Raw genomic sequence first — 144,179 nt, 5'->3', positions numbered from 1 at the left:
TAAAATAAAAAAGAAAAATAAAGTGGATTAATTACTTATTAGTTAAAAGTTGTTTCTAACTAGGAACTTACATAAGTTTATTTGACTTCTGTTATAACAGTGCATTAAAATCTTGCAACTTATCCAGAATAGATTTGAGATGAGATGAGATGTAGATATCTTTATGACAACCAGGGGTGTTCATAAAGATATCTACATCATTGAAATATTTATTGTATATTTCGATCAGGCGATACATGGGCGAGCGTTTACCAGTATTAGTACGAGTTTTTGGTAAAGAAAAAAGTGATGCAGTGCGGCATGCTCTTATGTGTGGCCTGATCGGTACTTGGTAGCAAATTTTATTTATAATATTAATACAGTCGTACTTGTTATGGCATAAGTCATACAATAACATCGCTTGTAATTGTAATTCTATATTTATATTTATATAACAAAAAAATCGACTTAAAAAAATATGCACTAAAAAGTAATAAAAATAATTGCGTATTCAACATTTTTTTAGAGTCCTCCTAAATAAAGTGAAATGAAAAATATTGGACGACTTAAAAGTTGATTTGGGGCAGAATTTCGATGAAATTAGACACATGCAGGTTTCCTCACGATGTTTTGCTTCACCGCCGAGCACGAGATGAATTATAAACACAAATTAAGCACATATACATAGTGGCGCTTGCCTGGGCTTGAACCCGAAATCATCGGTTAAAAGGTACGCGTTCTAACCATTGGGCCATATCAGCTCAGTAAATAGGAAAAATTAAACATCGAATATAATTAAGGTACATTTTGTTTATCTTGTTTTAAAACGAACTACAAGATATCATGCGCATCATTTGATATATTGTTTATATCTTTATTATCAACTAGCTATACCCGCCCGCTTCGCTGGGCATTAGTCGCAGAAAAAAATATTTAATTTTTCATTTTGTAATTAATTACTGATCATCAACAATGTACAAATAATAAAGCAACAAATCAAGAAACATTCGAGATCTAATCAAATTCTTATAAAAAAAATATATTTAATATTCGTCATCTATTTCATCTTCTTCAATGATGTTCTCGATAGGATAGGTTGCAGATTGGTCATAACACCCATAAACTTATACGATGTTATATAGGTACGATAAAAATTTTAATTAAATTACTATAGTCTGTAAAAGTTTGCATCAAACCAACACGTCTTCTTTTATCCGGTTCTATCGAATATCGATGTTATTACATTTACAACCTTGTCAATACTTGCGAACGTACATCAAAGCATCCTAAGTATATTCGTGTAATGTCTTGGACTTCCACTGTACGAAGATCTTTGTCCAATATCAGAAGATACTATATCATTCGATATTGTATCTCGTAAATAAATGTACTATTTGGCTCAGAGTTTTGATAGGTTGTATCGAATGTAGTTTAATCGTTCGTTCTCGACCATAGCGTACATGTCAACAATGAATTGTTAAAACAGTTGACGACACTTCAGAATATGGTTAGATTGATTATCTCTAATCATTATACGATATGCAAAAAAATCCATACAACTAACTCTTCCATGTCACAGAGCCTGTCGTGAGAATATTATGATACAGTCCGAGATGATATCCATCTATAATTGAATAATCGTAATAATTGTCATACGATTGATGTGTTTCAGCGACACCTTGATTGTTTTTGTGTCGCTTAATGATAACAACACCTCGTTTTGTAAATTCTGTACCGACAACTACAGCTGTGACTTCAGGAGCTACGGCAGCATTAAAACGCCTTTCATGCTCTGCATTCAATGACGTTCTATCTGCATTAATAATTGAATCATTTGTTGTTTCACCTTCCAGAGCAGTTTTAAAATCTTTAACTAAACATTTATTTTCATAAAGCATACCTAATCCTAAATTTAGCGATGATTTCTCGATTAGTTGTGGTATTGAATATGCATCGAAGATCAATCTTTTTCTACGTTGTCCATGGAATAAATGTCCAGAAACTGGACATTTTGTTAAGACAGTTAATGATACACTTTAAACGTAGATGCGAAATTATTGAATTGTACAATATTTGTTGCTCCAAATGATGTCATTTCAAAGGAAGAATTGTAATTTCTAATATTCTTAAGGAAATATTCAGACTCCTCAGTAGTTCCCGTAACGTAGATAAGAAGAGGTTCTGTTGGTTCAACCAGTTGTGGTAAATACATTTTGCCAGTGGAGTAGCGCTATAACAGCAGTTTATTTTAAACATCATAGCGTGATAATATGGGCATACTATATTCATTGAACCAATGATCACATCGGGATTTATTGAGATTGGTTCTAGTTCTTTACTTAGTTTATTTTAATCGTTGATCATCTAGTTGTTGGGCTCGCTCGTCAGGTTTTTCAGTATCTCTTGATGAAGATGCTTGTTCGAAGATCTGGAACTTGATCATTACGTTGACTAACGGTTTTGGCAACTCTCGAAGTAGAAATTCGGATTCTATTTGTTTCTTAATGTATTTCTTGTCGGTATGTTGTTTCCGTAGCTCTTTTGGATGACGCTGCTCATATATTGTTGATGTTCCGATTTTTTATGTCTTCAATGGCATCGTGGTTTCTATTTATATAAATTATTTGATTCAATGATGATTTCATTTTTTATTTCATATTATATACTTATCGGTTAAACGGCATAGAAATGCATCGTGATACTCGTAAGAGTCATCTGTTGGTTATTTTTAATAATACGGATGAAATAATCACTTTCTCCGTGAAAAAAGTACTCATTTTCGTGACAATCACTTGAACGGTGTTGATATATTTATATCGCAGCGCTACCTAGTGGCGAGTTACATCAATTGGGATAGCATAATCTCTTTATTCATTTAATCTTAATGATCGATCAAATAGTTTCTGAGTTTATCGATGATAGACATACATACACATCCACACATCATTTGCGCAAGCACATGTTTTTCCTTTATACCAATTTTTATAAAAATGTACGGTGCATCTGTTCTCGAGTTATAAACAGAACATACAGACGGACAAAAATGTCTAAAATGGTAAAAATTATGTCAGTCAATCATAAAAACAATACTTATGACGAATTACGACAAAAATAAGTGCCAGACAGACTCTAGATATTTATATAGTAGTATAGATTTAGTATTCACGTGCGATAGCTTTATTAGTAGCGTATTTCATGTATAACTTTGGTGTTTCTATACCGATTTCTATGCTTCTTTTTTATTTAATAGTTAATACTGTTAACTTTTTTCATTTGGGATGATTGAGAGTGTTATAAACGCAGGAATAGACAAATATAATCAGAAAGCTTCGAACTACTAAGCTATTGGGAGTGACACTTACTGACACGTGTTATTGTGAGTCAACCATAAAAGATAGACAAAGGCTGTCATGGGATATTTTTTACATAATTTTAAGGAGAACATTTCCGTAATACACAATTTCTATGTAGCTTTAACCATTAAGGTTGTACACGCGACGAAATCTTAAAATATGGAATATCTTCTCCCATTTTCTGACATTTCCCTTCACTGCTCTGCTCCTATTGACTGAAGCGTGATGTAAAGTATACTATAACCAGCTCAGGAGTATGAAAAATAATTGTACCAAGTTTCGTTAAAATCCGTCAAGTAGTTTTTGTTTCCATAGCGGTTATATGGACAGACAGACAGACAGACAAAAATTTTACTGATTGCATTTTTGCCATCAGTATCGATCCCTTTTCAACCTCTGATAGTTATTTTGGAAAAATATTTCATGTACAGAATTGACATTCCTACAGATTTATTATAAGTATAGATTAATCTTCTACTAAAATAATTATGTTGTCATTGAACATGTATTAGTAATTAAAAACCCCTACTATATAATTAGATAGTTCCTTCTTCTCTGTACATACATTTATGTTTACTTTTGTTTTTTAATCGAAAGCGGTGTCAGAGAGGAAACAATACAGCATAAGATGCCCTTCACCGTCTCAGCATACAACTAACTAACTCTCAAAGTGACATTAAAAATGATTTCAAATCAGAGATCTTCACACTTCAAAATTTCTTCGAGACATTAAATCCGATATAAAAGCCCAGATTATATTTAAAAACTGTGGTTTTTTTAAATTAATGTATAATCAAAATTAATTACATATCAATGTTTAATTATCATCAATGTTTTTTCATCAAATGCTTTATCGTTAAGATAACTACAAGAAGATTAAAGATAACTACAGACAATAATTATGATTGTAAGAACATCATGACATCAGTGACAGCAATACCTCATGATATCATGAGATCATTTTTTACAAACTACTAACTTTATTTAAGATTATTACCGGGAGAGCCAACCAACAACAGTCGATGACTAATTGTTATGTAAAACATTAATTGTCTTAAAGTTTCCCAAGATTTTAGAAGATGTCCGAAGATTTATTAGCATTATATTTAATATCAGATGTTCTTCCTTTAAACCACTCTTAAAACCTTTTAAAATGGTTTTCAAATATAAATTATGCGAAGAGTGCTGTTGCTTTACTTGTATTATATAAGATTCGTTTAAAATTTAATTATCATTTGTAACTGCAGTATAAAATTGTAAATCGACTTTTAAGTAGTCTAATGTTTCTCATTTCATTTTACTTAGGAGAACTCTAAAAAATATTTTGATCATTGTTATTTCATCGGTATGTGTAGATGTGTAGATTCAGGACTCGCGTTGGCGAGAGGACTCCTTAAGTAAGATGTACCCTTTAGCCTAAAGTGATCAAGATAGGGGTATTTCTGTGACTATCATGGTTAGCGGTCAAGCCACTCATCATGGTGGACATTAAAATCGCCATGAAATGTAATACCTACGAATTGGATCATCTGCAGTACAGAATTTGCAATAAGTTTAATGTATTCAACCAATCGGTCAGTTACGTAGTTACCTCTATTTGACTCATAGAGGCAGGCAAGGGATCCTATATAACCCGACATGGCCTCTAAGAGCCCAGGAACCTTTTTAAAGGTTTCCACAGCACGGAAGAATTTGAAAAAGAAAGGAAGCTAAATAAAAATAAAATTTAATTCAATAATAAGATTATCGTTCGCAGACAATGATAATGACGAAGATTATAGACGATATAAAAAGTCGCCGAATAAAAATTCAACAATTAAGCATTAAACAATGTACGTAATAACACTGTTAGCTCTCGTTGCAGCCGCCATCGGTAAGTATTGTTACCCTAATCATTGTTTTCTTTTCAAATTGATTTTCAATAGTAGAACATAAGATCTATAAATGTATAAAATTATTACTCCAAATGTTAAGCATATAAAAGCTTATGTACAGTTAAAAGCATAAGATCTTACCCTATATACTAGTAGGAAATGAATATTATTAATAGTAATTTTAATAGATTAAAACGTTCGTATTATTAATATTTTCTTTCGTTTTTCCCGTATAGTCCAGTCATTATAGACATTCAAAATCGAAAATTTAACTATAATTCCAAAAGTTTTCAAACTTCGGTCAAGTGAATGGTACATTGGGACGACAATAAATCTCATTTTGCAACCTTGTCCGCAGTCCGGAACATTGTTAAAATTGCAATTAAATTAATTTTGGCCATACAGGTCGTGAAAAAAATTCCAAAAGTTCTGCAAACTTAGGGAAGTTTTCGATATACTATTTCATATCACGTATTAAATTTGCAACCAATCTAAGGGTACGGAACAGTTTTTGTTATTGAAAATTAATGTTTTTTTTAATTAAACTGAATAATAACGTTCCAAAAGTTCTGCAAACTTGACACATATGTCGGAAAAATATACCGAACGGTTGTATAAATTTGCAACCTTTTTCGTTGACCGGAACATGTTTATTTATAATTATTTTTAATTCGTGGTCATTTTTTCGAGTAAGGTGGTCTCGGAATAATTACAAAAGTTTTGAAACTTGGTTGCAAACTTCGGAAACATCTATTCTGATGCATTAACAAATTTGCAACCTCATACGTGATCTGGAACTTTAAGCAATTTGCAAAAATGTAATTTTTTCATTTTTTTACCTTCAAGAAAATTTTAAAAGTTTTGCAAATCGAGGGGACTGTTTAATTTTGGGATTAATGTTAGTATTGAAATTTGCAACCTCTCACGCAATCCGGAATCTTGTGTGATGTCGGAAATTTAACTTTACGGCATTTTTCATTTTCGAAAAAATTGCAAAAGTTTTGCTTATCGAGCCAATGATTGTTTCTTTGAGGTGCATGTCAGTATTAAAATTTGCAACCCAACATGAGATCCGCAACTTTGTGTTCTTTGCAAAAATCGATTTTTCGCATTTTGTTATCCTTGGTCTTATTTTGGGATCGATACCACTATTGAAATTTGCAACTTCGCACAAGACCCGGGACCTTGTGTTATTTGCATAAATCGACTTTTTTAATTTTATTACCGTTGAAAAAATAAATCTAGACATAATAAGTATTTAAAAAGTATAGAAAAAAGTATGAGGATATCAAATATTCGTAAGAAAGGTAAGTAAACATTAATGGACGACAATGCGTAGGTTCAATTCGTTTTATTAATCAAAAAATACGTACCGGCGTACACGTTTATTTTTGGCATAATCACCTGTCATGTAAAAATAGTACTATACTAACATCTGTTAGAAACAAATTTTGTTACAAACAATTTCAATGATTAGCATGTGAATGGTATAGTATTGATTTATTTGAGAGACGAATTTACATTAATAGAAAGATGAACTAGGGGGTACCTTTAAAAGATAATGAAAAATTGAATAGTAGAAAAATTTGTTGATGAAGCATGCTGAAAAATATTAAATGCTTCATATAGCACAATAGTTAGGCCCTGAATATATAACAGCGATGTGTACGGAAATAATATTTTGCGTGAATGTGATAAAAAAATATTTCCGAATTCCCGATATGGTTGCAAATTCAAATACTGACATTAATCCCAAAATTAAACAGTCCCCTCGATTTGCAGAACTTTTGAAATTTTCTTGAAGGTGAAAAAATAAAAAAAATACATTTTTGCAAATTGCATTAAGTTCCGGATCGCGTATGAGGTTGCAAATTTGTAAATGCATCAGAATAGATGTTTTTGAAGTTTGCAACCAAGTTTCAAAACTTTTGTAATTATTCCGAGACCAGCTTACTCGAAAAAATGACCACGAACTAAAAAGAATTATAAATAAACCTGTTCCGGTCAACATAAAAGGTTGCAAATTTAGACAATCGTTCGGTATATTTTTCCGATACATCTGTCAAATTTGCAGAACTTTTGGAACGTTTTCCTTCAGTTTAATAAAGAAAAACATTAATTTTTAATAACAAAAAATGTTCCGTACACTTAAATTGGTTGCAAATTTGACACGTGATGTAAAATAATACATTTAACACCACTCCAACTTTGCAGAACTTTTGGAATTTTGGTGTCAAGAACAGAGCAAATTATCATTTATTGCATTTTTAACAATGTTCCGGGACGCAGAACAGGTTGCAAAATTTTATAGTTTGTTTTAATACCATTCCCGACCTTATATAAAAATTTGAAAACTTTTGGAATTATAATGAATTAATTGTCTTAAATGACTGGGCTAGTAAGGATGTTTAAGGTTATTTAAAAAAAGGTAAGGTAAAATTAAAAACATTATTGGCTGCTTAAAATTCTTCAAAAATCGTCTATATTAATATTATTAAAATAATAATTGCAATAGAATATATTTCATAAAAGTGCTTTATGATATCAGTACAATCAGAAAATCTAACTAGTGGAATACTATTTTAGTAAATTATTGATATCACATTACTAACACCATCTACTCATGTTTTGTTTTACAGCGGCACCAAACGCACTAGCTCCAAGTATCGTCGATGAATCAGCAACAGGCACACTCGAACCGCGCATTGTTGGAGGATCTGATGCTAACATAGAAGATTACCCTTTTATGGCTGTTATTTTAGTATCTAACGAAGACTACATTCAAATTCGTTTTCAACCCTTCTGCGGTGGATCTTTAATAACTACCAGAGCTGTCCTTACCGCAGCCCACTGTTTCCTGTAAGTCGTATGACATATAGCTGTTTTAATTAACTAGTAAACGCAATTATGAACAATTATGCTGGGAATATACATACATTTCATTAATTTATTATGAAAAGTACCTTATGAGCAAAAGATTAGTCTTGTTTGATTAAGATAGTCCTTCTTGAATCCCATTATTTCCTACTCTACGTTATAACGTAATAAGGTGTAATAATAAAACTAGTTATAACGGATTTGAATCGCATATATTAATCGCGAAAATTTAAGACGACATAACATTCAGACTTATTTCTCCAATTAAAAATCCTTGCTAACTATAAACTCTCGTTGGAAAACTTTTAAACGCGACTGACAAAATTGGCGTATATTGTAGCTGTGGTAACGATCGTCATAAAAAATAACGGTTTGGTTGTCCTAAATATATTGATATGATTGAAATCCAAAAATATTTAATCGAGTGGGTAGTCAAATGTTAAAAGATTTTGTTACAACAAATCTTTTATTTTACAGCAACAACGTTCTTTCTACAAATCATTTCCGAGTGCGACTTGGCTCATCACTCAGTCGGTTGGGCGGTCAACGATACAGAGTCGAAAATTGGGTTAAGCATCCTGGTTACGCGTGGCCTGATCTATACCACGACATTGCTATACTGAAACTCGCCACCCCCGCTGTATTCCAACCGCGTTGCTCTTGCCCCAATCGCTGGACCCAACTACATCGTCCCAGATAACTCTACCGTCACCGCTACCGGATGGGGGATACTTGAGGTATACACGTAACCTATTTATTTTTATACACAAGTAGTTTTTAAAACATAAAATTCCTATTATTTTTTTATGTGTACAGACCACTAAGTTGTGTTCATTGTAACATACCCTTAAAATTGGCGGAAATAATTCAAATAAATGGTAGTACGATCGTAAAAGTCACTATCACTCATATACACTGGCCAAGTTAGATCACCGCATACTTATACCTTATACGATTATACTATTATAGAATTGTTAAGTAATTTCTTACAGCGTATTCGTCATCAGTTTGAGCAATATAAACGTACTATGTTTTTATATAATTTTAAAGCTATTTAATGATGATATACTCGTAATATTAAATCGATGGCAGATTTATTCGGTCTGAACATTTATTGGATCCTAAAATATATTAATACATCACACAATATTTCTTTCGCAGTACGGTGGTGAACCATCAGACATCCTTCAACAAGTCGATATAAAAAAAGTGAACCATGATATCTGCAGAGAAAATTACGCCGAACTGCAGTCTTTGCTTGGCGAACTTGAAGTTCCCAATGTAACATCAAAAATGGTATGCGCTGGCATTTTGGGCGTTGGTGGCAAAGACGCCTGCCAAGGTGACTCAGGAGGACCTCTTCTCCACCAAGGCGTCATAAATGGAGTTACCTCTTGGGGACATCAATGTGCCCATCCGAAGTATCCCGGTGTCTATGTTAACGTACCTTCTTATACTAGTTGGATTGTTGATAATGCGTAAATGTGATAATGAGTATGATATAATGATGAATAAGTAAAATAGCAACAGTACTATTCGGAATTTGATTTTTAAAAAACCCTTTTAAAATTTTTGTGTGTACGTCTGAAAGTAAATGTAACAATTAAACTATAAAAAAAAAACATCCAACAACTTTAATAAAGTTAATGCCTGGCTATTATTTTAATAAATAACACAAATAAAATCACTAATGAAACGAAACAATAGCACGCACAGTATTTCTGTAAAAAGGTATAATGATAACAATATAAAAGCCAAAAATATATTCTTCATAAAATTCAAAATTCAAAAAAATATCTGACAAAAGCAATATTACAGTAGAGAAATAATTATATATATATATATATATATATATATATATATATATATATATAAATAAGTTGCTGTTCGTTAGTCTCGCTAAAACTCCAGAACGGCTGGACCGATTTGGCTAATTTTGGTCTTGAATTATTGGTGGAAGTCCAGGGAAGGTTTAGAAGGTGAGAAAGTATGATAAAAATGCTAGGAATATAATAAAAAAAAAATCTTTGTTTTTCCTTAGAAACAGATTTATTAGAGAATTACCATTGATTTTCTATGATTATCGATGTTAGACAATAAAACATTGATGTTTTAAAATTGATTTTGCATTATTTAAAACATCGCTAAGTTTATTTTTGTAATCAATTTCTACAAAAATAAGTGGCATTTTTCGATGTCACTTTATAAATCAAGAACGGGCTCAAATATCTAAACTAAATTTTCAGGGTTTGTTCGGACTATTTAGTAGATGGTTTATGTGAAGTTTGCTCAAAATCGGTCGAGTGGTTCTCCATTTATCACATTTTTTGTAACAAATGAATTCAATAAATGGCGGGTCATTTTGTTAATGAAGATTTTTCAGACGAGGAATGGTGCTGTTACATTAAAAGTAAGTATTAATTAAAAAAAAGGGGTACACTCATCCACCAGTTTCAATAGTTATCAATGTTCGGTATTGATGTCATTATCAACGCCATAATCATGCTTTTGTAAATGGATCATCCATACTTTGTCAAACATTTGATGTTGTCCCCGTTATGCAAAAATCAAATTGAAAGAATAGTTATATCTTTATAAGTACATGTTTAGGAGGGACAAAAATAACCTTAATTTTAACTAACTTCAATTGTTTACTGTGTATCAGATCAATTTTATGCACATAGATTGTTTGATAAATCTTAAGTTTTGTCCCATATTACATTTATGAACGCCAACATAGGAGTTTCCCTGTTTCACGCATGGACATGGATACTTCGCGTGTTCGCGCGCCGGAAAACCTTCATTTTTGTTTATTTACACACCACAAAACAAAACAAAAAATAAAGTTTATCAGTCAGCTTTAAATTGATTAACACAGTGTATTGTTACTGTGTGTGTGTCAATATCAAATTGAAAACTTTTAAATAGCCAGTATTTTAGACAAACTTTGTTTTGTAAGTATCTAATTGTTGTGATGTGACATTTTTTGAGCAATATATTTCGTAAGGAGAGTCATTCGGGCCCAGTGCACAAACTTTACTGTTTTCAGCCTCACTACGCAGAACTAAAGCAAAATTTGAGCAAAAAAAAATTTCAAAAAGAATACTTATTCGACTATTCAATTTAAACCCGAATAAGTATTCTTTTTCATAAAACATCCCGATCAAAAAAATATCCTGTAACAAAAAAATTAACATTTTGATAATAAATCGGAATGCGGACAGTTGACCCAAATTGTGGGTAAGTGTGCGGACACCCGTTGGGTAAGTAAACGCAATAGGTTAAAAGCGCATTCTATAACTAATCAACTTATAACAGAGAAAACTGAAATTAAACATATTATACAAAAAAAAAAAAAGTTATAAAGACATTGTCACAAATATTTAGTTTTAGCTTGCTCTGGAAAGGGTTATGCTTGGCGTTTCTCTGACGGATCGCATCAGAAATGAGGTGTTGGGGAGAACGTGTTCTAGAGTGGAGACCGCGTCTCGGCAAACGTAGTGTAGGACGTCCTCTGGCACGGTGGAGTGACGATATACGCAAGGCGGCAGGCAGGAGCTGAATGTCCAGCAGTGGACAAAAACGGTCTGATGATGATGATGATGATGTTATAAGTGTGCGCATGTACTCACTTTCCCAAACGCTCAACATAACCTATAATCACACTTTACAATCGAAAGAAGAATGTGTATTTGATAAACGAAAGAGTAATTTATCGTAATTAAAGTTGAAAGTAAATCAACGAAAATACTTTTTTAGCAATTACTAACAAACAACACATAGTGCGGCGCGCAGGCATGTCGCAACTAATTTACCCAATTAGGCCCCACTGATTAGTCGAAATAAACCCCTCGCCTCCCGTACCTTATTCCGGAGATACAGGCAGTGCGCTCGCTTACCCACTGCGCTCGGTTACCCCCTACGGCTATATACACCATAATAAAACTTGACCACCTATATTTTATCTGTGTTATATTTAGTGAAATTATATTGATTGGTATTGTAAATGAGTTTCAAATTAAAACATGGCATAGCCAGTTTACACTAAATGGTTTTACAAACTTTATGTTGTAAGGACTTAATCATAGCGACATGACAATTTATCACCCAACCTCATGATTCCTGTGTCATTGAAAATATAGAAAAAAATATTGACAGTGTCGTTTTTAATGTAAGTATTAGTTGTTTATTGTTACTGTTCAGATCACCAGTTTCACACATCACATTTGGACCAATTTAAGCATTTCGATTATGGGTCAGCTAGTATATATATATACATGATCAACACGATAGTTCCTTCTTCTCCGTTAAGCTCTTCCACAGTAGTATGGTATAGTAGTGGTTCGGGATAACTCACTTCACTACTGAGGAGAACCGGCGAAATAAACTCAGCGGAATTTTTGTTTCTAAAATCATCTCTTAATCTTTGTAATCTTTTGAATATATTTTATCTTTTATGTTAAATTGTTTAATGATGACCAAAAAAGTTGTCATGACACCAAATGCCTGAAAAAGACCCCTTTTTTACAAGAGCACTGGATCCCATTTAAGTGTATGAATCCTTAAATTACATCGACGATTAAAACAAATCACGGAGGTCACCTTACCCTGGTTATAACTAAAAGATTAATTACCTTTAACCCTAGATTACCAATCTTCGACGAAACGACGACACGGACTTAAAAAATTGAATAAATTTTGAATGCGTCGTCGTACGCATTCCAGATTCCGGCTCACACGATCACCCCATAGCTCGTGCGGTGCACAGATGTCTTGTTGACAATGTCTTTTTGTATTGAAGTAAAGTTTTAGGAGCTCCTCCTTACCTTATACAATAACACACTTGGAATAGTCCGACCCAGTGACTCCATTATAAACTAAAGTTCGTTATTCAAATAATCAAATCAATTTACCGCAATTGTAATCGATCTCGTGAAGTCGAACACACCGAGAGGACAAAACTTTGGCATTTGGAATTCATAGAAATCAAACAGCGCGGGCAGTTTCATCCGAGTCGGCGTGCACATTAGTTTGCTTACGGTATTCAAAATTGTCTGAAACTAATAAAGTCCTCATATACTAAAAATGTTTGAATACATTATTAATGTTATATAAAAGTTTAAATTTATATTATATACTTTGATTGCCAGCAAATGGGTCATCTATACACACTGGACGTCGTCAAAAATTTTAACAATATCAAATCTTGGGAAGTAATTTGTTATGTCCCCTGTGCATGTAATTATACTAGCTCAGTCACCCTATAAACCGGAACATAACACCATGTACACGAATGCTGCTTTAGGGTAAAATATATGATGAGAGGTGGGGGGCTTTGGTAACCTACCCAAACGAGCTGGTACAAAACTCTATAACCCAGTAAATATTGACATCATCATAAGCTAAATGTATATTATATGTATATGTAATATGTAATATATTATGTAATATATAATATATGTATATAAATGTATATTGTATGTGTATGTATGTATATGGATAATATTATTGTGTACCTCTTCTTGCGTGCGATGACAAGATTCCACCCAAAGAATAACAACAGCTATTTGATATATAAGCCATATCATTGTTATATACTCACTTTGTAAAAACATATAAATGGATTGGACTGTAATAATAACGATTATTATCAATTAACAAATATTAGAAAATCGAACGTGTTTTAAATATTCTTAAGATTCCGTATTTGAATTTAAAAATGGAGATCCATATAAATAAACCGATTATGAACACACTGGCCGAATAACATCCAGATCAGCTGAGGACTTCAGCCCACGAAGAGCAATAACATTAAAGATCACATAACAAAAACATATTCTCTTCAGTAAAGCTATGTATATATAAATGTAGCTACATTGATAATAATATACGTTTTTCTTCAAAAAAGTAAAAAATCTATTAGTATACTTGAGTTTACTTAACGGGACGCGACTTTTAACTTCACCTATTCATAAATTCAAATCATTTGTAAAAGTAAAGTAACAGCCCGTTAATTTCCCACTGCTGTGTTAAGGCCTCCTCTCCCATTATGGACAGGGTTTGGTACATATTCCACCACGCTGTTTCAATGCGGGTTAATGGAATTCATATGTGGCATAATTTCGATGAAATTAGATACATGCAGGTTTCCTCACGATGTTTTCCTACTCCGCCGAGCACGAGATGAATTATAAACACAAATTAAGCAAATATATATATAGTGGTGCTTGGCTGGGTTTGTACCCGAAATCATCGTTTAGGCTGCACGCGTTCTAACTACTGGGCCAACTCAGCTCATTTGTAAAGTACATCGGTAATAAGGTATAATATAATATTACTCAATACAATATTATATAGATGATAAATAAGCTTCGTGCTAAATACTCGACTTCCAGGCAGGATGCATTATGTTTAGTTGAATTTAACGAACTTAACTCTTTATTTTTAAATGTTGAAGTAACTACTAAGTTTCCGCTTTCTTCTCGGTGGAATCTGCATTCCAAATCGTTGGTAGCTTCACTCAAAATAGTTTGTTAAATGACGATTCATAACTTCTGATTTGATTTGATTCAGATTTTTACAGCTTACCTGGTAAAGCTGATGCCATAATAAATAATGAATTCATGATATCAAAAACGGTGTAAGTATACATGAGCAGCACGATCATCCCTTCTTCTTTGTTAAACTCTACTATAGTAGTACATATCGAGAGGTATACGTTAAAGAGACGGTGAGTCAAAGCTTGTGCTGATGTGGTAGTCATTGGTTCAGCTATATCTGGCAAGAAATTATAGCAGATTGTTAATAAGTCATAACACTGCTTCGGTTCATAAATCTATGAACCGAATTTGATGAAATGAGATGTGAAGCAATCTTGAACTCCCAGGAAGGAAGGTTACTTTTTAACCTAACACATAATAAGCAACCTCTAAATTACGAGCGAAGCCGCTGGTGAAAACTAGTTACAAATTGTGCCAGAGCGTGAAAAAACTGGCTTTAATTAAACACCTACTGATGGCGTTCTATTAATTAGTAACGAATATGTAGATGTTAATAGAGGTAATTAATCTGAATGTACTTACTGAATATATTAAGCTGCAAATTCAAATCAGTCAAATGTTCATTCATCAGTCCAAGCGAGTCGTTCAGTAAGCTGATGATTAAAATAAATTGCATTTGTATCACGAGTCGAATCGTACACTTTAAGTAGTAGCATACAATAAATCCTAGAACTATCGCTGCAACAATTAAAGAAAAATCTACATAATAAACATTATTTGAAAGCTAATATCGTAATTCTTGTGAACGTTCTACCTTAAGTAACTTCGTTTTGTAATGACGAGGAAACACCAGAAAGACGGAAATATCTTCTGCAAAAATCATTGAAAAAAAATTTCTTGCAGAGGAAATGTAGATTTATAAAAATGACACATCATGAGGACATTGATAAGATTCAGTTTCGTATCAGTTGAATAGTAGTCATCGCTGATTGCATCACAATCTTTACAAAATATGATTTCTCAAATACTTAAATATTAATTCATAAATACTAGTTACCGATGAATCAAAGAACATATGATAAGACATTTTAGACACAGATAAGACTTATCAATTATATGATGGATCTCCATTTATTGATGTACCGATAGAACTATATATTTATGTTTAGTATAACCAGACATTCAAATAAGACTTAATAAGCCATCAAAATAATGACTTCGTATTCAGTTTCAAGATAATAAATACTTTTGAAACATTTTACTACGTTCTCTTGTATGCAGCTTTGTAAAGAGCTCCATAACATTTTTACACTTAATATTAAATACTTACGATACAGATTTTCGTTTAAATAGCGATGGGCAGCGATTCCAATATCAATAACAGCAAATACTGCTAATACCGCAAAGTAAGTCCACATAATTATTTTATTTTTCCTTATATTAAAATTTGGATAGTTGTTTGACAAATCCTTGTTTACCTGCAAAATTAATAGCCTTGAAGTTAGACAATCTTTAGAATAAATTATATGTATAAGCCTTATTTGTCTGTTATATTGCCGATAAATGGAGAAAAGATCACTCGAGGATTACACCAGTCGTTTCCATATTGATATGACTTGTATGTTATTGTACTTTTTCTAATAAGTTTTTGTTTGTATGGCTCATGATCGGTGGTGAACATAAACATTGTGAGGAATGTCATGTCATGCTCGACTCAGATAAATCTGCCTCATAAGGGCAATTGGAGCTACGTGGTGGAGTATGTTAAAAAAACTGGCTTTTCTTCAATGTAGCATTATGTTAGCTATAGAATTTTCATAGGTTACTTCTTGCTATATTCAATAAGTGTATTTACACACTTGGAAGACTTTTTGCTTCGTTGTCTACCGCGTTGTTCTAGTGACTAGATATAAAAGCTACAGATCCTGACCCTTGGATTTAAGCTGTAATTGGATTGGATTGGATTTAAGATAAAACATATCGGCTTTTTCTGTTGAAAACGTCTAAATAGCAACCCAAAGGCTGGAATTTAGAAGAGTGCACACTTCCAAGTCCAGCGCCTAAACTCTTTTCGGTCGTGTTGGATTTGCCGTCCCACCAGTTTGTCAAAGTGAGAGAACAGAGACAGCATTTGTGTCTGTGTTCACACTTGGGCACTTTAATAGGGAGACTAGACTAGGCAGGATATCCTGCGTAGTCTAGTCTCCCTTGAGAATGTTTACCTTGGACATCATAAAAAATATATGATTAAAAATCACCATTTCTATGTTGTTTATCCATTTCATTAGCCTCTTCATTCTATTCAACAAATCGAAGGCTGCAGTTATCACTATCAAATTTGACATAAAAAATTCGAATATGAAGAATAAATCGGACAAGCCCAGTAGTATGCGGATCTTCCGTGATGGTTCAGCTATATAATATTCATGTCTGTATCCTAATACTGACACTAGTACTGAAAATAATGGCAAGTATCAGAAATAAAAAGTTAATTCTTAACCAATGATTTCGAGTTCCTTTATGTATTTAATTTGAATTTTAAATTCATATCGTACTGAAGGTGATGAAGGCTAACACCATGAGTAAACCTGTTTTTGCAAACACCAATCCGCATTGGAGCAGTATAGTCGTATAAACTCTAAAAACACATTCTCCTCAAAGAGAGAAGTTGCCTTAGCCAAAAAGTGAAACATATATAGACTGAAAATATTAGAGAACTCTTAAAATAAAATCTTAATGATACAATAATGTACTTCGCAGAGTAATATTGAGAACTTACTTAATACAACGTAAAATATATAAGAGTAAATTCTAAAATAGGGCCATAAGCAAATTCGGTAGGCATTTCGATATGGCGTGAAGCGTAAAGCAGCTACACCAACTAATCTTGATATTTGCAGAACAGCTGTTAGCGACCCGCTTACTTTACAACACAGGGATTCCGTGTCATGGAGCTCTAAAACTATTCAGAAACCATTGAATCCATGCTGTTACACTTTAATTATATTTCTATTTTTATGTGAAAGCGGCAGGTAAAGTGATCCATTTGATAGTAAATGGTCACCACCTTTCATCGCTGCCCGTCTAAGATGTTACATCCTCCATGTGCTACGTTACGTTGGCTCACACGTCAAATCGGAACACAAAAATATAAAGCATTGTTGTTTTGCGAGTTATAATGCGCGAGCCCGAGAGGCGCAAATAAAACGATCTATTTTTGTACCTATTTCTTAAGAACAAGAATTAAAGGAATTACTTTTATCCTATCAACAAGCCTTGTCTACTGCTCGAACCGTGAGCCAGAAGTGAGAATACCCTCGTAATCAGTACCGATGGTTGGCGACGATTCATCGGTGGTCTTGCAACTCGTACGATTCCCACGTTACAAGTTAAGAAAAATTATTGAGTTCACGGCAATCGCTTTGGTGGTCTTTGTGTTGTATTCAGCAGAATGTTCGAGTAAGGTGTTACGAGAATTCTCAAATGTGAAATTTCGATGGGAAATATATTGTGGAAAGTATAGATCGCTGACTTATCACTACTCTAGTCTAGTGCATTTATAACAGGCGAATGAGTCCGTGAACGTACCTTTTTCTTGTTCTATTTGATTTCTTCTATTCCATATTGAAGTCATCTTTTGATTCCAGACCTGATATTTTTATTAAGCTGACATAGGCAATGGCTCGTGGCAATACACAAATACTTTATTTTTTAAATAAAATGTCCATCAATTTTGTAGATACAATCTAAATAAATAGTTTTCTAGTAAAGCACATTTATAATACATCAAGCATAATGTAGGTTTATCTAGCGATATTTAACCTCTTTGCTTTTATTATTTTACCTTCATTAATAATTTCATGCAGGTCTACGATAGACGCGTACGAAAACTAACCACAATAATATATTATTATATCAACAAAGTTGTAGTTTGAATATAGTTGAGTAAACAGTGATTTTACTGAAACCTTGGGCTTCGGATCCCTATTGAAAGAGTTTGTTCTGCCATTCAATAAGGGTTTATGGATGCACGTATGGGAGATTTTGATCTCTAGCATGTGGTTTTCTTTCCCCGTGTATCAGGAGATGAAGTGTTGTAAACACAAATTGAGCACATAAAAATTTAGTGATGCTTATCTGATATGAATATGCTATCATCGGTTCAGATTGACGCCTAATCATTTGAACATCTCGGGTTATGGAGCCTAATTCATTTTAATATCTAATAATTCGCTCTTATCTATATTGATCTTAATGTATACCGGTGTTTATGATTCCCATACAGTAATACTGTATTTAAAAACATCGGAATTAATGGTGAATTAAGCATATCCCCGATCCATCCATTGATTAGATTATAGATAAATTGTCGGAAATATTCTATATGACGTGCGTATATTAAATGTATACACACATTTTCAAATACACTGTGTTCAACACAACTGCCGCTTGTTGTGTGGCTCGTGGCACGCTTACACAACACACCAACTAATCTTGATATTTGCAGAACAGCTGTTAGCGACCCGCTTACTTTACAACACAGGGATTCCGTGTCATGGAGCTCTAAAACTATTCAGAAACCATTGAATCCATGCTGTTACACTTTAATTATATTTCTATTTTTATGTGAAAGCGGCAGGTAAAGTGATCCATTTGATAGTAAATGGTCACCACCTTTCATCGCTGCCCGTCTAAGATGTTACATCCTCCATGTGCTACGTTACGTTGGCTCACACGTCAAATCGGAACACAAAAATATAAAGCATTGTTGTTTTGCGAGTTATAATGCGCGAGCCCGAGAGGCGCAAATAAAACGATCTATTTTTGTACCTATTTCTTAAGAACAAGAATTAAAGGAATTACTTTTATCCTATCAACAAGCCTTGTCTACTGCTCGAACCGTGAGCCAGAAGTGAGAATACCCTCGTAATCAGTACCGATGGTTGGCGACGATTCATCGGTGGTCTTGCAACTCGTACGATTCCCACGTTACAAGTTAAGAAAAATTATTGAGTTCACGGCAATCGCTTTGGTGGTCTTTGTGTTGTATTCAGCAGAATGTTCGAGTAAGGTGTTACGAGAATTCTCAAATGTGAAATTTCGATGGGAAATATATTGTGGAAAGTATAGATCGCTGACTTATCACTACTCTAGTCTAGTGCATTTATAACAGGCGAATGAGTCCGTGAACGTACCTTTTTCTTGTTCTATTTGATTTCTTCTATTCCATATTGAAGTCATCTTTTGATTCCAGACCTGATATTTTTATTAAGCTGACATAGGCAATGGCTCGTGGCAATACACAAATACTTTATTTTTTAAATAAAATGTCCATCAATTTTGTAGATACAATCTAAATAAATAGTTTTCTAGTAAAGCACATTTATAATACATCAAGCATAATGTAGGTTTATCTAGCGATATTTAACCTCTTTGCTTTTATTATTTTACCTTCATTAATAATTTCATGCAGGTCTACGATAGACGCGTACGAAAACTAACCACAATAATATATTATTATATCAACAAAGTTGTAGTTTGAATATAGTTGAGTATAACTTAATTGATGTTTGTATAGATTGTGTTAGATAATAGTAGTTTTGTATTTAATGTACATAATGGAATAGCAGAACAATATTGCCCGTTAATCTAGACGCGATCTACTTAATTGTAAAGAGCTGTTTTTTATATTTCCATTAAAACTACCAAAATGGTCCAGTAGGTAAACCTTAATCAGAAGCGAAGGCTCCTGAGGTCTTTCTAAGATTTGTTTCATTCTTCACGATGAAGTAAATATCCTCAATATAATATCATCATCACCGCAACCAAACATTTGCGTGTCAGGTGAATATTTGCCACGCTATATCCACTAATCCAAATATAATAACCATAATAATTTTGCAATTGAGATTCAGACCTTTCCGTCAGTAGAAGAGGAGATCTTGTGCTGTAATGGGACTTTTTTTTCTGTTAATTTGTATTAACAAAAAAAAACCACAGTCAATTTAGTTTGTTTATTTTTTTTGCATACATTAATTTTGAATGTATAAATTTGATTGGTTTGTCTCACTTCCAGAAATCTTTCGTAAATGTTAATCAATTTCTAACTTTTTGGAAGTCCCTTCGACCCCTCCAAATATATCTGATATTGTCTTCTGTTTTCCCGGCCTTAGAGATTCCGTTACCTTCTTGTGACTCTCTTCCTCAAAATATGGCTTGTAATTTCTTAATTTCGCCAAAACCATATCTGTAATTAGTAAATTAGGAATATTTGGAATTATAGTATTACTCGTTAAATACTAGTTAATAGGCTTCACTGGCAGAAGGGTAGAATTTTTTAGGGTATTTACACCCTATAAGGAAATTAAATATAATATGATGAGTGAGCCAATGTAACCAAAGGCACATGAGATATGACATCATAATTTTCAAGGTTGGCGGCGTCGTAAGGGATGGTTAAAGTTTATTTCAGCGCCATTGTCTATAAGGTGAACGCTTACCACCATGTAGCCCATTTGCTCGTTCGCGTATCTAAATATAAAAATGCAAATGCTGATTTAATTTTAATTAGTTCAAGCAACCTTTATGTTTATCATTACTTTCGGCGTTGCCGCCAGAATCGTTTGGCAGTGCCTCGACAGGAAGGTAATCTTTTAGGTTCTTAGAATCAGCTGTATGGACGTGTAACGTCCATCAGCTCTTTCTTTATAAATGGTTTCATCTTCACCAGCAACTTGTCGATAAAAGGCGGTGCGTTCAAAAAATGCATTCCTTTAAGCCTCAGAAGTATTGCTTCCTAATCATGGAAAAGAGAAATAAATTTATGAACATTTTTTATTCATATTATATACCAAGGAGTTAGTATAGCACAGGAATTCGAAGGAGTGAATCTTGGCCAAAAATTGTCTAGCAAAGGGTGTAATCTAGATGGAAAACCTGAGTATCTTTTAAGTATTATCATAATATACAGCACATTTTTTATATTCAGTGTTTAAAAGCATACTTTTTTATATATTGATACAGAAACTTTCTCCGAATATACTCTTTATAATTTTCTTACCTGAAGGTAGTACAGAAAATGTTGTAAACTGAACAAATCGATTTTCGCGAAGTGAGCCAGGCTCACGCCTTTAAAGTCAACCGTAAGAAGCATTCCTGGCCAATTGAATGACCATGAGCACCGCTCTGAAAATGTCATGTTTTACATTTTCAACACATTCTAGTACCACATAATAGTAGAAAAAACTCATTCAATTGAAATTTTAATTTTAAGGTTCTATATTTTTAAATAAGTATATGTTCTGTTGCTTAATTTGCGCAATGTTTTATTGCGCAAATTAAGCAACAGTTTACAGGCGACATAAGAACCCATTATAATTAAAATTAGCAGGCGATGTTTGCTCAACGTAAAATGTAGTTGTCATAAATCAAACGGTAATAACTCAATAAACATAATTAGATATTGTTTGAAGTAGATATGAGCATTACCATTTTAGGTTTTATTGTTACTTAAGGTACAGATATGAGATATAACACATGTATCTACGACTTTAACCCTCTTTTATATTTATGTAGGGTTAGTTGTGTAGTATGGATAGCCTTTGGCTCCCATTGATATTGTGTTCTGATAAATTTGTAAAAAATAGTTTTTGCATTTTGAACTTGCTGATTATAATAAGGACTATATATAAAGTAAACAGTGATTTTACTGAAACCTTGGGCTTCGGATCCCTATTGAAAGAGTTTGTTCTGCCATTCAATAAGGGTTTATGGATGCACGTATGGGAGATTTTGATCTCTAGCATGTGGTTTTCTTTCCCCGTGTATCAGGAGATGAAGTGTTGTAAACACAAATTGAGCACATAAAAATTTAGTGATGCTTATCTGATATGAATATGCTATCATCGGTTCAGATTGACGCCTAATCATTTGAACATCTCGGGTTATGGAGCCTAATTCATTTTAATATCTAATAATTCGCTCTTATCTATATTGATCTTAATGTATACCGGTGTTTATGATTCCCATACAGTAATACTGTATTTAAAAACATCGGAATTAATGGTGAATTAAGCATATCCCCGATCCATCCATTGATTAGATTATAGATAAATTGTCGGAAATATTCTATATGACGTGCGTATATTAAATGTATACACACATTTTCAAATACACTGTGTTCAACACAACTGCCGCTTGTTGTGTGGCTCGTGGCACGATTCAAGAGCGCGAACGAAACCTCCACTATAGCAGTTGCAAAAACCAGACGCTGTAGGTTTGCAACTATTATATAACAATGAACGCGTCTCTTGAATAAATAGAAGAGTTTAAAGCTTGTTGTTAGAATTCCGTAGCTCGAAAGGAAACAAGGAACACATATAAGAACAATTCATTTTTTGTCTGGTCGTCAGTCCGCCTGTTCGCCTAGCTGTCTATCTTGACGGACGAAAAGAATGTTGGAAAAAAAATCGGAAACCGTAAATTTTTTGTTACGTCAGTGTAACTGATAGTATTGTGAGGTAATCTAGAAAGCTCAGTGCGGAAAATGGACTTGCAATTCTTCGTTTTTTACGATGTTATGTTCTTGTTTTTGTAGTTACACTTATTCACTCACCCATCGAACTGCTGTAGGTAGAAAATGTGATGAGTGCGTTTCATCAAGTACAATATCTAAGACCGTATAACTTGTATTACATTAGCTAAAACATGGATCGTACTGAGCGATGCCAGATCAGCGGTCCACTAGCAAGAGTGCTTTGCATCTCCAGCCTTCTCTGTGTCGTACCGCTTCAGTTGACGCCGCTTCGCAACGAGCCTCAACGCGTTTCAATTAGCGGCGCACGGCAAGTCAAATCAGCGCGCCTCAGCTACATCGCCTCAATATCGCGCAAACGTCAGATTGGTAGCTATGTCGTGATTTTTGCAATAGGTAAGTGTTAATTGAATGGAATAAACAAATATTGAATGTCCTTAGCAAATTTCAAACACAGGTTCAAGTCTACTATTTAAGGTAGATCTTACACGTTCACCTCATAGTTCAGACGCAATATGATTACCATTAGATCATAACATATTTCTCTTTTTTAAAATAATTGATTCAAAATACTTAATCTGATCTAGAAACATCAACGGTTTTATGAGCTACGATGAAGAGGATGTCGCCACTGGAATGACATCTTTATTTCAATGTCAACGCTGTCGATTCGAGTTGATGGTGTAGACCGTGTAAGGTTTGCAAAGATCTGTCGTCTATTGTGGTGTATCGTCGTATCGGTATACCGATACATTTTCGTCTTCTGCGCTTGTCACCTCGATAATGTATGCGAGTAAAATCATTCTTACCTGTTCTTCCTCCTTAAGTTTTTTAGGAATTAAAAATGGAAGTTTTCAAAACTTAACTATACCCGTTCCTACGAGGCTGACAACGCTTTAGCCACCGTTGTGTTACAGATGTCCACAGACGATATACGTGTGTATGTATAATTGCAATAAAAATATACTTTTTGTTTCAGTTTTAATGCAAATAATTACACTTCTAAATGAATTCATATTTCAAATAGATTCGTCACCTCGTATACGCACAGGACTGTCAACAGTATTTGCCATCGTAATCATGATATTATTATTGTCATCAATACTCGTAGCAGGGTTCGATGGCGTTAATAATATGAACCGATATATGTCATATGTAAATAAACTTGAAGAGGTAAGCGAGGCGTAGAGCTTTCTTCAATTGTTAGCGTTTAATAGAACATTTTTAAGGAAAAACGTTGTGTTTATAAATTAAATATTCCTTTGCAACAAGACAAAATCTGTTGAAGTCAAAATATAAGTCTTAAGGCTTTTCACCATTGACATAATTATTTATCAATCATTTTCGGGTAGGCGTAGATTATCGGGTAAGGAGACGGTAGTACAATAAAAATGTCTATTACAATATTCACTTCACCTTATAATTCACAATTGATTTACAATAGTGCTTTTGGATGTCACGCAATAGTCTTTTACATAGTTTAATTTCTACGATCATATGATAATTATAGCTAAAATAAAACTAGAACGCAACGTCCACCGAGCACGTGAACGCGTGCGCACTTTACGACGATACAAAACTGACTGTCTCTTTGCACCCGATGGCCGCCCGTTCAGTTCTCGGTGTTCGTTATGGATGTTGCTATTTGGCAGATCACGTGACGAGAGGCCGATGCGCCGACGAGTCCTTATTCAAGTTGACAGGTCAAAATATTAAATAAATATAGAAGCTTTATAATTACTTATTAATCGTAGAAAACTGATTCAGGTACTAATATCTCAGACCTGAGAAGAACCTGCGAGAGAAAGGCGGGCCTTTAGTATTTGTTTTTTGAATTGTACAGTGCGCAATTGTTTATTATAAAAATTGATTCAATGAAAATAACATACTAAACATTATTTCCTTCCAGATTAATCAAGAATTGGAGAGCAGCCACTTAGATATTAACATAAGGTACTCCGGTATTATAACGTGGGGATACTTGGTAATATTTGTGTTCTTTTTTGGCTGTCATGTATTTTTTAGAATGGATTTTGATTTGGGAGATAATTATTATGCAATTCATAAGTGTAAGTAAACATTGTTTATGTTACAAGTATAATAATAATGACATTTCGAGACGACGTAGAAACCCACGTCTAGTTGATATTGAAAATAGCTACTCCACGTTTAAAATGAACATTAAACAAAATTTCTCCCAAAATAAATCTTTTTAAAACCATCTCTTTTTTGAGAAGTTTATGAGATTGATCATAATGACAAATATAATCGCCAGTTAAATTCACTTGTTTTAAATATTTCTATCGCTAGCAAACGTAATTAATATCATTAATAAATAAAAAAAAATAACAAAAAGAAAAACCGACTTCAAACAATACACTATTTTAAAACAAATATACATTAAGAAGTAATAAAAATGATTGCGTATTCAATATATTTTTAGAGTCCTTCTAAGTTGTACTTCTTGTAAATGAAATGAAAAATATAAGACTACTTAAAATTCGATTAACGATTATTATAATTTAGTTACAATTATTGTATATCTAAATAATAGATAGCTCAGCCGAGCTTGGTTTTTATTGAATACCGATCGTTGTTTTAGTAACATCAGTAGCTATTGCGCTCGGATTTTTCTTCAAGCACCTCTTCAACGTGCTGCTGTGTTTGCATTTTGTATTCATCGTGTGCTCGGTGAATGATACACTTCGAACGCTTAATAAGCGACTACGCAGTCTGATCTTCAAACTACAGCTTTACGGTCGTATTTTTAGTATTTTTTTTACTAATATTCAAATCAAATCAATTTTATTCAAGTAAACTTCACAATGAAGCGTTTTTTAATCGTCAATAATTAAATACTAACACCGTTTCGGAAAGTAGCTCCTAGCCGGAAGAAACGGCAAGAAACTCGCATAGTTGCTCTTTTCAAATAAACAAATTTCCAATGCTGGTATTTACAGTAATTGGTGTCCTATGATGGAACCCGAGCCTAACTCCAGGCGTTTCTTCCTAAAAAGTACTCTTTAAGGAATAATGAATAGTGTAGATTAAAAGTCTCCTGCATTTTACTCAGAAATTATTTCTTGAGTTTAGGTAAATCGAATCTTTGAAATGTGCCGACGAAATCGAGACCCAAACCTCTAGTAACATCGGATAATAGATTTAATTAAAAAGATATATATAATTAGGTGTAACATTGTACAGCTAGAGTTAGAAAACCTTCGTCAGTTTTCAAATTAATTCCTTTGTCAATTCGTAAACTTCTAGTACCTTTTGAAACTAAAACACTAAACAGACAGCTGCATATAAAATTAAACAGTAGGTACAGTAGGTACTCATTGCTAGACGTGACTTACAATGGCATTGCGACGCAATATGTCGTTCTCAATCGGTAAAGCAGATTATCGCTCAAACTGAGTACACGAAAATAGATCTTAAGGTGACGAACCTTTTTTACCCTGACTGTCCATACTAAACACATACATGCATAGGTACTATTGTAAATATTAATAATGAGATTGTAAATATAATTACTTTTGAACAGATGCTATGAAAACAAAGAATATAGCAAACGCCCACACAACGATCCGTCGTCTGTATCGCGCGCACGTGTCCATATGCGAGTTGGTGAGGAGTATCGACGAGGGCGAGGGGGCCTTGGTGGCGATCTTACTGCTCTCCAAGATAATGGAATGCACGGACACTTTTTATCATTTCACGTCAATGTCTTATTCGTTCTTAGGTAGGCGACTATGTAAATAAAATTTTCATGTATAATATGTAAATGTTATCTGAGCTTATATCAAGTTAAACTAGTTTCAAGTGTATTAATACATTTTATTTGTTGCAGGTGACTGGACGTACGGAAAATTTGAAAATTTAGGAGTGACTTTAATTTGGGCCTTTATTAAGGGAGTTTTGATAGTTCTAATGGTGGAACACTGTCATAAGACACAAGAAGAAGTATTTATCTCACTATATATATGAATATTTATTTAAATTAAGTACCAAATACAGATAAACAAAATAGCCTAACGATTTTAATAACACATAAATGAAACCTTGTGTCACAAACAGTCCATAGAATGTAATTAACTTCGCGCCCGCGGCTTTGCTCGCGTTTTGATAGGCATATGTTAGGCAAAAAATGTAGCCTATGGAGCCAGCCCAGCCTTCCTTGGAGTCGAAATTTGCTTCATACAATTTTTTTTCAAATTCGGTTCAGTGGTTTGGTAGTGAAAGAGCGAAAGACAGACAGGGTACTATCATATTTATAAAATTAATTTAGATTGTTTCTAAACTTATTGTAAATAACATTATTTTGCGCAGTTCGCATCGAGGCGATGGAGTTATCACATGCGGCTCTGCTATCCCAGTCTCGCTTAGCGGAAAGACACATTGATGTCGTTTGTGATGTTTATGCATTTTTTCTAACGCAGTTTCAAACAACACAAAACCACGTAAGTCACTTGATGTGCGCATCAGCAGACAGGGAATTTAAACATGAACTGTCGCGCTTCTACGACCAAGTTGTTGACGACACGCCTGCATTCTCACCACTGGGGATATGTGTTTTAACGAGGCAGCTCTTAGTTGGGGTAAATGATTCATTCAATAAAAATATATTTCTCTTATTGTTGTAATATAGTCCGGTAGTCAGATAAAAGATAAAGAATGTATGTATTTATGAATGTTGAAGAAGAGATTATTTATATAAAATACTTCATTTATAAACAAGCATTAATTAAAATAAATAATCCTTTCAGATAATCGGTGGCATTGCAACCTTTTTAGCAATTGTTCTACAATTCCACGTTATAGACAGAGTTGAATTACTTTAATCTTCAAAAGGCGGAGAAATGTCATTTCTTTATGAAATAATGAATATTGCTTTTAGTGAATAAAAACATAGGTTTTAATATTTGTTTTTGTTATGTTATATTCTTAATATATTTCCTTTTTGGTTCAGTAATTAGTTTGCGAGTCTTCATATCAAAGTGCCTCTAAATTAAATAAAATAATTTTATTTAATACACATTACACTTCTTGTTTGTCAAATTAATCATTACCATAGGTTCCGAAGAGGAAATGCCCTGACCTGAAAATAAACGCCGAAAGTTTTTTTTCTATAAGATATAGCCTAGCAGTGATCATTTCATTCCTAAGGTGCGCTACTAACCATAAACTTAAGAATTGTGTAATATATAATATAAAAATTTCTTTAAACATTTTTTTTTAATATGGCAACAGAAATATTATTGAAAGCTTTCTGGGATCCCGTTGTAAAAACGTGTACATTGGCCCACAAAGAGTTACTGACTCTTATGTAGTCGAGTAACAGGAGTAACAACTTTGTGTTTGTTCTTTATACCAACGCTACGAGTATCATGTCATTTTTACGTAAAATTAGTAATATTTTCCGGAATAAGTCAATTGTTAATTACAAGCTTTGTTTAAATTTATGCCTGACGCTTCGATACTATGTATTAAGCGAGTGGTATCGGCGTCGGTGAATATTTATTTTCGACCGCAAACGCCGCAGAGGTCAGTCTAATATCATAATATACGGGAACCATTGGGACGTGCCGTCTCGAGTAAGGCCAAAAATTCAACAGACTCAACTGAATCCATGTGTTCATATATCGATATCCCATTGAGAGGTAAGACAGGAGATCTACTCTCTTCAAAGTTATTCTCAACGGTAGTCAGTGAACTTGGGATAGAAGGTCAAAAAGTAGGATTGTCAATGAATAAGATCTAAACCAAAATTCTATCCAATTGAGACGCAAAATCACAATAGAAAATGTAAATATTGAATATGTCAACCAATATGTATATTTAGAACAGTTAATTTCATTTAAAAATAATGTAGACAAGAGAATATATCAAACTTTAGCCTGGAAAAAATATTGGGGATTCAAAGACATAAAGATAAATATAATAACTAAAGGTTTCCGAACTAGCACTCCATGTCACTTTGCTTGTTTAAAGGTCAAATCAGCGCTTTTTTTTCAAAATAAACTTTATTGAAGTAGGCTTTTACAAGCACTTTTGAATCGTCATTTTACAATTAAGTAAAGCTACCACCGGTTCGGAAAGTAGATTCTACCGAGAAGAACCGGCAAGAAACTCAGTAGTTACTCTTTTTTAAAATTTAAAAAATACAAAGTCATGTTAATTAAATACAATTATTTAAATTAATATAGGATATACAGCTTATGCTTGGAAGTCAACAGGTATTAACTCCACGCTTTTTTATCATCTATAAAATCTAGTATCGAATAATATGCTTTTTTTACCAATGTATTTTTTACAAACGATTTGAATTTACTAAACGGCAAAGTTAAAAATGTCTGCGGAATTTTATTATAGAAACGGATACCTTGCTCCAAGAAGGAATTATTGACTTTGCGGAGTCGGAAACTTGGCGTTATAAGCTTATTCTTACTCCTAGTGCACATACAATGATTATCACTGATTTTATCAAAGTGATCAATGTTACTGTGAATATACATAATATTGTTGTAAATATATTGCGACGCAACAGTGAGTTCTCCCACTTTGTTAAAAACATCCCAAAGGGAGTCTCTATCTCCAAGATTATAAATAAACCGGATTGCTCTCTTTTGTAAAATAAAGACAGATTCAATATCTGCAGCGTTACCCCAAAGTAATATGCCATATGACATAATACTGTGAAAATAACCAAAATAAACTAAACGAGCGGTATCAATATCAGTTAGTTGTCTAACTTTTCTAACCGCGTATGTTCCTGTTAGGGATGATAAATGGGAAGTCCACTGAAGTTTGGAATCCAATTCTATTCCTAAAAACACCGTAGTATCAGCTACTTCAAGACGGTCACCATTTAAAGATATATTATAATTTTGCTTGCTAACATTGGGTAGGGTAAAAACTACACAGTTTGTTTTTTGAGCATTCAAAACTAAATTATTTACTGTAAAGCAATGGTGTATCTGTGATAATGCACCGTTCACATCGTCATAGTCACTTTTTTTCCTGTCAACCTTAAAAATCAGCGAAGTATCGTCAGCAAACAACACTATAACACAAATACCCTTAACATAGAAAGGAAGATTATTTATATATACTAGGAATGGAAAGGGACCCAAAATTGAACCCTGTGGAACTCCCATTTTTAACGTAGACCCAGAAGACTTTATTCCATTAATGAAAATTTGCTGGATTCTTTGACTTAAATATGAAGCAATGAGATCATGAGCTTTACCCTTAACACCGTAATATTTGAGCTTATAAAGAAGCGTCTCGTGTTCTACACAATCTAAATCACAAGATGAATCACAGAATACTCCAATAGCGTTCTGTGATTTTTCCCAAGCATCGTAAATATGTTTGAGAAGCGCAATCTCCGCATCAGTTGTCGCGCGACCTCTTCTAAAACCGAATTGCTTAGCATTTGTCCCGAAATGGACGAGAAGTTGATTTAAAATATTTTTTCAAAAATTTTACTTAAGGATGGGAGTATTGATATAGGCCTGTAATTACCGGGATCGCTTCTGTTTCCAGTCTTAAAAAGTGGTAAAACTTTACTACATTTTAACAAGTTAGGAAATGAGCCCGTGTCCAAACTCTTGTTAAAAATTCCTGCTATATACGGAGCAATATGGTATATATTGTTATTAATAAATTTTACCGAAATGCCTCATATGTCGTTAGTTTTTTTAATATTTAAAGTTTCAAATACTTTTACGACATCTATTGCAGAAACCGTTTCAAATGAGAAATCAATAACGCATTTAGAAACACTATTATTTAATAACCTTGCTGCATTTGATGTAGATGATTTTTAAATGAAATGTTTTTTTTATGCGGTACTTTGTCAAAAAATGTTTCAAATAAATTAGCAACCTCTAATTCAGAACTCGTGTATCTACTACCTGTGTTCAATTCTATTGGTATCATTTCCTTTTTGGGTTCTCCACTAACACTACTAAAAACATCATATGTGGCTTTAATTCTATTATCAGAATTCAGGATACTTTTCTTTAAATATAAGGAATTAGCAGAAATGCACACTGTTTTAAAAATTTTGGAATATTTATTGACGTATTCTAAAAAGGCTACGCTTCGATTCCACCGCCTCATAACATATAAGTCGTATAATTTATTTCTACTTTTATAAATACCAACAGTAGCCCAGTCACTAAACTTTAATTTTGTTTTACTATAACATGATTTCATTTTAAATATATTGTTAAAATCTTTTAATATTACTTCAAAAAATAATTCATTTTTGAAGTAATATTAAAGCTCATTTGGATGCGGTGTCGTAAGATCTAGATTAGACAATTTATACGCCACAATATCTTTAAAACAATGTAATTTGTTAGCCGTTATTGGCCTGTATGTTATATTTTTTAAATGATTTATTTCTTTGTGTTTTAATGATAACTTCTGACCACAATGGTCTGAAGTTAAATTATTTATAATTGATACTTCATATATTTCACAGTCACAAAAAACATTATCAATACACGTAGAAGTATCATCGGTTATTCGCGTCGGTTCATTAACTCTATGGGTAAAATTAAATGACATAAACAAAGCGACCAACCGAACACTTAACGTAGTTTCTTTAAGTAAGTCGACGTTAAAGTCCCCACATACAATTATATATTTATTAGTTTTACATAGCTTTTTAAGAATGTGTTCCATAGTAGTTTCAAACAAATAAAAATCTCCCGATGGGGGCCGGTACACGTAGACTATAATGTACTGTGAAAATTCCACGCAGGATAGTTCGATAGACGTTTTATTATTTGTGCCGACTATATATTATTTTAATTTCACTTGTTGACTTCCAGGTAGGATATACATAAAAAGATTGACATATATATTTATAAGTAAGATTAGTAGGCGATGTAACGTAAAATGTATTTATCATAAATAAAACGGTAATAACTCAATAAACAAATTTGGACATTGTTTGAGGCCGAAATGAGCATTACTATTTCATAGTCTTGTTATTACTTACGTTACAGATATGAGATAATAGTATAGTAAAATTCAATGTATCTACGACTTCGAATTATATTTATGACGGTTAGTTGTAGTTTATACGTATATTGTGCTCTTATAAATTTTGTTAAAATATATAGTTTTTCAGTGATTTTAATAACCTGTAATTTTTCTGTAACCTCGGGCTCATTTCGAAGGAGTTTGTTCTGCCATTCAGTGAGGGTTGGTGAATACATATATGGGAGATTTTCGTCCCTAGCTTGCGGTTTACTTTCAGGTTTTCTTGTGTATCATAAGACGGAGTATTGTAAACGCACATAAAAATTTGGAGATGCTATTCTGATATGAAGATGCTATCATCGATTCAGATTGACGCCTAATCATGTGAACATCTCAGGATTATGGAGCCCAATTCGTTTTAATTCTAATAATTCGCTCTTATCTATATTGATCTTAATGTTTATTGTTGTTTTATGATTCCCAAATAGATATACCATCGCTATATTTAAAAACATCAGAATTAATAGTTAAATAAGCATATCCCCGACCCATCCGTCGAGTAGATTATAGATAAATTGCGTATATTATATTGCGTGCGTATATTAAATAAATACACGCTTTAACAAATACACTGTATGCAACATAACTGCCGCATGTAGTGTGGCATGTTGCACGATTCAAGAGAACAGACTCAACTGAAGAGAGAAAACTCAACTATAGCAGTTGCAACAGCCGAACGCTGTAGGTTTGCAACTATAATATTAAAAATAAAAAAATTAACAAAAATAAAAAGCGACTTCAAACAAAACTAAAATTTTTAAAACAAATAAATATGCACTGAAAAGTAATAAAATAATTGCGTGTTCAACATTTTTTTTTATAGTCCTCCTAAGTAAAATGAAAACGAGTCTAATATTTTTATATTAGACTAGTAATAATGTATTGAAAAACAATACGAGAATACTTTAACAAATATGTTTTTTACAAATTACCTTTTATACAATAATATACTGGGTCAATTATGTGGCTCGTTTCGCTTCTTTTTTTGATTATTGAGGCGCATGCCCGCGGCTGACACCAGCTCCAAATATAACAATAACTACAAATACTTTATTAGTTTATTACTTTTTAGTGCATATTTATTTGCATTAAAATAGTCTTTTGTTTGATGTCGGTTTTTTTTTGTTTTTTTTTTTTATTTTAAGTGAAGCTGATGTAGACTAACGATTTTTTCTTATCGTGGATAGATTAAGCGTGTCTTTTTTATGAGTCAAAAACTACTTCGAGGACAATTTCAAAAGAAACTTAAAAAAATGTGACTTTAATACATGCGGCATTAAGTACAAGGTACCACCATCGAAAGAACTGTAATCGACCTCAGTAAAAAAACTTTGCAAAAGAGCACATGCACAAAATTTGATTAAAGATAGTAAGAAATTCTGCTCCATATCGTACCCTATCTGTGAGCCGTTTAGGAGTTCCTTCACTACATAATATACAAAGTAAATGTTTAGTGAACCTGTACTTCTCTTCATAAAAGCTACGAAGACGGGTATAAATCCATTCATTATTATTATTATCCATATGTTGAAAGAGCTATTTCCTAACTCCTAGTAATTGAGGACTTACATCTTCCATCATCAGTGCAGCAGCACAAAATACTGATTGCCAGAAGCAAATGCAAATATAACTTCAGAAAATATGTAAAACGCGGTACATGTGCCTATATCGTAAATCGACTTTTAAGTAGTCTAATATTTTTCATTTCATTTTAGTTAGGACTCTAAAAAATATGTTGAATACACAATTATTTTTAATCCTTTTTAATGCATATTCACTTCTTTTAAAATAGTGTTTTGTTGGAAGTCGGTTTTTCTTTTTATTTGTAATATATTAAATACAAAGAAAATATTTATCAATAGTCTAACCAAGCAACTGCAAATCTGAAGTTCAGTGGTTACTACCGTATAACGGTATAGAAACCGTCAGAAAAATCAACCTTCCCTTACGGCGACAATGAAACGCAACCAACCTTGGCTACTTAGGTGTTATGTTTTTGTTTCTGTAGTTACACTTATTCACTCCCTTGTCGAACTGCTGTAGGTAGAAAATGTGATGAGTGCGTTTCATCAAGTACAATATCTATGAATATTTAACTTGTATTATATTTATATTTATTACGACAGCTCAAACATGGACCATACCGAGCGATGCCAGATTAGCGGTCCATTAGCAAGAGTGCTTCGCATCTCCAGCCTGCTCTGTGTCGTACCGCTTCAGTTGACGCCGCTTCGCAACGAGCCTCAACGCGTTTCAATGAGCGGCGCACAGAAAGTCAAATCAGCGCGCCTCAGCTACATCGCCTCAATATCGCGCAAACGTCAGATTGGTGGCTATTTCGTGATATTTGCAATAGGTAAGTGTTAATTGAATGGAATAAACAAATATTAAATGTCCTTAGCAAATTCCAAATGCAGGTTCAAGTCTACTATTTAAGGTAGATCTAACACCTTCACCTCATAGTTCAGACGCAATGTAATTACCGTTAGATCATAATCTATTTCTCTTGTTTAAACTAATTGATTCAAAATACTCAATGTGATCTAGAAACATCAGCGGTTTTATGAGCTACGACGAAGAGGATGTCGCCACTGAAATAACATCTTTATTTCAATGTCAACGCTGTCGATTCGAGTTGATGGTGTAGACCGTGTAAGCCTTGCAAAGGTCTGTCGTCTATTGTGGTGTATCGTCCGTACGGGGACTGTTCCGAGAGCTCGACAGTGATACCGATACATTTTCGTCTTTATTCCTTTCAACACTAGATCTAATTTCATCTACACTGCACTTGTCACCTCGATAATGTATGCGAGTGAAATCATTCTTACTCGTTCTTCCTCCTTAAGTTTTCTAGGAATTAAAAATGGAAGTTTTCAAAACTCAACTATAGCTGTTCCTACGAGGCAGGCAACGCTTTAGGCACCGATTTGTTATAGATGTCCACAGACCATATACGTATGTATGTATAATTGCAATAAAAATGTACTGTTTTTTCAGTTGTACTACAAATGATTACTATATTCAATCAATTCATATTTGAAAAAGATTCAGCAACTCGTATACGCACAGGATTGTCAACAGTATTTGCCATCGTAATCATGATATTATTATTGACATCAATACTCGTAACGGGGTTCGATGGCGTTAATAATATGAACCGATATATGTCATATGTAAATAAACTTGAAGAGGTAAGCGAGGCCCAGAGCGTTCTTCAATTGTTAGCGTTTAAGAGAATATATTTAAGGAAAAACGTTGTGTTTATAAATTAAATGTTCCTTTGCGACGAGACTAAATTTGTAGTCATAATTAAACTTGACAGGTCAAATTATTAAATGAATATAGAAGCTTTATAATTACTTATTGATCTTAGAAAACTGGTTCAGGTACGAATATCTCAGACCTGAGAAGAACCTGCGAGAGAAAGGCAGCGGGACTTTATTATTACTTTTTAAATTGCACAGTGCGTTGTTTACATTTCATTGTGAAGAGGACTATAATAAATCTTTTAATAAATTGTCACTTCACCGCAGTTAAAAAGAAACATAACAAATGATCAGCTCGAATCAGTTTTCCTACTCTGCTATCAGAACAATGCAGATGCGATCGACGTTTTATAGTAGATATAAAAAAAAAACTTCAGGTAAAATGTATAAAAAGTTGATGTAATGAAAATAACATATTAAACATTACTTCCTTCCAGATAAATCAAGAATTGGAGAACAGCCACTTAGATATTAACATAAGGTACTCCGGTATTATAACGTGGGGATACTTGTCAATATTTGTGTTCTTTTTTGGCTGTCATGTATTTTTTAAAATGGATTTTGATTTGAAAGATAATGAGTATGCAATTCATAAGTGTAAGTAAACATTTTTTATTCCACAATTATAATAATAATGACATTTCGAGACGACGTAGAAAGCCACGTCTAGTGGATATTGAAAATAGCTACTCCACGTTTAATAATGAACATTAAACAAAATTTCTCCCAAAATAAATTTTTCTAAAACAATCTCTTTTTTGAGAAGTTCTGGACCTTAGTCAACTACTGCTGACCCAATGCGAGTTTGTGGTCATCTTCCACTGCTTAGTACAAGATTGACCATAATGACAAATACAATCGCCAGTTAAATTAACTTGTTTTAAATATTTCTACCTAATTAAAATCATAATTAATAAATAAAAAAATTAACAAAAAGAAAAGCCGACTTCAAACAAAACACTATTAAGAAAAACTTAATATACACTAAAAAGTAGTAAAATTAATTGCGTATTCAAAATATTTTTATAGTCCTCCTAGGTAAAAGGAAATTAAAAATATAAATATATTTGGAGTCGGTGTCAGCCAAGAAAACCCTACAGTATATTAGTTATAAATATAACTGTCACTACGTTATCAAATCGTAAATCGACTTTTAAGTAGTCGAAAATTTTTCGATTCATATTACTTAGAAGGGACTCGAAAAAAATATATTTGAATATGCAATTATTACTTATTTTATTTTAGTGCTTATTAATTTTTTTTTAAAATAGCGTTTTGTTTGAAGTCGCTTTTTGTTTTTGTTAAAATTTTTATATATATCAGATATAGATATAATACATAGTTCATCCAAGCTTGGTACTTATTGAATACCGATCGTTGTTTTAGTAACGTCATTAGCTATTGCGCTCGGATTTTTCTGCAAACACATCTTCAACGTGCTACTGTGTTTGCAATTTATATTCATCGTGTGCTCGGTGAACGATACACTTCGAACGCTGAATAAGCGACTTCGCAGCTTGATCTTCAAACTAAAACTTTACGGTCGTATTTTTAGTATTAACTTTTAATTTGTAAACAGTTTTTACTAATAGTGTGGATTAAAAGTCTCCAGCATTTTATTTAGAAATTACTTCTTGAGTTTAAGGTAAATCGAAGCTTTGAAATGTGCCGATGAAATCGAGACCCAAACCTTTAGTAATATTGGATAATAGATTTAATTAACAAATTGTATATAATTAAGTGTAACATTGTACAGTCAGAGTAATAAGAAAACCTTCGTCAGTTTTCAAATTCATTCCTTTGTCAATTATTACTAGTCTGGTGCAATGGCACCAGACTAATAATTTCGTCGCAATGTTACTGAAAGCAATGGTTTATGGATGTCTTAAATCATTCAGTAACATTATTGGCACGACAGTCTTGTGACTTAAAATGACGGATCTCAAGACTAACCTATATACAAAATTTTAACTTCTATTTCAACTCTTTTATAGAGTTGGTAGAATATCCAAAAACGCTAAAATAAATATCTACTCATTTCTACCTAACAAGAACAACAGCCTGTAAATTTGTCACTGCTGAGCTAAAGCCTCCTCAACCTTTAAGGTATGGAACATATTCCACCAAGCTGTTACAATCCCGGTTGGTCGAATACACACGTGGCAGAATTTTTATGAAATGAGATACTAAGATGCACTTCCATACTAACCAATATAAGCTATAGCAACCCCTAGTTGACCCTTTAGGGCGAGAATATAGGCTGAAATACATATTTACTTATTTTTAATCGGTATCCCAAAACTAGAATTTCATGTCCTTAACTTAAAAATATGACGCACGACCATACAAACTTTCAACTCTTATATCACCCCTTTAAGGATAGTATATCCAAAAACACTGAAATTGGTAGCAAATTATTTTTAATCAGTTTCCCAAAAATACAAACAATAAACATAAAAAATGACGGACTTCCATACGAAGGTTTAACCCTCATTTCACCTCTTTAGGGATAGAACATCCAAAATTACTTTCCTACTCACGAAATTTCAAGTCCCTTTAATAGTTTTTGCTCGGCGATGATGAATCAGCCACTCTGTGTTATTTTATATATATATATAGCGACGTTATATGTCATCCTCAATCGGTAAAACAGATTATAGCTGAGCACACGAAAATAGAACTTAAGGAGTCAAAACTTTTTTACCCTGACTGTACATACTAAACACATGCATACGTAGGTACTATGGTAAATATTAATTAAGAGATTATAAATATTACTTTTGAGCAGATGCGATGAAAACAAAGAATATAGCAAACGCCCACACAACGATCCGTCGTCTGTATCGCGCGCACGTGTCCATATGCGAGGTGGTGAGGAGTATCGACGAGGGCGAGGGAGCCTTGGTGGCGATCTTACTGCTCTCCAAGATAATGGAATGCACTGACTTATTTTATCATGTCATGTCAATAACTAATGCGTCTTTAAGTATGCGACTATTTGTATAAAATTTTCATGTATAATCTGTGAATGTTATCTGAACGTTTATAAAGTTAAACTAGTTTCAAGTCTATTAACACATTTTATTTGTTGCAGATGACTGGACGCACAGAAAATTTGTAAATTTAGGAGTGTGTTTAATTTGGGCCTTCATTAAGGGAGTTTTGCTAATTCTAATAGTGGAACGCTGTCATAAGACACAAGAAGAAGTACTTATCTCACTACATATATGAATATTGTATTTTATATATATTTTAATTAAATACCACATAGAGACAGAAAAATAGTCCAACGATTTTAATAATACATAAATTAAAGCTTGTGTAACAAACAGTCCATAGAAAGTTTATTAACTTTATACTCAACCATATCAACAAAATACTAGTTTTCGCCCTCGACTTTGCTCGCGTTTTGATTGCCATGTAATATGCCATGAAATTTGCTTCATACGATTTTTTTATCAAATTCGGTTTAGTGATTTGGTAGTGAAAGAGCGAAAGACAGACCGAGTTACTATCATATTTATAAAATTAGTTTAGATACTTTCTAAACTTATTGTAAATAATATTATTTTGCGCAGTTCGCATCGAGGCGATGGAGTTATCACATGCGGCTCTGCTATCCTAGCCTCTCTTAGCCGAAAGACACATTGATGTCGTTTGTAATGTTTATGCATTTTTTCTTACGCAGTTTCAAACAACACAAAACCACGTAAGTCACTTGATGTGCGCATCAGCAGACAGGGAATTTAAACATGAACTGTCGCGCTTCTACGACCAAGTTGTTGATGACACGCCTGCATTCTCACCACTGGGGATATGTGTTTTAACGAGGCAGCTCATAGTTGGGGTAAATGAATCATTCAATAAAAATATATTTCTCTTATTGTTTTACAGTCCGGTAGTCAGATAAAAGACAAAGAATGAATGTATTTATGAATGATGAAGAAAAGTTATTTACATAAAATACTTCCTATATAAACAACAATTAATTAAAATAAATAATCCTTTCAGATAATCGGTGGCATTGTAACCTTTTTAGCAATTGTTCTACAGTTCCACGTTATAGACAGGGTTAAATTACAAAATTAGACTTAACACGAAATAACCATAAGTTTGATCTTCAAAACGTGGAGAAACGTCATTTCTTTATGAAATAATGAATATTGCTTTTTCTGAATAAAAAAATGTGTTTTAATATTTGTTTTTCAATCATTCATATATCATACGAGTATACTTATTATATTTTCTATTTGGTTCAGTAATAAGTTTGTGAGACTTCATGTAAAACCAAATTAAATTATTTTCTTCAATATACATGACGCTTACTTGTTTGTCAAATCAATCACTACCACCGGTTCCTAAAAAGAAATCCCATGACCTGAAAGAACCGCCGAAAGAAATTGAGCTCGTCTTTTTTATATTATTTTTTTCTATAAGTATTAATCGATATCTGTTTCTCAGTTAAAAATAGAGGCCCTGCACGTTTTTACAAGAAGCGATCAACTGCAAGTAATGAATGCGCTGCGATAGACGAATTCCGGTAGAGGCGGTGTACACCGACTTCAGTAAGGCCTTCGGTACCGTAAATCAAGTTATTCTATTAGACAATCTCACGGGATATTGAATCCTTTATTTAGTTGTTTGATTCTTATCTGAACAATCGCATTGCCGAAGTAGTGTTAAATGGTTATACTTCCAATTCCTTTAAGGTTTAGTCTGGTATCCCACAGGGTTCGCATCTAGGACCACAATTGTTTACAGTTTTTATAAACGATATTGGTGAATGCTTTCAAAACTCACAAATGTCTATTCGCAGATGACTTAAAAGCTACGGCTAGGATTAAGGATACTCCTCTATTTTGTTTCAAAATGACTTAGGTAGACTAGCAGAGTGGTCCAAAAAAAGTAACATGTAGCACGAATGACTTTAAATGTAACAAAATGTAAACATATTAAATTCACAAAAACTAATATAGAAAACCGACAATATATAATACAAACGGGTACTCAAAGAGGTAAAAAAATATGCGGGTTTTGGGTATAAATTTTGACCAAAAACTTAAATTCGATGAACATATCAAAGTCTTAGTCCTGGAGGCATAAAAAATACTAGGGTTTTTACTTCAAGCAATCAGCTACAAAAATTGTTAGGTACAATGCATTGGTGAGGAGTAATTTAGAATACAGTAGTTTGGTCTTCTAAATATAAGAACCACATCGATAAACTTGAGTCTGTCTATAAAAAAATCATTATATACTTAATCTTTAGTTGCAAGCTTAACACATAACTCACATCTTACGATGAACATGAATATTTCAAACTTACTCCGTTGTCGAAACGTAGACGTCTGTTTCACTTAAAATTACTAAGTGAAATCGTTACTGGGTCGATTATTAATTCAACCCTATAACAAAAGCTTACTTTTAATGTACCGACCAGATTACCTAGGTCAAATAATTTACACATTTGTAAAGTATTATAATTTATATATTTGTAAGTATTTGAACATAATGCTTATGATGAATATCAAAACAGTGTAATCTAAATGTTACGTTCATTGTGTCCCCAGTACGAACTTTGTACTGGGCAGCAAAAATATGTCTAAGTCACTCTCGTATATATTTTTATAGTTGTCATTTATAGTTTTTTTGTTTTTATTTCCTTTTTGTGCATGCTGTGTTCTTCTTTAGGTAATTGTGACACTTACAATATAATGTTATCTTTGTTATATTAAATTAATATAATCAGTGTATAAATAAAGTAATCAGGGATGTAAGGGGGCGCAAACTACACCTTAGTGCCCCAAGCCAACGTCATCTGCCCGTGGTGCATCCTGCCAAACAGCAAATGAGGCTCTGGCGACCGACTAATGGCGGTATAATCATCAACAAAATAGGCGTAGCTAAATACCACAGGCCGATGATGGGCAGCAGCGTCACCGGTGCGAGAAGCTACGTCCTGCGATCACCAATCCGCCTGCCCAGCGTAGCGGTTATGGGCAATATCTCCATATACAGCACTCACGCAAGCCACGGCCCCCAGTTCCCGGCAGGCCCGCTAATCCTCGTCATGGTGGCAACGATGCTACGGGAGGCCACCACAACCGACTGGCCCTGACGACGTATAACAGACGCACGCTACGGCTTGACTCGCATCTAGCGCAACTTGAGGTAGAACTTGGGAAAATTAGGTAGCACACATTAGAGCTATGTGAAGTCCGTAGGGAGGGAGAGGACATCGTAATCCTCGAATCGGGCCACCTAACGTACTTCCGAGAGGGAGACCAACAATCCCAAGGTGGCGTTGGGTTTCTGGTAAATAAGTCCCTAGCTGACAACGTTGTGGAAATCTCTAGTGTGTCGAACAGGGTTGCGTATCTCGTAATAAAGCTCACCGAGACAGTACACCTTCAAGGTGGTGCAAGCGTACGCACCGACTTCGACACACTCGGACGATGAAGTGGAAGAATTGTTCGATGACATATCGAGGTCCCTCCACTTCACCACGAAAACCCACTACAACGTTGTCATGGAGGACTTTAAAGCTAAAGTGGGAGTACAGAATTGCAGCGAATCGGTAGTATGACCCCATGGATTAGGAAGCAGGAATCATAGAGGACAAACGCTTGTCAACTTACTCGAACGGGATGGCCTCTTCTTGATGAATTCCTTCTTCAAGAAGCAGCCAAAATGGAAGTGAACGTGGCAAAGCCTCGACACTATGACAATAAATGAGATCGACTTCATAATGACGGACAAGAGGCATATATTCAGAGACGTCTCAGTGATTAATAGGTTCAATACCGGTAGTGATCACCGACTCCTCCGATGCTCTCTGAATATCAATGTTAAGGCCGAGCGCGCCCGTCTGATGAAGTCCACGCTCCGACCAAAGCTGCTCCAAACCATTGTGGGATCTGAAACATTCCAGTCAATCCTGGAGAACCGATTCGCTGCTGTGGAAACCACAACTGACGAAAACCAGAACCTCGAAAATGTATTTCGAATTCTCAGGGAAGAAGGCACGAGATGTTGTGCCATGCAGCTTAAGGGCAGGAAGTCCAACCTTTCGGAAGTGACTTTAGGGCTCATGAAGAAACGACGTGAAAACCCACCTGTCACTTCGTCAGAGAAACGGCAACTAAAACAAGAGATCAGCAGGCGCGTACGATACGACTTCCGGTGTTCCAATACTCATGCAATTAAAAGAGCTATTGAGCAGAATCGGGGTTCTAAGGTGTTCGTACAATCTCTTGGAAGGAGCCACCTGGCGAAGTTGACCACAGCAAGTGGAGAGGTCGTTTCTTCCAAGCCGGCAGTACTTTCGGAAGTAGAGGACTTCTACGGCCGATTATACGCATCGCATACATCTCGACCTGATCCCGAAAATGAGGATTCTAGAGCTACATGAACACGCCATTTCTCCGAAGACCTGCCTGAAGACAATATTGGCAAAATCGAGATTGCTCTTAAACAGCTTAAAAATGGTCGTTGCCAATTTGATTAGCGATACATCCAAGCGATGAGATGTCTCTATGAAGCTGCCACCATGTCCGTCCGAGTACAGAATCGGCAAACAAATCCCATACCATTGCATCGAAGAGTGAGACACGGGGACGTTATTTCCCCCAAATTGTTCACTAATGCAATGGAGCATTTGTTCAAGACGCTGAACTGGAAAGGATGCTGGGCGTTTCTCTGAGGGATCGCATCAAAAATGAGATGATCCGTCAAAGAACCAAAGTCATCGACATAGCCCACCGGATTAGTAAACTGAAGTGGCAGTGGGCTGGTCATATTTGTCGTAGAACCGACAACCGGTGGGGAAAACGTGTTCTAGAGTGGAGACCGCGTCTCGGCAAACGTAGTGTAGGACGTCCTCAGGCACGGTGGAGAGACGATATACGCAAGGCGGCAGGTAGGAGCTGGATGCGAGTAGCCGGAGAAAGACCACAGTGGCGAGCACTTGGAGAGGCCTATGTTCAGCAGTGGACAAAAACGGGCTGATGATGATCAGTGTACACATCGTTGAAGCACCAAATAAAATGAAATACAACGACAGGTTGACATGAAACCAGCCAATAATGTAGATATCACAGTGCACAGGCTTGCGTGCAAATATCATTGGAGTCTTTTTTTCCTTAACTGTCAGTCCAATGTCCAGTTCAGAATGCTACTATGAGACCAACGGCGCATGCAAGCATTAACGGGATGAAATGTGATAACCTCCGTTGTCTTGGCTCTGGGTTTTTGTAGTGCTTTAGCTACTTATATATGTTGGAATCAGAGTAATGTATGTGACGTTGTCCATTATTTATTTATTTATTATAGAAATCAGCGTTATGCAGAATATTTTAATAAAATAAAAGCTTAATCAAACACAATTTATAATTCTCAGTAATCATATTTTTCTAGTTGAATATTACACTTAGTCATATGGCAATATGCGTGGTAAGTGCTTTAAGGATATTATATATATTATTTTCTATATCATTACAGAGACTGCAAGTTGATGGTATCCGTTAGATTAAATTGTAGAATTATTACTAAAAACGTGACAATGCCTCCAATTACCTGAAATAAAAATGACAATTGCTCCTATTATGTCGCTTCCTATTATGTATGCTTAAATCTTTAAAACTACGCAATGGATTTCGATGCGCAGTTTTTAATAGATAGAGTGATTCAAGTGGAAGGTTTTTGTATATAATACACGGACACTCAAGAAGTTTCTAATGTGATGTGGTAAATAAACCAATTCTGTAGTATATTTAGTATCAGTATTGCACCGGTGAGAAGCCAGGACGGGTCGCTAGTACCCTATAACTGGCACTTACATCAAAGTACATTAATTAGGCTTCTCCAAAAATGTACTCTTATTCTCTGCCGTATACCGGCTCATACTGCCTTCAATCCGGAACACAATAATGTATATAATAATTATACATAACCTAGTGTAATTAGGGGCCTTCTGGCGATGTAAAAGTATAGATTCTGACCCCTTGGATTACCCACTCCCAACACAAGTAATAAGCTTAAAGGAAGGGGTAAATAAGAGTATTAGTAATTACTTAATAATTTGGGGCTTTGTTGGCAAACCTGATGAAAGAACAAAAAGGTTTGATCAACTGTGATACGATATTTTTCTAAATTCAATATTTTTTTAAATGAACTCTTTACCGCAATTACGAACTGTCTCCCGAGAACAAATAATCCGAGAGGAGAGAACGCGGGCGGGTTTTCAACGAAGTGATTGCTGTAGTGAGATAATTCGTCTCTAAATTCTTTCTCTGCTGGTGCACACATTAATTGACTCACGAGGATCCGGGCTGCTTCGAACTGTTTAGGAGAAATGGAAAACATGACAATGTATCCATCGAGTACTGTGTCATTATATTCTACGAGAGAGATAAATAACAAAATGTCGATATTATAGTAAAAAAATCTCAATAAAACTATTTTGATCACTCCATCCTTGCAGAGAGTAACATTCATATTGAATATCACAATTATTAATGAAGTAATCTTCAGGAGTAGATACCGTAATATACTGAAATTAATATTAATTTTATAAATCTGTCAACAGATACATATCAGCTTCTGTAGAAAATATTAGTGAAGATATAATAATAATTATAAGATTTTGTAAAACAGTGTGAAAGTTTTCAAATTAATTGATTATTATTTGAATTCAAATTTTTGCAGAAAACTCCGTGATAACTTTTTTACAAGAAATAATAAAAAAAGAGTAACAACCTGTAAATTTCCCACTGCTGGGCTAAAGTCCTCCTCTCCCATTAAGGAGATGGCTTATAACATATTCCAACACGCTCTTCCAATGCGGCTTGGTAGAATGCACATGTGGCAGAATTCCAATAAAATTAGACACATGCAGGTTTCCTCACGACGTTTTCCTTCACCACCGAGCACGAGATGAATTACAAACACAAATTAAGCACACATATATATAGTGATGCTTGCTTGGGTTTGAACCTGAAATCAGTGGTTAAGATGCACGCGTTCTAAGCACTGGGCCATCTCGGCTCGGTTAAGTAATAAGCCAATTTCTTATGACGAGGCATTGACCCTTCTTGTCCGTTCTTTCTGTTACCTAGTCGAGGAAAATAAAATTAAAGTAGAATGATAAATACTTCCTCTTGGGTCCTGTGACAGGGCTCCGCCATGAAAATTATTTGAACTACTTCATACAACGCCAAAACGATAAACAGCGCAAATTTAAAAGTTTTGTCGTACGACCACTCATCTGAAATCCATAATTTGCGTTAATGCTAATATAATTTTATATAGAAGAACAGATTCAATTTATTTAATATAGTCCCATACCTAAGGATATATATAATATTTTTATGATAATGTGATAAGAGTCCATACATGATATAATCAGACTAAGGAGTAAAGCTGCCACCAGTGCTCCTTCTCCCTCGTCAATACTTCTGACTACTTCACATATCGAAACATTTGCGCAACAGAGACGCTGTATTAAAATTACGGATTGTCTGTTGTGCAAATGTGCATTAGGCGCACTTGTCATTGTTTTTGTTTTCTTTGAACCTGTTCAAATTTAAATCATTAATTATGAGATAAGCATCCAAAAAGAGAAATCAGCCGCAAAAGCAAATACTAAAACAAGCAACAGTAACACCTGTTAAACGTTCGGTAAGCTAATTAATTTTAAAGTAAGTAAGCAGATTGGTAAATGGACTAATGGTTACCATCGCTTATAGGCATTCACGCCGTAGATTAACAATTGCTTACAAGCAAATGTATAACCAACCTTGGGGACCAAGATGTAAATGTCCCCTGCAGTGGCGTAGCTAGGTGCATATATAAAGAATTGGGCCCTCACCCCTTCTTTCCCGTGCCTCTTTAACTAATAATTATAGATATCAAATAAGAAATCTTGTACGCAGGGTCGTCATTTTCTAGCTTCAGAAGCTTAAGGTTTAGTTTAGAGGGCCCCCTGAACTCCGGGGCCCTGGTGCCCAGCACCACCTGGCCCTAAGATAACTACGCCACTGGTCCCTTATGTTGCTACTTACATACATGTTTGTTTCTCTTTCACGGCTAAACCAATGAAACATATTTGATAAAATTTAGCATGAAGCTTGAACTCCAAGGATGGACATATGATTTTAAAACGCGAATGAAGCTGAGAGCGAAGTCTAGCTAATATTTGGTGTAGTGGTTCTTTCCAATTATCCGAAGATATTGTGTTGCAATAAAGCCCCCACCGGAAACCCAGGCTTGAGCTCGAAGGTGGAAGGTAAGTATGGAGGAGGAGTAAGTTACGTCATCCGGAAAAGAACTAGAGCTACTGACGCAGCTATCATGATAAGCAGATACAAAGCGTGACTATTAGGTATATTTGTTCCATTTTGTACAAAAAGTATGAAAATAATACTATATTTTTACAATACAGAGTTTAGTTGAACTATATTTTAAAATTTACAGTCATATTTTACAAAGCAGAATTTTGAAACACTATTCGGTGAAGATTTAAACCTTCATAAATGAGAATAAACAATATTTATATAAATTAATTATTATCGAACACATAACTTACTGATTTGATTAATAGATATCTTTGCAGCCAAAGTGTCTTTTATAAAATAATATCCATTCCAGAAAGCTATAATTAAAAAAGTTGATATATGTGCACATATTATAATACCAGAGTTCTTTATTTTAAGATCTAAGGGGCTGCTTTCCAGTTCGTTATTTATCTGCAAGAAAAAATGTTTATATAATATGTTGATGTCACACGACTGCCCAAAAAATTGTGTAATATTTTGAAGGTTTATTCAGTTCGTTTTTTTGTCTAGTTTTTTTTTTGTTATATTTGTATCTCCAGACAGACTTTTATGTGTCTATCCTTAATTTGGATTTTTTATCTGTTTGTGTATCGTCATATTTTTATTAGCTGGCAGCATTACTATTTAATTTTTGAGTGATAACGGTTAACCATACGTTTATACAGGGTTATTAGTAATTCGACGTATTCCCGTTAGGAGGTGATAGGGGACTACTTTCAAATAATTTTAACCCCCCTATGCATACTCGTAATCCAAAAGTGAACCATTTTCGACTTATTACATTTTTTAGCTTATTTTAAAATTTGTCATAAATGCAACTTCAAAAAATTATTTTGAAAAAAATATCATCATAAAATCTATTTTTTTCTTCGATCGGGAATATGTCGAATTACCAATAACCCTGTATACATTTAAGTCGTGTTTATTTTATTGGAGTGATAACTTCGTATGGGAGGGAGACCATTTTTCCCTCTCTCTTAAGCATACGCCAGCGATGGCGACTCCTCTCTTACTCTAACGCTCAATAACTTTAGTTCTCTCTCTCACACATACTCTCCCATAGCGCCAGCCATTTTTCGGACATATTTTCGAACTTCTTTTGGGCGTCCCTCTTCTTCCCTGCGTCCGTCCCTGTTCTTACGGACTCGTATTTTTTATACATAAATATTCGTCTTTTTTGTATTGATTATTACAAATTTAAGTTTTACTTACTTTTTAAGTTAATACAACGTTTTAAGAGGTAGAAAAAAGACATAATATTACAAATAGCATCATAAACAACTCCGTCGAGCATAATTTACCTCTTCAAGTTTATTTGAATATGATAAAAATCGTTTCACTCTATTGGTGCCATCAAAAGCTGCTATGATGATTGAGGAAACTGATAAAATCTCAACTGATACGCAAAAGAATATAGATATTCCTCTCCGGATACGAGTCATAACTTCTATTTGAAATGTATAATCCATAAGGAATATACTAATCACCTGTGATAAAACTGAAACAAAAATATACAACATAAACCATGTTTAGACCGGGTAGACTTGGTGGTAAGGCTTTGTACAAGCTCGTCTGGTTAGGTACCACTCACTCATTATAATATGATGAGTGGTAAGGCTTTACTTTATTTTATTGCTTTCCAGTTTTAAGAGTAAGCGTTAATAAAGGCACAAGCGACATAACAACTTAGTTTTCAAGGATGGTGACGCATTGGGATTGCGAGGAATGATAAAATTGTTAACGGTGCGATGTCTATTGGCGATGATGACCATCAGGTGGTCCGTTTACTGGAATGTTTAATACGAAAAAGGGCAGCAGAATATTGTAAATTAAAACAAAAATATAAACATTTAAATTTCACTTTCTGGGCAAAACAACAATTTCAGCACATTATTAATTACTAAATACAAACAAAAAGGGGTCTAGGCGATTTCAAGGTCAACTAAATAGTATTTAGGAATTGCTAATTAAATATTGAATACCTCACGATATATTAAGAGAGACTTAAAGCAGTAAGCCGGTAGCCAGTAACTAGACTTCTTGGTGGTAGGGCTTTGTGCAAGCCCGCCTGGGTAGGTACCACCTACTCATCAGTTTGAAGGGTGAGTGAGCCATTGTAACTACAGGCACAAGGGACATAGCATCTTAGTTCCCAAGGTTGGTGGCGCATCGACGATGTAAGGAATAGTTAATATTTATTACAACGTCATTGTCTATGGGTGATGGTGACCACTTATCATCAGGTGGCCTATATGCTCGTCCGTCTACCTATTCCATAAAAAAACATCGCTTATATCACTGCTGTTATTGTAAACGCGATTCATGATGAGCGAAGTATTCACCTACTACGTGGAAAAAGAGAATAAATGAAAAAGAGAAAAATCAATCTTTAATCAAATGTATTCTGTAGTCAAGTAGGTCCACATTTGTCTGGCATATTTGATTCACATAACCTTTTATTGAATAAAGTGTGAAACTACCGCCGTTTCGGAATTTGAATCTACCGAAAAGCGTAATAACGGCCGAAATAAAATATGCTTATCACATTTGTTTCTATTATTGTTATTAATACCGTTAATGTAAGGATTCGTATATATTTTATTATTGCAAGCGAAATACTAGTGTGTGGGCGCAGGCGTGCTTCCATTGATTTGTCATGTGTCTATTTGAAAATACAGCGATTTCATCAAAGTGATCTGATTAACGGGCGATACTCAGGTAAACCCAAAGAATATCGTCAGAAGACGCCCGAATTTAGTCCGAATACATTTACCTTCAAATTAAAATAATTTGTCCATTTAAGGAATTGATCTTGATGCAATGAAATATTATATAATAGAAATATAAAACTATAATACCCACAAATTGATTAAGTATAAGAAAATGCATTTTTACAAATAACTTACTCAACACAGATACCAAAACATAGCCGAATATTGCACGCTTGTAAGATAAACAGGCGCTGTAGCCGGAGCGTCTCGAGTAGTCCCTCTGGACTTGGAGAGGTAAGACGCGGATACACTGGTTGTTAACTGGTGATAAGCGGAGCGGCACGAGCCCGAGCGCGCTTGAGATACGAAGCACCGTCGCCAGGGGGCCGCACACGTTGTGTATCTTGGTAAGATCCATATTTTACTATAACTATGCTCTAAGTAAGGTTGTATCTAAAACATATATAACATTTGTCATTATCTAGAAATAGGTCCCAAAGTCAAGGGACAAAGCCCTGTTTACACCATTAAAATTTATTGAGTTTTTTTCAGTACCAGCTTAAACCACGAAATTGGCAGTTTTCACTTATGTGCTTCGAAAATCGCGTAACATCGTTGGACATACATCGGTTTTCTATCCGATCTTGTCTTGTCTTGTGTAGGAAAACAAGTGAGTCTGTGCTTGCACCCACATTTAAACATTAAATACATCTTGCTCAAACATAATTTGAAACAACAAAGAAATCAAACAAATTGTTATACCCTTATTTTTATATGACGATATAAGATATTTAATAACTCTTTTTATTTCTACCATACGCATATAATAATAATACAAATGTTCATATATATTGAAAGATCTTTAGAGAACGAATCGTTGTACGTGAAACATACTTAATGCTGTACGTAATTGTGCACACAAGTAGCTTTATATTATTCGATCTATATAAATTAAGTTTGTCGCTAACTAATTATGATTAAAACACAACTCAGGTATATCTACATTAAATAATTCTCAGCGAATCATCGAGCATATGTAAATTATGTAAGACATCGTGTTATAAACTAGAATCACACTAAAAACGTAATAAAACTCAACCGATGTGGTCAACATTAACTGTATATTAACGTCAGTATGTTGAGATAAATACAGCTGATAATAACGTAACATTTGAATTCAATAAATCATTCTAATATATCAACGAATTTTTTTTTTTTTATGGAATAGGTGGCAAACGAGCAGGAGGCTCACCTGATGGAAAGTGACTACCACCGCCCATGGACATCTGCAACACCAGAAGGCTTGCAGGTGCGTTGCCGGCCTTTAAGAAAGGAGTAGGCTCTTTTCTCGAAGGTTCCCATGTCGTATCGGTTCGGAAAAACCGCCGGCGAAAGCTGGTTCCACAAAGTGGTTGTGCGAGGCAGAAAATGTCTAAGAAATCGCGCTGTTGTGGATTTTCGGACATCAAGATGGTGCGGGTGAAACTTGGAATTTTGACGAGATGTCCGAAGGTGAAATTCAGCAGCCGGGATTAATCCGAACAATTCCTCGGAACATTCCCCGTGAAAAATTCGGTAGAAGATGCAGAGTGATCCAACGTCTCTACGCAAAGCCAAAGGATCAAGGAGATCGGAAAGGGCTTGATCGTCGATAACTCGAGCCGCACTACGTTGAATGCGGTCAAATGGAAGGAGCTGGTACTGGGGAGCACCCGCCCAGAGGTGAGAGCAGTACTCCATGTGAGGCCGAATTTGCGCCTTGTAAAGTTTTAGGCGATGGGCCGACGTGAAATAATGTCTCGCCTTGCTGAGCACACCGAGCTTCTTTGAAGCCAATTTGGCTTTGCCTTCCAATTGACCGCGGAACTGAACGAGGCTCGAAATGTCGACGCCAAGTATTCCGATACTACCTGTAGCGGCTATCGGGATGTTCTCAAATCGTGGAGATACGACAAATGGTGTTTTTTTAGCGGCTAACGCGCAAACTTGCGTCTTTTTGGGGTTGAAATGGACTAAATTTAGCCGGCCCCAGTTCGAGACTTCGTTTAACGAAGACTCGATTTCAGACACAAGTTTGTTCCGGTTTCTTTCGACGTTTTCCCGAGAAATATTAGCGCGGCCGGTGTATTGGGTGTCAACGGTACTGTCGTCTGCATAGCAATGAATGTTCCCAATTTGCAACAAGTCATTGATATGCAGAAGAAACAAAGTGGGTGATAGAACGCAGCCTTGTGGAACTTTAAGTCGGAGCATGCACCGTCGACAACGACCTTGATGGTCCGATCTGCCAAAAAGCTGGTAATCCAATTGCATAATTTCCCGGGAAGCCCATAGGAAGGAAGCTTCGAAAGAAGCGCTTTGTGCCAGACGCGATCGAAGGCCTTCGCTATGTCCAAGCTGGCTGCTAATGTCTCCCCCTTGCTCTCAACTGCTTCAGCCCATCTATGAGTAAGGTAAACTAGAAGATCACCGGCCGACCGACCCCGACGGAAACCGTACTGGCGGTCGCTAATCAGCTGGTTCTCCTCTAGATACCGCAGAAGCTGGCAGTTTATAAGGGACTCCATTATCTTGGAGAGCAAGGAGGTGATGGCTATAGGCCTATAATTGGACGGATCTGAGCGGTTGCCTTTTTTAGGGATCGGATGCACCAAAGCAGTCTTCCAGGAGTTCGGGACGACGCCTAATGCGTAAGATTGCCGGAAAAGACGCGTTAAGACCGGTGCCAACTCGGGAGCACATGTCCGTAGCACGATTGGAGGGATGCCATCGGGTCGACTCGACTTGTGAATGTCCAAGGAAAGAAGTGCTTTCCGAACTGCACTTTGCCGAAATTTAACCTCCGGCATCGTCGTATCACACCGCGGGATTGATGGTGGTGACTTTCCTTGGTCATCCAGAGTCGAGTTCGTCGCGAAGAGAGACCCTAAAAGATCGGCCTTCTCCTTCGCGGTATGGGCCAATGACTCACCGTCCCTGTGCAAAGATGGAAAAGAAGGCTGACAGAAATTCCCTAGGACAGCCTTAGCGAGAGACCAGAACGCACGTGTTCCTGATGGGAAGCGCACCAGTCTCTCGCCAATTCTGCCAATGTACTTCGACTTCGCTTCAGCTATCACGTTTTTGAAGGACCTAGAGGCAGAGTTATATTCCTTTCTGAATGTGCTGGTGTTTGCATCATGAGACGCCGATGCGTTAGCCCAGTCTTGGTAGCGTTTCCATTTTCGGCTTGAAGCCGTCTTACAGAAGCGACCAAACCAGGGCTGGGACTTGCCACCAATGGACACCGCAGAATATGGAATGAAAAGTTCCATACCCTGAAGCACCACATCGGCGACAGAGTCAGCAACAACGCTCGGATCATCCATCGAGAAACAAACCCGCCCCCATGGGTAAGATGCAAAGAAGGACCGCATCCCATCCCAATCTGCTGACTTGTAGTGCCACACGCGACGAAAGCCCGCGAAACGAGGTCGTGAGTACCGTGTAACTGGCACTGTACTCCGGACGAGACAGTGGTCCGACGAGCCCAGAGGGGGATCGACGACAATCTTATAGCCGTCCGGATGCGAAGTCAGCAGAAGGTACAACAGGGAAGGTGTATGATCCTCCACGTCCGGTATTCGCGTTGGCGAGGTGACCAGTTGTGTCAAATCATAAGCCAAAGCGAAGTCGAGAACAGATCTACCCGCATGATCAGTGGTGCGTGATCTAAGCCACTCTGTATGATGGGCATTGAAATCGCCCAGAATAATGATCTCTGCGGATGGAGTCTGCTGCAGCACGGAATCTGTAGCCAATTGGACGTGCTCAACCAGTCGGTCGGTTTCGGCATTACCGCTATGGGACCTATAAAGGCACGCGTAGATTCGCGGATGGTCGTCGCATTGTACGCGCAACCAGATAATTGATAGGTCCTGCCCTTCAAGGCTGCCGAGGCGTCGAGAGCAGATATCATCTCTGACGTAAACGCACACCCCAGCTCGTGGTACAAAAGTATGCTCCAATTTGTACCCGGGGTAAGAGTGAAAAGATGTACCGGCAGGAGAAGATATCTGGGTCTCGGTAAGAAAGAGCAAGGCCGGCTTTGCCGTCTCAAGGTGAAAGTGAACGGCATTCAAGTTGGAGTTGAGTCCCCTTATGTTGCAGAAGTCCACAGCGAGTGTGGTAGGGGTTGCCTTATGATGCCTGCTCCGCTTGCCCCGAACAGTGGCGAGCGCAAAATTGCCCCCCCCCCCAGAATTCGGAGGGCAGTCTGTATGTATGTAAATTCGAAATGTAACAAAATCTATAGATAAGTAGGCAGAGACAAAACAGTTCAACCTCTTTATTACAAACTTTTTAAAGCATAGAATGTTTGTTTGTCAGTTCGTTTGATTGTTCATCCTACGTTGTTAATATCTCACGTGTTGGCTTACACTTTTATACTACGCATGAACTATTTCTACAGCCAAGATGAGCTCCCTATGAATGAACTAAGTGGTCAACAACATTGACAATATTTTTATACGATGTTGGCGGAAGCGACTATGCGGCGCAAACAATCGACACTAATTCCATTTATAAATTAAATGTAAGTATGTAGAAATAAAAATGCAATGGACCTTTTTAAAAATTGACAATATTAAATAACCATGAAAATAATTGTAACTAAACAGATTTAAAATTATAAATTTTAACAGAAAAACTATTGCGCATTGTAGTAATAGAACACGATCGTTTTATAATTATATCTTGTTGCATCTCGAGATAGGAGCTTTGTTTCACGCTTTTCACGGTCTTGAAAATGGCAATTGTGATTCTTAGAAAATATAACAACAACAGCCTATAAATTCCCACTGCTGGGCTAAAGGCCTCTTCTCCCTTTGAGGAAGGTTTGGAACATATTCCACCACGCTGTTCCAATGCGGGTTGGTGGAATACACATGTGGTAGAATTTCTATGAAATTTGTCACATGCAGGTTTCCTCACGATGTTTTCCTTCACCACTGAGCACGAGATGAATTATAAAGACAAATTAAGCACATGAAACAGCAGTGCTTGCCTGGGTTTGAACCCACAATCATCGGTTAAGATGCACGCGATCTAACCACTGGGACATCTCGACTCTTGGTAATATTCCTGTGGGCACTAAAAAAATACGCAGTCTATTCTGTTAAGGTTCAGTATCTATTAATTTCATAAATATATTTCGAGCAATTAGCTTACCCTTAAATTTGCTTTGTCAGAAATTATATTCGAAGTACATTATTACTTCATGACTATCTTGGTCAATTATAATAAAAGGATATTATTAAAAAGAGAGAAAATGTAGCAGACACTACTTTGTAACAGTTGAAACTTAATGTGTCGATTAACAAATATTATATATCAGCTGACTTTTAGGATCGATACCGACAAACAATGCTATGTGTTTGTATCGTAACATAAATTTCTTATCTTTAAAAATATCGTAGTTTTGTTTTCAATGTATTTTATGCAGAAAGCGTTGTATATATTGATATGCAATTTGAAGCGTTATTTTCAGCGTATTAGAGATCGATTTTTATTAATAATATCAACATTATTCAACGTAATAAGGTAGTATCAGCAACGTGTGGCCTGTTCTGGTTCTAGTTACCAACAAAGGTGACGTATGGGAATGGCCTAACTGAAATTAGCTATTAAAGCAATATAATTATGTATCTACATTAGTTACCTATATACCAATAGAGGCAGCACGTTTCGGAGAAGCAACGAGGTTATAAATAAGGTCAAGGATGCCAACTCAGCTCACAAATTTTCAGCTCTACATTATTTTAAAATTCTTATAAATTGATATAAGAAATTTTATCTAAATTGTTTTACTTCTGACTCAAGATTAAGTTTAAACTCTTATACAAAGTTGGTGGCGCATTACCTGCAGTGATCACATCAGTCGAAGGAAAGCCTTAAGCATTAAATTATGTCATATTTTCAAGAGCGATAATATATCACATATTTCTAGATCTATACTAAAGTTTGCATCATCATGATTGTTAAACATATAACTCACAGTGACAAATTGAGTTAATTATGACATCACATTGATGAAATCTGACAATTTAAACGCTATTGAAGTAAATGACATACTTACTAATTTGAATAGTAAAGGTAATTAACAAATTTAGAAATAAGCTGAAACCTAAGTATTTAGTTTCGAGATCAGGCTTGCGGATGAGTACTGACTATGTAGCTGTGTATTACTCAGTAGTATTCCCTGCTTCCTAAGCCTGTGAATGAACTTTCTATTTTTTCAAAATGTGTAATTAATATTGAAAATCTGATTAATAAAAAAATAATAAGTTACACGGTTTAGAATAATGAAGTTACTTTAGTGTTTTTACGTTACTCATCATCAATCAATTATCAATGGATGGATTAATACTAAATTGCGCATTTATTATATCAAAGCCTATTGGTAATATTATTAGTTAAATTTCCAATTTCGCTCGTGCGAAGTCAGGAGTCCAACCTAGTTATCATATACAAGGTTATTGGTAACTCGACGTATATCCGTTAGTAAGTGATAGGGGTGACTATTTGCAATAATTTTAAAACCCATATGCATAATCCAAAAGTGAACCATTTTTGAGTTATCACGTTTTTTAACTTTTTTCAAATTTGTCAAAAATGCAACTTCATAAATTTATAAAAAAAAAGGTATCAAGTAAAATCTACTTTTTTCTGGCGTTTTATAAAAACGATTAAACACTGAATATTTGTCAATATTTAAACAATAATTATCGGTCCAAATTTAAAAACGCGAGACGAAAAACGAATTTATTTCAATACTTTTTTGATTTTTTTTCCTCAAAAGTGCCTTAAAAACTAAAAAAATCACCATGGAACTTGGCCTGCAGATTATTTTAAAATCATAGTAAAAATTAAATTACTAAAAATTAAAAGAAGGAAATTATTTCAAATCAATTAAAATAAAATCACCAGAAAGGACGGTGGCGAACATTCGTATTTGAACATGAACGAATTCGTACTAAAGGTCGCTCTTTAAAATACTCACAAAATAACTAAAAATAAAAACCAATAAAAAAATCTTACTTACTTACAAAACTGAAATACTTAACACAAATTTAAAATAAAATTTAGAAACAAATACAGTTCAAGAGCTAAGTTATAAAAAATACGTTTTGTAATATAGCCTAAAGAAAGTAGTAATGAGCGAATCCGAGAAACTGTCTATAACAGAGCATAGCAAACACAGCATGTTCTACAATTAATAATTCAGAATTCTTACTACTATCCTCACGAAGAAGTCTCTTAAAGAAAAGTTAGTTTTTGGAAATTCATATTCTAATAATTGTGTAATCTGTACTTAGCAATCTTAGAGACTTCTTCGTGAGGACACGAAACTCGAACACGAATTCGATTCGCTTTTGGATTACGCATATGGGGGTTAAAATTATTGCAAATAGTCACCCCTATCACCTCCTAGCGGATATACGTCGAGTTACCAATAACCCTGTATATTTTGAACCAGCGACCCGCTCCGGCTTCGCACGGGTACAATACTGATACTAAATATACTACAGAATTTGTTTATTTACGACATCATATTACAAACTTCTTAAATTATTATCAGTGATTCTTTACTACATTGTCCATATATTATATACAAAACCTTCTTCTCGAATCACTCTATCTATAATAAAATATTTTTTCTAAAAAATAACACCGAATTCAAAGTGATAACTAAAAAGTAATAAAATAATTTGATTAAAACACGTATTATTGAAATCGGCCGATCGTATGTAAATATTTCTACATTTAGTTTTTCACTCCAAATCGTACGACTTCAATAATACGTGTTTAAATATTATTATTTTATTACTTTTTAGTTATCACTTTGAAGTCGGTGTTATTTTTTAGAAAAAATAAAATTATTATCTATATTATCTATTTAGTGTTATTTTCTCAAAATATAAATTAATAGTCTAAATTGATTTTTTCAAAAAGCGCTGAACCTATTTCAGTAAAACTTATACGGGACTACTTCTGGAGCATGATATACCAAACAATGACATAACAAAAGAAATGTTTAGTGAACCTGTACTTCTCTTCATAAAAGCTACGAAGAGGAGTATAAATCCATATACTAACGTTAAAAGAACTATTTTCTAACTCCTAGTAATTGAGGACTTACACCTTCCATCATCAGCTCAGCAGTATAACATTATGATAGCCAGAAGCAAATGCCAATATAACTTCAGAAAATATGTAAAACACGGTACATATGCCTATAAAATTTGAGGATTCCCCTCGATTTCTCCAGGATCACATCATCAGACTTTAATATTCTTATCATGGTACCATTCCAGGAGCATCTTCTTTCTAACTAAAAAAAAAATCATCAAAATCGGTTCATAAATGGCGACGTAATCAGCGAACAAACATAAAAAAATAAATATATACCGGTCGAATTGAAGAACGAACGAAGAACACTCCTTTTTTTGAAGTAGCTTAAAAAAACCGCATCATAATCCGTTGCGTAATTTTAAAGATTTGGAGCATAAAAAGGTATATAGGGACAGAGAAAGCGACTTTGTTTTATACTGTGTAGTGATTTCCCTGCTATATCTCTGTATCGTGGTGTAATAATTTCGTTATATCAATAGGTATATTTTTTTAAATTTACCTTTTTTTAAAGTGGTCATTATTTTCTTTATTTATATATCCATTAGTGATAAAATATTGAACGATGGCGTAGTTCGATTCGAATATAGTGTGACGTCATTAGTGGAGCGTTGGTCATATTTGCTTTAGAAACTGATGTACTCTTTGATATGTCTCGGTAATTTCGTTGCGACTGTGAAAACGAGACTACAGTGGACTAGTTCGGCATCAAGACTCTCCAGCTTTATTCAGCGATGGACCGTGGTTCGATTGGGTTGTTGCTAAGGATCTCACGTCTGGCAGGCATAGGCACCCTTCAAGTATGCTCCAGAATTCCAAGTGTCGTATGTGTGGAATATATATGGAATAATTTTTATGATCCTTAACGGTATTTCGATTTCTTGTAATGATAAATGTAAAATCACAAGATCGATGTATGAGACTTTATTTATTTGTGGTTTTAGGATTTTTAGGTATAATAACTGTCGCTGGATATTTTGTTATAATTAACTACCAAGGTAAAATAACAGCAGTCATTAAAATGTGTTCGCTATGTATATTCGCTATAATGAATATGATAGGTGTGCTCACTGCTCCAGCTAGGATGACTAGAATGGCTCATTATTTCGAAAAGCTCAAACAGGTAATATTTATTTTATAGTAGCTACTCGGCCAGATTTCTACGAGTGAAAAACAATTTAGAAAAAATTGAAATTGTGAAGTATTTATTTTAAATAAAAGAAAGAAAAGTTCTTAGTTATGCAGTTAATCTTTATAGTCTTTGGATTATGTGATTTAGAGAATAGAAAGGGAAGATTCGTTATTGACCGATTAAATATTAATAGTTAGATTTTAAATTGAAGCAATGAACGGAGACGGCCCAGTGGTTAGAGCGCGTGTATCTTAACCATTGATTGCGGATTCAAACCCAGGCAAGCACCGCTGAATATTCATGTGGTTAATTTGTGTTTATAATTCATCTCGTGCTCAGCGGTGAAGCAAAACATCGTGAGGATACCTGCATGTGTCTTATTTCATTGAAATTCGGCCACATGTGTATTCCACCAACCCGCATTTAAACAGCGTGGTGGAATGTGTTCCAAACCTTCTCCTTAACGGGAAAGGAGGCCGTAGCCCAGTAGTGGAAAAATTACAGGCTGTTGTTGTATGTCATTTCAAGACATTTTTCTTTGCAGGTCGATGCAAATTTACGAGACATTTGGACGAATTGTCTAATAAATATATCAAATAATAAAACGCTTATTTTAATTGGAGGGTATTTTGACATAAGATTGATATGTCTCGTGAAGGTTCTTTTAGAAACAAATGTGTCTTTTGTCACAGGTAATAAATTTTGTTATAAATAATTTCTAGTAAAACTTATCGTCTTATTAAATCAAAAAGTAATACTAGAGACAATATATAGTTCATAAAGGGATTTATGAGAAAGACTTTTATATCTTTCGAGTTCTGTGAATAATTTGACAAGTCTGAACATATATCGTTGTATATTTGCAATCTCTTTCTGGTTTGTCTCCCCCAATAAATTCGTCAACAATTTACGCGTAATTGACAGATGATTACTTTTTCTCAAATAAAATATTTACAAATAATCGCCATCAAATGTAAAACTTTTTTCCAGTAATATTGAAAATTGTAACCGCATACTTTCAAATTGAATTATATTAAGTGAGAATAATTATAATTTGATTACAGTTAAAAAAAATATTTTATAATGTAACAGGATTTCCTTTTTGAATGGCCCTGCTTTTAATCGTCTTTTATTTTTGGTTGTTTATTAAAAATAGGCAACGATGAAACCGTGCCGTATAAATTACGGAAATTAGCAATATATTATAGTTTAACATGCCAAATTGTTATGAAGACAACAAAAGCAGATGGCGCTGTCATGATGTTGGCGTTGTAATGTATGGCGTTTCATTTAGAGATACAACTCCATCCAATTATTGTTTCAGTCGTGTCAAGTAAGCTTATTATAATACTTGGTTTTATTCATCATATACTCTTAGTTTTTTTCACAGATGTGCTAATGGTAGATTGTCATTACCGCCTATAGGAATTGGTACTACAAAAAGCATTCCTCATATCGTTAATGCGCCGCTGACCTGAGGAACTAATATGTTATGTCCCTGCTCCTGATCCATGTAGTGACTTTCTCAGTCACGTTTTAAATTAAAATAACAATCTTTTGGCGGTAGAAAATTTGTTGGTAATATTTAATCAGCAGCACCAAGTAAGGTAGATAAAGCGATGGATATGTACAGTATAGCCATCGCACCATAAGATTAACTGTATTTGTATCCCTACATAATCTGATCAACTACTAATATTAAAATAGGATTTGTATTTCAAAAAATATTATTTCTAAACTAGCTGACCCGGCAAACTTCGTACTGCCATAATCGAAATGCATAAATTGTCCAAATGTGATGTGCATAGAAACCATTGCACGCAGCGAAACTGGTGATCTGAACTGTAACAATAAACAATTAATACTTACATTAAAAACGACACTGTCAATAATATTTTCTATATTTTCAATGACACGGGATCATGGAGGTTGCGTGATAAATTGCCATGGTGCTATGATTAAGTCCTTATAACATAAAATTTGCAAAACCATTAAGTATAAGCTGGCTATACCATAAGTTTTAATTTGAAACTCATTTACAATACCAATCAATATAATTTCACTGAATACAACACAAATAAAATATAGGTGGTCAAGTTTTATAATGGTGTATACAGTCATAGGGGGTGACCGAGCGCAGTGGATAAGCGAGCGTACTGCCTATACAGGCAGTATACATCCGGAATAAGGTGCGGGAGGCAAGGGGTTTGTTTCGACCAATCAGTGGGACCTAAATGTTAAATCAGGTGCGACATGCCTGCGCGCCGCACTATGTGTTGTTTGTTACTTTCAAATTTTTAGTGTTTTGGAAAACACTGATACGTCTCAAACTGTTCTGTAATTACGATAACTTATTCTTTCGTTTATCAAATATACATTATTCGGTCTCCACTCTAGAACTCGTTCTCCCCAACGGTTATCGGTTCTACGACAAATATGGCCAGCTCACTGCCACTTCAACTTACTCATCCGGTGGGTTATGTCGATGACTTTGATTTTTTGACGGATCACCTCATTTCTTATGCGATCCCTCAGAGTAACGCCGAGCATAAGCCTTTCCATAGCAAGCTGAACGACTTTAAGCTAGTGGACCAGCCTTGTCGTGAGCCGAGCCGAAACGTGGACAACGTTTCGGCTCGTATGTCATGGCGGGTAGGAAGCACTGGTTGAAGACTTTCGTCTTAAGACACTGTGGGATCGACAATGTAAAGATTCTACGGAACTCCCCAAACACTGCCCAACCCAACTGAATTCTTCTATTCACCTCGTCCTCAAGGTTGTTTCCAACTAATCGCAAAGTCTGCCCGAGGTAGACATACATATCTTTGAACAACTTCGAGGACGGTTCATTGAATATGATCTTGGTTTTATCCAAGTTTATCCGTAGGCCGATACGCATAGAAGAATCAGCTAGCTCGTTCAGCATTTGTTGTATCTAAGAAGAATCTCTTCTTAATTTTTTCTCTGATTAATTAAAATGAAATGAAATGTTACTATTTGAGTAATAAAAAAAAATAAACTCACTTTCGTAGATCCTCTCCTGACAGATGTTGTGAATTTTGCAAATTTTCCGTTTTTCTTTTGGTCTATGTGCTGTTTATTTTGCATGACTTATTATATTGAAATATTTCACCAAACACATCATGAGGTAAGCAAATCAAATGTATTAATATATGTTCATCAAAAAAAGTTGTTTGTTTCCGAAAAAAGTAATTGTCCGATCATGGGTATTGAAATTGTCTTATCTGCGTCTGATCAAAGTTTCTTGTTCTCCATTCTTTATAATAAAGTAGGCAAACGAGCAAATGGTCCACTTGATGGTAAGTGGTAACCACCGCTATTGCCTTCCCTTCCCTTATGCCTTTAGAAAATCTGGATCACTTTTCAAACTGACACTGTTGTGTTTTGGTTGGTAGGGAGCGAACAAAAAAGTCATCAACATCGTTATTTAACAGTAGAATATCTGACTAATGAGTGGAACATACTCAGTTCGATCACAAAGCTCTACTAACAATTTAGTTGAAACAAAAATTAGAAATCTAGTTTCATCTCATGCCTAACGATAAAGAACGAACCCGCATGTAGATAAAATTCCATCACATGTATGTACAGTCAGAGTAAGAAAACCTTCGTCAGTTTTCAAATTAATTCCTTTATCAAGTCGTAACTCTTAGTACCTTTTTAAACTAAAACACCAAATAGACAATTGCATATAAAATTAAACTTACATAGTATTCTGTGCTAGATGTGACTTATAATTACATTGCGACGCAATATGTCGTTCTCAATCGGTAAAACAGATTATGGCTCAAACTGAGCACACGAAAATAGATCTTAAGGTGACTAACCTTTTCTTACCCTGACTGTAAGCAGTGAAGTTACTTTATGCAGATGCAACGGACACATAATCTGATCATCAGTCAACAGTACAAGCAAAATTCAAGAGAAGTGGAAAATTAGCTCATTTTATTTTTCCGAACACTGATTCTTAACGACGTAAGATACTCGCCACTCGACATGTGCACTTTTGATAGACCGCTCATGATGAAGATATATTTAATTCTAAATTTACAAATTTATTTAGTCAATCATTTAATTTGAATGTAATTACTCTTTAAGTAATCATTTGCTGCCATTAATTGATATGTAGGAAGAACAGAGAATGTATGACATACATATTCAATCTATATGTATAAGAGAGAAATACCACTTACTGATTAATGACGATATCTCAGAAACTATAACACCACAAATATTGACAGGATGAAAATTGCCTGGAAGGTTACATGGTGTAGACATCCGTTTACGAAACTTTACCCCTAAGGGGATAAAATAGGGTTGGATGTTTGTGTTTTTTAATATAGTGAAGTATACGTGTAATCAATGAATCAAACAATTTCAGTCATAGGACAATCAATTCATATAACCTTCATAACATTATACCATAATGGTACTAATTGTAATAACGCGAGTGCGTTGATGCTCTTTTAGTTTCTGTTTCAGAAGAAGCTTTAAAATTTTAGGTTTTTTTAACATATCGAATAAGTCTCAATCAGGAAGACTCACCCCGCATATTATGCGGACACGATTTTTATACAAGACTTTATATTAAACAATTTATGAATAATAATATTATAAATTTATTGAAGCTTCTTCGTGAAAAATTTTACGAAAGTCATAGTATTTGAATAAAGATTACTTTGAATGTTTGAAAATGGAATGATTATTATAAAAAAATTATCAAAATCGGTCCACCCAGTGAAAAGTTATGAGGTAACAAACATAAAAAAAAAAAAAAAAAAAAAAATACAGACGAATTGATAACCTCCTCCTTTTGGAAGTCGGTTGATAAATAATCGAAATTGATTAAATTCCTTTTTTTCAGTTGTTTGGCTGCATAATAACATATTTGGTTATAATACTGCAGTACGAACCCGTAACCAGAAGCCCTATAATTACAACTCAACCCTATGATTACAACGCGACTATCCATTCGTAATCATCATTTTCAACCGACTTCCAAAAGGAGGAGGTTATCAATTCGTCTGTATTTTTTTTTTTTTTTTTTTTATGTTTGTTACCTCATAACTTTTCACTGGGTGGATCGATTTTGATATTTTTTTTTTTGTTTGAAAGGTAGTGCTTCCCGTGGGGTCCCATTTTTTTTTTATTTTTTTCCGATGATGGTATCCATATGAAAACGACATAAGTCTTAAATTTGCATTATGTATATGCGCGACAAATTGGTGAATAACTGAAAATCACGTTAACCAATTTTAATAATTTTTTTATTATAAAATATATACTTCAAGGGTAATTTGGTGAAAGTTTGGTAAAGTTCTGAGCACAGGATCCATGACAAAGTAACGGAACGGAAGGGAACGGAACAATTCTGAGGAGCACGTTAGCGATACTCAGTCGAATCTTTTATTTATTAGGTTATTTGGATATTTGAGTCACCTTCCGTAATGTGGTTATGTTTATGTAATTATCATAGTCGAATATTATTATCAACTAGCTACCCACCCCGGCTCGCACGGGTGCAATACTGATACTAAATATACTACAGAATTTGTTTATTTACGACATCACATCGCAAACTTCTAAAATTGTCAGTGTTTCTTTACTATATTGTTCATGTATTATATACACAAACCTTCCCCTTGAATTACACTATCTTTTAAAAAAAACCGCATTAAAATCCGTTGCGTAGATTTAAAGATATAGGGACAGAGAAAGCGACTTTGTTTTTTACTATGTAGTGATGGAATTCCTATACGGCTCGCAGTTAGGGTGCGATATGGGGCAGAATTTCTTACTATCTTTAATAAAATTTTGTGTATGTGATGTGATGTCATATGATGTACGAAATATAGTTGGCTTTTTCAAAGATTTTTTGCTGAGTTCGATTACAGCTCTTTCGAGGGATCCTTGTAGTTTACGCCGCGTGACGTATTAAATCCGCATTTTCGAAAGTCTATTTTTGCTTTATTCGCAAGTTTCCTTTGAAATTGTCCTCGAAGTAGTTTCTGACTCATATAAACGGAACGCTTAATCTATCCGTATTAAAAAAAAAATAGTTAGTCAACATCAGCTTCACTTAAAATCAAAAAATAAATAAAATTTTAACAAAAAGAAAAACCGACTTCAAACAAAACACTATTTTAAAACAAATGAATATGCACGAAAAAGTAATAAAAATAATTGCGTATTCAACATATTTTTTAGAGTCTTCCTAAGTTAAATGAAATGAAAAATATTAGACTACTTCAAAGTCGATTAACGATTATATCATGTAGTTATAATTATTGTTATATTTGGAGTCGGTGTCAGCCAATATAAAGAAAATTTTAACAAAAAGAAAAACCGACTTCAAACAAAACACTATTTTAAAACAAATGAATATGCACGAAAAAGTAATAAAAATAATTGCGTATTCAACATATTTTTTAGAGTCTTCCTAAGTTAAATGAAATGAAAAATATTAGACTACTTAAAAGTCGATTAACGATTATATCATGTAGTTATAGTTATTGGTATATTTGGAGCCGGTGTCAGCCACGGTGCCCTTGCCCCAACAATCAAAAGAAAGAAGCGATACGAGCCCCTTGATTGATCCAGTATATTATTGTGTAAAAGGTAATTTGTAAAAAAACATATTTGTTAAAGTATTCTCGTATTGTTTTTTGATAGATATACTGTAGGGTTTTTGACATAAGTCTTAAATTTGCATTATGTATATGCGCGACAAATTGGTGAATAACTGAAAATCACGTTAACCAATTTTAATAATTTTTTTATTATAAAATATATACTTCAAGGGTAATTTGGTGAAAGTTTGGTAAAGTTCTGAGCACAGGATCCATGACAAAGTAACGGAACGGAAGGGAACGGAACAATTCTGAGGAGCACGTTAGCGATACTCAGTCGAATCTTTTATTTATTAGGTTATTTGGATATTTGAGTCACCTTCCGTAATGTGGTTATGTTTATGTAATTATCATAGTCGAATATTATTATCAACTAGCTACCCACCCCGGCTCGCACGGGTGCAATACTGATACTAAATATACTACAGAATTTGTTTATTTACGACATCACATCGCAAACTTCTAAAATTGTCAGTGTTTCTTTACTATATTGTTCATGTATTATATACACAAACCTTCCCCTTGAATTACACTATCTTTTAAAAAAAACCGCATTAAAATCCGTTGCGTAGATTTAAAGATATAGGGACAGAGAAAGCGACTTTGTTTTTTACTATGTAGTGATGGAATTCCTATACGGCTCGCAGTTAGGGTGCGATATGGGGCAGAATTTCTTACTATCTTTAATAAAATTTTGTGTATGTGATGTGATGTCATATGATGTACGAAATATAGTTGGCTTTTTCAAAGATTTTTTGCTGAGTTCGATTACAGCTCTTTCGAGGGATCCTTGTAGTTTACGCCGCGTGACGTATTAAATCCGCATTTTCGAAAGTCTATTTTTGCTTTATTCGCAAGTTTCCTTTGAAATTGTCCTCGAAGTAGTTTCTGACTCATATAAACGGAACGCTTAATCTATCCGTATTAAAAAAAAAATAGTTAGTCAACATCAGCTTCACTTAAAATCAAAAAATAAATAAAATTTTAACAAAAAGAAAAACCGACTTCAAACAAAACACTATTTTAAAACAAATGAATATGCACGAAAAAGTAATAAAAATAATTGCGTATTCAACATATTTTTTAGAGTCTTCCTAAGTTAAATGAAATGAAAAATATTAGACTACTTCAAAGTCGATTAACGATTATATCATGTAGTTATAATTATTGTTATATTTGGAGTCGGTGTCAGCCAATATAAAGAAAATTTTAACAAAAAGAAAAACCGACTTCAAACAAAACACTATTTTAAAACAAATGAATATGCACGAAAAAGTAATAAAAATAATTGCGTATTCAACATATTTTTTAGAGTCTTCCTAAGTTAAATGAAATGAAAAATATTAGACTACTTAAAAGTCGATTAACGATTATATCATGTAGTTATAGTTATTGGTATATTTGGAGCCGGTGTCAGCCACGGTGCCCTTGCCCCAACAATCAAAAGAAAGAAGCGATACGAGCCCCTTGATTGATCCAGTATATTATTGTGTAAAAGGTAATTTGTAAAAAAACATATTTGTTAAAGTATTCTCGTATTGTTTTTTGATAGATATACTGTAGGGTTTTTTTTTTTGTTTGAAAGGTAGTGCTTCCCGTGGGGTCCCATTTTTTTTATTTTTTTTTCCGATGATGGTATCCATGTGAAAACGACATAAGTCTTAAATTTGCGTTATGTATATGCGCGAAGTGAAGTTTGTTTTTCTTTTTGTTAAAATTTTATTTATATACTATGTATTGACGGAACTCCTACACGGCTTACAGTTAGGGTGCGATTTGGGGCAGAATTTCTTTCTGTCTTTAATCATATTTTGTGTATGTGATGTGATGTCATATGATGTACGACATAGCATACGAATAGCTCTTTTGCAAAGTTTTTTTACTGAGGTCGATTACAGCTCTTTCGAGGGTGGTACCTTATAGTTTATGCAGCATTACGTATTAAAGCCGCATTTTCGAAAGTCTATTTTTGCTTTATTCGAAAGTTTCTTTTGAAATTGTCCCTGAAGTAGTTTCTGATTCATATAAACAGCACGATTAATCTATCCATATTAAGAAAAAAATGTTAGTCTACATCAGCTTCACTTAAAATCAAAAAATAAATAAAATTTTAACAAAAAGAAAAACCGACTTCAAACAAAACAGTATTTTAAAATAAATTAAAATGCACTAAAAAGTAATAAAAATAATTGCATATTTAACATATTTTTGAGAGTCCTCCTAGGTAAAATTAAATGAAAAATATTAGACTACTTAAAAGTCGATTTACGATTATATATTGTAGTTATAATTATTGCTATAATTGGAGTCGGTGTCAGCCAACCCTATACTATATCTATCAAAAAACAATACGAGAATACTTTAAGAAATGTTTCTTACAAATTACCTTTTATACGATATTATACTGGGTCAATCAAGAGGCTCGTATCGCTTCTTTCTTTTGATTGTTGAAGCGTGTGCCTGTGGCTGACACCGGCTCCAAATATAACAATAACTATAACTACGTTATATAATCGTAAATCGACTTTTAAGTAGTCTAATATTTTTCATTTAATTTTACCTAGGAGGACTCTCAAAAATATGTTAAATATGCAATTATTTTTATTACTTTTTAGTGCATTTTAATTTGTTTTAAAATACTGTTTTGTTTGTAGTCGGTTTTTCTTTTTGTTAAAATTTTATTTATATACTATGTAGTGATGGAACTCCTATACGGCTCGCAGTTAGGGTGCGATATGGGGCAGAATTTCTTACTATCTTTAATCAAATTTTGTGTATTTGATGTGATGTCATATGTTGTACGAAATATAGTTGGTCTTTTTCAAAGTTTTTTTGCTGAGTTCGATTACAGCTCTTTCGAGGGATCCTTGTAGTTTACGCCGCGTGACGTACTAAATCCGCATTTTCGAAAGTCTATTTTTGCTTTATTCGCAAGTTTCCTTCGAAATTGTCCTCGAAGTAGTTTTTGACTCATATAAACGGAACGCTTAATCTATCCATATTAAAAAAAATTAGTTAGTCAACATCAGCTTCACTTAAAATCAAAAAATAAATAAAAATTTTAACAAAAAGAAAAACCGACTTCAAACAAAACACTATTTTAAAACAAATGAATATGCACGAAAAAGTAATAAAAATAATTGCGTATTCAACATATTTTTTAGAGTCCTCCTAAGTAAAATGAAATGAAAAATATTAGACTACTTAAAAGTCGATTTACGATTATGTAATGTAGTTATAATTATTGTTATATTTGGAGTCGGTGTCAGCAAATAAATCCCTACAGTATATCTATCAAAAACAATACGAGAATACTTTAACAAATATGTTTTTTACAAATTACCTTTTACACAATATTCATTACATATTCATTTGTTTTAAAAGAGTTTTTTGTTTGAAGTCGGTTTTTCTTTTTGTTAAAATTTTTATATAGCTGTTCATTGCTGACCAGACTTCTCCACTGGCACCCAAGTTGCTTGACGGCACCGACTTAGACCTTTAGCTCTCAATTTACATCCACTTATATATATTTTCACTCTACCTGGAGGATGATTTATGTTACAGAATAAAATGAATCTATACTAACGGTTACTGATTCTAGAACAATTGTACCTAAGATACAGCCACTTCAGCTTACTTTAAAAAGTCTGATGATTGAATGAATTAATCTTTTATTTTGATTGATGATTAAAAAATTGTGCAAGCTTAATTGTTTATTCGTTCATGTGTTTTTATTTTCTTGTTTTTTTTTTTTAATTTAAAATACTTTATTGCCCAACACATGGAAATATATAGGAAATACAAAACAATTAGATACATGGTGCGCATAGGCGGTCTTGTCGCTTATAGCGATCTCTCACAGACAACCTTCTGTGATAGGAGCTTAGAACTTACTGGTTGATTAGAGTAAAAGAAAATAAAATGAAAATCGTTGCCAAAATTAAAGTATTGTTATCGACAAACTCCAACTCTAACGTATTACATTTATGAAAATAACTCGGAGACCTAAACTACGCTTGAATATACTTGACTGTACTTTTTTTTTTATTAGTAAGCCAAAAGCAAAGTCTCATTCCTTCCTTAGTGGGTGTTTCCTCAATGGAACGACGCTACTTACCAAACATAGCTCTCACTTTATTAGATCGCTTATCTTTTGACTGACTGATTCATGGTCGTCGAGCGATAAGATAGGACATGTTACTTTATAAATATATAAGATTATATTATTAGAGACCGCCCCGGCATCGCAGGGGTGCAATGATATGACATCATAGCAGAAATTTCTAAAATTATCAGTGTTTCTTTGCTAAATTTTCCATGTGCTATCGAATCACTCTGTCTATTAAAAAAAACCGCATCAAAATCCGTGGCCTAATTTTAAAGATGTAAGCATACATAAGGCATACAGGGACAGAAAAAACGACTTTGTTTTATACTATGTAGTGATGTGTTGTATACAAATATACAAGTGCTCTTTTTGCTCTATAATATATTACGATCTTTTTCAATCAGTTGATAGAATATTGAGGACAACGCTCAATGAGCAATACATTCAGATGTTTTTAAATTTAGCGATGACATCGCAATCTATATGGCAATCATTAAACACCGACCTTCAACCTTAGGAAGTAAGATACGTATCATGTCCCTTGTGCCTGTGTTCCCTTTACACAACTAACAGGAACTGAACAATACTAAGAATTACTTTTGACCGAAAAATATAAGATGAATGGACAGTAAGTACCTACTGTCCAGCATTACAACACAACATTAATAGCCTGTAATTTTCCCACTACTGGGCTAAGGTTTTCTCTTTGAGGAGAAAGAAGGTTGTGAGCATATTCCTCCATGCTGCTCCAATGCAGGTTGGAAACACATGTGACAGAAAAATTTAGGTACTTATACCGTTAACATACATTCTGTAAATATAACAATTTAAAACGATGATTGATGAAAAAATACGTGAATGCTACTTTTAAACATGTAGATCTCACTTCCATCGGTGCACAGTTATTGTTATTAGACTAACTGTCACCGTTGATTTACGTTTAATAGAAACGATTTTTATGAAAGCACTTCCTTGATTATTTCATCGTACTCAGTTTTGTTAGTATGTTACGATCAGAACAGGATTCTGATACGAGTTTTACTCAAATACTAAAATGCGTTTTCGAGAATACGATAAACTTAATAAGAACGACTATAACGAAATAAAACTAATAATGATGTCTCGGCTTCTTCTAGGGCAGTACACGAAATTTCACAAATGTCTCGTATTCGATATAATTTCTAAGATTTATTGCATAATATTTGCCACAGTTTTGACGTATTTGTGTAAGAATGAATGGACGATGGAGCATAAGCATGGAATGTTCATTTTGTTTCTTCTTAAAGTGATAACATTCAACTTGTTCATAGCGGTGTCTCTTCTGAGCGACGGTGAAAATTTCTTCAATTACTTGGAAGAATCAGACAAAGTCGATCCTCTGGGACTCGTTAAGATAGTAAAACATAAAGGACTCGTCTGTTTTCCCATATTTATCGGTGTCGTTTTGTTGCACGTGTTTCGATTTCTCGTTCTGCAAGCAAACGGTACAATTGATATGAATATTATTGTAACAGATACGATAATGGTATTAGTGTTACACTTGAATCACTTGTCCAGAATGTTGATGTTCGAAATATTGTGGCTTCGTGTGAGATCTCTGAGAGTTGCATTGGATAACTTTGAAAGCACATCAAACCCTGAGACCGATATACAAGCCCAATTATTAACCATGAAGATCGTTGAATATTTACAAGTCTATAGAAGATTATTACGTAATATCCAGAACATTGGCAACGCACCGAAGTTCCTGGCAAGTATACTGGTTTTTATGTCTTACTAGGGATCCGCCCCGGCTTCGCACGGCAGTTATAGGTATGACATCACAGTAGAAATTATCAGTGTTTCTTTACTAAACTTTCCATGTATTATAATATAAAACCTTCTTCTCGAATCAGTCTATCTATTAAAAAAAAGCGCATTAAAATGCGTTGCGTAGTTTTAAAGATTTAAGCATATAATGGGATATAGGGACAGAGCAAGCGACTTTGTTTTGTACTATGTAGTGATACATTTAACGTACTAAAAAATCTTCTTTATTTTAGATGGTGATCGCCTTACCGACATCTTTTATATCTTTGCTTAGCAGTGTGTACGTCGTTAGTCAGAATATTAAAATAAAAGTAAGTATCTTACAAAAATGGTAGAGTAATAAAATATTTAGTGTGTAAAATATAAATTAATTAAAAGAAATTTGTGACCTTTTAGAACTAAGATATGCAAAATCTGCTAGCAATAGCAATATTTACCGATGAATATTTAAGAGATAAGTATTATTTAGCAAATGTTATCACTCGAAATTATTCTTGCAGTTTATCATCTAAACATGCAAATACTATATAACATACACATCATAGACGTAATCGGCTAAAATCGTTATGATTTTCGGGTTTCTCATTGCAGAAAATTATTGTTTTTTTCTTTTTTTAACGAAGTTCCAATCCATTATAACAGCGCCCAAATTATAGATCAGATTTTCTGGGTGTTTCCGTTAAAAATAATTTGATTTAAAATTGATCATATTACGTAAGAACATGGTTTTATGTTTCATTTTTCAGACGTATTTAGTAATTACCTTAACAACGTTACTCAATATCATCATGCCATGTGTTCCGGCTGTTTTTGGAGAATTGAGTAGCGCCGAAGCGGATAAGATAAAAGCCAACTTGGTCAGACGATACCGAATTTGTAATAGTAAGACTGATGCCCTTATATGCCTTTTATATCGCGTGCTTAAAGAAACAGTCGGAAAGCCGAGTCTTCGTAGTTTATCTGTGATCCTTTTTTTTATATAAACATCTGCCTGTATGTTTGTACATCTTTAGTCTAAACGCGCTAATTTTCGTTTTAAAAATAAACTAGCGATCAAACCTGGCTTCTTTTTGGCGAAATTGTTTTTTTTACATTACAAACTTCTAAAAGTCAGTGTTTGTTAACTATATTGTCCATGTACTTTATACAAAAACCTTCATTTCAAATCACTCTATCTATTAAAAAAACCGCATCGAAGTCTGTTGCGTAGTTTTAAAGATTTAAGCATATATAGGCATATAGGGACAGAGTTGTTATTAAATTTAAATAAGATATGAAACTTAAGGTTTGCATTGTTCCGTTTAAAACCTTTTAATTTAAAATTAATAAAAGCAATACTAAAAAACAAAATACATACCAGTATTCACCCTCAATTGTTTGAAATAGTTCTTTGTCTATCTGTTTATTGACGTATTAAGTTTTTTCTGAACGTTAATATAATTAGTGTTTAAGATAAAATTCAAGAGAATGTTAATCAAGCAGACTGATATGATATTTACTATTTTCAGATGTCGTCCTACGAAAGAAAATTTTTGACGGAATCAATTTCCTCCGAACCAATCCCATGAACTTCACTGTCTGGCGTATCTTCACCGTTAATTTGTCGCTATTCCTGTCGACCGTCGGTGTGTTAACCACTTATGCGATTGTGTTGTTACAGTTTATTCAAAGTCAATCATAAAAAAGTCGTCTCCCTATTTCTTAGCTTAATACAATGTGTGATTTGTCATTTCCTTAAATTAATTAATTATGTTAACGTTCTTTGGTTCTTTTTATCCATTGAAAGTTTATATTAAACCTTCTCCTTAATGGGAGAAGAAGGCCTTCTCCCAGTCTAGCAGTGGGAAATTGATAGGCTGTTGATGTATATTAACGTAACCGCTTATTATATTTTAGTATCATTAAAGAGTGTTTTAAATGTACTTATATAATTTTAATTATAATGTTAATAATAATGTTTAATAATTTTTAATACGTTACGTCACGTTTTTAATTGAAATAACATTTATTAGTATGATTATTGATTCGGTTATCGACACCGTATTGTGGCACTCCCGTCACTTCCTTCTGTGGCGTGGTGCGGCGAGCTTGTACTGCCTGGCACGAGAAAAACAAAAGGCGGTTGATTTTGAACGGGGAGTGGAGAAGAAAACGAAATTCTGAGATGGGCGGTGAAAGTATATAATGAACATACAATAAGCGGATAATTAATATATCTATCGATTGGTAAATTCGTATAATGACAAATTAATGCTATGTGAGTAGTTTTATTACATAGTAAACTTTTCTATGAAGCGTTTCGGGAAGCAACATACAGCGATTAGAAATTCGTATCAGCTATGCGAATTTTTTATCTCCTTAAATGAACCAAACCTATACACATTATAAAATTGGAGTGTCTTTTTGTATAAAACAACCACTTTATACCAAATACATATGTATGTATACCCGGTACATATACGAAAATAACATTTTTATCAATTGTTGTGTGTTGGTCTGTCTGTCTCTTTGTTCTGGCTTATCTATGGAGGCATCTTTATCGCTAAAACAATGAGAGATCATCTAGACAACTTTAAGGTAGAACGACTAAGTAAAATAAACGTGAGTATATATTTATATAGTTACAATAAAATAAAAAATTAGAATTATCTTGAAATTACTCATTTCAATTTTTATTAACACAGAGTCCTTTGTATTGAACCACTGAATTTTCATGTGCTTAATTTGTGTTTATAATTCATCTGGAGCTGGGCGGTGAAGGAAAACAACCTGCATTGGAGTGGCGTGGTGGAATATGCTCCTTACCTGCTCTCAAAGAAAATTCGTAGTAGTAAATTCGTCTGAAATTTATAGGTGTTATTATAAACTTTTTTGTTTGATTATAACGTAAAAATATAACTTGTGTATTGATTTTAATGAAATATTAACTCTGATAAAATCGTTTCGATTCTTATCACCTTTAGGAAGCGTGTCAGTTTATAATGACAAAATAACAGACATCAGTAAGCAACGGAACACACGAGTCATACGCTGAACAAGAATATACGTTTTTATCGATATTAAAATTATAAATATGAAAGTACCTTTGTTATTAGGACCCATTTATTTATATTTGGACCCAATTAACAGATGTCCATTATGATAACACCGCAATTTTGGACTTCTATTAAAAAAGAAATGTGCTGAAATGTGCCCAGTATGTGCTATGGTATACCGCTTGAATACAAAAATTACTCAAAAAAATATTTTTATGAGAAATTTTTGTATTTTTTTTTCAAGCGGCAATTCGTAGCACACACTGGGCACATTTTAGCACACTGTTTTTTTAATAGAAATTCAATAATTGGGATGTCATCTTAATGGACTTATGTAACAGTCTCTGTTAGGTTATCATAATCTACCAGCTTCCGTTTCATCATCATCATTATTTTTTTATTTAACGTCAACATTGTATTAGTAGCGCAATCTGTTCAGAAAGTACGCGCAGTCCACTAACGCGTCCTCGTCGTGAAAATTATAACGAAATATACAAAAATACATTTAACTCGACCAATTATAAACACAATTTGCTAACAGAAGAATTGTAATTTGAAAGATTTTAGTTGCAATAAATATGAATAAAGAACTTGACCACTCGGTAAGAGGTGTGAAGATGCAGGATGAAGCGTGTAAAGTTCAGGGTGCGTTGGCCGTCGTGTTGCGCCTGTCGCGAGCCCTGGGGCTTGCTCCGCTACGCTTCGCTCACGACCGTGGAGGCTACATAGTCACTGTATCCCGACGAGTCGCTATATACGGTTACATCCTATCGGTCTGCACTCGTAAGTTGTATTTCCACACGCGGATTGCGTAAGATTATTCAAGAAATTAGTTATTCTGATTGCTCATTTTCTATAATTACATGGTACGTAGTTTAATTATTATAAATTTATTTTAACCCTTTTCTTCCTCATTTTAGATATTTGTGAAGCAGCATTGATGTACCAAGATGTTGCTAAGTTTTTCGAGGTGTTTTCATCGTTTCCTGTCGGAACATTTTTCACTATGTTAGCAACAATGTTTATAACCGGAGTGGGATCTTATGGGAGCGTCTACCGCATGAAAAATATAGCGAAACATTCAAATTTACTCTATAAAGTATTTAATATTATTATTTCCCGCAATTTTTTCAAAATTCAATACATTTGTTTTATAGTGTAATAACTGTGACTGTAGTACTTTATAATTTAGTAATTTTAAAATTAATAGTTTTGTAGTAACCATTATATTTCAGATTAATTACGATTTAAATGGCCAATCGGACATAAAACGAAACAAAAGTGTATTTGCTATAATAAATGCAATAACTTTAATTTCAATGATCGGGCTACCTGCAATTTCTAAATATATCGCTTTCGAAAACGATGCGTGTGAGTTCTTTACCAGTATTGTAACTGCATTTAAAATACATGTCACGGTTCAAATCCGGACAAGCAAAACTGATGATATCACCGGGTCCATCTATAAGTCTGCCCAGCTAAAAGGACTAAATAATCATGAGGAAATATTTCGGAAGGATTTGAAAATCATTATCATTCAGCATAAGTACTAGTATTGGGGATGTAAGGGGGCGCAAACTACCCCTAAGCCCAAGCAAACTTCACCTGCCCGTGGTGAATCCTGCCGATCAGCAAACGAGGTTCTGGTGACCGACTGATGGCAGTATAACCATAAAATAATAAATAATGGTAATAGGCGTAGCGAAATACCCCAGGCCGGTAACGGGTAGCAGCGTCACCGATGCGAGAAGCTGCGTCCTTCCCAGCGTGGCGATTACGGCAAATTCCTCCTTATGCATAACACACGCAAGCCACAACAACGCACGTAAGTCACAACCGACTGACCCTGGTGAAATACAACGGAGACACGCTACGGTTTGACTCGCATCTAGCCAAACTTGAGTTGGAACTTGGGAAAATTAGTCCGTAGAGAGGGAGACGATATCCGTAACTCTCGAATCGGGCCACCCGGCCAATGTACTTCAGAGATACAAACCCAAAGTGGCATTGGGGTTCATAAGTCTCTAGCTGATAACGTTGTGGAAATCTCTAGTGTGTCGAAAAGGGTAGCGTACTTCCTTATAAAGCTCACCGAGAGATACAGCTCCAAGTTAGTGCAAGTGTACGCACCGACCTCGGACGATGTAGTGGAGGAAATGTAGTAGAACCCCATGGATTTGGAAGGGATCATAGGGAACAAATCCTTGTCAACTTACTCGAACGGGAGGGATTCTTATTGAATGAACTCCTCCTTCAAAAAGGAAGTAAACGTGGTAAAGCTCCAACACTATGACCAAAAAGGAAATAGACTTTATTATGACGGACAAGAGGCACATATTCAGAGACGTTTCAGTGCTCAACAGGTTAAATACCGGTAGTAATCACAGACTTGTCCGAGGCTCTCTGGATTTCAATTTTAAAGCCGAGTGTGTCTATCTGTTGAAGTCCACGCTCCTACCAGCGCAGCTCTAAGCACTTGTGGGATCTGAAATGTTCCAGTCAAACCAAAACAGACGTAAACCAGAATCTAGAACATGTATTTCGAATTTTCAGGGTAGAAGGCACGACATGTTGTGGCATGCAGTGTAAAGGCAGGAAGTTCAAACAGTCGGAAGAGTCTTTGGGCCAACGAAAATACGACTTCAAAGAAACTCTATCTAAAGGCTAGCAAGAGATCATCAGGCGCGTACGACACGACCTTCGGTTCTCCAATAATCATGCTCTTGAAAGATCAATCGAGCAGAATCGGGGGTCTAAGGTGTTCGTACAACCTCTTGGAAGGAGCCACCTGACGAAGTTGGCCACAGCAAGTGGAGGAGTTGTTTCTTCCAAGCCGTTCCCGGCAGTTCTTTCAGAAATATAGGACCTCTATGGCCGGTTATACGCATCACATGCATCTCGACCTGATCCCGAAAATGACAATTCTAGAGCTACATTAACACGTTATTTGTCCGAAGACCTGCCATAAATCAGTATTGGCGAAATCAAGCATACTCTTAATCAGCTTAAAAATGGAAAATCCCCTGGACAGCACGCCGTTACTACAGAGTTATTCAAAGCAGGAGGTAAATCGATACTCAGGGAATTCCAGAAGCTTTTTCCCCTTCGAAGTGATAACTTCGGAGTCGTAGAGTAGGACTGTGGTCGTCCTGTTCTTCAAATAGGGAGACAAAACCCTGCTGAAGAACTATCTTATCATATCCGTACTGAGCTACGTCTATAAGCTGTTTTCAAGAGGGATCACGAACCGTCTTGCAAGAAGATTCGACGACGAATTCCAAGCCCGGGAAAAGGGGTTTCCGATCGGATACAGTGCGGCAGATTATACAGAAGCCCAATGAGTATAATCGACCCTGTGTCTTGCATTCGTAGACTATGAGAAGACATTTGACTCGGTTGAAATCTGGACTGTTCTGGAGTCCCTGCAGCGTTGCCAAGTTGGTTGGCGATATATACAAGTGATGAGATGTCTCTACGAAGCCGTCACCATGTCTGTCTAAGTGCAGATGTAGCAAATAAATCCCTTAACATTGTATCGAGCAGTGACACAAGAGCTAGGCTGGGCAGCGTTTGGGAGGTTACGGTGTCTCTTTACATTGACGATCCCACAGTGCTTTAAGATGAAAGTCTTCGAATAGTGCGACCTACCACCATGACATACGGAGTCAAAACGTGGATATTCACGGCAAGGCTGGTCCACCAGTTTAAAGTTGCTCAGCGTGCTATGGAAAGGTTTATGCTCGGCGTTTATCTGAGGAAACGCATCAAAAATGAGGCGATCCGTCAAAGAAGAATCGATAAACGTTGGCGAAAACATGTACTAAAGTGGAGACTGCGTCTTAGCAAACGCAGTTTAGGATGTCACCAATCACGGTGGAGTGACGATTTACGCAAGACGGCTGGCAGAAACTGAATGCGAGTAGCTGAAGTAAGATCACAGTGTGCTTTTTTCAGTATGCGTGCATTTAGAGAGGCCTATGTCCAGCAATGGAAAAATATAGGATGCTGATGATGATAACTGATGTTTTCAATCAGCTATCCCTCTTTGCCTCGCAATGAAGAATGTTCACTGATTTTGATTATTAGCAATCTTTATTTTCTGTCAAAAATAAAAAATAACAGTGGAAGAATTGATTCGATACGTCGATTAGTTTCCGAGCTATAAGTAAAACAAGTTGTAACGCACGACGCGGGCTGCCGGTGACGGTGTAACGTCATTGTTGAACACGCTCAATCTGGTTCACTCAGCCCGGCCGCGATTGCGCACCCACGCCCTCGAAATTATACCTAAATACTTTTCAAAATGTTCAATCCAAATATTAGTCGCTCATACTCACATAATTATGTGTTGTGCCTAAATGTAAAAATACAACTAACTATTAGCCGGAACAGTTGTTTTTTATAGTTCCAAAGGATGTTAAAATGCAAAAAAAAATGGATAAAAGCTATGAAGCTATGATCGATTAGAATAGCGTATTCATGGTATATCTGATCTCGTCGCAGCAGGAGCTCCATACCATCGAACATGTCTCATATATATCATGCTCTACCTGAAAAGGAGAATTAGAAAGGACGACCTATGGGGACAAAGTAAACGAGGAGATGGAGGCAATTCACTCAATGAACCAATAAAATGGAGAGTTCGTTCCTGACGTCAGAACAGTTAAAAAACATTTGCAAGAAAAGTATGAAGACGAGATTCTCACAATAGAAAAACAAGGGAGTGATTGCCTGGTGTGCTTTCGAAATACCGGTTTCAAAATACTCTAGGAGAAATGGTACGAAGAAAAAAAAGGATAATCACGAAGAAGAAGAAAGATGACCAAGTGTGATTATTAATTTTGATTCATAGAAATTATTTGATTAACAAATTTTATGTGTTTGATCTATAATTTGGCTAGTTTATTCGTTTATTTTGTATAGCAACAATTCTCTGAACAACCATTCATCCATTTTTACGTGTGGGTACCGTGGTGGCTAAATCGAAACCGGGCAGTCTTACTAACTTTGCGGCGCGCTAGAGGTCGTAACTTTTCTCGAAAATGAAAATTAAAAAAATGAACAAAGAGAAAAAATAAGTATTCTATAAACATTTTCGTATCTCGACGGGGAACTAAGTTATGATCAAAAGTGCTGGCGTCTTGATACTAAGCGGTGCGCTTCCCGCGTGGAACGTTGTGAAATGACGTCACAGCACTCGCGCGGCTGTTAGCGGGACTCGATATTTTTCGCAACTTTGAATGCCCATATTTTATGGGCATTCAAAGTGTATTTGTATACATACAGGCTTTACAGAGAAAAAAATTCAAGCGATTTGGCATACTTAGTAACATTCTTCATTATTATATTGTGTTTTTTGTTAGGTCTTATAATTCATACGAGACTTTTTTTAGTGCTAGCTTTCGACATTATGATTTATATTGAGTACTGCAGAATATATCTACTATTTATGGAGGATATGTATATAAATTTTGACGTATATTACATACTGCAGACAGTGAGTCTGAAGCTCAGAGAATGGATAGACAAGTCAAATTTTGGTAAGTATGTAACGATGATGTATCTATTATACTTAATTTCTTCCAACTGTTGGCCACTATTGTTTTTAGATGTTTTCTCAATTTTGATAGTCGATATAGATATAATATAGTTACAAAGAAAAAAAGTAAAAAATTAAATAAGATATTAAAAACTGTACCATAGTTTGCTGACGATACTTCACTGATTTTTAAGGTTGACAGGAAAAAAACTGACTATGAGGATGTAAACGGTGCATTATCACAGATACGCGATTGGTTTAAAGTAAATAAATTGGTTTTGAATGCTCAAAAAACAAAATGTGTAGTTTTTACCCTACCAAATGTTAGAAAGCAAAATATATATCTTTAAGCGGTGGCCGGCTTGATGTAGCCGATACTACGGTGTTCTTGGGAATAGAATTGGATTCCAGACTTCAGTGGAGTCCCCATTTGTCGTCCCTAACAGGAAGACTCAGCTCCGCAGCATACGCGGTTAGAAAAGTTAGACAACTAACTTATATTGATATATTGATACCGCTCGTTTCGTTTATTTTGGTTATTTTCACAGTATTATGTCATATGGCATATTACTTTGGGGTAACGCTGCAGATATCGAATCTGTCTTTATTTTACAAAAGGATTTTATCCGGAGACTCTCTTCGGGATGTTTTTAACGAAGTGGGAATACTCACTGTTGCGTCGCAATATATTTACAACAATATCATGTATATTCACAGTAACATTGATCACTTCGATAAAGTCAGTGATAATCATTGTATATGCACTAGAAGTAAGGATAAGCTTATAACGCCAAGTTTCCGACTCCGCAAAGTCAATAAATCTTTCTTGGGACAAGGTATCAGTTTCTATAGTAAAATTCCGCAGACATTTTTAACTGTGCCGTCTCGTAAATTCAAATCGTTTATAAAAAACACATTGGTAAAAAAGGCGTATTACTCGATACAAGATTTTGTAGATGATAATATAAAGGCGTGCAATTAATACCTTTTGACTTTCAGGCAGGATATATTAATTTAAATAATTGTATTAACTAACATGACTGTATTTTTTTAAATGTTGAAAAAGAATAACTACTGAGTTTCTTGCCGGTTCTTCTCGGTAGAATCTACTTTCCGAACCGGTGGTACCTTCCCTTAATTGTTAAATGACGATTCAAAAGTGCTTGTTCACTGTCAAAGCCCACTTGAATAAAGTTTATTTTGATTTTTGATTTTTGATAAATAAATGTTAATATCTTTATTCTGTTTTAAATAATATTTCAGGGGCGGCGCGCCATTTGTCACTGACACGTTTCCGGGACCTAACGAGGGCTTATGTGTCTGTTTGCGAAGCGGTGAAGGGACTGAGCGAGACCCGGGGGATCATCATGCTTATTTCGTTTTCAGCAAACTCTCTGTTTATGACGATGGCTTTCTTCAATGTCATAGACTACTCATATTTGATTTGTATGTATTACACCTGGAACTCATTTTACTTCTCTTAATTTTTTCAGTCGAATTGAGGGTTTTTGGTATAATCTTTTTTTTTTGTTCTCTCATTTCTAAAGCAGGAGGAAAGTATCACGCTTTGGCTGTATTCGTTCAGGTGTTCTGGTGTGTTTATCATTTGTCTATGGCTGTTTTATTCATTGAACCATGGCATCAAATAAGTGCGGAGGTAAATTGATTTTAAAAGATTTATTTATGACTTTAAAAACATTGTGTAAAAGTTATGAGTACTGACTTTCGTCAATTTCTTTGAAGACTTTTAATGACGTATTTAGACGGAGAGGGAAATATGCCACCTGATGGTATATGGTCACCACTGCCCAAAGACATTAGCAACTTGAAAATTATCAACCTTACATTAGTAAAGTTAAACAGGTAGGTAAGGTTGTTGGGGTACTAGCAATCCAATACCCAACCAACCTTAGAAAGAACACAACAACACAAAGCGTGACAATATAATATATGAGTGAGATGCATGTTACAGTTTAGGACTGTAAGTGAGCCAGTATATTACTGTTAAGTGATATCATTTGAAATAATTATTTTTGTAGGTCAAAGAGATGCGAATACTTTTGACTAAGCTGAATTTTAATATGACGCCAGTTGGAATGTCGATCCCATTAGAACTGGACCTGATGTTTAAACAACTTCATCTCAACCAGCCAACGATGTCTCCGCTGGGCCTGGTCACCTTTCAGAGATCACTTCTCACTGCGGTTGTTATAATTGAATAGCTTGTTTATTTAAAGTTGTAATAACGGCAGCCTAAGATAATATTATAAATGATAATATTGCTTTCTTGATTTGTCTGAGCCGAGTGAACCCACTCTCAGTAAAGGACTATGATATATAATTGTTTTCTATTTTAATAACACTTGTTACAGACGATAAGCTTCATAACTACATACTTTGTTATAATGGTACAGTATGTGCAAAACAGATGGGAAAAGTGAAACAACTCGCAAAAAAATAATTTTGTATTTTGATTCCGATAAATAGACTTGTAGACTTTGATGAAAATAAATATAGTTTTAGAAAGTCCTATCTGAAAAACAACCTGGCGTTTTATTTAAATCTTGAAACACTTAAAAACCTCACTAGCTAAAACTAAATAGTGGCTTGAAGTACTGCATTGTAGTGTGATTCTTGAATATTTTTTTTAACAGGAAAAGTGTTTGAGCAAAGTAAACTGTAAACTCAAACTCAAATTACTATATTCAATATAGAAGTATTACACTTTCTTATTGATATTCAATAGAAACAGTACCACCGGTTCGGATAAGAAAATACCCTGACCTGAGAAGGACCGGCGAAAGAAACTCAGCGGTTTTTTTGTATTTAAGGAGTTTTTTGTAATCAGTTTGAACACAATGTACATAAAATTTATTTTTCGAAGCAACGACTAACGATTAGTAATATAGATGATATCAAGATGGCCCAACAAGAAAGTCGGAAACTACTGTTTGTGCAACTACCCTCATCTTCGATTCTATGTCCATAAGTACATTCTTTAATTTTTTAATAACTAGCTATACCCGCCCGCTTCGCTAGGCATTAGTCGTAGAAAAATATTTTTTTAATTTTTCATTTTGTAATTAATTACTGATCATCAACAATGTACAAATAAAGAGGAAAAAAAACATGCGAGATATAAACAAATTCTTAGAAAAATAATTTAATATTCATTATTCGTCATTTATTTCATATTCTTCAATGATGTTCTCGATAAACTGCAGATTTGTCATAACACTCATAAGCTTATACGATATATAGGTACGATGAAATTTTTAATTAATTTTTTATAGTCTGTAAAAGTTTGCATCAAACCAACACGTCCTCTTTTATCCGGTTCTATCAACTATCGATGTTTAACATTAACAACCTTGTCAATACTTGCGAACGTACGTCAAAGCATCCTGAGCATATTCGTGCGTATGTCTTGGACTTCCACTGTACGAAGATCTTTGTTCAATATCAGCAGCTACTTTATCATTCGATATTGTATCTCGTAAATAAATGTACTCTTTGGCTCAGAGTTTTGATTGGGTGTATCGAATGTACTTTAATCGTTCGTTCTCGACCATAGCGTACATGTCAACAATGAATTGTTAAAACAGTTGACACTTCAGAATATGGTTAGATTGATTATCTCTAATCACTATACGATACGCAAAAAAATCCATACAACTAACTCTGATGTCACAGAGCCTGTCGTGAGAATATTTTAATACAATCTGAGATGATATCCATCTTCTGCTCGCATAAACATAATTGGATAATCTTAATAATTGTCAAACGATTGATGTGTTTCAGCGACACCTTGATTGCTTTTGAGTCGCTTAGTGATAACAATACCTCGTTTTGTAATTTCTGTACCTACAACTAAAGCTGTGACTTCCGGAGCTACTACAGCATTAAAACACCTTTCATGCTCTGCATTCAATGGCGTTCTATTTGCATTGATAATGACTTTGAATCATTTGTTGTTTCACCTTCTAAAGCAGATTTAAAATCTTTAACTAAACATTTATTTTCAAAAAGCATAATCCTAAATTTAACGACGATTTCTCGATTAGTTGTGGTACTGAACATGCATCGAAGATCAATCTTTTTCTACGTTGTCCATGGAATAAATGTCCAGAAACTGGAGATTTTATTTAGATACTGGAAGACGTGAACCAATATGATACACTTTAAACATAGACGCGAAATTATTGTATTGTACAATATTTGTTGCTCCAAATGATGTCTTTTCAAAGCAAGAATTGTAATTTCTAATATGTTGAAGGAAATATTCAGACTCCTCAGTAGTTCCCGTAACGTAGATAAGAAGAGGTTCTGGTGGTTCAGCCAATTGTGGTAAATACATTTTGCCAGTGGAGTAGCACTATATCAGCAGTTTATTTTAAACATGATAGCGTGACAATATGGGCGTACTATATTCATTGAACCAATGATAACATCGGGATTTATTGAGATTGGTTCTAGTTCTTGATTTAGTCTATTTTAATCGTTGATCATCCAGTCGTTGGGCTCGCTCGTCAGATTTTTCAGTATCTCTTGATGAATATGCTTGTTCGAAGATCTGGAATTTGATCATTACGTTGACTAACTGTTTTGGCAACTCTCAAAGTAGAAATTCGAATTCTATTTGTTTCTAAACGTATTTCTCGTTCGTTTGTTGTTTCCGTAGCTCTTTCGGATGACGCTGCGCATATATTGTTGATGTTCCGATCTTTTGTTTCTTCAATGGCATGGTAGTTTCTATTTTTTTAAATTATTTGATTCAATGATGATCAATGATTTTCATTTTTTATTTCATACTAGCTATACCCGCCCGCTTCGCTGGGCATTAGTCGTAGAAAAATATTTTTTTTAATTTTTCATTTTGTAATTAATTACCGATACAATGTACAAATAATCAAGAAATATGCGAGATCTAATCAAATACTTAAAATTATTTCATTTAATATTCGTCAATGATGTTCTCGATAGGCTGCAGATTGGTCATAACACCCATAAACTTATTTATCAAGATAATATCTTCTTTTTTTTGAATCCGGAAACAGATATGATTTATGAGAATGTTTTTGTTGGTGTAATCTCGATGTAAAGTTGGTACGATGAAAATTTTAATTAAATTCCTACAGTCAAGAAAAGTTTGTATCACACCAAAAACGTTCTCTATTATCCGGTTCTATCAAATATCGATGATATAACATTTACAACCTTGTCATCTGTATGAATCTCGTAAATAAATGTACCCTTTGGCTCGAAGTTTTGATTGGTTGCATCGAATGTAGCTTAATCTTTCGTTCTCGACCATAGCGTAAATGTCAACAATGAATTGTTAAAACAGTTGACGATACTTCAGAATATGGTTAGATTGATTATCTCTAATTATACGATACGCATAAAAATCAAACTCTTCGATGTCACAGAGCCAGTCGTAAGATTATTTTGATACAGTCCGAGATGATATCCATCTTCTGCTTGCATAATCATAATCGGATAATCGTAATAATTGTCATACGATTGATATTTTTCAGCGACACCTTAATTGTTTTTATGTCGCTTAGTGATAAAAATACCTCGTTTTGTAATTTATGTACCGACAATTACAGCTGTGACTTCAGGAGCAATGGAAGCTTTAATACGCCTTTTATGATCTGCGTTCTATCTGCATTGATAATTACTTTGAATCATTTGTTGTTTCACTATCTAGAGCAGTTTTAGGCATAATCCTAAATATAGCGATTATTTCTCGATTAGTTGTGGCACTGAACATGTATCAAAGATCAATCTTTTTCTACTTTGTTCGTGAAATAAATGTCCCGAAATTGGGGATTTTATTTAGATACTGGAAGAAGTGAACCAATCATATGATACACTTTACACGTCATCTACGTTTCGAAATTATTGTATTGTACAATATTTGTTACTCCAAAAGATGTCATTTAAAAGCATGAATTGTAATTTCTAATATACTGAAGACTCCTTAATAGTTTCCGTAACGTAAGTAAGAAGAGGTTCTGGTGGTTCAACCAGTTGTGGTAAATACATTTTGCCAGTTGAGTAGCATATACCAGCAATTTATTTAGAGTGACAATATGGGCATACTATATTCATTGAACCAATGATCGCATCGGGATTAATCTTGTTATCATAACCTATATAGTAATTGAAGGCTGATTTATTGAGATTGGTTCTAGTTCTTGACTTAGTCTATTTTAATCGTTGATCATACATATTTAGTCGTTGACCTCACTCGTCAGGTTTTTCAGTATCTCTTGATAAACATGCTTGTTCGAAGATCTGGAACTTGATCATTTCGTTGACTAACTGTTTTGGCAGCTCTTAAAGTAGAAATTCGGATTCTATTTGTTTCTAAACGTATTTCTTGTTGGTGTGGTGTTTCCGTAGCTCTTTTGGATGACGCTACGCATATATTGTTGATATTCCGATCTTTTGTTTCTTCAATGGCATGGTGGTTTCTATTTATATAAATAAGTTGTTTTTTTTTTGGTTATGTGTCTTACGTTTATATTTTATACTAAAGATTCATTGTTATTGGAATTATAAGTATACTTACCAATTATGATTATTGTTTACTTTCTTATAATCAAAACAGCTAATCACTTTTCCCATATATGTAATTTATAATAATTATCTCATTGTAAAATGACAATTATTATTGTTGTGATTGGCATATGACGGAAATTAAGTTAGTTGTTATGCTTTTTGAATAGATTTTCATTTTTTATTTCATATTTTATAATTATCGGTTGATCGGAATATAAATGTATCGTGATACACGTAAGGGCCATCTGTTGGTTATTTTTAATGATACGGATGAAATAATTACTTTCTCCATAAAACAATAGATAAAAATACCAATTTTCATAATGATCGATCAAATAGTTTCTGAGTTTATCGATGACACACATGCAAACACATCCTTTTGGCGATCTATATATACTTTTGTATGTATAGATAGTCAATGATTTGCGCAAGTACATGTTTTTCCTGTATGCCAATTTTTATAATGATACAGACACACAAAAATTTCAAAAATGGTAAAAATTAAGTCAGTCAAAGAACACTTGATGAATTACGACAAAAATAAGTTTACAGACAGACTCTAGAGATTTATATAATAGTATAGATTTAGTACTCACGTGCGATAGCTTTATTATTAGCGTTTTTTATGTATAACTTTGGTTTTTCTATACCGATTTCTATGATTTTTTTATGGAATAGTTAATACTGTTAACTTTTGTAATTTGGTATGATTGAGAGAGTTATAAACGTAGGAATAGACAAATATAATCAGAAAGCTTTGAACTACTAAGCTATTGGGAGTGACACGTGTTATTGTGAATCAACCATAAAAGATAGACATAGGCTGTCATGGGATATTTTTTGTATAATTTTAAGGAGAACATTTCCGTAATACATGATTTCTGTGTAGCTTTAACCATTAAGGCTAAACACGCGTGTAAGCTCAAAATATGGGGTAATTTTCCCGTTTTTCAGACATTTCCCTTCAGTGCTCTGCTCCTATGGACTTTAGCGTGATGAAAAGTATACTATAACCAGCTCAGGAGTATGAAAAATAATTGTACCAAGTTTCGTTAAAATCCGTCGAGTAGTTTTTGTTTCTATAACGGTTATATGGACAGACAGACAAAAATTTTACTGATTGCATTTTTGCCATCAGTATCGACCCCTAATCACCCCCTGATAGGTATTTTGTAAAAATATTTCATGTACAGAATTGACTTCCCTACAGATTTATTATAAGTATAGATTTTATACTTATCGGTTGATCGGCATAGAAATGCATCGTGATACTCGTAAGGACCATCTGTTGGTTATTTTTAATGATACGGATGAAATAATCACTTTCTCCGTAAAAAAATACTTGTACGTACTCATTTTCATGACAATCGGTTGAACGGTGTAGATATATTTATATCGTAGCGCTACCTGGTGGCGAGTTACATCAATGGGGATGGCATAATCTCTTTATTCATGTAATCTTAATGATCGATCAAATAGTCTCTGAGTTTATCGATGACACACATACAAACACAACCACTTGTGTATATAGACAGCCTATCATTTGCGCAAGCACATATTTTTCCTGTATGTAAAACTGTCAAAATGGTAAAAATTATGACAGTCAATCATTACAAGAATACTTATTACAAATTACGACAAAAATAAGTGTACAGACAGACTCTAGAGATTTATATAGTAGTATAGATTTAGTATTCACGTGCGATAGCTTTATTATTAGCGTATTTCATGTGTAACTTTGGTGTTTATATACCGATTTCTATGCTTCTTTTTTATGGAATAGTTAATACTGTTATTTTTTTTAATTTGGGATGATTGAGAGTGTTATAAACGCAGGAATAGACAAATATAATCAGAAAGCTTCGAATTACTAAGCTATTGGGAGTAACACGTGTTATTGTGAGTCAACCATAAAAGATAGACAAATGCTGTCATGGGATATTTTTTATATAATTTTATGGAGAACATTTCCGTAATACACAATTTCTATGTAGCTTTAACCATTAAGGTTGTACACGCGACGGAAGCTTAAAATATGGAGTAACTGCTCCCGTTTTCCCGACATTTACCTTCACTGCTCTGCTCCTATTGACTATATCGTGATGAAAAGTATACTATAACCAGCTCAGGTGTATGAAAAATAATTGTACCAAGTTTCGTTAAAATCCGTCGATTAGTTTTTGTTTCTATAACGGTTATACGGACAGACAGACAGACAGACAAAAATTTTACTGATTGCATTTTTGCCATCAGTATCGACCCCTTTTCAACCTCTGATAGTTATTTTGTAAAAATATTTCATGTACAGAATTGACCTCCCTACAGATTTATTATAAGTATAGATTAAAATCAAATCGTATATACTATATGACTTATGAATATTAACACTTCTTGATATTATGAGATTAAGATATACAGAAATAACACTGCAAATTTAAATTTGAAAATATTTGTATGACGGATCCAGCTGGTTCTTCTCCTAATGAAAATAACTTAGATTCGATTTTAAATATAAACATGAAAACATATTCTTTTCATATTTGAATTTAAGAACAAGTTAACACTAATTAAGAGGTCGCTCTTCGAAAACCCACTTAGAGAACTATGGAACAAAGAACATGTGGAATTTCTCATGCCTACCTGACAACAATTAAATCACCAACCCAATCACCTATATACCACACCTATTCCAGCCCGTAAGCGTGACTATCTTTAAGAAAATGATAATAATATTGCAAGTAATTTAGCCATGTTTAATTATCATTAAAGAACAACAATTGTCTATAGTATATCATATCAGTGCGGGGTAAATAAAAAACGAAAGTCAAGGTAATTATTTTTTGCCAAATTTATTTTTTATTGTCTCATGGAATAAGTAATGACTTGATTCAAATCAATCTTACACTCGTAAATATCTTGTATTGTACACACAACAAGGCTGAGAACGCGTGCTCTGCTCCTCGTTTAAGTTTTTAAATGATGCAATTGCAACAACACAATCGTGTACGTGGTGTACACGCCGATAAGAGACAGCACCAGCGACAAGTTGACGGCGAAGATGCGCCAGACGGTGAAGTTCATCGGACAGATTTCGAAGAATTTGATTCCGTCTAAAATTTTATTGCGCAGCGCGTCATCTGGAAATAATGTACAATCACATACACGCCTTTGTGCAAATCCCTCGTGTTGATACCACATTCTACCGCGAAACAGCAATGTGTAGTATTATTAAGCAACTAAATCAAGTTTCCGCCACAGAGTAACGAAAATTTACTGTGCCTATATTTAATGTGCCTTAAACCGAGAACACATACGAAAACAGTGAAACTTTCATCAGGTACGTTACATAAAATCATAAAAGTTATGGCAAAGTAAGAAATTGAAAAGAAGCTAGACTACTTTTTAAGATCGATGGATTCATTGTGCAAGTTCAGGAATAAGGATGTGTGTAGTAACTCAATATGAAAGCATTGGTATTACTATTACAAACTCTATATCGTTTGATCATATTAGCTTTAATCTTATCCGCTTCAGCGCTTCCCAATTCCCCAAAAACAGCCGGAACACATGGCAGAACGATATTGAGAAATACTTCAACAGTAAACATACCAATGAACTGTAAAGAAAAATAAATAAAATTTTAACAAAAAGAAAAACCGACTTCAAACAAAACACTATTTTAAAACAAATGAATATGCACGAAAAAGTAATAAAAATAATTGCGTATTCAACATATTTTTTAGAGTCTTCCTAAGTTAAATGAAATGAAAAATATTAGACTACTTAAAAGTCGATTAACGATTATATCATGTAGTTATAGTTATTGGTATATTTGGAGCCGGTGTCAGCCACGGTGCCCTTGTCCCAACAATCAAAAGAAAGAAGCGATATGAGCCCCTTGATTGATCCAGTATATTATTGTGTAAAAGGTAATTTGTAAAAAACATATTTGTTAAAGTATTCTCGTATTGTTTTTTGATAGATATACTGTAGGGTTTTATTGGCTGACACCGACTCCAAATATAACAATAATTATAACTACATGATATAATCGTTAATCGACTTTTAAGTAGTCTAATATTTTTCATTTCATTTAACTTAGGAAGACTCTAAAAAATATGTTGAATAGGCAATTATTTTTATTACTTTTTCGTGCATATTCATTTGTTTTAAAATAGTGTTTTGTTTGAAGTCGGTTTTTCTTTTTGTTAAAATTTTTATTTATTTTTTGATTTTAAGTGAAGCTGATGTTGACTAACTAATTTTTTTTAATATGGATAGATTAAGCGTTCCGTTTATATGAGTCAGAAACTACTTCGAGGACAATTTCAAAGGAAACTTGCGAATAAAGCAAAAACAGACTTTCGAAAATGCGGATTTAATACGTCACGCGGCGTAAACTACAAGGATCCCTCGAAAGAGCTGTAATCGAACTCAGCAAAAAAACTTTGAAAAAGACCAACTATATTTCGTACATCATATGACATCACATCACATACACAAAATTTGATTAAAGATAGTAAGAAATTCTGCCCCATATCGCACCCTAACTGCGAGCCGTATAGGAGTTCCATCACTACATAGTATAAAACAAAGTCGCTTTCTCTGTCCCTATATCTTTAAATCTACGCAACGGATTGTGATGCGGTTTTTTTTAAAAGATAGTGTGATTCAAGAGGAAGGTTTGTGTATATAATACATGAACAATATAGTAAAGAAACACTGATAATTTTAGAAGTTTGCGATGTGATGTTGTATATAAACAAATTCTGTAGTATATTTAGTATCAGTATTGCACCCGTGCGAAGCCGGGGTGGGTAGCTAGTTGATTATAATATTCGACTATGATAATTACATAAACATAACCACATTACGGAAGGTGACTCAAATATCCAAATAACCTATAAATAAAAGATTCGACCGAGTATCGCTAACGTGCTCTTCAGAATTGTTCCGTTCCCTTCCGTTCCGTTACTTTGTCATGGATCCTGTGCTCAGAACCTTACCAAGCTTTCACCAAATTACCCTTGAAGTATATATTTTATAATAAAAAAAGAATTATCAAAATTGGTTAACGTGATTTTCAGTTATTCACCTATTTGTCGCGCATATACGTAATGCAAATTTAAGACTTATGTCGTTTTCACATGGATACCATCATCGGAAAAAAAAATAAAAAATGGGACCCCACGGGAAGCACTACCTTTCAAACAAAAAAAAAATTATCAAAATCGGTCCACCCAGTGAAAAGTTATGAGGTAACAAACATAAAAAAAAAAAAAAAAAAAAAAATACAGACGAATTGATAACCTCCTCCTTTTGGAAGTCGGTTGATAACATTTCTACACATATGTCAATTTTACAATAATTTAAAATCATAAAATTATTAATAATATTCAATTGAATTTTAATATGTGTTTTTTCAGGCGATTCCTTATAACTGAAACAATTAAAAAAATCATAAAAATTTTAAATTTTAATTTTATTAAAACCGACTTCAAACAAAACACTGTTTTAAAACGAATAAAAATGCACTGAAAAGTAATAAAAATAATTGCATATTTAACATACTTTTTAGAGTCCTCCTAGGTGAAATGAAATGAAAGATATTAGACTACTTAAAAGTCGATTTATGATTATATAACGTAGTTATAGTGATTGTTATATTTGGAGCTTGGTTTTTTGTAATACATAGTGTGATTCAAGGGGAAGGTTTGTTAATACATGAACAATATAGTAAAGAAACACTGATAATTTTAGAAGTTTGCAATATTATGTCGTAAATAAACAAATTATGTATTATATTTAGGGTCGCTAGTTGATTATAATATTCAAATATGACGAAAAACAAAAGCGCGCGAAATCGAAAAGTATTGCCGTGCGAAGCAGGGGCTGGACGCTAGTTTTGCATAAAACAAAGTGGCTTACCGTTGTCTGTCTCTATGTATGTTTCAAATTGCACAACGGATTTTTATGCGTTTTTTAATTGAAAGATTGATTTAAGAGGTATCTTATTTAATGTCATTTTTTTGCACTTTAATTGTAAACGCTAGCTGAACCTTACGAGATACATTAAAATATTACAGTATTGTATGACATAAAAAGGTCTTCAAAAAAGTGAATAATGGTATATGTTTATCTCTTAAGGATAATCCATAACAATGGCTTATTTTTGAAGCGACTTTAAGGTAAACAGTATTAATGCTTATTCGATTAAGTATCTGAAACGCATTGTACATTTAAAATAGCTTGATAAGGCTCTTTGGAGAATGTAATTTGAATAAATATTTGCGAAGATATTCCAGATTTAACGACTGAAAAACTGTGAATGTTGTACATTCTGTAGTATATTAAGTATCAGCAAATAAATAAAGAATGAATGACACGCCATTAGTCATTTGAAAATTCAAGATTGTCTATGAACATAAGTTCACTGATATTCTGCACGAAAGTCGTTAAATGTTATCTTTTCAAATCTATTTGCAAATACTTACCATCAACTTCGGCGCGTTACCAATATTCTTGATACTTTGGAGTATTCTGCTATAAATTATCAAATATTCAACTAATTTCTTACTTGACAATTCGACCTGTGTTTCGCTTTCAGGATTTGAAGTGCTAGCAAAGTTATTCATCGCTATTCTAAGAGATTTCAAACGAACCCATAATATTTCGAACATCAGTATTCTGGTCATGGGGTTTAAATGTAATGACAACAACGTTAAGGTATTTGTTACATATAGTATTATTCCAAACTGATTGAAAACAAGTGGCCATGTTATCATAATTCGATATAAATTTAATGAAACAACACCGATGAATATAGAAACACAAAATCGTACTTAAGATCTTTCTATCTCAACGAGTCCCGCAGGATCGACCTTGTCCGATTCTTCCAAGTAATTGAAGAAATGTTCTCCGTCACTCATCACGGACACGACAAGCGATAAAATCAGACTCACTATTTTGAGGATAATTATAATGAACGCTCCGTTTTGTTTCGTTAACATTAATTCAATGATACTGAAGTACATCATAACTATTGCAAACACTACACAATAAACCTTAGCAACAACAGCGAATGCTTAGCTGTGATGAAGTTTTGAGTAACATCCTAAAATTAGAAAAGTCGTCATAATGAACGTTATTATATTATGATCGATCTCATTAATTTTATTACATTTCTGACCAAGCATTCTGAAATTGAAAATCCTCCAGTCTAAGTACACTTTCGATACTAAATGTGTCAGGCGCAACACATAAGGCTATAATCAAGTGAATGCTTTTATAAAAAATGTTACGATCATTAATAATTCAGTATTAATCAAATTCATGACAAAACAGTTCAAAGAGTCAGTCAGTGTAGTGAATACAGTTGTGTTAAAAATATTGTCTTGTCAGTTTCGAGTAAACGGACTTTCAAAGATGACTATTTTGATTGAGGATTCATTTAGATTATTTATTTGATTTACGAAGAAAAAGTGTTTTATGTTGTTGACAATTGTCATGGTGACTCAATCGCAAAATAAGCACGCACAAAGTTTTACATTTGTATGCGTCAAAACAATTTAAGTTCCTCGTACTAGGGACTATATCAGCTTGTGCCATATTATTTTAGGGTGGCGCTTCGAACTATTAGTACATTGCATACAGTAAATTCAATTCTTTATTTATTATATTATTTTGGTGGACGGGTGAATGGGTCATCCGATGGTATGTAAGTACTGCCGTAAACACTGTCGCCGTAAGAAATATTAACCATTTCTTGCATTGCCTGGCCACCACCGAAATTTCGAACTCAGAAGTTCCCTTCAGATGATCCTTCCCTTGTGCCAGTAGTTAAACTTGCTCATTTACGAAACCAAAACACATCAGTATAGCTATAAGTCAAGCTTTCTCCGATGTAAATAATATAGATGAAAAAAGTAGATTATCTTGAAGTACGCCGCAACGCACACACACAGGGAATCTAAACAGATAACGAAGAAAGTAAATAGTGCACATTGTTAGACAATTATTTGTTTAAATTTTTAGTGTTCTAAAAGGTTTCGTGTGTGATTAAACTCAAAATACAACGTTTTATTAAAGCTTCACATTTGACCCGTCGCGTTATTGTAAAGTTCAGATAAATTTTCGTTTATGTCTCCATACTGCAAAATTATAACCAAGTATGTTATCAAACCACCAAACAACTGAAAAAAGAAAAAAATGCCAACAACATTATTATAGAAACCATCTGGCTATTCTCAAACGTCATAAGTTTTTTGAAACTATGAATGTAGAATCAGAGTAAGAAAACCTTCGTCAGTTTTCAAATTAATTCCATTTAACCCTTAGTACTTTTTGTATCTAAACAATAAATTATTGCAACACAATATGTCATTCTTGATCCGTAAAGTAGATTATTTATCGCTCATACTGAGCATACGAAAATAGATCTTTAGGTAACGAACCTTTCCTTACCCCGCCTGTATGTACAGGCGGGGTAAGGGTATTACGTAAATATTCTGTCCCTCCTTATCGCTTGCGGTGATACTATACAACAATAATATAATTATATTGAAAACATAAATATAGACTAAACAGACACAGAGTTACCAGAATTTTGACTTCGAAAATAATGAACTGTTCTCCGATTTCCCTTTTTCATTTTGAAAGCGGTGACTGATTTCCAAAAATAAGGATACTAATTTTATTAATTTTATACAAACCCGACAGCTATTTTCATAAATTTATAAGATATTGTAAAATATATCACCCGTCATAAACTAGAGACATAAGCGGTGGTGTGATGTAATTTATAAATGAATTGATCGTTGTATTTGATGTTGAATTTACCTTCACCATAAGCGGTCTGTCAATAGTGAACATGCTGAGCGGCGAGTAGCTCGCGTCGCTCAGTATTAGGATCCGGGAGAACAGCTCCAGCTCATGTTCCACCTCTCTTTCGTTTTCCACTGATTTTCCTCGGATGACCAAGTTGTGAGTTCGTTGCATCTGTCAACATGTCACAACTCACAGCTTATATAAGGTCTGTACTCCACTTGTGAAAAAGAATCGTATTTTATTTCACCACACCGACATACAGATAAGCGATATATGCTTGTTTGAGAATATCATCATCCACGTCCTATAAATGATATTTTATTATATGTTTTTCTCCGCAAAGTTTTTATCTCGTGATAAAACGAATTTGTACAATAGTAAATAATTCGGTGTGGATTAGACATAATGGATATTGTATTAATGTATATTAATATTAACTAAGATTTCATTATTTGAAAATATCATTTATTAAAACAAACATTTACTTACCTCATAATGTGTCCGATGAAATTGTTCAACATAGTATATGACAAAAGATATACAACAGATACACCAAAGACTAAATACAACAGTAGTATAATTTAAAAAAAGTTTTTCTGTGGAGGCTGTAATTAAACGTGTGTTTTTATTAAATATTATTCTTAAGATACTTAGTACATATTATCGTACTGAGATTTTTAACATAAATTTAATAAGCAATTTTTCTAAAAGAAGTCAAAAGGAAAAGGTATGATTGGCTAGATATTTGATAGTGGAATAAAACCACACTAACAAAAAAAAAACGAATGAATATTCGGAATTAAGAAGAAAAACAAGAGTGTAAGCGCCGAGAGCAATCTATGGGATTGCAACGTAAGCTGTACGCGTTACTGAAGCCACTGTCATATTATTCAGATAATTTAAAGTTAAAAATCAAGAATTATAAAAAAAACACGAGAAACCACGACGACGGAAGCAAAGAAGAAACCAATACGAAGAGTAATAATGAGAAACGTGATATCCAAAGTAATGCAGTCTCAGTGGGTTTACTGTTATGAATATGCAGAGCATATGTTTTGGAAAACACATAAACGATAGATAAAATAAGTGTAGTTGTATGCTTACTTGAAATTAGCGTAGTAATAATCTGATAAAGTTGTATTTCTAAATGAATTGCTATGAATAGGATTACCAGCATCATGATAACGCCATCAGCTCTTGTGGTCTGTGTAACTACTTCGCATATAAATACATAAGATGTTGCTAATTCGCGAATTGTATGTGGCTTACTTTCTTCTTTGCCTATTTTAAGAAAAATAAGACAATTTACAAGATGTCCTATAAATCTAATCCGAAACCTATAACGACGGAATTTATAGAATATTATAAAACGCTGTGAAGTACTGTATCTTACAAATACACCCATCTGTACATTCTTGTTCTGAATAAAGAGCATAACTACAGAATTGTATTACATTTTTGATTTATTGTTTCAAAATTTTGATGCATTAAATTTTAGTAGAATTGGTAATATTTTCATTAGAGATGAAACGGATAGTATTTTGGCGGCCGGATATAACCAGAATTAAATACAAAAATCTGGCTAAAAGTAACATATTTCTGAGTAATAATTTGCTATATTTAGTTAGTCATAGTATCGCTTATCTTAAATAATTTCAGTTTCGTTTTTAGCGGATAGCTAGATATCCGGCGGTCAGATATCCGGCTATCTGGCCATATAGTCTGCCGAATATCCGGTATCCGGCCAAACTGCTATCCGTTTTATCTCTAATTTTCATATCTACTGTATTGTGTTCCTTTCCTATGCAATTAGTTGCAATTTCGAGAATTACAAATGAGACTTGTTATTAATCAAAACAAACAGTTAAATTATTAAAAGAAAACTAAGCAAATAGTACTGTTACTATGTTTTCTTTTTGCTACGTGATTCCTTTCATCGCCGCCGGTCCTGGCGTCGTCAAAAAGCAGAGTCTTCAAACTATCATTTATTGCGACCAGAGTAATATTCACTCGTTGCGCCAAAAAACTTATCTGCAGTTGCAGCAATATCAGAATATAAATATTCAGAAACATGTATATCGTTTCCTTCGTTATTATTGCTAGAATGAAGTTATATATTATTATTTAAAAAAAAATAAGTGTGAAGGTTATGTGTTTAAATAAAGTACATATTTTTTTTTAATTAAAAGGATTATTTTTCTGTTTTATACATTATATAAACATTGCAGATCAATACCTGTGCTGAGGGTCATCCGTGATTGCGACAAGCCGCTCAAGGCATCTATCAATCGTAAGAAAAAATATCCATGTATTAAAATAAAAATTTTGTAATTAGATTTTATTAATATTTTCTTCTTCAAAATATTTTGTAACTTTGCATCGATCTGCAAATAATATAAAATACTTTTATAAATTTCGCTCGACTCTGGAAATCAATTTGTCTAACGCTTTTAATTTTTATATATTGTTGGGCTAAGACATCCCCAAGGTTCCCATTAAGACAAAACGGGAATGGTTCAGGGCAAGGTAAGTGCAGCCACACAACGCACGTGACAGCCAACACGCCGCAGCCCTTCAATGCTGATCCTTGACTTTTTACTACATGCGTAATTTAGTTAACTTTTCAGTGACTTCTTATTTGTATGTAGAGATTTACCATATAAACAGCAGGACGGTGACCCTGGGGGTGACTATAATAAGAGGGTCTTGAATCAGTTCCTCACTATCATTCGCGATAGAACTACAAGTCTTGAAAGAAGCTTTCTCTGTCCATATGTCCCTATGTACGCTTAAATCTTTAAAACTGTACTACGGATTTTGATAGGGTTTTTTTTAAAATAAATAGAGCATTTCGAGAGAAATAGTTAACAAACACAGATTATTATTATTATTTTAGATTTTCTAGTGTGATGTAAATAAACAAATTCATTATTTGCATATCCTGCAAAGCACTTGAAATTTTTTGACATGGCATTAGTAGCATTCTATTGAGCATACTTCAGACAAGGTTTTTGGCTAAATATTCATAGTCCATATGGTTTGACGTAAAGCGTAATCACAGCGAGGCTGCCTCTGCTAGTATTATTATATGAAATTACCTGTTCGAGTCTTTTGAAGTAATTATCCATACTAGTCAACCTCGTCGGAGCAGTGAATACTCCTACTGTAGTCAGTCAAATCAAATCAAATCAAATCAATTTTATTCAAGTAAACTTCATAATGAAGCGTTTTTGAATCGTCAATAATCAAATACTACCACCGTTTCGGAAAGCAGCTTCTAGCGAGAAGAAACGGCAAGAAACTCGCATAGTTGCTCTTTTCAAATAAACACATTTACAATGCTGTTATTGACAGTAATTAGCGTCCTATGATGGAACCCGAGCCTAACTCCAGGCGTTTCTTTCCAAAAAGTACTCTTTTAATGAATAGTATGATTTATTTATTAATTTAGTCTTAATAATATTTTTAAATTTTGAAAATGGTAAATTGATTATATTTTCCGGTATCTTATTATATATGCGTATACCATTGCCCAAAAACGTTCTATTTACCGTATGCAAACGGAAACTGGGGGTTACAAGTTTATTCTTATTTCTTGTATTAATAGTATGTACATCAGCATTGATAGAATAATTTTTAATATTCTTTTGTATAAAGATTATATTATCATAAATATATTGTGAAACAGCCGTTAATACACCTATTTCTTTAAATTTTTCGCGTAATGATGTCCTGGAGCTAATATTGTAAATAGATCGGATAGCTCTTTTCTGTAGAATAAAAACAACTTCAATCTCTGCTGCATTACCCCATAACAACATTCCATATGACATAATACTGTGAAAATTACTAAAATAAACTAGTCTAGCAGTACTTATGTCCGTAAGTTTTCTAATTATTTTTATTGCATAAATGGCACTACTTAGTTTTCTTGCCAGGGCATACAAATGGGTGCCCCACTGCAGTTTGGAGTCAAGGGTTATCCCTAAAAAGACCGTCGACTCAACAAACTCAAGCCTTTCATTTTTCAAAGTTATTGCAGAAGGATTTGATTTGACATTTGGCAAGGAAAACAAAACACATTTAGTCTTTTTAGCATTTAGTACTAAATTATTTATGTCAAACCAACCAAGAACCCGCGACAGGGCACTGCTTACAACGTCATAGTTGTTTATTTTTCTATCAAGTTTAAAAATTAGGGATGTATCATCTGCAAACAGTACAATATCGCAAGTATTTTTTACGAAATAAGGTAAATCATTTATATATATTAAGAACAAGAGAGGTCCCAAAATTGAACCCTGTGGTACACCCATTTGCGCCACAGCGCCATTTGATTTTGCACCATTAACCACAACGTTCAAAATTCTTTCACTAAGGTAGGAGGAAATTAATTTCAATGCAGGGCCCCTGATACCATAATATTTAAGCTTTTCTAGGAGAATATCATGCCTAACGCAATCGAAAGCTTTTGATAAATCACAAAAAACTCCAATAGCGTTTTGCGACTTTTCCCATGCATCATAAATGTGCTTAACAAATGCTACACCCGCATCAGCAGTCGAGCGACCCTTAGTAAAACCAAACTGTTGAGAATGCAATAGCTTATTCGAGTTAAAGTATAATAGCAATTGATTAAGCATGACTTTCTCAAAAATTTTACTTAATACTGGCAAAATAGAGATCGGTCTGTAATTGTTTGGATCATTTTTATCACCGGACTTAAATAATGGGATTACTTTACTTAATTTCAACATATCAGGAAAAATACCAGATTGTACGCATTTATTAAAGATTATAGCTAAATAAGGAGCCAAGTCAACAATTACATTGTTAATAATTGTGACTGATAAATCCCAAAGATCACAGGTTTTTTTCAGATTTAATGTTTTAAATATTTTTAATATTTCGTACGGAGTTATATTCTCAAAAGAAAATTCTAACTCATTCTGGGGAACATAACATTTGAGTAGGTCTAAAGCGTCATTAGGAGACGCATTAAGTCCTTTAGTAATATTCAGAGGAATATTAGAGAAATATTCTTCGAATTCATTGGCCACATCTAGATCTTTGCCTACAATTTTGCCTTTTATACTAAGGGATAACTGCCCTGCATCAAACTTCAACCTACCTGTTTCCGAACTTATAATATCCCAAGTAGTTTTCATTTTATTATTAGATTTTAAGATTTTATTTTTAATATGCAACGAACGAGCTGTTTGACAAACTTGTTTAAATAACTTGGAATATTTTTTAACAAAATTGATAAATTTACAATCACGATTATATTTCTTAAGTTCATATAGCTCATACAATTTATTTCGACTTATATAGATACCGGTAGTGGCCCAGTCTGAGAACTGCATTTCATTGTTTTGATAAAAGGTTTTTAACTGAAATATTTTATTGAATTCGTTATTAATTAGTTGTAAAAGAGAATTATATAAAGAGTTGGGATCATTTGAGCTGAGATTCAATTTTGGAAGGCTACAGTGTAAAGCATTATTGAAGTTGATTAAACCTTTCACAGTAATTGGCCTACAAGTGATTTTTCGTTTCTTTTGATTTTTTTTTATACCTATTGACACCATTTGGCCAAAGTGATCTGATGTAAGGTTTGATAAGATTTTCTTATTAACGGCCTCACAACTACAAAACACGTTATCTATGCAGGTTGCGGAAGTCGCTGATATTCTTGTAGGTTCACAAAATATGTTATTTAGATTATAAGATTGAAATAAATTTATGAACCTAGTACTTATGGAAGATTGCACTAAAATGTCAATGTTAAAATCTCCACAAATAACTATATTCTTTCGCCCAGTACAGACTCGCTTAAGGGCGTCCTCCATCACACATTCAAAAAGGTTAAAATCCGATTGTGGAGGTCGGTATACGCACATAGCTATAGTATGCTCGAGTTCCACGCATGACAGTTCAACAGTGCGCTCTATTGAAAGATCCACAATGTCTTTTCGCTCTTTACAATGTATATTCTACAGTACAGTACAGCTAGTACAGCTATCGCACATGATTTAACGAAGTTATCTGTTACTCTTTTAGAATAAATCTTCATAAAAAATTCGGCAATACATGTCAAACTCAAAAATCCTAATAAAAACAATAAAAACATTCTTAATAAAATTAAGGACTCGATTACTCTGAACCAATTATTTTTTCTAAAAGAAAGGCCAATACCGTTAATTATCATAAAAACTCTTCCAAATATTACCAAAGGGCGCGAGACTTGGAATTCCGGCGCATACTTGACGGGAGCGATGCCTACCGGGCGCGAGATCTTCAGCAACAACCCCATTGCGCCGTGGTTCATTGCTGCAGTACTGGACAGCTTTCGCGCAACAAACTAATGTAGTTCTCACTTTCAAAGACGTAAGAAAACAAACGAGACGCACATCATTATCTAAAGTAAATATCGTCAGCGTTATACCTAATGACATCACTCATAGGCAAATATAATTACTCCATACACTCAATATTTTATCACTAATGGAATATCTATGTATATAGATGGACATTGTTTTTATGTCAACAGACCGACAGATCGATTTACTTTCGCATTTAAAACGTTAGTGTAGATATATGTATGTACTGCGTTAATTTAAACTTAAAAACTAAAATTACATCAAACTTTCATAATAATCGCTGTAGTAGTTTTGTGTGACTGTTAAATACAAACAAAAAAGTAACCTCTTTATAATATGTATCTAATCGTGCCACGGCAAGAAGCATTAATATTCAGAGTAACATGTTTTAAAATTATTATTGGCATCTGAATGTATTATTAACGTAGTATGTATTTTATTGCAGTAATTATTTCAAATAACTTTTAATTACAATAATATAACTGCCTTTGTAATCATACATTTACTAAAAATATAAATGGTAGATCTACCCATATTATTTATTGTCAATAGGTATTCGATTGATCACAATCAAACTTGACTGTAAGCACTAATTTGGACTAAGATGCAACGTGAGGGCTCTATTAGACCTTAGTACAAGTTTGACAGTTAACCATAATTTATTCATTTATTTATATGTCGGAGAGATTGTTTGGTTCAGGGTCATCTTCGACATACATACAACAACAACAACAACAACAACAACAGCCTGTAAATTCCCACTGCTGGGCTAAAGGCCTCCTGTCCCTTTGAGGAGAAGGTTTGGAAAATATTCCACCACCCTGTTCCAATGCGGGTTGGTGGAATGCACATGTGGCAGAATTGCTATGAAATTTGTCACATTGCGGTTTCCTCACCGCTGAGCACGAGATGAATTATAAAGACAAATTAAGCACATGAAACGGTGGTGCTGGGCCATCTCGGCTCATGTGATATGTGATACATAAAAGTAAAAAAACTTGAAATTAAAAAATTAGCAGTTACCTCATGTTATTACTATACTTAAAAATAATTGTTTTCTCATATCTATAAATGGACTCTTGAAATATCTATAGGAAACCTACAAATGTTGCTTGGTGTGACTGTTCCGTGAATAAGAATATTTCGTGCTTTACGGGCCAAGACCCTAACTCTGTTGCATTCCGTACTCCTGGCACAATTACATATTCTTACTATATCAAAATTAATAATTGTAATTTTTTAAATGTGCAGAACCCTTTTGTTGAAATATAACCTAAATATGACTTGTATACATATTGTAACTAAAGATTAATTCTACTACAATCGTTTCGATTCTACCTTTTGGAAGCGAGTCAGTTTGTACTGACAAAACAACAGACATCAGTAAGTAACGGAACACATGAGTCATACGCTGATCAAATACCTGCCTTTTATCGATACCTACTAATGGTATAAATGCAAAGGTGACTCTGTCTGTTAGCTCTTCGCGCTTAAACCGTAAAGCCGATTTTGATAAAATTTGGCATGGAAGGCGTTTAAATCATCACTCGAGAAGGTAAAATTTGTGGTGTCGATTTGTGAGCTAAAGGTCGAGTTTTAGAAATTACGGCCGGGTTAAATTTCAGGTTCAGCTAGATTGAAAATAAAATTAGCAAATTTCAATCAGGTAATCATAGTCATAAAGGGTTTAGTTTATTATAATTATTTTTACCTAACATCAATTAATTGTAAGGAGGGTGAAAATGCAGGATGAAGCGTGTAAAGTTCAGGGTGCGTTGGCCGTCGTGTTGCGCCTGTCGCGAGCCCTGGGGCTTGCTCCGCTACGCTTCGCTCACGACCGTGGAGGCTACATAGTTACAGTATCCCGACGAGTCGCTATATACGGTTACATCCTATCGGTCTGCACTCGTAAGTCGAAAGTATATATAACAAGATCATAGCATTTTGGGTGACTGTTTATCACTAGGCCCATCTTTAAGTCTGCCAAGCTAAAAGGACTATATTGCGGATGGATTTGGAAATCCTAATCATTCCGCATGAGTACTGGTATTTAGCTATCCGCAATTTATATATTGATATTTTGTCAAGTCTAACAATTCATACGAGACTTTTTTTAGTGCTAGGTTTCGACACTATGATTTTTTTGGAGTTCAGCAGAATATGTCTACTGTTTATGGAGAATATGTTTATAAATTTTGACGTATATTGCATCCTGCAGACGGTGAGTCTGAAGCTAAGGGAATGAGTAGACAAGTCAAATTCTGGTAAGTTTCATTCATTCTTCGTTTCGTTCATTATACTTAGTTTTTTCTAACTGTTGATTTTTTCGATGCGTTCTCGATTTAGATATACAATATAAATTCGGTAAATAAATATTAATATCGTAATACTGTCTTAAATAATATTTCAGGGGCGGCGTGCCGTTTGTCACTGACACGTTTCCGGGACCTTACGAAGGCTTATGTGTCTGTTTGCGAAGCTGTGAAGGGACTGAGCGAGACCCGGGAGAGCATCATATTTATTTTATTTTCTGCGAATTCTCTGTTCATGACGATGTCTTTCTTCAATTTAATTGACTACTCATATTTTACTTGTATGTGTTACACCTGGGACTCGTTTTATTACTCTTAATTATTTCAGTCGAATTAAGAATATTTGGTATATATTTTTTTTCGTTCTCTCATTTCTAAAGCAGGCGCAAGGCATCACACTTTGGCTGTATTTGTTCACGTGTTCTGGCGTGTTATGCATTTTTCTACGGCTGTTGTATTCATTGAACCGTGGAATCAAATAAGTGCGGAGGTAAATTGATTATAAAATGTTTTATTTTCCAATATTCCCGTTGATTTTAAAAACATTGTGCAAAAGTTATGAGTACTGACTGTCTTCAATTTCTTTGAAGATTTTTTATGGCGTATTTAGACGGAGGGGCAAATAACACCTGATGGTATGTGGTCACCACTGAGACTGGTAAGTCAAAACTGTTCAACCTTACATTGCCAAGACGCCACCAACCTTAGAAAGTTAGATGTCATTCCTCGTACCTGCAGTTACATCGGCACTCTCGTCATACCTACCCATAAGGGCTTGCATGACCAAAAGACGAATGTTACACATAACTTAAAATATTTTTTTTGAAGGTCAAAGCGATGCGAATACTTTTGATTAAGTTGAAATTTAATATGACGCCGTCGATGTCTCTTCTGGGCCTTGTCACCATTCAGAGATCACTTCTCACAAAGGTTGTTATAATTGAATACGTTGTTTATTTAAAGCATTAATAACGGGAGCCTACGATAATATTATAAATGGCAAATTTGCTATCTTGATTTATCTGGGCCGAGGGAACCCATTCTCAATGAGGGACTATGATATACTAGCTGCAGCCCGCGGCTTTGCTCGCGAGGAAATTATATAAATAACTCAACAGACTAATTTAAAATCTTACGTCAATTTAAGACCACCAGTGTTTAATCGTTTTTATAAATCAGAAGAAAAAAATATTGCAAATAGTCCCCCATATCATCTCCTAACGGATGTACGTCGAATTACCAATAACCCTTTGTATATAGATAGATATAGAAAATTGTTTTCTAATTTAATAACGTTTGTTACAGACGATAAGCTTTATAACTACCTACTTTGTTATAATGATACAGTGTATGCAAAAGAGATGGGAGAAGTGAATAAACTCCCAAAAAAATAATTTTGTGCAATTAAATATTGTGTAATTAAATAATATACTTGACTTTGATGAAAATAAATTTAATCTAAGAACGTCCTACCTCGTGGACACACTAAATGGTGTTGAGAAAAACCTTGCGTTTTATTTAAATCTTGAGACACTTAATAACCTCCCTAGCTAAAACTAACAAGTGGCTTGATATACCACATTGTAGTTTGATTCTTAGACCTTCTTTAATATAAAAAGTGTCAAAGCAAAGTAAACATTATTTTAGGACTTTTTATAATCAGTTTTGAATGCAATGTACACCAAATTTATTTTTCGAAGCAAGGACTAAAAGTGGAAACAGACGGTTCATTTTTTGTTCATTTTCGTGTTTCATTTTGCATCTTTCACTCAAAGTGACACGCTGAACAAAAAATGAAACAAAAGTGCGGAATTAGTTCATCAGTGAACTGATTCAACGACGTTTATCTTTCACGGCATCTTTCATTCCTACTCAGAATGAACGAAAAAGGAACATTCTGAACACAGAGTGAACGTTCACTTGGATTTGGCCACTTGTCTCGAACTGCAGCGTTTGTTACGTCGACGCAGACGGTCGTTACGTCAAACGTCGCGGCTAAATGGTGTTCAAGTGGAACGATCAAAATACGTTGCTGTTTTAGTATTACCAAATGCCATATTTGAAAGAAACTACGGATGAGTGTTCTTTTTTACGTCATACGTGCTAAGCCGTATGTTCACATATTTATTATTTTCTTTCAATCTATGTTTACACATAGAATGAAAGAATAATTAATCATTCACTCAAAAGAACATTCACTCGAATGAACCGTCTGATATTACTTTAACGATTGGTAATGTAGATGATATCAAGATGGCCCAACAAGAAACTACTGTCTGTGCAACTACCCTCATCTTAGATTTTATACCCATAAGTACATTCGTTAATGTTGTAATAATTAAATCAAACCAAGATCATCTTATGTAGAATAGGGCTTATGAATATTAACATTTTTTATATTATAAGATTAAAATATATATAAGTAACACTGCAAATTTATAGGTGAAAATATTTGTATTTAACCTCCTTGAAGTGGATTTAGCTAATCGTCTGCATATGATAATAACTCAGATTCTTTTTTTCTCAGATTTTAAACTAAACAAGAATATCTTTTCATAAATAAATTTAAGATCAGACTAACATGAATTGAGATATCTTTATTCGAAAACCCATTTATAGAATCTTGTAGAACTATGGAAACAAGAATATGTGGCATTTTTCGAGTCTTTATAAATTAAATATATTTTGAAGAAAAGGTTAATAATAGTGTAGGTATGTAATTTACTCATGTTTAATTATCATTAAAGAACAATAATAATAGTATATAGTATATCATATCATTACGGGGTAAGTAAAAACGAAACTTAAGGTCATTATTTTTTGATAAATTTCTTTTGGTATTACCTCATCGAATAAGTTTTGATTCAAAACAATCGTACACTTGAATATCTTGTCTAACACACACAACAAGGCCTTTACAAATGTCATGTCTGACATTTGCTTAAGCTGAGGACGCGTGCTCTGCTCCTCGTTTAAATTTTTGAATGATGTAATTGCAACAACACAATCGTGTAACGTGGTGTACACGCCGATGAGGACAGCACCAGCGATAAGTTGCGCCAGTTCACCGTCGGCGAAGATGCGCCAGACGGTGAAGTTCATCGGACAGATTTCGAGGAATTTGATTCCGTCCAATATTGGATTTTCAAAACGTCTGTCGATCCACAGCACCGTTCAACATTATTACAGGTTGGTGATATTACTCTTTTGATTTGTATACACTACTTATTTCGGTTGTAATTATCAAAGGAGATTAGCAGGGGCTTATTACAGTGTATTTGTAAAAGTATTTGCGGGAAGACAGGTATCTCTCTATTACTTATCTCTAATAGCAACCTCATATTATTATTGGCTGCCCTTAGAAATTATGACATATAAAATTTTATTGGGCAGGGCTTCATCTGGAAATAATGTACAGTTACATACACGCCTTTGGGCAATTCCCTCTGTGTTGATACCATCCCCTCATCATATATCCTACCGCAAAACAGAAATGTGTAGTATTATTGTGCAACGGTTCGAAATGTATCTAACCGCAAAAAAAATAATAAAAAAAAACAAATGTTTTATCGCGGACAACTTTGATCCATAAAATTGTTAGTAAATAGGAAATAATTTAAAAACTTATATCTATGTTAGTAGCTATACAACAATTAATAATTTAAAATTAAAAAGGACGTAGTCCTCTGTGCCATTTGGCTGATCAACGGACAGTCTCCGCTGTTGGCAATTTCGCTTAGTACACTGCTACAGTGGCTGCTGCCACGCACTTTGTTTAGCAATGAAGCGGTCTTCTCCCGAACGATTGCGTCAAGGCTGTCCACATTGGCCAGCGCAAACATCGCTGATGCGCTACAGAAGCGCGGCAGCCGCAAGAGTGATCTGAACGCATTGTTATATTGAGTACGCAGGGCACTGTAGGCCTTTTTAGTAGTATCAGTTCATAGACTACACGAATATAATGATGTACAATTACAATAGGCTGTGAAAAGCGTGATTTTGACAGTATCAGTGCAGCGTCCTATTCTATGTACCAGCATGTTTCTCTCTCAATATCTTCATCATCTTTAAGGTTGTCAGTAACAATGTGTCCCAGATTATTAAATTTATACACTCTCTTCAAAGGTGCGTTACAAAGTGTAATGGGAGAAACCACTTTAGACGACGAGAAAGACGTATCCAGGAAATAAGCGTACACCGGTGTGCGCCTGTTCGTATAATATTTAACAGTGTGCTTTAAACTCATTATTGCAGTCTCTGTTGACAAACCACGCGTGCCGTGCTGACCATCATGTAGCACACAGTGATTTTCGTGAACAGAGTTAAGCACACTATCAAATACTTTGGCTAAAGCGGTTGGTAAAAAGCGACATCTTGACCGATATTAGTGGCTTATTGACAATATAAGGAAAAGTTTTTTTATTTTACACGTTTTATGGACCATTTGCAAGTCTACGAACCTATATTGAAATAAATATCACAATGTAAAACAATTCAATACAAGTCTTTTTTTTCCTCACTTATACATTACCTTTTAACTTTACTTACACACACATCGATACATAAAAACAATATATAAAAATCAGCATGTCTGGAGATTATATCTATTTAAAACAAACTAAAGGATCGTTCAACTTAAGCCCGGCTAGGTTATCCAGTAATAAATAAAAATTTTAACAAAAAGAAAAACCGACTTCAAACAAAACACTATTTTAAAACAAATGAATATGCACGAAAAAGTAATAAAAATAATTGCGTATTCAACATATTTTTTAGAGTCTTCCTAAGTGAAATGAAATGAAAAATATTAGACTACTTAAAAGTCGATTAACGATTACATCATGTAGTTATAATTATTGTTATATTTGGAGTCGGTGTGAAAAAAATACAGACGAATTGATAACCTTCTCCTTTTGGAAGTCGGTTGAAAATTGGATGAAAGGGTATAATCATTTATAATATCATATCATTATATCAATTATATATAAATATTCAGGAGATTCCTGCATCCATAGGACTGACTGGAACAAAGAAAAAATAACAAAAGCGCGCGAAATCGAATAAAGCCGCTATTTTTTATTTTAGGCGCGGACACTAAGTGAAACGAGCGTGACTTGTAATTTGTTAAAAATGTTCATTGTGTTTATTTTGGATTCGTCAGTTCATCTGAGTCAGTAGGTAGCTATAATATGTATGATTTGTAGATTTATTTATGCTTAGATAAATTCAAAGTTTCAACAATTTTTTGTTTGGTAGTAATTTGTTTAAAGTAATTAAAATTCTAGTGTTTTTTAATCTATTTCACTTTTGAATGCTAAATATATATTATTGCATTTAAACGATAGACGCCTATAATAAAGAAGTATTTCTAACAATATATGTTAGAAATGCTTCTTTTTTATGTGATAGGTGGCAAACGAGCTGGAGGCTCACCTGATGGAAAGTGACTACCACCGCTCATGGACATCTGCAGCACCAGGGGGCTTGCAGGTGCGTTGCCGGCCTTTAAGAAAGGAGTACGCTCTTTTCTTTAAGGTTCCCATGTCGTATCGGTTCGGAAAAACCGCCGGCGAAAGCTGGTTCCACAAAGTGGTTGTGCGAGGCAGAAAATGTCTAAGAAATCGCGTTGTTGTGGGTTTTCGGACAACAAGGTGGTGCGGATGAAACTTGGAATTTTGACGAGATGTCCGATGGTAAAATTCAGTAGCCGGGATTAATCCGAACAATTCCTCGGAACATTCCCCGTGAAAAATTCGGTAGATGATGCAGAGTGATCCAACATCTCTACGCAAATTGAAAGAATCAAGGAGATCGGAAAGGGCTTGATCGTCGATAACTCGAACCGCTCTACGTTGGATGCGGTCAAATGGAAGGAGCTGGTACTGGGAAGCACCCGCCCAGAGGTGAGAGCAGTATTCCATGTGAGGCCGAATTTGCGCCTTGTAAAGTTTTAAGCGATGGGCCGACGTGAAATACTGTCTCGCCTCGCTGAGCACACCGAGTTTTTTTGAAGCCAATTTGGCTTTGCCTTCCAATTGACCGCGGAACTGAACGAGGCTCCAAATATCAACTCCAAGTATTCCGATACTACCTGTAGCTGCTATCGAGATGTTTTCAAATCGTGGAGATACGACAAATGGTGTTTTTTTAGCGGTTAACGCGCAAATTTGCGTCTTTTTGGGGTTGAAATGGAATAAATTTAGCCGGCCCCAGTTCGAGACTTCGTTTAAAGAAAACTCGATTTCAGACACAAGTTTGTTCCAGTTTTCTTCGACGTTTTCCCGAGAAATATTAGCGCGGCCGGTTTATAATTTGTCAACGGTACTGTCGTCTGCATAGCAATGAATGTTCCCGATTTGCAACAAATCATTGATATGCAGAAGAAACAGAGTGGGTGATAGAACGCAGCCTTGTGGAACACCAGCATTGACGAATTTTAAGTCAGAACATGCACCGTCGACAACGACCTTGATGCTCCGATCTGCCAAAAAGCTGGTAATTCAATTGCATAATTATCCATGAATCCCATAGGAAGGAAGCTTCGAAAGAAGCGCTTTGTGACATACGCGATCGAAGGCCTTCGCTATGTCCAAACTGACTGCTAATGACTCCCCCTTGCTCTAAACTGATTCAGCCCATCTATGAGTAAGGTAAACAAGATGATCACCGGCTGAGCGACCCCGACGGAAACCGTACTGGCGATCGCTAATCAGCTGGTTTTCCTCTAGATAACGCAGGAGCTGGCAGTTAATAAGGGACTCCATTATCTTGGAGAGCAAGGAGGTGACGGTTATAGGCCTATAATTGGCAGAATCTGAGCGGTTGCCTTTTTTAGGGATTGGATGCACCTAAGCAGTCTTCAAGAAGTTCGGGACGACGCCTAATGCTTGCCAGCTCGGGAGCACATGTCCGTAGCACTATTGGAGGGATGCCATCGGGTCCACTCGACTCGTGAATGTCCAAAGAAAGAAGTGCTTTTCGAACTGTACTTTACCGAAATTTAACCCCCGGCATCGTCGTATCACACCGCGGGATTGATGGTAGTGACTTTCCTCGGACCTCGACCCTAAAGATCGGCCTTCTCCTTCGCGGTATGGGCCAATGACTGACCGTCCCTGTGCAAAATGGAAAGGAAGGCCGACAGCAATTCCCTAAGACAGACTTAGCGAGAGACCAGAACGCACGTGTTCCTGAAGGGAAGCGCACCAGTCCCTCGCCAATTCTGCCAATGTACTTCGACTTTGCCTGAGCAATCACGTTTTTGAAAGACCTAGAAGCAGAGTTGTATTTCTTTCTGAATGTGCTGGCATCACGATTCCCATTTTCGGGGAGAAGCCGTTTTACAGAAACGACCAAACCAGGGCTGGGACTTGCCACCAATGGGAACCGCAGAATATGGAATGAAAAGTTCCATACCCTGAAGCACCACATCGGCGACAGAGTCAGCAACAACGCTCGGATCATCCATCGAAAAACAAACCCACCCCCATGGGTAAGATGCAAAGAAGGACCGCATCCCATCCCAATCTGCTGACTTGTAGTGCCACACGCGACGACAGCCCACGAAACGAGGTCTTGAGTACCGTGTAACCGGCACTGTACTCCGGACGAGACAGTGGTCCGACGAGCCCAGAGGGGGATCGACGACAATCTGATAGCCATCCGGATGCGAAGTCAGCAGAAGGTCCAATGGGGAAGGTGTATGTTCCTCCACGTCTGGTATTCGCGTTGGCGAGGTAACCAGTTGTGTCAAATCATATGCCAAAGCGAAGTCGAGAACAGATCTACCCGCATGATCAGTGGTGCGTGATCCAAGCCACTCTGTATGATGGGCATTGAAATCGCCCAGAATCAGAAAATCTCTGCGGATGGAGTCTGCTGCAGCACTGAATCTGTAGCCAATTGGACGTGCTCAACCAGTCGGTTGGTTTCAGCATTACCGCTATGGGACCTATGAAGGCATGCGTAGATTTGCGGATGGTCCTCGCAGTCTACGCACAGCCAGATAATTGATAGGTCCTGCCCTTCAAGGCTGCCGAGGCGTCGAGAGATATAATCTCTGACGTAAACGCATACCCCAGTTCGTGGCACAAAAGTATGCTCCAATTTGTACCAGGGGTAAGAGAGAAAAGACGTATCGGCAGGAGAAGATATCTGGGTCTCTGTGTGAGAAAAAATAAAACAACTTGCTTGCAACGGATTTGTCAACGACTGAATTTTTTATTACAACAAAAGAACGAACGAACATTACTTCACATAGCTGCCAAAAGATGGCGTTCGTGTGCCTATCTATATTTAGTTATTTACAACACTCGGTAAGAAAGAGCAAGGCCGGCTTCGCCGTCTCAAGGTGTAAGTGAACGGCATTCAAGTTGGAGTTGAGTCCCCTTATGTTGCAGAAATCCACAGCGAGTGTGGTAGGGGTTGCCTTATGATGCCTACTCCGCTTGCCCCGAACAGTGGCGAGCGCAAAATTGCCCCCCCCATGAATTCGGAGGGCAGCCTGGACATCCCTGCTCAGGTGGTGTACGTCCTGAGCATGGATGCCCAGAGAGGGATTCTCCAAAAGGTAATGTCACCAAATTCCGATTTCATGAAAGTGTAATTGATTTTAGAACGTCATTGATATGGCTGTATAAAATAATACAAGACGATTTCCCGCGTAAACTGATTATTAAAAAAAAAGAAAAGAGAGTCGCGCATGTAATGACAATTTTATAAATTTAATTTGATTTTTAACTTCAGGACAATAATATTTTATAAAAATAAACCAAATAAGTAAAAATTAATATTCATTCTACTGGTGTAGTAATTAATACACCACGTTTTGTGGATCGGCGTGGGTAAAATGTAAGTAAGCTTCGCTTATTATTTATAAGGGTCTAGCCAGACACAAATAAATGTTGATATTGAATAATATTGAAGCCTTATTGTTTTACAATAAGTTTCATAATAATCAAGTTTATTCACTGTTATTTTAAATTTAAAGACTAACCTATAAATATTTACATTCAAATGTAATATGAAAATGCAGTCTCGTTCACATGTCTTGAAAGTAAACTCGTTAATGTTTCATTACTTAGAGGCCGGCAACGCACTCTACGCCGCGCTGGTGCAGATGTACACGGGTGGAGGTGGTAACTCTCCATCAGGTGAGCCTCCAACGCTTTTTCACCCGTTGCATAAAAGGAAAAAGTCAAATCAAACATCAGCAGTTACCTCATGTTATTACTATAATTATAGCTATAATTGTTTTCAAGTCAATACTAACTGTAAAGGGACGCTTGAAATATCCTTAGTAAACCTACAAATTTCGCTAGGTTTGACTTTTTGAGATATAAATCGTTGATAAGAATGTTTCGTGGTTCACGGGCCGGTCCCTAACTCCGTTGCCGTCCGTACTCCTGGCACAATAACACATTCGTAGTACATCGAAATTAATCATTGTAATTTTTTTAATGTGCAGAACCCTTTTGTTGAAATATAACGTAAAGTATGACTTGTATAAAGATTGTAGCTAAACATTAATTCTACAACAATCGATTCGATTCTAATCATCTTTTGGAAGCGAGTCAGTTTATAATGACAAAATAACAGACATCAGTACGCAACGGAACACACGAGTCATACGCTGAACGAGAACCTGCGTTTTGTCGATACCTACTAATGATATAAATGCAAAGGTGACTCTGTCAGTTAGATCTTCACGCTTAAATCGTAAAGCCGATTTTGATAAAATTTGGCATGGAAGGCGATTGAATCTTGGGGGCGGACATAAGCCTTATATTTTAAATCACCACTCGAGAAGGTAAAATTTGTGGTGTGTTAAAATTAGCAAATTTCAATCGGGTAATTTAAAATTTTAATTTCATTCAGGTAATTTTATATTTCAATCATAGTCATAAAGGCTTTAGTTTATAATAATTATTTGTACCTAACATCAATGCATTGTAACGAGGTGTGAAGATGCAGGACGAAGCATGTAAAGTTCAGGGTGCGTTGGCCGTCGTGTTGCGCCTGTCGCGAGCCCTGGGGCTTGCTCCGCTACGCTTCGCTCACGACCGTGGAGGCTACATAGTCACTGTATCCCGACGAGTCGCTATATACGGTTACATGTTAACATTCTGCACGCGTAAGTTTTGTTCTCGCACTTGACCTGCGTAAGGTGTTTCTGTGATTGTATAGTGACTAACATGCTTAAGACTTATTTCACATTTTGGACATAGCTTAATGTCTTATACTTGTAAAACAACAAATATTAATTCATAAAAAAATGTAATGAATTATATTTCCTCGTTTTAGATATTGGTGAGTTGACATTTATCTACAAAAATACTGTTAACTTTTACAAGGATTATTCTTCGTTTCCTGTTGGAGGTTTTATCAAGATAATAGCAACAATGTTTGTAACCGGAGTGGGATCCTATGGGAGCATCTACCGCATGAAAAATATAGCGAAACATTCGATTTAATCTATAATGTATTTAATATTATAATTTTCCAAAAAAATGTATATATTTTTTATTAAATAATATCTGTGAAGTAACTTAGTTGATTACGTATTAGAAATTCCCGCGAAAGTAAAGCGGCGTTTACTGTAATAAAATAGAGTAAATTAACATAGTCTATGTTCGGAGAAAATATATTTTCAAAATTAACGGAAAGTAGTTTTGTAGCAACACTTGTACATTGAATAGGTACGTACTGGCGGATCAGTTTTGTGACGCTAGGTTTGTGTGTGAAAACAATTCTGTACTATGGGGTTGAGATTCATCTTCATTGCAAGTTGTAGGCCTGAATAACTATAATCTTGATATATTATTATACTAATCATCATATATTTCAGATACATTACGATTTAAGCGGCAAATCGGATATGAACCGAAACAAAAGTCGATTTGCTGTAATTAATACAACACTCACAATATTATTGATCGCAATACTTGCGACTTTTAAATATATCACTTTAAGTGAATCGAGGCGTAAGTTGTTTAAATCGATACATTAAATATGCAATTCCCTAGGGTCGCCACCCAGTATTTAACTTGAATTTATATTAAAGTTCGCCGTTCTAATTCAGTCAGTCACAGCTTTTAATTACACCTCCAAACGACCTCCGTAGTCGAGTAGTGTGTACACCGGTTTTCATGGGTACGCCATTTCAAGGGTTCGATTTCCGGCCGAGTCGATATAGAAAAAGTTCATTAGATTTCTATGTTGTCTTGGGTCTGGGTGTTTGTGGTACCTTCGTTATGATTTTCCATAATACAAGTGCTTTAGCTACTTACAATGGGATCCGAATTATGTATGTGATATTGTCCATTATTTATTTATTGTAGTGTCATGTGCTTCTACCGTTAAAAAGTCACACTTTACATGCTTGTGTCACGGTTAGAAAAGTAGTTACAGGCGTAACTAACCTAGCTTAGCTCAACTTAGCTGAGCGTTATATTTGCCAAGGTCGGCGACGTTATAAGAAATGACTGTTATTTCTTGCAATGTCAATGTCTGTAGTCGGTTTTGACCATTTACGATCAGGTGGCCCAATTATAAGTCTGCCAAAGCTATTTGAAAAATCATCATTGTCGGATGAATTTGGAAATCATCATCATTCCGCATGAGCACTGATATTCAGCTACTCGTCTTTGCCCCTAAATGTCTTTGTATTTTTTTGTCATTGTATCTGCTTATGGAGAATGCGTTCATTAATTTCGATGTATGTTTCATACTGCGTACAATGCGTCAAAAGCTCAGCGAATGGGTAGACAAGACTAATTCATGTGTGTGGCAATGATGTGTTTTTCCTTAAATTACTAAAATAAGGCTTGAAGTGTTTAGTGGAAGTTATATCATTGCTGGCTACCGAGTATTCTTCGGGCAGTAATCTTACAAATCATATTAAATTTGTTTGGTAACACACGAAAGACAGACTAGACATCACTTAACCGCAGAGATTTCTAGGAAAACTTTTCAATTATTTATATACCTCTATAGATTTAATGACGCACTGCGGTGGGCCTGTGTGTTGTATGTGATCTGAGTGTTGGCCAACTGTTAGCTTATTGGCACTATTTTTTGACGCGATTTTGGCTTTGGTAGTCTAGATAAACAGACTGGATAGACTTCCAGATATTGTGTATCTGGTAGTCAATCCAGAAAAAAAGTACTTAAATAAATAAATATTAATACCGTAATTTTGTTATAGATCATATTTCAGGGGCGACGTGCCGTTTGTCACTGACACCTTTCCGTGGCCTAATGAAGGCCTATGTGTCTGTTTGCGAAGCGGTGAAGGGACTGAGCGCGATCCGGGGGGGGGCATCATGTTTATTTTATTTTCAGCAAACTCTCTGTTTTTGGCGATGACTTTCTTCAATTTCATTGACTAATCATACCTGACTTGTACGTATTACCATTGGAACTAATTTTAATACTAATATTTTCTTCAGTCGAATTAAGAGTTTTTGTTATAATTATTTTTTTATGACATTTATTCATCGTTATCTCATTTCTAAAGCAGGACTACGTTATCACACCGCAGTCCTCTGTATTCAGGTGTAATGGGGTGTTTATCATTTGTCTATGGCTGTTTTATTCATTGAACCGTGGCATCAGATAAGTGTGCAGGTAAAGTGATTTTCAAAAGTTTTATTTTAGAAGAATCCCGAGAATTTTGTAAATATCGTTTAAAATGATGAGCTTTAAATATAATTCATGTCTTTGTTAATTTTTTGCACGATAGTTAGACGAAGAGCCAAATGTGCCACCTGATGGTGAGTGGTCACCACTGCCCATAGACATTGGCACATAGTAAACCAGTCCATACATTGCCAATACGCCACAAACTTTAGGAATTTAGATGTCAAGTCCCTTGTACCTGAACACAACAATACAAGTATTGCCGCTCGGCTGTTGAATATATGACGAGTCGACGGTACCCAACCAGACGTTCTTGTAAAAAGCGCTGCCTCCAAGATGTGGCATGATGCAGTTTAGAAATATAAGTGAGCCAGTGTAAAAGTGTACATACAATTTAAAATAAATATTTTTGCAGCTTACTGATATACGAATACTTTTCACTAAGTTGAATTGTAATGTGACGCCAGTTGGAAAGTCAATCGCTTTAGAACTGGACCTGATGTTCAAACAGCTTCATCTCAACCAGCCGACGATGTCTCCGCTGGACCTGGTCACTATTCAGAGATCACTTCTCACTGCGGTTGTTATAACTGAATACCTTGTTAATTTAACGTTTTAATAACGACCGCCTATAATCTATATATATAAAAATGAGTTGCTGTTCGTTAGTCTCGCTAAAACTCCAAAACGGCTGGACCGATTTGGCTAATTTTGGTCTTGAATTATTGGTGGAAGTCCAGGGAAGGTTTAGAAGGTACTTACTTTGATAAAAATGCTAGGAATATGATAAAAAAAAACAACTTTGTTTTTCATTAGAAATAGATTTATTAGAGATATCATTGATTTTCTATGATTATCGATGTTAGATAATAAAACATTGATGTTTTAAAATTGATTTGCATTATTTAAAACATCGCTACGTCTATTTTTCGAATCTATTTTTATAAAAATAAGTGGCATCTTTCGATGTCACTTTATAACTCAAGAACGGGCTCACCTATCCAATCTAAATTTTCAGGGTTTGTTTGGACTATTTAGTAGATGGTTTATGTGAAGTTTGTTCAAAATCGGTCGAGTGGTTCTTCATTAATCACATTTTTTGTAGCAAAATAATTCAATAAATGGCAGGTCATTTTGTTAATGGAAAATTTTAAGACGAGGAATTGTGCTGTTAAATAAAAATTTATTATTAATTAAAAAATGAGTACACTCATCCACCAGTATCAATAGGTAATACGTCTTATTACAATTTATTCGTATCGATTGATGGTTCGTCCACAAGCACAAAATTATATCTCGAGATGTGGTAAACTGTATCATCAGTACATCGTTGATACGTATGCTAAAATAGAAACTGAATTTTTTCATTTTTTTCGTTTCAACAAAGCAAGATCCAAAGAATATATTCAATTTCAAGATGCGATAGCGAATGATGCTAATGTAAATGTTATCGGGCGATTGACTATATTGCCATCTTCGTTTATTGGTAGCCCACGGCATATGAACGAATATGCACAAGATACAATTTCTTATGTACAAAAAATGGTTGACCGGATCTATTCATTACGTTTAGATGTAATCCGCAGTGGTATGATATTAAAAACAATTTATTTGAAGAACCGTCAACAACTGATCGTCATGACATTACAGCACGTGTTTTTCGGCAAAAATTGAAAGTGCTTATGGATTAAATTTAAGTATATTTACTCCATTGAATGACAAAAAAGGGGATTTCCGCACATGTATTAATTTGGCCGGTACATAAAATTACTCCGCATCAAATCGATAACGTTATATCAGCTGAAATTTCCGATGAAACTCTTGATCTAGAGTTATTTCACGTTGTCGTTAAAAATATGATACATGGTCTATTCGGTGAGCTACATATGAGTTCGTTACATCTATTTCTCGATTTTAATAATTTCTTCCAGTCGCAAAAAAAATATCGATGTTATCGATTAAAGATTATTGTTTAGAGCTCCATAAAAATCAAGTATAAATGTTCGGTATTGATGTCACTATCAACGTCATAATCATGCTTTTGTAACATGAGTCATCCCTACTTTATCAAACATTGATGTTGTCCCCGTTATGCAGTAATCAAATTAAAAGAATAGTTATAACTTTATAAGTACATGCTTAGGAGGTACAAAAAGAACCTTAATTGTAACTAACTTCAGTTGTTTACTGTCTATCAGATCAATTTTATGTACAAAGATTGTTTGATAAATCTTCAGTTTTGTCACATATTACATTTATGAACGCCAAGATAGGAGTTTCCCTGTTTCGCGCATGGACATGGATACGTCGCGTGTTCGCGCGCCGGAAAACCTTCATTTTTGTTTATTTACGCACCACAAAACAAAACAAAAAATATAGTTTAGTCAGTATCAAATATAGTTAGTCAGCTTTAAATTGATTAACAGAGTGTATTGCTACTGTGTGTGTGTGTGTGTGTGTGTGTGTGTGTGTGTGTGTGTGTGTTTGTGTGTGTGTGTGTGTGTGCGTGTGTGAGTGAGTGTGTGTGTGTTTGTGTGTGTGTGTGTGAGTGTGTATGTGTGTGTGTGTGTGTGTGTGTGTGTGTGTGTGTGTGTGAGTGAGTGTGTCCATATCAAATTGGAAACTTTTAAATAGCCAGTATTTTAGACAAACTTTGTTTTGTAAGTATCTCATTATTGTGATGTGACTATGTTTGAGCAGTATAAAGTAGAGTAATTCTGGCCAAGTGCATAAACTTTACTGTTTCCAGACTCACTGCGCAGAACTAAAGCAAAATTTGAGCAATAAAATAGTGTCGAAAAGAATACTTATTCGGCTATTCAATTTATACCCGAATAAGTATTATTTTTCATAAAACATAAAAACATAAAACATCCCGTTCAAAAAAACATCCCGTAGCAAAAAAATTAACATTTTGATAATAAGTTGGAATGCAGACAGTTGGCCCATATTGTGGGTAAGTGTGCGGTTACCCGTGGGGTAAGTAAACGCAATAGGTTAAAAGCGTATTCTACAACCAATCAACTTCTAACAGAGAAAACTGAAATTAAACAGATTATCCAAAAAAAACATAAATACACAATATTTAGTTTTCTTTTAAAATCAGTCAAACAAAATTATCCTTCAGGTCCCTAACGTCGTTTCTTTACTCCTCCTACCATTTTTCGTCTTGCGCAAGCGCACAACGAAAGACAGCAGTGGGGACTTGAAAGCATTAGACTGAGGAACTCTATTTTATCCACTATATATAAACAAAACTCTGCTGAAAAACTATCGTCTCATATCCCTACTGAGCCACGTCTATAAGCTGTTTTCAAGAGTGATCACGAACCGTCTTGCCGTCTTGAAGATTCGACGAAATCCAGATCCCCGGAACAGACCGGGTTTCGGACCGGATACGGCACCATAGACCACATCCATACAGAATGGTAGATTATACAGAAGTCCCATGAGTATAATCGGCCCCTGTGTCATGCATTCATGGTCTATGAGTATGCCTTTGACTCGGTTGAAATCTGGGCTTTTCTGGAGTTCCTGCAACGTTGCCAAGTTGATTGCCGACACATCCAAGTGATGAGATGTCTCTACGAAGCCGCCACCATGTCCGTCCGAGTACAGAATCAGCAAACAAATCCCATACTATTGCATCGAGGTGTAAGACAAGGGGACGTTATTTCCCCAAAATTGTTTACTAATGCAATGGCGAATATGTTCAAGACGCTGAACTGGAACGGACGTGTTATCAACATCAATGGCGAATACATCTCTCACTTGAGATTCGCAGACGACATCGTCATCGTGGCAGAAACGCTGCAGGACCTATAACAAATGCTGAACGAGCTAGCGGATTCTTCTATGCGTATCGGCCTACGGATAAAACCAAGATCATGTTCAATGAACCGTCCTTGAAGTTGTTCAAAGATATGTCTACCTCGGCCAGACTTTACGATTAGGTAGAAACAACCTTGAGGACGAGGTGAATAGAAGAATTCAGCTGGATTTGGCAGTGTTTGGGAAGTTACGTCGAATCTTTACATTGTCGATCCCACAGTGCCTTAAGACGAAAGTCTTCAACCAGTGCGTCCTACCCGTCATGATATACGGTGCCGAAACGTGAACACGACAAGGCTGGTCCATCAGTTTAAAGTCGCTCAGCTTGCTATGGAAAGGGTTATGCTCGGTGTTTCTCTGAGGGATCGCATCAGAAATGAGATCATCTGTCAAAGAATCAAAGTCATCGACAAAGCCCACTGAATGAGTAAGCTGAAGTGGCAGTGAGCTGGCCATATTTGACGTAGAACCGACAACCGTTGGGGAGAACGTGTTCTAAAGTGGAGACCGCGTCTCGGCAAACGTCGTGTAGGACATTCTCAGGCACGGTGGAGTGACGATTTACGCAAGGAGGCAGGAAGGAGCTGAATGTCTGAACGGGCTGATGATGATGATGATGATATAAGTGTGCGCAGGCGCTCACTTACCCGCGTACACTTTACCCAGAAAGCCAAATATTGAACAAATGACGGCCAATTCCCAAATGCTCAACATAACCTCTAATCACACTTTACAATCGAAAGAAAAATGTATATTTGAAAGAGTAATTTATCGTAATTACAGAACAGTTTGAGAAGTATCAGTGTTTTCCAAAACACTAAAAAGTTGAAAATAAATCAACGAAAATACTTTTTTACATATTACTTACAAACAACACATAGTGCGGCGCGCAGGCATGTCGCAACTAATTTACCATTTAGACCCCATTGATCCCTCGCCTCCCGCACCTTATTCCTACTGCCCTCGGTTACCCCCTACGACTATATACACCATAATAAAACTTGACCACCTATATTTTATCTGTGTTGTTTTTAGTGCAATTATATTGATTGGTATTGTAAATGAGTTTAAAATAAAAGTTATGGTATGGCCAGTTTATTATACTTGGTTTTGCTAATTTTATGTTATAAGCACTTAATCATAGAGACATGGCAATTTATCACACAACCTAACGATTCCTGTGTCATTGAAAATATACAAAAAATTATTAACAGTATCGTTTTTAATGTATCAGTTGTTTATTGTTATAGTTCAGATCACCAGTTTCGCTGCGTGCAATGGACATCACATTTGGACCAATTTAAGCATTTTGATTATGGCAGTTCAAAGTTTGCCGGGTCAGCTAGTAATATTATAAATGCCAAAGTCGATTTGCTTATTTTTTTGAACCGAGTGAGACCGCTTTCAGTGAAGGACTATGATATATAATTGTTTTCTATTTTGATAACGTTTGTTACAGACGATAAGCTTCATAACTACATACTTTGTTATAATGGTACAGTATGTGCAAAACAGATGGGAGAAGTGAATGAATACGGAAAAAAATTGTCTATTGATTCCAATTAGATTTTGATGAAAATAAACAAAATCTTAAAAACTTAGATTCTAGTAACACTGAATCATGATGAAGAAGAGAACTTTGCTATTTATTTAAATTTTAAACACTTAATAACCTCACTAACTAAAAATAAAAAGTGGCTTGAAGTACGACTTAGTAGTTTGATTCTTGGACTTTTGTGAATATAAAAAGTGACAGAGCAAAGTAAACCTTATTTACGGAGTCTTTTATAATCAGTTTTGAATGCATTGAACTTCGAATTTATTGGAAGCAACGACTAACGATTTTCAACCGGCTTCAAAAAGGAGGAGGTTATCACTTCGTCTGTATATATATTTTTTTATGTTTGTTACCTCATGACTTTTCACTGGGTGGACCGATGTTCATAATTTTTGTTTTTACAAATTGATTTATTTGTAACGTGTATTTAACATTTTGTTCCTTGTTTTATTTATTTACTTAAAAGGCCAACAACGAGGTACTTCTTGACTACAAAGTGAAAGAGATACGCCACAATTCTTGTACAAACTTAGCTGGTGCTTCAATTAGATGCGACTTTCATATTTACAATAAAAACAACAATGAGGAGGAGATGCGATATTTTTATTTTTGTGTTCAATTTAAAAAAACACCTTATAGGATAGACCACAAGAATATTAAAAATGTAAAATATTGTAATTTACTACAAAAAGCTGTTTCAAAATGTGAATCTAAATTTTCGCGCGAAAACGGATCTATATTTTGTATGACGTAACTCCTGTCTATCAATGGTCCACTGATCGTACTTGTCCTCACTGGCTTTGCTTATGCAATTTTGCTCGAACTTTGAGATAGTTTTTGTAAAAATTTAAAACCGATATTGATACTCCGAAAAAAAACAACGTTGACGTATGGTTTGAGCCAATGTGTTCATTTACTTCAACAAAGTTTTCAAATAAATGGTTTTGACTGGACCTTCTGCCACAAAACTGAGATAAAAGTTAAAAAGAGGAATTTGGAGTCTGCAAATTCGAAAAACGCAATAATTTTTGTTTCAATGTTCATTTTTTTACAACTATGACCTCAAATAAGTAGATATAACAGGTGTGACGTTACTGAACGCTATATAATGTTTTGAGATACGTACGATGGTTATTGTTAAAAAAACAAAATTATATCAAATACAGTTTAGTTTAGTTTTTTCTTTTATTGTACACCACACAGAAAAATAAAAAATATATAACATAGATTTGGCCTTGATAGAACAGGCGTACAATTTTGGATAGGTCATAGAATGTAAGGTGGGTGGTACTGTACTAATAAATAAAATATTACGAGTAAATTATTAAACTATGAAATAAATATAAATATAGAATAGATAAATTATATATCAATTAATAAATTATATTATTAATACATATAAAATAAATAAATAAACATATACATGTAAATTTAAAAATAATAAGTAAGAATATACACGATGTCTTCAAACATAACGAAAATGGTTTTTAAAAATTTTTGAAAAATATGTATAGTTTTGGCCCCAGGGCGTAAAATTGTAAATGATTTTTTTATTAAAAATAGATTTATAGTCGGGCACCCTTAAAATCAGTCTCTCCGTGTTCTCCGGGTTTTCCTAAAAATATACATTTGTCCCTCAGGTAAGGGGGAGTAGCAGCGTAAACAATACACAGTAAAGAATAGACAAGACATGCATGATCCGACGAAGTCTAATGAATAATGAAGATACGTGTGCGAACTTCCTTAATCCAAATATAAACAGAATAAAGGGAATGTGGTGTCTCTCAAGTTTATTTAATTGGTCTTCGGTTAAGTCCACAAAGCTTGTATCAGTATAATCAAAAACAGGAAAGAGAAGAGTCTGACTACAGATCTGCGTCAATATTTAGTTCGGTTCAATTTATTATTGTCCGTTTTCAATCTTTATTTAATACTAGCGATCCGCCCGGCTTCGCACGGGTGCAATACTGATACTAATTTACTACAGAATTAATTTATTTACGACATCACATTTGAAACTTCTGAAATGATCAGATCAAAAAACCGCACCACAATCTTTACTTAAATTTGTTTTATTGATACTATGTAGATAGTGATTTGAAAAACAAGTTACAAACGCATTATATGTATTTCAAATAATAATTCAAACATTAGCTTTATTGCTATCAGATAACAACATTTACTGAATGTAGGATAAGGAAGAGAAACGTTTTTCAAAACTTTAGAAATATTTATGTTTTCACTTGAATGAATTGCAGTAACACGATCGTGTACGAGATAAAGACGCTGAGCACAGTCAGCAGTAGCGACGAGTTGACGGCGAACAGGCGCCAGACGGTGAACTTCACTGGACGAAGTTCCAGGAATTTTATTCCATCCAAAATCTTCTTCCGTAATGCAGCACCTGAAAGTAAAAGCGTATTTGTAATATTACTGTTTTTTATTTATATCTGCGAAATATATTTTAAATAAAAATAAAAATCTTGGACCAATATCTTCGAAGGTTCGAACAATTCGTAAATACGAAAAACTTCATCAGCTATGTATAAGAATACACCGTGCACATGGTTTCCTATGAGTGGATTAACGCGTTTGTTGAGAATGTCTACCTTCACCGAAATCAGAGTTGTTGCCCAACTACGAGTCTCATCTATTTTAGTTTCATTCCAGTTTAGCGTCATGAAGATATTCTCCATTACATTAGTGAACAATTTGGGGAAAATAATGTCCCCTTGTCTCACTCCTCGGTGCAATGGTATGGGATTTGTTTGCTGATTCTGTACTCGGACGGACATGATGGCAGCTTCGTAGAGACATCTCATCACTTGGATGTATCGCCAATCAACTTGGCAACGCTGCAGGGACACCAGAACAGCCCAGATTTCAACCGAGTCAAAGGCCTTCTCATAGTCCACGAATGCAAGACACAGGGTCCGATTATACTCATGGGACTTCTGTATAATCTGCCGCACTGTATGGATGTGGTCTATGGTGCCATATCCGGTCCGAAACCCGTCGTGTTACGGGGGTTGGAGTTCGTAGAATCATCGCGCAAGACGGTTCGTGATCACTCTTGAAAACAGCTTATAGACGTGGCTCAGTAGGGATATGGGAAGATATGTAGTTCTTCAGCAGGGTTTTGACCCCTTTTTAAAGAACAGGACGACCACACTCCTATCCCATGCCTCCGGAGTTCTCCCTTCGAAGACAGAGTTAAAAAGCGTCCGAAGTTTCCTAAGTACCGGTTTACCTCCCGCTTTTAATAACTCTGTGGTAACGCCGTCCTCTCCAGGGACTTTTCCATTTTTAAGCTTTCCAAGAGCAGTCTCTATTTCGCTAATATTGACATCAGGCAGATTTTTGAAGAAATGGCGTGTTAATGTAGCTATAGGATCTTCATTTTTCACACAAAACAAAATTATTATTAATAACTTCAGTTCAGATCATTGTGGACAACAAGCGTTATTTAATTTTCATGTTAAAAAAATAAGTACTTCTGAAAAGATAATGTTTGTTCCTTTGACAACAAGTCTTATTGAGAAGTTTAGAAGTAATATTATGGCTAATCTCCCTCACCTATCTTTTAGTGAGAATCCCAATGTCTTGTATAACAATACATTCAAATTAATTAGAAACAATTTTAAATCCATATTCACTTCTAAAACAGTTAATACAAAAACTTTTTAAAATTCAATGATTTGGCGACTATTGGAATTCAGAAGTAGGCAACGAATGTATGACTTTTACAATGAAAGGGCGTATAATCATAGTGCCACTTTTGCCAATTATGTAAGTGTGATTTTTGGCAAAATCTTTAACTATAAAAAATAAAATTAAGAATGCACATGACAAGATAAAAATGACCTGGAAAATTATTAATTGTGAAACTGATAGAGTTGGCAGTTGCAACTCCGAATTGAGCCTGAATTATAATAGTAAAGTAGTAAATAGTCAAAAGGAAGTTGCTACAGTTTTTGAAAAAAAATTTAATTTTTTTTTAAATTGATATTCAGAAAGCCTCGGAGAAGTCGGTGAAAACTACCGGTGTTGAACCTGTTAATCACTGAGACGTCTCTGAATATATGCCTCTTGTCCGTCATTATGAAGTCGATCTCATTTCTTGTCATAGTATCAGGGCTTTGCCACGTCCACTTCCTTTGCGGCTGCTTCTTAAAGAAGGAGTTCATCAAGAAAAGCCTCTCCCGTTCGAGTAAATTGACAAGCATTTGCCCCCTACGATTCCTGCTTCCAAATCCATGAGGTTCTACTACCGATTCGCTGCAATTCTGTACTCCCACTTTAGCGTTAAAGTCCCCCATGACAACGTTGTAGTAGGTTTTCTTGGTGAAGTGGAGGACCCTAGATATGTTATCGAATAATTCTTCCACTTCATCGTCCGAGTGTGTCGAGGTCGGTGCGTACGCTTGCACCACCCTGAGGATGTACCTCTCGGTGAGCTTTATAATGAGATACGCTACCCTGTTCGACACACTAGAGATTTCCACAACGTTTTCAGCTAGAGACTTATTTACCAGAAACCAAACGCCACCTTGGGACTGTTGGTTTCCCTCTCGGAAGTACATTAGGTGGCCCGATTCGAGGGTTACGGTGTCCTCTCCCTCTCTGCGGACTTCACATAGCCCTAATACGTATCACCTAATTTTCCCAAGTTCTACCTCAAGTTGCGCTAGATGCGAGTGAAGCCGTAGCGTGCGTTCGTTGTACGTCGCAAGGGTCAGTCGGTTGTGGTGGCCTCCCGTAGCCCGGTGATTCTTAGTACTCCCGTCCCGCCGTTTGAATTGTCGCCACCATGACGAGGAATAGCGGGGCTGCCGGGAACTGGGGGCCGTGGCTTGCGTGTGTGCTGCAGATGAAGGAATTGCCCATAATGGCCACGCTGGGCAGGCGGGTTGGCGATCGCAGAACGTAGCTTGTCGCACCGGTGAAGCTGCTGCCTGTCACCGGCCTTTGGTATTTAGCTATGCCTATTTTGTTGACGGTAATACCGCCATCAGTCAGTCGCCAGAGCCTCGTTTGCTGGTCGGCAGGATGCACCACGGGCAAGTGAGGTTGGCTTGGGGCACTGAGGTGTAGTTTGCGCCCCCTTACATCCCCAGAAATTTTTATTGCGTAAAAATATGAAATTTTACTTTCGGGATACTGATTAAAAATGAGTAACTGTAATAAACTAAAAATTTGGGGTACTGGTTAGAAATTAGTGGATATTTAAGCATTTTTGGATATTCCACCACCAAGGGTTGAAATAGAAGTTGAAATTTCGGATATAGGTTAGTCTTGAGGTCATTTTTTAAGTTATAAGATTGTCTTGTCAATAATATTACTGAGGCATTTAAGACCTCCAAAATTATGCAACATTACCAGAATAAAAGTTACGGCACTCCATCGTGTCACAGAGTTATCACTGGTTAATAGATGTATGGATGAGAAACAGTGTAAATCCAACAAATATCTTTGATACCTTCAGAATATCTTTTAAATTCAAAAGAGTACAGTTTACGCCTTTCGTCAATTAATAAAGCACAAAATATAGCCATAAGGGGGGAAATAAGAGTTTCGTATATAGGTTAATCTGGAAGTCCGCCATTTTTGAAGTCAGAAACATCTAACTACAGTTTTGGGAAGTTGGTAAGAAATGAATAGATACTCATTTAAGCGTTTTTGGATATCCCACCACGAAGGGTTGAAATAGAGGTTGAAATTTCGTATATTAGCATGCTTGAGGTTCGATTTTTTTTAAGTTAGAAAATTGTCGTGTCAGTAATGACACAGGGGCTACAGATATCATTTGATGATGGAGGGATATATGAGAAACAGTGTACTGTGTCACTTTTAAGTTCAAAAGAGTACAGTTTGTGCTTAAAGTCAAATAACAAAGCACGAGGTCAAATTTTTAAAATGGAAATGAATAAACCACCAGCGTTCTTTACAAATAGGTCTTAAATTAATATATTTATAACCATATTTTACATGAGCAACAGCCAACAGCTAGTTACATAATAAATAACAAATAATATCTCATATTCATAGGAGCTGGATGCGAGTAGCCGGAGAAAGACCACAGTGGCGTGCGCTTGGAGAGGCCTATATCCAGCAGTGAACAAAAACGGGCTGATGATGTGATGTGATGTGATGTGAATATCTCATATACTTACTGTTGCATATTCTGAGTTGTTTCGCCAAATTATATTTTATCCTTTCTGCTTCTGCGCTGGCCAACTCTCCAAACAAAGCCGGAAGTAAAGACAGAAATATATTAACAAAAAATTCCGACATCATATTAATGTTTCCCTGTAAAAAAATACTTCATGTTGTTTTTAATAAATATTTACATTTTAATGTATTATTCTGGCTATGAATTACGTCTCTCAAGCCAAAATATCTTTTATTTAGCCATGTAATGTATATAATATAGCTACTGTCATACTTACAGTTACTACTAGAAATATATAAATATATATGGTAATATATATATATATATTACCTACAAAGGAAACTTAAATAAACATCGGCTCAGAAGTTGCAATTAATATCAACCCGTCACCACTAACACTAACTAACAGCGCCGGTGTTGCCGATCGATTACGGCTGCCTAAGGGCTGCCAAGTACGCATCGAAGCTACAAGAGGGCATCACTGGTATGGGCGGGTATCGCAAAACTTGTTCGTAATACTAAAAACCAGAACAACAATCATGGAAGAAATCCTAAATGCACTTAAGGAAATTAGAAAAGAACTGGACGAACAAAGAATGGAAATCCGGAATACCGGAAAAAGCGTCACAGAACAAGTTACGGATAATATCAACAGTCTGCTTGAGGAAAAATTCACAGTATTAGAACATAAACATGAAAAACTGAAAGAAAGAGTAGAAAACCAAGAAAAAAGACTATATTTCCTAGAAAAACAAGAAAGATAAAGAAATCTGGTTTTTTTCGGACTCGAAGAGTCAGAAAAATCATATACTGGTCTAGAGAAACTCATTATTGACTGGATAGAAAAATACCTTTCCATAAAATTGTCTTACAGTGACATACAAGAAGTAAAAAGAATTAGAAAGAAATCAGACAGACCACGCCCAACGGTGGTAACTTTTTCTACCTTAGGCACAAAAATAAGAATATTAAAACAAAAAGAAGCTCTAAAGAATACACCTTACTACTTCAAGGAAGATTATCCAAAACAAATACTAGAAAAGAGGAGGGAACTGCAAGACCAAGTGAAAAGCGAAAAAGAAAAGGGAAATATAGCAAAAATAAAATACGATAAATTAATCATACTAAAACCTAGTAACAAAAGACAACTCCACACTTCAACAACAAACGACTCTCAAAAAAAGAACGACACTAACGTACATGTGAACAAGAAAAACAAAATTTTGAAGAACCACACATCGGTACAAAGATCCAACAGGGTATCTGAAGGCTCCTTGAAACCAAGTATGCTAAACTTTTTGGTGAGCAAAAAAGACAGCAACACACCACCGGAACAGAACACACAAAATAGAGGGGAAAACTTATAACAATCACGGCCCTCCTCCTCCTACTTCCACACAGATTATAAAAACAATGCAAAACAAACTAAGAACAACAAACATCTTCCCAACCGGCTGGTCACCGTGGAAGATTATGACCAAAACCCTCCAATTCGTCAAAAACCAAGAAATAAAAATTTAAAAATTGCTACATACAACGTCAGAACACTCTCAAACATGGAAAAATGATAGAACTAATGCACGCTATACGAAATATAAACATAGACATACTGGGCCTAGCGGAAGTAAGAAGAATGGGAAATAAAATTGAAGAATATAGTAATCACATACTATGCTATAAGGGTGAAACACACGGCCAATACGGGGTGGGATTTCTTATCAAAAAAGAGTTAAAAAACAATATTATTAATTTCTGTGGCTTGTCGGAAAGAGTCGCTTTCGTTCAACTACAGTTGATGAAACCGACTTGTCTATTATCCAAGTCTATGCACCGACAGCAGACTCAGAGGAAGAAAACTCAGAAAATTTTTATCAAGCGATGCAAGAAGCTCACATCTTACTAAAAAACCACAAAAACATCATGGTAATGGGAGATTTCAATGCCAAGATAGGAAGACCAAAAAACAACGAAAACCTGATCTTAGGAAAATACGGGTTGCAAGAGGAGAAAGGTTTATACAATATGCTCACGAATATAAACTATCAACTATGAACACACATTTCAAAAAGAAAAATAGTCAAAAATGGACTTGGATATCGCCAGACGGAAAAACAAAAAGCGAGCTCGATTTTATTCTGTACAACAATGCTAAAAATATAACAAACATAGAGGTCCTAAACAACGTAGAGTTCCCGTCAGACCATCGAATAGTAAGAGCAACATTAATTCTAAAAAATCACAAAAAATGCAGAAGACTTTTCCAAAACTCGGGGTCACCTCTAAAAGCGGACGAAGAAATAAAAACATACCTTTACAAACTAAATAATAATATTAAAAACCTATAAACAACTTTGACGAATACAACCTACAAAAAACATACGATGACTTCGAACTCTGCCTCAAAAACAGCCTTAAGTCGGAGACTAAAAACAAGGATAGCGTGCACACTTCATATTTTATCAGCGAAACATCCAAATTTCTGATTCAACAGCGTACCGAACTTTTAAAAACTAAAAACAAATCACAAGAAATGAAAAAACAGCTATCAAATCTTTTTAAACAAACGAGCAAGTCAATAAGAAAAGATTACAAAAATCATAGACAAAAAATTATAGAAAACAATATAAATCAATATAGAAGCGCTAAAAGAGCTCATAAGCAACTAACCACCCATACAAATTGGATCATCGGTTTAAAGGACGGTCAAAAAGAGACGAAATCAAGAAAAGATCTAATATCCTGCGCTACAAACTTATATAAGAATCTTTATTCAAATGAGCTACATAACACGACTGTATTCACAGAAACAAACAGTTCTCAGACAAACATCAGTGAATCAACTCGTATAGACGAGCGTGAGGTCTGGGAACATATCAAAAAGCTGAAACGAGACAAGAGCCCAGGGCCCGATGGATTGAAAAATCAGGCCTTGATAGAAGGAGCGAAACTACTCACCGGGCCACTGACATGTATATTTAATTTGGTTTTACAAACAGGAACAGTACCAAAGCAATGGCAGAACTCAGACATAATACTGCTATATAAAAAGGGCGACCCATTGGACATCGCTAACTACCGCCCGATTAGCCTGCTATCAACAGTGTACAAACTATTCACTTCTATCATAAATAGTAAAATTAGCTCAACAATAGATAGTCAGCAACCGGTAGAACAAGCAGGCTTCCGCCCCGGATTTTCGACTATAGACCATATTCATACGCTTGAACAAGTCATAGAAAAATACTCAGAATTTAATAGGAACCTGTATATATGCTTTATCGATTACGCAAAAGCCTTCGACAGTCTCTACCATGGCTCTATATGGCAAGCTCTATATAACTCCAACATAGACCCAATAATAATTAGAACCATAAAGAACATATACCAGAACAGTGTTAGCAGAGTTAAGCTAGAATCTAGGGGCGACGAAATCAAAATTGCCCGAGGCGTCAGGCAGGAAGATCCCTTATCTCCAAAACTTTTTATAACTGCCTAAGATCTCGGTGATATTACCTAAATTTACTGACGTCAACATCAGTACATAGAACACAAACAATTTGCTGACAAAAGGTATTGCAAAAGTGAGTGATACTAATGCTATTCGTAGAACACGAAATAAAGTAACAAATATGAATATGGCAAAAGAAAAGAGAACTTTAAAACTTTCTTCTTCAACAAACGCTGATTTATGTATTTTTTCTATTCCGTCCAAATAATCGAAGAAATATTCGCCGTCGGTTACAACTGATACTAAAATCGTAACAATGAAAGGTAAAAGTTTTACGGTAATGAGCATATTTACATGTTTTTCGTCAAATATTAAATAAATTTGCACACAGAAATATGTTACAATTATTGCAAAAGTAAGACAATAGATCTTAGCGATAACAGTAAAGGCTAAACACTTGTGGACTTTCGAATATAATCCAAAAATCAGACGAGTGTACATGATTATATTTATCATAGTGTAATGTTGCTCCGGCAACGTGTCAGAGACTTGAATATCCATTGTGGGAAAAACTCTCGGACCAGTAGTTCCGATACGACAATGTTAATAATGATAAACCGGCTCTTTTATTGTCATATATATCTTCAATACAATTTATTGATCATTTCAACTATCAATATCACACAACCAACTCACAGTCCCGACATCATCATATCGGTTAATATATCATTTTACATTGATTTAATGTGTAGTTTTATTAAAATTAGCTATTCCGACCGCGTGGAATGGTGGAAAGAATGCTAGTAGTGTCAAACTTCAGAGTTCCCCTTCAATAATAAAATAACTCAAATTGATTCGATCTTTCAGTCGATGATTTATATTATAAATTTTATATACAAGTGACATTTAAATATACACTTACTTAAATTAATAGTAGTTTCGTATAAAAAGTAACCGAATCTAATCGATGGATGAATGCTATAGATAGATAGGTACTCAATAATTAGTAAATGTAATTTTAACACAAAAAGCGTGATTGGGAGCGATGGAATAATAGATCTTGAAAATAATGTTTCTGTCATAAATATTTTTCATATACTTTTAGAATTACTGCTCGTCAAAATTAGTTTGTAATGTCAACCTGTAAATACTGGAATCTTTTTTTATGCTTAAGTTGGCAAACGGCCAGGAGGCTCAACTGATGAAAAGTTCTTACAACCACCCGGACATCTGCAAACCCCCGGTTTACAGATTCGTTGCCAGTCTTTAAGAAAGGTGTTTATGCCTACGCAGCAGAGGAGACTGCTACAAACATTATTTAATTTCTATTTATATTTATTGATATACAAAAACGAATATACAATTATTATTATTATTTATTAATCAATATTATATTCTTAAATTGAAAAAATCACAAAAGATTTTTGCACATTTTGCTCATACTCGTGAGATTTGTGCTGTTCTGGATAAGCCTCGTTGTGGACTCCGCTTTTCTTTCCTACCAGGGATACAAATTGGAACATTCCTTTGTACCACCGGCCGGCCTTTACCTTGAAAGGCAGCACCTATCCATGCGTTTAAACCGCGATGATTATGTATCTGCGAATGGGATTTTCGGGTGACTCTTCCAAAGTACAGTGCCGGTCGCCGGCCTCTCATGGTCTAGCTTTGTAAGCTACTGTCTTTTTTAGCTTCTTACCCGTGGGGGCAGATCTGTTTCTTACCAGATGACCCGAACTCTGTTCCTGACTCTATCACTAAAGTGGTGCTTTAAGTGGTGGTATATTCCAGCCTTGGTTTGTTCGCTTCTGTTAAACGGCGTCTCGCCGAAAGCAGGAACGTTACCAAACCAAATACCAGCGCATTAAAAAAAGGACTTTAAAAACTTTCATTGTTAAGGTGAAGGCAGATTATAATGACAAAATTGGCGTGAGACTGGTACTGATCTTTCTTGAGGAACACGAATTTATGCACTGTGATGGTAATTAATGGGTCCAAAAGGCAAGACTAAGGAAAGGAGGAGAGCTGTAAGTAAAACTTCTTGGCTCTCTCTTAACGTCCTAGCAGACTCGGGATGACTAAAGAAAATATAAACGATACCATCCCTCCAACCGTGCTACAGTCAACTGTTCCTGAGTTGACCCTCGTTATACTGTCTCTTATTTACATGGCTCCCTGTTCTCAAAATAATATAATCAACAACATTATAAACTTCCAGCTTCTGCAGACCATAGACGAGAACCAGCTGATTAGACGCCAGACCGCCGATACGGTTTACAATGGGCTCGCATAGCTGGTGATTTTCTATTTTACCTGACATATGTATGGAGGGACTCAGTTGAATTAATTGAGATGAAAGTAGCAGCCACTTTGGGCATAGCGAAGGCTTTCGACAAGTACCTTTTTCAATGGTTCCTTCCAAGAAAATTATCGGTCATTATTTGCCATTGAAGAAAAACATAAGGGACTTATAATCAAGATTAAATTAAAATAGATGAAAGATAAAGGAAGATACGTTTTAAAGGATTTTCACTTGATGAAATTGAAATACCACAATCGTGTATGTAATAAAGACGCTGATAATAATCAGCGGTAGCGACAAGTTGAAGGCGCCAGACGGTGAACTTCACTGGACGAAGTTCCAGGAATTTTATTCCATCCAAAATCGTATTCCGCAGTTCATAGTCTGAAAAATAGATATATTTATAATATCATGGTCTTCAAAGAATTTATAACCTTTATCTTTTCCACATTGACGTTGGATTCAGGTAAAAGTTATCTCGTTGTGAATCGTTTTTCAATACCTCGATGCTTTTTGTATTTATAAACTTGAAGGTTAAAATATTTTTTGCACCTTAATAAACTTACTGTTGCATATCCTAGATTGATTGGCCAATATAGTTTTTATATTTTCCGCTTCAGCGCTGGCTAACTCTCCAAATATAGCGGGAAAACAAAACAGAAAGACATCGAATACTAATTCAGCTGTCTTATTAATGGTTTGCTGGAAATAAAACATGTTTTAAATACCAAAAAACCTAAACCAAAAAATTAAAATTAAATAAAATAATTTTAGCAGCAATTGAGGATTTTGGCACGTCGAGTATAAATGTACTATAACAGGAGGCGGCAAATACTTACTTGAAATTTTGTCATACCCTTACTAATAAAGTCTGTGAAAATTAGCAAAACTATGAAACAAATCAGCAAATGTAACAACATCTGAAAAGTATAAATTTTACTCAAATATATTGGCAAATATTAAAACATACGAAACGCAAATATTTAGCACAAGATTTATATATTAGTTCATGTAGAACTCGTAGATTTCAATGTGCAAGTATATCTTATGTTTAAGTATTAAAACGGATACAAGTAACTTGTGAATATGACTTACAAATTATTATCAAGTTATATATTAATTGACTTCATAACTGTTAATATTCGACTAACTGCCGTCATATACTTACCAATAATTTCGCTGCGTGGCCGATATTTCTGTTATTATCTAATATATTTTTATAAATTTTCAAATGTTCCTTCAAGATCGTGATGACCACAGAAGTTTGTTCACCACATAATACGCTGGGAAAACTTTCCATTCTTTTTCTCAGAGATTTTAGACGAATCCACAATATTTCAAACATTAGGATCCGGGTCATGTGACTTAGATGTACTGACAGTAATATTAGGAAATTGACCTCAATCATTTTATAATATAAATCGTATCTCACAATCAATAATGCGGCTACACGTGAAATGCGATATAAAAGAATGAAAATGAATAAAACACAAGAAAATTGTACGTCAAATTGTTCTTCTATAACAAATCCCAAATGATCAACTTTGTCAGTCCCTCTTAAGTATTCGAAGAAATACTCGCCGTCGGTCAGAACTGATACAAAGATCGAGAAATTAAAAGTTAAAATTTTTATGATAAATGGAAAGTGTGTGTCGTGCTGCTTTAAATAATAATATCGATCCTTACAGAAAAATGTTGCAATTATTGCAAAAGTGACGCAATAGATCTTGGCAACAACAGTAAAAGCTAGACAGTTGTGGACTTTCGAATACAATCCAAAAAGCAGACGAGTGTACATGATTATATACATCATAGCATTATGTTTCTTGGGCAACTTATGAGAGACTTGAATATCCATTATGGAAAAAACTATTCAGACTAGTAGTTCCGACGCGACAATTTTAATAATGACAAAAACAGGTGCTTTTGATTGACTTTAACATCTTCATTACAATTTATTGTTAATTTCAACTATCTACATTATTCAAAACAATCGTAACAGCTTAGCCCTAAAATATTATTTACAATGAGATTTTTTAACCGACTTCAAAAAAAGAGGAGGTTTTCAATTCGTCGGAATCTTTTTTTTGTGTATGTTCCACGATTTCTCGAAGACGCGTGGACCGATTTTAAAAATTCTTTTTTTGTTTAAAAGGTAGGACCTTCTAGTTGGTCCCATATTAATAAGAACAGGTTCTGATGATGTGATTCTGGAGAAATCGAGGGGAACCCTCATATTTTATAGGCATTTGTACCGTGTTTTACATATTTTCTGATGTTATATTGGCATTTGCTTCTGGCAATCATAATATTATACTGCTGAGCTGACGATGGAAGGTGTACGTCCTCAATTACTAGGAGTTAGGAAATAGTTCTTTGAACATTAATATATGGATTACTAGCGGCCCGGTACGTGCTTCGCTACGGATACAGTGAAATAATACAAAAACCAGTTAGAACATGGATTAATTTCTTAAAAGAATATGTGACTTAATTGCTAACTGCTTAAAAACGTAATTCAAAACATTTGGATACACCATATTTTTATTTTTCCATTTTGAGTGTGAATAAACAAAAGGCTCAGGCTACCGACTTTGGAACAGGCAATATAAAGTTGGCCATATGAAAAACATGATTCTTCCAAATTTGTACTATATATCAAGCTAACTTCTCCTTTAGATTTAGCAGTTAAGATCGAAAATTCAATACCTCATCTTGATTCATAGCACGGTCATTTGTTTTATATGTCGTGACTACACCTGGCTTTTTCTTGAATTTGAAAATTAATAGCATTGATATGAATGTTCCTTGGTGCTAAAATGGCGCGTTCTCTCAACCGATCATGATTTCTATAATTCTGAAGAATATTCGGAAAAACACATTCAATCATTTCATCTTTCGATTGCTCAATAGTACAAAAATTGTTCATCTATATATATAAAAATGAATTGCTGTTCGTTAGTCTCGCTAAAACTTGAGAGCGGCTGGACCGATTTGGCTAATTTTGGTCTCTAATTATTCGTGGAAGTCCAGGGAAGGTTCAAAAGGTGAGTAAGTATGACAAAAATGCCAGGAATATAATTAAAACAAAAACTTAGTTTTTCCTTAGAATTAGATTTATTACAGAATTATCATTGATTTGCTATGATTATTGATGTTAGATAATAAAAAATGTTTTAAAATTGATTTTGCATAATTTGAAACATCGTTACATCTATTTCTCGAATCTACATATATAAAAATAAGTGGCATTTACGTTGTCACTTTAGAACTCAAGAACGGGCCCACCTATCCAAACCAAATCTTCATGGTTTGTTCGGACTATTTAGTAGATGGTTGATGTGAAGTTTGCACAAAATCGGTCGAGTGGTTCTTCATTTATCGCATTTTTTGTTACAAATGATTTCAATAAATGGTGAGTCATTTTGTAATACCCCGAATTCGTATCGATTGATGGTTCGTCCACAAGCACAAAATTATATCTTGAGATAGAGAAGTAACCATATATCATCAGTACATTGTTGACATGTATGCCAAAATAGAAACTGGCCGTCTTAATTTTAATCGTTTCAACCTAGCCAAATTAAGATCTGAAGAGTATATTCATTTGTAAGATGCGATAGCGAATGCTACTAATTTAAATGACAACGGGCGATTGACTACATTGCCATCTATGTTTATTGATAGTTCAAGGCATGTAAACGCATATGCACAAGACACAATGTCTTATGTACGAAAATATGAACGACCGGATCTATTCATTATGATATTAAAAATAATTTATTTGAGGAACAGTCGACAACTGATCGTCATGACATTATAGCACGAGTTTTTCTGCAAAAATTTAAAGCACTTATGTATTTATTTGTAAAATTATGTGAATTTGAAGAAGTGCAATTCCATATATATTCCATTGAATGGAAAAAAGGGGATTGCCGCATGCACATGTATTAATTTGGCTGGTAAATAACTCCGGATAAAATCGATAACGTTATATCAGCTGAAATTCCCGATCAAACTGTTGATCCAGATCATTAGGATGCGTAACCAGGACGTTGAAGTTGATAATCGTTGGATAGTTTCGTATTGTCCATTATTATCGAAAATATTCAATGCTCATAAATGTGGAGTTATGTAATTCAGACAAATTCATTAAATATGTTTGAAAGTATGTAAATATAGGGAGCGATATGGCTGTTATCGATGTTGCTGGTGATAATAGAAATGATGAAATTACTCAGTATCAAATGCTATATTAGTAGTAATGAAGCTCTCTGGAGGATTCTGTCGTTTCCAATGCACGAAGACATCCTATGGTTGTTCACTTGGCTGTGCATCTTGAGAATTACCAATCTGTTTATTTAAATGAAGCAAATATATTGGAATGAGTAGCGTAACCACCAGCAACATCGTTAACAGCTTTTTCAAATTATACGAAACTGATATATTTGCAATAAATTTGTTATATTCTGAAATACCTCAGTATTACACATGGAATGTGTCTTCGAAAAAAAATCAGATACGTAAACGAGAACAGCAGTCGATGGGTATCAGGCATTTTCAAAGAGACGCAATTGGGAGGATATAGTACATCCAAATAAATTATAATAAATAAATTTGAGACAACATCACATACATTACTCTGATCCCAATGTAAGTAGCTAAAGCACTTGTGTTATGGAAAATCAGAAGTAACGAAGGTACCACAAACACCCAGACCCAAGACATCATAGAAAACTAATGATAATCTATATCGACTCGGCCGGGAATCGAACCCGGGACCTCGGAGTGGCGTACCCTTGAAAACCGGTGTGCACACCACTCGACCACGGAGGTCGTCATACAATCGTCATACAATCGTCGTCAATTACATACAATAATGCTGAGTGTTTCTATTTGTTTGTTATTAGTTAACGTCAAAAGCCTAAAATCGTTTCAAGAATTGAAACAGTCAATGGTCATTTGTGTGAAACATATCGTGGATGTCAACTCTTACATTTGTTGGAGGATGATGCACATTGGAATTCAAAATTTCATGATGCATCTACTTCAGCTCATCAACAGCAAATACGAATTCTATTTTCCATTATATTATCAACATGTATGCCATTAAACCACTTGAATTATGAAACAAATATAAATATTATATGGTAGAAGATATTTTAGTTTGTATGCAAGAAATCCTGATTTGTTGATTACGTTGGAAATGTACAACGAAGCTTTGATTATAATTGAAGATATGTGTCTAACAATTGCAAATAAAATATTAGCACAATTAGGTATAACTACTATATACTATATACTATTGAGCAATCGAAAGATGAAATGATTGAATGTGTTTTTCCGAATATTCTTCAGAATTATAGAAATCATGATTGGTTGAGAGAATGCGCCATTTTAGCACCAAAGAACATTCATATCAATGCTATTAATTTTCAAATTCAAGAAAAAGCCAGGTGTAGTCACGACATATAAAACAAATGACCGTGCTATGAATCAAGATAAATCTAAAGGAGAAGTTAGCTTGATATATAGTACAAATTTGAAAGAATCATGTTTTTCATATGGCCAACTTTATATTGCCTGTTCCAAAGTCGGTAGCCTGAGCCTTTTGTTTATTCACACTCAAAAGGGAAAAATAAAAATATGGTGTAACCAAATGTTTTGGATTACGTTTTTAAGCAGCTAGCAATTAAGTCACATATTCTTTTAAGAAATTAATCCATGTTCTAACTGGTTTTTGTATTATTTCACTGTATACGTAGCGAAGCACGTACCGGGCCGTTAGTATAGCAATAATTATAACTACATTATATAATCGTAAATCGACTAAAAAAACTTTGCAAAAGAGCTATTTTTATGCTATGTCGTACATCATATGACATCACATCATATACACAAAATTTGATTAAAGACAGTAATAAATTCTGCCCCAAATCGCACCCTAACTACGAGCCGTATAGGAGTTCCATCACTACATAGTACAAAACAAAGTCGCTTTCTCTGTCCCTATATCTTTAAAACTACGCAACGGATTTTGATGCGGTTTTTTTTAAAAGATAGTGTGATTCAAGGGGAAGGTTTGTGTATATAATACATGAACAATATAGTAAAGAAACACTGATAATTTTAGAAGTTTGCGATGTGATGTCGTAAATAAACAAATTCTGTAGTATATTTAGTATTGTATTATCAGTATTGCACGTGCGAAGCCGGGGTGGGTAGCTAGTTGATTATAATATTCGACTATGATAATTACATAAACATAACCACATTACGGAAGGTGACTCAAATATCCAAATAACCTATAAATAAAAGATTCGACTGAGTATCGCTAACGTGCTCCTCAGAATTGTTCCGTTCCCTTCCGTTCCGTTACTTGGTCATGGATCCTGTGCTCAGAACCTTACCAAACTTTCACCAAATTACCCTTGAAGTATATATTTTATAATAAAAAAAGAATTATCAAAATTGGTTAAGGTGATTTTCAGTTATTAACCTATTTGTCGCGCATATACATAATGCAAATTTAAGACTTATGTCGTTCTCATATGGATACCATCATCGGAAAAAGAAAAAATGGGACCCCACGGGAAGCACAACCTTTCAAACAAAATTATCAACATCGGTCCACCCAGTGAAAAGTTATGAGGTAACAAAAATAAAAAAAAAAAAAAAAAATACAGACGAATTGATAACCTCCTCCTTTTGGAAGTCGGTTGAAAATTGATATTACACTGTTTTTCATGTATCCATCCATTATCAAGTGATAACTGTAGCCCCTATGACATTCCGATGGAGGGCCGTAACTATTAGTTTGGTGCTGTTGCATAATTTTGGAGGTTTTAAATTCTTCAGTAACATTACTGGCACGATAATCCTCTAACTTAAAAAAAATTCGGACATCAAGCATACCAATACACGAAATTTCAACCTCTATTTCAAAATAATTGCGTATTCAACATATTTTTTAGAGTCTTCCTAAGTTAAATGAAATGAAAAATATTAGACTACTTAAAAGTCGATTAACGATTATATCATGTAGTAATAATTATTGTTATATTTGGAGTCGGTGTCAGCCAATAAAACCCTACAGTATATCTATCAAAAAACAATACGAGAATACTTTAACAAATATGTTTTTTTACAAATTACCTTTTACACAATAATATACTGGATCAATCAAGGGGCTCGTATCGCTTCTTTCTTTTGATTGTTGGGGCAAGGGCGCCGTGGCTGACACCGTATCGATTGATGGTTCGTCAACGAACACAAAATTATATCTCGAGATGTGGTAAACTATATCATCAGTATATCGTTAATATGTATGCCAAAATAGAAACTGAAAGTCAAAATTAAGACTCAATCGTTTCAATCAAGCAAAACGAAGATCCGAAGAATATATTCATTTGCAAGATTCGATAGCGAATGATTCTAATGTAAATGACAACGGGCGATTGACTTTATTGCCATCTTCGTTTATTGGTTGCCCACGGCATATGAACGAATGTGCACAAGACGCAATTTCTTATGTATAAAGAATGGTCGACTGGATCTTTTCATTACGTTTACATGTAACCCGCAACGGGATGATATTAAAAACAATTTTTTTGAAGAACAGTCGACTACTGATCGTCATGACATTACAGCACGTGTTTTTCGGCAAAAATTGAAAGCACGTATGGATTTAATTGTAAAATTATGTACATTTGGAGAGGTGCGTTGCCATATGTACTCCATTGAATTGTAAAAAAGGGATTGCCGCATGCACACGTATTAATTTGCCTGTTCCTTACAATAACTCCGGATCAAATCGATAACGTTATATCAGCTGAAACTCCAGATCAAACTCTTGATTCAGAGTTAATTCACGTTGTCGTAATGTCGTAAAATATGATACATGGCCCATACGTTGAGCTACATATGAGTTCGTTACATCTATTTCTCGAATTTAATAATTTCTTCCAGTCACAAAAAAACGCAGATATTAGACCATTGGACGCAGCGAAACTGTGGCCCCGTGTGGTCCCAATTTAATTTTATCCAGTTCTGATTATGGTATCTTAAATTTGCGTAATGCATGTGCACGATAAATAGGTGAATAACTCAAAATTACGCCAACCAATTTTTATGATTCTTTTTTTAGTAGAAAGGATTAAGTTGTTTTATTATAATACATAAAATTCAAGGGAACTTTGGTGAAAGTTTGGTTAGATTCTGATCATGGAATCCAAAGTAACGAAACTCTTCAATTCTGAGGAGCACGTTAGCGATACTCGGCGGAATCTTATATGGGTTATTTGAATATTTTCAGAAGTAGTTTTATTCTGTTTACATAGACGTTTCACCCTAACTTCGTTTACTTCATGCGAACGGCGCTGACTCATATAAACGGCACGCTTATGCTTATAATCGTAAATCGACTTTTGAGTAGTCTAATGTTAATCATTTCATTTTACTTTGGAGGACTCTAATAAACATTTTAAATACGCAATTATTTTTATTACTTTTTAGGGCATATTAAATTGTTTGAAAATTTTGTTTTGTTTGAAGTCGGTTTCTTTTTGTTAAAATTTTTATTTATATAAGTATCTAATTGTTGTGACGTGACTATTTTTGAGAAATATAAAGTATACAATATTTTTAAAATATTATAAGCAACTTCACCATAATAAAACTTGACCACCTATATATTTTTGTATTGCAAATTAGTTACAAATTAAAACTTATCGTATAACCAGTTTACACTCAATGGTTTTGCATACCTTATGTTGTAAGGACTTAATCATAGCAACATGGCAATTTATCACGCAACCTCATGATTCCTGTGTCTTTGAAAATGTATTGACAGTGTCGTTTTTAATGTAAGTATCAGTTGTTTATTGTTACAGTTCAGATCACCAGTTTCGCTGCGTGCAATTGTTTCTATGCTCATCACATTTGGACTAATTTAAGCATTTCGATTATGGCAGTACGAAGTTTGCCGGGTCAGCTAGTTTAAAATAAAATTTAGAAAGAGAAACAGTTCAATAGCTAAGTTATAAAAAAGATATTTTGTAATATAGCATGAATAAAGTATAAATAAGCGAATCCGAGAAACTCTCTATAACAGAGCACAGGACATGGACATTCGTATTCTAATAATTGTGTAATCTGTACTTTGCAATATTCTGCGGGTGAAATGATAGCGAAACGCCTGTAATAAATAATATAAATATATGTATACACACAGGGTTATTGGTATAACTTTTGAATTATGCATATAGGGGTTAAAATTATTGCAATTAGTCACCCCTATCACCTCCTAATGGATATACGTCGAGTTACCAATAACCCTGTATATAGATGAGACTCGTAGTTGGGCAACAACTCCGATTTCGGTGAAGGCAGACATTCTCAACAGACGCGTTAATCCGCTCAGGGAAACCAGGTGCACGGCGTATTCTCATACATAGCTGATGAAGTAATTCTTCATAGATTAGTAAGCTGAAGTGGCAGTGGGCTGGTCATATTTGTTGCTGAACCAACAACCGTTGGGGAAAACGCGTTTTAAAGTGGAGACTGCGAAGATCTGCTGATATTTAGTATAAAATATAAAACGCCAAAATGTAATTTAATATAAAATGTAAAAAAAGGCACGGACATCTGCGAGCCTGTGGATGTTGTAAATTAAATTAAAAAAAAAAGTGGAGACTGCGTCTCGGCAAACGTAGTGTAGAACGTCCTCAGGCACGGTGGAGTGACGATTTACGCAAGGCGGCAGGCAAGAGTTGGATGCGAGTAGCCGGAGAAAGACCACAGTGACGTGCACTTGGAGAGGCCTATGTCCAGCAGTGGACGGGTACGGGCTGATGATGATGATTACAAATACGCTTTCAGGTGCTGCATTACGGAAGAAGATTTTGGATGGAATAAAATTCCTGGAACTTCGTCCAGTTAAGTTCACCGTCTGGCGCCTGTGCACCTCGTCGCTGCCGCTGACTATCCTCAGCGTCTTTATCTCGTACACGATCGTGTTATTGCAATTCATTCAAGTGAAAACATAAATATGTCTAAAGTTTTGAAGAACACTTCTCCTCCTTATCCTACATCCAGTAAATGTTGTTATCTGATAGTAATTAAGCTAAGGTCAGAATTATATTTTGATGTATAATACGTTTGTCGCTTGTTTTTCAAATGGTAAATAAATGAAACTAAATAATAAAGCGGA

At 34.8% G+C, this 144,179-nt stretch overlaps 3 pseudogenes; 2 read left to right on the top strand and 1 right to left on the bottom strand.

The window, feature by feature from the left end:
• Positions 1-9,565, top strand: part of LOC124533057 — a 20,478-nt pseudogene extending 10,913 nt beyond the window's left edge.
• An 11,058-nt stretch (positions 9,566-20,623) lies between these two features.
• Positions 20,624-21,781, bottom strand: LOC124533056 (annotated as a pseudogene).
• A 19,531-nt stretch (positions 21,782-41,312) lies between these two features.
• LOC124533055 lies at positions 41,313-120,628 on the top strand (annotated as a pseudogene).
• Positions 120,629-144,179: the final 23,551 nt, after the last annotated feature.

The sequence above is a fragment of the Vanessa cardui genome, chromosome 10 (genome assembly GCF_905220365.1).
Source record: "Vanessa cardui chromosome 10, ilVanCard2.1, whole genome shotgun sequence".
Classification (NCBI taxonomy): Eukaryota; Metazoa; Arthropoda; class Insecta; order Lepidoptera; family Nymphalidae; genus Vanessa; species Vanessa cardui.
Note: the sequence above shows the minus strand (reverse complement) of the source record. Positions and strands in the feature narration are given on the sequence as shown.